The 115415-nt window shown below is 43.0% G+C and overlaps 1 protein-coding gene across 1 annotated transcript; it reads left to right on the top strand.

Moving 5' to 3' along the window:
* Positions 1-12221: 12221 nt before the first annotated feature.
* Positions 12222-77142, top strand: FOXO1 (forkhead box O1). Its single transcript, XM_039566961.1, is given in 5 exon segments — positions 12222-12764; positions 12767-12856; positions 12859-13091; positions 71098-72454; positions 72846-77142. Coding segments are annotated over 4 exon segments (1944 nt in total). The 5' UTR covers positions 12222-12487; the 3' UTR covers positions 72442-72454; positions 72846-77142.
* Positions 77143-115415: the final 38273 nt, after the last annotated feature.

Here is a 115415-nt window from a genome sequence, read left to right as displayed (position 1 = left end):
GTCTTTTATTGTAGGTCAAGGGAGGTGATTCTGCCCCTCTACTTCACTCTCATGAGATCCTACCTGGAGTGCTGCATCCAGCCCTGGGGTTCTCAGCACTAGTAGGATGTGGATCTGTTGGAGTGAGTCCAGAGGACGGTCATGAAGGCGATAAGAGGAGGAGCACCTCTCCTGTGAAGTCAGGCTAAGAGAGTTGGGGTTGTTCAGTCTGGAGAAGAGAAGGCTTCAGGGAGACCTTAGAGCACCTTCCAGTACCTAAAGGGAACTACAGAGGAGCTGGACAGGGACATTGAACAAGGGCATGTGGTGGTAAGAAAAGAGGTAATGGCTTTAAAATGAAATAGGGTAGATTTGGTTTAGATATTAGAAATTCTTTACTGTGAAGGTAGTGAGGCACTGGAACAGGTTGTCCAGAGAAGCTGTGGATGCCTCATCCCTGGAAGTGTTCAAGACAAGGTTGGATGGGGGTTAGAGCAACCTGGTGTAGTGGAAGGTGTCCCTGCCCACAGCAGGAGGGTTGGAACTAGATCACCTCTAATGTCCTGACCAACCCAGACCATTCCATGATTCTGTGATGTCAAAACAGAGGACCACTCAGCCCTCATGTCTCTCAGGCCAGGCTTTGGGTAAGTGAATTTTCTCTGCCTGCTTTTCTTCCTCAACTACTAATGGAGTTAAAGGTGATTGACAAGGACCAAAACAGTGAGTTTTAGATGCTTGAGTCATGGCAGGTGAATCTTGCCCAATGCTAAATAAAGCCACACACAGGTTCTTAAACGCTCATCTCCCCAGAAGCCTTGGACAGCAGAAAAAGTACTTGAAAGCTGCTCTTCCACCTTATGACTGGGAAGATTGCAGGTACTTTCCCATTTGCCTGGAGATATTGTTAGAAGGCAGCAGAGGCCCATTTTACTGCCATAACAAGTTAATTAACTCAATTTTCCCCCAACTTAGCTGAGCAAAGGTTTTGTGTAAGCCACATGCACTGTACTGAGAAACAGGGCTTTCCTCCCACATTCTTGCTGTGCCCACAGTGATACGGCTAACAAAAGCTGTTGTCTTCTCAAAAGGAAAATCATACTTCTGAATTGTTTCCAATGGCCTGGGTTGCTCTTTTGGTTTCTAGCTAAACTCACTGCATTAGAAGAAATCCCCGTCACGAATTTCCTGCTTCCCCCACCAAACCCTTGTGAATCATCCACAAGGGAACGACACGGCACCGCTACCGTGCTGAGCGTAGCAGCTGCCAGGCTGCTCTCCTCATCTGCTGCAAGACGATGCCCAATGTGAGCATTCAACAGCTCTTGTGGGTCGATAATATGAAATCATATCCAAAATTTTTGACCTATTTGTCATCCCAGTTGATTCAAACAAGATATGCCACCATGGTGTTGCAGAAGAGGTTTCCAGAAACTTTCTCACAGCAGGGCTGCCTATGACAAGAAGTGTAAAAAGTCTCTGCAAATCAGGGAACTTATTCTGTGGTGCAATCTGTGTAGGAAAAAGTTCACTCGCCACTTTTTGCTTGGCTCTGCCAGTGCAGATTCAACATCTTGCAGCTTCGATTCCCATGAAGCACTCTCAAAATATTTGTCACAGTCTGCTTTTGCTTGAAACCTACGGAGCAGAGCAAGCTGTGCAGCACAGCATGCCAGCATGCTTGTGAAAAATCCCTTCTGGATGCCTGTCACTGCTCTGCTTAGCACTTTGCACTCTGTCTCTAGCCATTTTCTTGACCTTGTCTTTACCTCCATGGCACTTACCCACTTCCTTGCTCAGCTGCAGATCTTGTTGGCTGGCTCAGACATTGCTGCACACATGGCAATCTGTCAGCTAGGCCGTAACCCTGCTGAGGGAGAGATGTGCTGATTTCATCTGACATTGGCACACGAATTTGATTAAAATATCAAAGAAAGGATCTAGTGGTGTAGGTGTTTTTGTAGACCCGTTTGCATGACTTCACAGATGTTGCTCAAATAGATGGTTTTTTCTGACCACTGTAAGAAAATCCTGGTCATGGAGGAGGAGTACAACCCATGGTGTAACAATGGTGTGTGGGACAAGGAGTTGTGTAACCAATGTGCTGGTGATCCCCAGCTCATGTTTTGCAAACCACTCATCTGGCCACTGAGATATTCTGGCTGCTGATTTCACACCACCAGCAACCACTGAGTCTCCTTTCTCACCTGCAGCTGGATCAAGCTGAAGACAAAGAGGGGATGAAAATGATCTGGGTGACTCCTTCTGCAGAGGCTTTCTTCTGGGCTATATTGGGCCACAGAATACTGTCTTGTCCCTGGAGAAACAAGAATTGAAGTGAAAGATTAAAATGCAAATCTGTAATGCTGCAAAACTGCAGGAGGACAAAGACACGTTCCTGAAGACCTGTCAGAAAAGCAAATAAAACCAAGAGATGTTCTGGTGAGTCAGAAATATTTGGTCATCACTGCCTTCAAACTACAACCCTTGATAACCAGTCAGATGCAGAGAAATTCAGTGTACTCAGTGGTGAGTTTTACAATCTCTCTGCTCAGCTAACAGATTTTGATAGCTTTTTAGGAACATGATGACATTGTTTTGGGCTTCTTTGCCCTCTTTGTCCTCTCTCTTTCTTGTCTTCTCCTTTTCTTGTCCTTGCCACCCTTCACAGAGACGTCTACAAGATTACTGAAAACCATCTTCTTCACTCTTTCTCCAGCTCTTCAAACTGCCAGATATTCAGTATTGGTTGAAGTTGGTGCCCTGGAGGGGTCTGGATGATGTACCATTCTAGAAGAGGTGTAAAACTCAGTTACTGTCCATCTGTCAGTTTGCAGGGTGAAAAACCTGGACTGTTGGTGGCAATCCAAGTCATCTCCCAGCCTTGGGCTTCTACCTCTGCAGCTTCCTTCTCCACAGCTTTGGGGCTCTGGAAAGGGTAAGTCCTTTCCTCTCCTCTCTGCTTTTTAGCAGGCTCAGGCTTGGAGTCCGGATGGTTTGGAGAACTTTGAATGGGTTATACACTGCTGGGCGGGATTTTGCGTGTTTCTCTGGAGGAGGCTGAAGATCTGCTTCACGTCCTGGGTGCCCCTCTGCTAACAGGGGCTTGGGGAGGAAGAGTCTAGACAGGGTCAGACTGGTGCCTGTATTTGCACTCCTGATTTAGTTCTGATGTCAAAACCCCCCCACTCATTAGATTCACATGATGGAGCGGCAAATAAAGTGTCTATTTATGGAGGCTGAGGAAAATCCACAGAGATGTGGGTTGCAGTTATTTGTCTGAATGGCGCCTCCTGACATCACGAGTGGCTGGAAAGGCTTGCTCAGGAACAACAGAGAAGGCAGCTCTGCCTGGCTCTGTTAAAGCCTAAACACTTTCAGCATCTAGAATCACATTTCTTCTTTTTCATTATAGAAGTCTTATTTTGGAGGAAGATGTGTAGAGAGGGTAATGCTTTTTGAGGCTTGTGAGAAAAGTGTGCTTCTTGCTTGTTTGCCAAGTGACTGCACCATAGACATTTTACAGAGAGTAAGATGAGGTGTGCAAGTAAAAAAATAGAAAAGGTTTCATTTAAAAAAAATTATAGGAATGTATCAGCTGAAAGGAAAACACATCTGACAGGTCTGGGAAGTAAAAGAGGAGTCCTGCTTTTCTGCACTCAATTTCCTGTAATGTAAAAATGCAATTGTACGACAGAACTATGAAAGGCTCAAGTTTTTAACAAACCCATATATATTAAGGAGTTCTTAAAAATTCAGTTTCATCCCTTGTCTATTTTATTTTGAGTCTTAAGTTCTTCTTCAAGTGTGAAACCACATTCAGTGGCCATCTCTGCTGGGTCCTCCTGGGTATATGGCTCGCAAGAATTGCTGAGGGTGCCTTGGCATTTATTCAGGTGGATCAAGGGGAGAGCAGCTGGCTGCCTGATACAACACCTCATTAAGAGCTGTCAGTCCCTGAGCCCCTCAGTCGATGTGCTGTGCCCCATGCCCAGGATGGAGCATCGCTGGGCAAGGGCTCCTTTGTCAGCTCCAGATCTTGCCTCTTCTTGCAGCACTGCCTGACTTTGCTGGAACACCACAGGGAATTGTAGCCTGGGGGTGCTTACTCCCGGCTTGTGAGTGCCGCAGGGACATGTCAGCCATGCCCCAGGATTAAAGGGAAAGGAAATGCTGACCGGCTCATGCACGGCAGAAAGCGAGGCAGGACCAGCTTCCCAGCACACACTCAACCATGTGAACTTCACTGCAGTGTAGACTTTGGAAAAGCAAAATTGCTTCTGACTGCACCAAGGGCAGAAGCTGGATCCATTTGCCCACTAAATCACAGTGCACCCTGTGGTGGGCATGTGAATGTGGCCTGGGTGAGCCCTCTGGGGGACACCCATGCAGACCTTCCCTGGACACCTTGGGGAGGTTGCCTATTGTCCCTTGGAGCTCTGGAATTACAGCCCTTCAGCATATTTTAATTTTTTTAGTTTTGTTGGGTTTTTTTGTTTTGCAAAAGTTTCAATTCACGGTGCTCTGATACACATCTTCTTTCTTCATACAATGGACATTTCTCTCCTTGTTCCATGCTCATTTTCCTCCTTTCTGGTTTTTTTTTTTTTTCCTTTTTTTTCTTGATGGTTTTTCCCTCATTGTGACTTATTTTTGTGACTTCCTTATTTCTCCTCCACCCTTTCCTTCTTCCCTTTTTTTCTCTGTTCTCACCCTTTCTCTTCACTATATTTCCCATTCTCCAGTGACTCTGGTACCTATTGGAGAGGACAGAGTATCCCCTGTGAATGCCTCAATGAACAGATCCCCACCCCAGCAAAGAAATACTAGAGAGTCCAGTTTCTGTCTTAGAGTCAGTTTTTGTTTGCTTGTGTCTTCTTTTTTTTGAGGTTTTGGATTTTTTTTTTTTTTTTGTTGTTGCAAGATGCTTCATCAGCCAGCAAGGTTCATAGCCACAATGGGAGTGAAGAGTGAAAGTGGGTGGCTCTCAGGGAGCCACTGCTGAGTTCCATGCAGCTGCAGCAGCATTTCTGTAATGTGTGGGTGGATGGATCTGAATAGCCTCACCTTTTGGTCCTTTGCCCCCCATGCCTTTCTCTGTCTCAATCCCCTCCTAAATCTCATTGGAGATCCCCATCTCCTTTAGGGATAAAAAGAGAAGCCACCAAACTGCTGCCCAGCATGTGCCTTCCCATTACGGATCATGTGGCAGGAACTTGTCTGATGGTGGTTGAGGTTCACTCTTTGGGGCTTCGCATATGTAATTGTAAAATTGAAACTACGTTGCTCTTCTTATCTGTTTGCAGGCCGGCTCGTGGCGTGCCGCTGCCTCTAGGCAGAACCTGCCACTGGGACCGTGCTGCTTTCAGTTTCATCAGTATGTTCTCCTCCCTCACAGGCGAGGCACGAGCAAGGGTGATGCCCCTTCACCAGATCTCAAAGCACTTACACAGCTAACCATCAGGGTTGCAATGGGTAGACATTTTTTTATGCCCATTTTACAGCGAGGTGGAAGAGTGATGCTGTCTGGAGTTGTTGTCCATGGGCTATGGGCATTTACCCTATGGACAGTATTTGTTCTCTACAGACCTTACCCACTGAGTGTCCTGCCCTAGCACTGCCTTCTGGGGTGTGCTAGTCACCAGCAGTATAGGAACAGATGCATGTGTGTCAAAATACTGTCTTACTATTATTGTCTAGGCAAGTTTGCATCTATATAAATCTAGCACAAAATGCTTATAATGTTATCATGCATATGTATTTGTGTAGCATGTACATAATCACCTCATTGTATGCAAATACAGTTATATCCATAAGTAAATATGCTTTTCAAGCATGAATTGCTTCAACAATGGAAAAAATATTTGCTTTTAAAAGGAAGCCTTTATTATGCCTTCATGCTGATTCTACCTGTGAATTATTTTTCTTGTTGATAACAGGTAGCTATCAGTTTTTCAGGGAAACAAAGGAAAAGAAGATGAAATAGTTGTCAAGCATTGCATAGTACCATGCCATGAATTTTCCTTCCTACGGGCTGAAAAGAAACCACTGAATTATATTGTAACTGTCAAGCGTTCTGTTTTTAGTTTGTTGCTCAAACACAATAAAATTATTTAATATACAAAAGCTATCATATGGAGCCCGTCGGTTTTTCCTTCAGCAATATAGAGAGGAAAACAAGGTATGAGAAATGCACCAGAAAATGTTGAAACATTGCAGTAGAGTGTTGGAGAATATTGTAATAAATCATATTTACGACAAAACAGAAACTCAACACCTTGGAAAACACACTTGAACTGTGTTTACTTCCAGGCACATTGGCCTTTGCATAGGGGTGGGCCGGGTGATTCAGCTGAATCTGAAACCTGATAAACTCTTGCCTTCTGTTTTTACATCACAGCCAGTGATTGCACACGACACATTAGGAAGACGTACCGCTATGCAGACACTACCTTTGGTATTTATTGTATTGATCCTGCTACAGATCATTCCTTGGTCATGCTGTACTTCAGTCTTTCCCTTATGGGTGTGTGTATGTAGGTGCCAGAGGATGTATGTTTAAATGGGAGGTCTTGAGCCTGGATTGTGAGTTGAGAGAAGAGCTTGTGTGAAATATTTTCTTCTGTTTAGCTTCTGTTTACAAACTGTGACAGCAGACTCTGGTTCCCAGTAACTTATGCCTCATTTGAGCTCATTCAGTGAATATGCTTTTGTCCAAATGTTAAGAATCATGTTTAGTAGAAATTTGAGCTGCTTTAATTGCACCAACCAGTAAAGTTTTCTTGTTATTTCTTCTCTTTGATTGGAAAAACATGCAAGCAATTCTGGCATAAGAGCTAGCATGACAGAATTTAAGTTCTGATTCCTTATAAAATTGCTGCTTAGAAATGGTTCCATGAAACCTTGCCCTCAAATCTTAATTGTTTACATTTTTGCAGATATTGAGAACAAATGAGGTATAAACAACATCAAAGGAAATGGCTCAAAAACACATAGTACATATTTTTGGTATCTATTTTTAGGAAAAAAAATTATTTTAAAAATTCATGTAAATAAATAATTATAGCAGCACTTCTTTTAAGCCAGGGTGGTCCAACGTCAGCAGCCATTAGGTCTGCCCCAAGATCTTGGTAGCCCAACACCCTGCAGCCCCATCTCCTAGCCTGGGAAGCACAACCCCACTTTTGTCCCACTTGACAACTCCTTCTCACCCTTCCTCTTGGCAAGCCCTCTGGCCGCTCTCTGCCACCAAAGCTGCTACAGAGAAACTGGGGGAGGAGGAAGGAGCTGGCTGCGGGTTGTTGCTGTCTGGTCTGAAGACTCACTGTCAACTGCTGGTGGTGAAGAAGAGGAAGAGGAGGAGGAGGAGAAGGAGGGTGAGGAGAAGAAGGAGGAGGAGGGGGATGCAGCAGCAGCTGTGTGAACCCCGGCCACACCAGCCCAGCTCCCTGCAGCAGTCCATGGGGAGATTAAGGTTTGGCTGTTTGGGCAGCTCTGCCATCACCAACCACAGTTCCTCATCTCCTCTGAGAAGAAGGGGTGAGCTGCCTGAAGGCTTTCTGGAGGCTGGAGTTGCACCACATCATGTGAAGATCTGTCAGTTCTCAACGCTGAAATATGTCCAGTGAGGTGGGCAGCCAGTGCAGTCAGCACGTGGCCTCAGTTCCAGCCATGTGGATGTGAAACCAGAAGTGCCTTGCTGCCTCTATGGGAGCATTCAGGATTTTTCCCCGTGTGTAGAAGAAGATGGGCCTAAACCAAGACAACTTCAGACCCCTCACCAGTAAGTACCCTGACAACTCTGTGATGACATGAGGTTTTTTATTTTAAGGACCTGGACAAAAGTTGGTCCCTGCCTATACATCCTCTGTGAAGTCCTCTGCACATTATGTGAATTCACAGTGGGCAGCTTTCCCCCCTGCAAAGCAAGATGAGTCATTTTGCCTTTGTTTTGCCATCTCTCCGCAGTGCCCTGTCACCCTGAAAGCCTTTGTGTGCACAGCCTTTTCCTCACTGTTGATGCAATGGCAGAGGGGTCAGAGACCATGTATTTTCCATGTACTGTAAAGTGGGATGAATGGGATTTGCTGGCCTAAAGTCATCTAGCTGAAAGTGTGAACAACCTGGAGTAAGAGCCTGGCATCTCAAAGTCTGATCAGCTCCACCATCTGGGGTGGTGAATCACCCACAGGGAGAACATGTTTCTCTCCACTGACCATGGAGTGACCCTAAATGTGACACCCATCTCTCCCTGGGTCAGACAGACCCTGACCTGCCTGTGGGTGCTCCTGTCTGAGGCGGGAGGCAAAGGGCAAGTGGAAAGGGAGTGGGCTCACCATGTTGTGGTGAGGGATCTTTAAATTCCATCTGTGGTTTGTGCTATTGGTGGGGAGAGATGTGCAGCCCCAGGAAGTCACTCACAGCGGTGAAGCTCCTGCTCTGAAATGCCATGCAAGAAGGACTGCCTTTCTCCAGTGGCTCTGTAAGAAGCCTCAGATGGTTGGGAGAGCATCAGACCCTTTAAACTCGCTTGTCAGGGCAGTGTAAATGCCTTGTTCAGCCAGGACGTGTCCAAACCCTTCTGTGAGGCGCAGCCCTCAGCTGCCCTGGGCTGGGAGGGGATGTGAGTGAGGTGCCATGCCAGCTTTCCGGTAACTTGGGCTGCTCAGAAACACGCACTGCAAATCATGTCCCCTCTGAGGGACAGGGGAGGAAACTGAGGGTGCTGAACTTCCTCATACTTCCTCAGAAAATAAGATGATACCAGACACAACTTGGTATTTCATTGCTGCTTTTTATGCTGTTAAAACATTTGTACTCTCTCACCATGCACATATGTGTAGAAAAAAAGAGCAGTACATAGAGTACAAGTGCTTTCAACTTCATGTAATCTCCTGCTGAATTTGATCAAAACCTCGGAACGTGAATTATACAGACAGTAGTAAAAAGACAGCACAGATCCTTTATTTTGGCTGCTTCAAACCCAGAATATGAATAGAAGGCTCTGCTTTATTTCAGTGATGATAATAGGCAATCTTCAGGTCTTAAATTTGAAAAAAAAATACAAGTTGATGCTAAGGTTGATAGGAGATATTGTATTGTAGAGGAGTAGAAAATGGGAGCAGGAGTAGGAGTAGAGAAATGAAAAGGTGGAGTGTAGGAGGAGGAGGGCGGGAGTAGAAAATGAATTGTGGTGCATCCATCAGCATTTCAGCATTGTGGGAGATGAGATAAACCTAATGCCGTCGATTTTGTAGATGCAGTAAAATTTCTTGTACTGAAACATCACTGTGCTGAGCTGTTTTAGGAGCAGGGAGCTCCCCTCAGCAGCTGAATGGGTGGATTTGTTCACGTGGCATCGCCTAAGGGTGGTCAGCAGTGTTGGAGTGCACTAGGACAGCAGTGCAGACAGGGTTAGACACTTTTATTGTGCATGGCATGTGTTGCTTTGACTCTAAAATCTGTTGATTCAATCTAAATATTTGATGGAGAGAAGAAATTCTAAAAAGAAAAGTGGCAGAGTGCATATGTGTGGACTGGGGCCCTACAGAAGAACTCACTTACCTGGGTGGTTCTGCCAAAGTCAGAGTGAACTACCAAGATTACTCATCCCAGGAAAGTGCACAGCATTGTCTCACTAGCCTTTATCCTTCCTCCAACCCTTAGCAGACGTGGTCCCAGCTGTTGGCATGCAATAGTCAAAATCCCTGCAGCTCAGCTCTGCCTGTTGCGTTGTGAGTCACGGGGGCCCACTTGCTGAGCAAATGCAGCATTTGGAAGCTTCTGGTTTTATCCTCTCCACCTCCATGTCCCTCACAACTCATTGCAAACTGCTGTCTGCACTCTCTGTATTCACTGCTAACTTTTGAGCTGCAAGAACATCAGTGACATGGGGCACAAAGGTGGCAGAGCCCTGCCAAGAAGGTGAGGGGAGCGACAGCAATGTCTAGTAGGGCCAAGAAAGGGGAATACAACCTCTATCCTGCAGAATGACCTGGACTGAACTACAAATGCACCAGGGCTTCCTAAAATCCCCCAACAGTAGCTTTCTTCCCCGTTTTCACAGTTGGCATCTGACAAAGAAAGCTTTTTTTTTTCAACATCTGTGTATACCAATAGAGTTCAGGGAATAGCATTTCTACTTCTGACAAAATAGAAGAGCAAGGACTGCAAGATTTAAAAAAACTCCTTAGAAGAAAGCCTGGGTAATAAATCCACTTCCTTTAGCAGAATGGGTGCCAGTCTGTCTCTTAGATCTCTCTTTTTTTTTTTTTTCTCAGACACCAAGGAAAGAAAATGTTTCTGTGTTCTCGAGCACTTCTTTTGTTTTGGCTCCCATTTAAACACATCCATTCGCTGCGCGTCCCTGGCTGCTTCTCACCATTATATAACCTCTGCTTCTCCAAGGCAGGGTGCTCTCCCTTATTGTAGGGCAACTACTGCAGCCGAGTTGTGTAACACTGCCACATAAAGCTGTTCCAAGCTGAAACGTGGCATGCAAGTTATTAGGTTGAACTGGGACTACTTTGCTTTCTTTTCTTTTCTTTTTTTTTCTTTTTAACTGAAAAAAAACCCAATTAAAAAAGGTATTTTCTAAGATCCATGGGCTAAACAATACAAATTTGTGGGTTGAATCCCTTAAAGGATTTACAAAACACAGAAATGACTTAAAGGCAAAGCAACTCTGAAATCTGATGAGCAGCCAACCTTTAATAAGGTATATTCACCTTTGGCATTTGGTAAAATAAACATGACAAAACCGGTGCTTTAAAATGTGATCAGTTACTATGCACTTATGCATATTTTGCACAAACTATACAGTTAGGTGTCACCGCCTATCTTAAAAAGTGTTTTCATAATAGTCAGCATGAGTATCTAGATGTATGATCTGACACCAAATTACATGCCATGGCCTAAATCCAGTCTTGTACTCTCTTGCCTTCATTAATGTTACTCATTTTCACAAAATATTTTTATAGGAACAACGAACTGCATTTAAACAACATTGTTGCAGAGAGGACGGAAGGGTAACAGTAACAGGTTTTCTGGCTCAGCTTTGACAGTTACCCAGCTCTGGTGGCTCTTTGACAGGCAATGTCAAATGCCATGGCTGGTTGTGAATTTTGTGACTTACGAAGCCATGTCTGAAGCATGTTTTTAAAAAGCTCTCCTCCTACTGAAAACAAAACAGATTTTCTAAAATGCAGGGTTTGCCAGTTTGAACAAGGTGTTGAAATGTGTCTCATCCTTGGGATGATTTCCCTTGCTTAAGCAAATGTCTTCTTTTTAAGTTTAAACGGAATAACACTTCTGTGTTAAGTCAAACATTTATCTATATGTATCTTTGTATATTGATGGGCAGGGGAGGCAGAGGCGATGTGTCCTGTAACTGCTGTCTCTTTGGAAGGGAGGAATACAAGCCTTAATGAATTGAGCAGCCCTGGGGTTTGCCGGGAAAAATATAAAGTATGTCCAATAGTTGACTTAAAATGAAATTATCCCGTGCTTCGTGCCGGCTCACGGAATAAAACCAGCTCACGGAATAAAAACACGCTCAGCCGAAGGGGAGATTTATCACTTCGGGAGGTGCAGACACTTTTTGGCGAGGAGCCGGCCAGGGAAGGAGGGAGGGAGGGAGGGGGGGAGCGAGGCAGGGCAGCTGTCTGTCGCAGCCCCCGGTCCGATGTGCGGGGCTGCCAGGGCCCTGCGGGCCGGGCAGCCGGGCGGCAGCAGCGCTCCTCACGGAGCCAGCGATGCCGGGATGCTGGTGGGAACGGGGAGACGCCCCCCGCTCCCGCGCACTCCCCCAGCCGCCCCGCTGCAGCCGAGGGATGCTCCCAGGTCCCCGCTCATCCCCGGCGGCGACACGCACCGGGCCCGTCGATGCGGGCGGCAGGACCCCGCCGGTAGCGACTGAGGCAGAAACCCTCGCGGGGGCATTTTCCGTGGCCATCCCCCCGCGGATGGCCGTGAGAGCACTTACTGCCTTTGGGGCGGCCGCGGCGGGCACCGCCGGCTGCCCGCTCGCCGCTTCTCTCCCCGCTGCGCCGCCGGGAAACAAAAACCACCCAGAAGCAGCACGGGGGCACCGGCACCCTCCTGCCAAACCGGCCCCGCGGCGGGAGGCGGGCGGCGGCGCGGCGCTGCCATTGGCGCGGCGCGGGCCGTCCCTCCCCACCGGGAGGAGGAGGAGGAGGAGGAGGAGGGAGGCTGGAGGCGGGCCCGCGCGGGGCGGTCGCTCCAGTCGGTGCGCGCCGGGCGGCCGGGTGGCTGCTGTTGCAGTTGCCGCGCGGAGGGCAGGGATCCAGGAGCCGGGCAGGGCAGGGTTTAGGGCGGCGGGGCCGGGAGGTCAGGCCGGAGGTTTAGGGCAGCGGGGCCAGGAGAGGTAGTGGTCGCGCCGTCGGGGCCGCGCCGATCCGCGCCCGGAGCCTGCATGGGGCGGCGGCGCTGAGCCCAAGCCGCCCCACTGCTGCCGCCGCCGCCGCCGCGCTCCCGCCCCGGCCCCGCCATGGCCGAAGCACCGCAGCTGGTGGACATCGACCCCGACTTCGAGCCGCTGCCGCGGCCCCGCTCCTGCACCTGGCCTCTGCCGCGGCCGGAGTTCAACCCCCCCAGCTCGGCCACCTCCAGCCCGGCGCCGTCGTGCGGCGGGCAGCCCGATGGGGCGGCCGGAGCCGCGGCCGGGGCCGGGGCCGCTGCCTCGGGAGCGCTGAGCGCCGACTTCATCAGCAACCTCAGCCTGCTAGAGGAGAGCGAGGACTTCGCGCCGCTGCCCCCCGCCGCCGCCCCCCGGAGGCTGCCGCCTGCCGCTGCGGGGACTTCCCGGCGCCCGAGGCCGGCTGCCGCCTCCACCCGCCGGGACCGCCGCCGGTGCCGCCGTGCCGCCGCCTGTGGCCGGTCTGTCACCGGGCCCCGTGGCCGGGCAGCCCCGCAAGAGCAGCTCGTCGCGGCGCAACGCGTGGGGCAACCTGTCCTACGCGGACCTCATCACCAAGGCCATCGAGAGCTCCCCCGAGAAGCGGCTCACCCTCTCCCAGATCTACGAGTGGATGGTCAAGAGCGTCCCCTACTTCAAGGATAAGGGCGACAGCAACAGCTCAGCCGGCTGGAAGGTAAGAGGCGGGTGGTCGGGGACGCCCCGTCGGAGCGGGGTCCCGGGAGGCTCCGCCGCCCCCGGGCAGGAGCCGCGGCGCTGCAGGCGGCTGGCCACGCCACCCTCCCCGGCTGCATGATGCCCGCCGCGCAGCCTGCAGTGCTCCGGCTCCGCGCTGCAGTTTAACCTCACATTTCTACTTTTTTTCACCTTTCCAAAGGAGAACCTCTAAGGCAGAAAAGCGTTCTAGGCCTCCCGCCGGTGGGGCGCTGGAGGAACCGGGGCCGCCCCCCCGCTCTCCGCCCCCCCCAGCCCTGCCCCGCCGAAAGCAAAAGTTCACGCGGTGTCACGGCGCCGTCCCTGGGCAAAGCCGGCGGGAGCGCCGCGGCCTCTTGCTCCTACGGGGCGTCCGGCGGGGCCCGGGGTTAGCACCCGTGTGCTGGGAGTGCCGCGGGAGTGCCGCGGGAGCTCCGACGCGGCCCCGGCGCTGCCCGGACCTGGGCTGGGAACGGGAGTGGTCCGTGCCGCCGTCCGCCCCGGCGCGGCGGGGCTTTGCCGTCGGGCGGCGGAGCGGGGACAGAGGCAAACAGGGGTGGGGAAAGAGCGGAGGCAGAACAAGGGTTGCAGAAATACGGTGTGTTTAATGAGTAAGCCGCAGTATTTGTCCTGATGGCTTTGTTAAACTTGAGTTGCGGGAGCGTCTTTCTCGTGTTACGTTGTGGGACGGAGCTCCCTCGTTCCCTGCCTCCCGCAGCGCAGTCCCTGCCGTCTCACCGGAGCGGTGGGAGCAACCTGTTGGCGGCCGGGATTTGTGCTCAGCCCCACGCCTGCGGCAGCCGCAGCCGGGTGCTGCCCGGAGCCCCGCGGTGGGATCGGCTGCGGCGCTGCCACCCCAGCGCCCGGGCATCCGCTCGCTTGGTCCCGGGGGACCCGCGGGGCACCGGCTGCCTCCCAGACAGCTGCGGGGCGAGCCAGGCGAAGCTGCGCTTGGGGCTGTGTGGCCGGGGTGGCAGCGCCAGGCTCATGGTACCCTCCAGCTTTGCATCTCCGTGGGTGATAAAGGCTTAGCGCTGCTGCGAATAAATTCTCTCTCTCCGAGGCCTTTGTCCAGAAAGTGTCGCCCACCCGTGTCCCCGTGCGCGGCGAAGGCTCCGCCGGGTTTCGTGACACTGTTGCGTGAGAGCCTTGTCAGAAAGAGCTTGTGCCATCAGCGTGCAGGCAGAGCCTCTTCCGCCCTGTGAGGGATTAAATGATGGCAATAAATGTGTGAGGTGCGTGCACCTAGCGCGGCATCGGCGCGCTGTGGTGTGTTCGGGACTTAGTTCTAGTTAGGGCCAGTCAAAGTATTTGCTTCGCTTTCTAGTATTTGTATTATCTGTCTTTTTCTTTTTTTTTTAACTGTAAACTTAAATCCTGTATTTATGTATTTTTAATTGTACCGCTAGGAATGTTTGTTACATCGGATTTTTGTAAATTTCTGTTTTCCTAGAGGTAGGCAATATCCTGCTAAGGAAATGCAGATTAATCTGTAACGCATTTTCAGCTGAAAGCTTTTAGGGCTTTTAGAAGTAGTTTGTAAGTTTCTATTGATGTGTTGGACTAAAAAATTTAAAGGATAATTGTCTGAAGCCATCTGTCATGAAAAATTTCAATAGGAGTGAAGTAAGTGACTGATAGCTGACAACTTTTAAATAAGGTAACTTGTCACTTGAAAATGCTGGGTTTTTTTCCAGTGGTATTTTAGTCTCCTTAAGTGCCTTTTCAGAATGAGTAGAAGAGAACTAAAATCCAAACAAACCAAAATAAAATTAAAGAGCTCCCAAATTCAAGCGAGCAAATAAGAAACGCTGAAATAAGAAAACTGTGTAACTTACTAGGTGCTTCCTATTTTATTACTGCTCGTCCTGTGGTGCTTCAGCAAGGAAGAAGTCTCGCACACCTCCCTCTAACAGATTGAGCACATCCTATGCCCACATACCTCTGCTGTGACCGGAAGAACCGCTACTGGTGTATTTTTTGGCTGCAGTACTCTCTGGTAGAGTGCAGTGCATCCCCCTGCCACTGCCGGTGGGTGAATACACATGTACTCTCCTTCCATAATTAAACAGTCACTGTGTTGTGCATCAGGCACGTGTTGCCCCCGTCCCTTTGGCTGCATAACTGCCGCGCTGCTCTGGAAGTAGCAGGCTTGCAGGTTTTACCTTGGCTTGAGCCAAGGAAGAGCAGAGTTTCTTAAGCACACTTTCAAGTTTAGTTACCAGCAGCCACTGGGTGTCAACCCTGTAGCTGACCCGGCTGAGGCGTGCAGCCCGTTTGCCTTGTTTATCACCGATTCTCCGCGGCTCAGCTTGAGTAAGATTACTTTTATTTTTTTCCAGATTGGGAGCTGTTGGTTTGCCCGTGGTCTGGGGACCTGCTGTAGGTGCAGGCGTAGGGCTGGGAGCGAAGCCTGAGTCAGCCGAGGGCCCCGCAGAGGAGGAACATCGCTCCAGAGATGAGCACAGATTAGCGACCAACTTTTCTGCTGACAGAGGCAGTGTGGGTTCGCCTCAGAGCCTGGCACTGGCTTAGGGTTTGGGAGTACATTCAGCACTGCTGACGCAGGCTGAGAAACGGGGGGTAATTTTTTTTCCCCTTAAGTAAAAACTTCGAGACACTTGGTCTTGTTGGGGTTTACAAGTGCAATAAAGCACCTTTCAGATTCTTCACAAAGTGTATGAAACACACAAGAACTGAAAAAGAACGTGCACTTTCTGCATAGTGGCAAGGCTGTGTTTCTCAGCCAGAAGTTGAGGGCTAACTGCTCTAATGCTTGTGAATATGTACTGCCCTGATTTAATATGTGATGTCGAGCTGCTTTTTCATTTTTCACTGAAGAAAGTTCAGAGGTGTCAGCATTATCTGTTAGGAGCTCAAAACGGCATGCAAGCTCTTCTGAATAAAAACAGTAAAATCAAAATGGCTTGTAAAATAAGGGTATAAGCCAAAGGTATTAACATTAAATTATCAGTAACATAAAATTATTTAAGTAGATAAAATTGTTCTCAGTTATACATACATAGTAGTTTATTCCAGACTTTCTTGTCACAAACTCTGCTTTATGAACAAATCTGTGTTGAACTCTAAGGGAGCAAAGTCCCCATGACCCCCCCATGGGGTGGCTGCCTTGAAAGAAGCCCTTGGGATGTGCTCTGCCAGACTTGCTGCATTGTTGGTTGTGAATGAGTGCTGATAGTGACCGGTGTTGCTCAGAGAAAGTCGAAGCAAGAACAAGATCTGCTTCAGAGATAACAAATTGTTGTGAAGGTTGCAGGGAAGAATGAAACTTCTCTCGTAGTATAGCAGTCAAGTAAAAGCAACATTTTTCCTTACCTGTGATAGTGGAAGACACAAGGCTTAAGACAGAAGAGACAAGAACTCCACCGCAGCTGTAGATAACAATTTTTTGACACAAATATGATTGCTTTTTGGCTAATCATCATATATAAAATAGAAAACATCTCTGTGATGTGCATATTTCATGATGTCTTTGCGTTATGGCAAGTGTTGAGATTTATTGTAAAGGAGCTGTCACAGTTAAGCTTCCTTGAATGGTCTCATCCTTTCAGTCTGCTTTTGAAAATGGGTTCAAATAAAACCCTGTAACTTTCTTGAACAGGAGACATGGAGTTTTGGTGTTACTCATCTGGAGGTGGATGTGTTGTTGATTTTTCTTAGTGGCAAGTGTTAAGGTCCCATGGGCACATATACCTCCTGGACTTCTAGTCCCAAGGAAACTTGTTCGCCTAAATTTACTTGCTACCATTGTAGAAGGAATGAGAATAGATATCTAGCTGGAGAAGGATGAATGGATGTAAGCCTGAAAGCCTGAGGACAAAACAGGCATAGGACAGGTGCTTTGGGTGGCCTTATCATAGGAGTTCTCTGTGGTCAGCACTATTTTGTAATGAATCGGTCTCCATGCCTGAAATGAAATTCTGGGTTGTTCTGATTCTGTTGTATTTGGTTTGAAAATCACAGGTAGTAAAAAATATTAGAAGGACTGAAAAATCAAGAATAATCTTCACAGAAGTTGTTTAAAGCTTTTGAATCTAGATCAGCGAACAGTTTAAGTTGTGGAAATTTAAATTATTTATTTAAAGTGGAATGAGTATATAGAATCACAGAATCATGAAACAGTTTGGATTGGAAGGGGTCTTAAAGATCATCTTTGTGAGGTTTCTATTATGCATTTTTTTAACTTTTTTTTTAGATGGAAAGATCTCAATTGAAGATCGCCTTTAACTCAGAGTGTGTATTCCCTCAGTACTGGTTACATACCTGTGGGCATTTACCTCTGTCCCTTAAGATGCTTCCCCAGGTGACTTGTGGACCCCCAGCATCATGCATTATGTTACACTTTCATACAGCACACACACATGCATATGCAGGTAGAAGTGTGTGTGTTTGGCTTTCTGTCTGTGGACTCTGTCAGGGTAAATGCTATACAGTCATACCTTTTTACATGTGGCAGATAGCCTCAAGAGCTGCAGTAGAGTCTGCTCTGCCATGACACCTGGCTTCAACCCACCCTGTTGTGAGAAAACTATTTAGTGTCTTGCATACCTGCTCACTGCCACCAAAATGCATCTTGTAGCAGTCTACGTTGTCTGTGAGTCACCTTGCATTTTGCTTAGTTTCAGGTGTGAAAGTTCAGCTTAATCTTTGCAGGTGCAAGGTGCTCTCCTCACCTGTGCCTGAATAACTCATGGCGAAGCTGCATCAGTGGTTTTGAGCTTCCCATCAGGGCCTTGAATTATGTTTTAATTTTATCTTAATTTTCTTTGCCCATTTTCTATTTGCTGTGGTATCTGTTCAGCTACTCGCATGATTATTGTTGCAGTGGGGATACTGCAACATGCATATATCAAACCAGGAGTCCCATGGAAAGGAAATATATACGGACAGACAGATTCTTGCTAGCTGTTTCAGAGAGATGTTTATTTCTCCAGCCGCATGGCCGGGGCTCTGCCGAGGAACTGTTCCAGTCATGGGACCAAGGGTCCTTCTGCCCGCGCAGGGAACACAAACCAACCAATGGGAACGAGGCTGAGCAGGGGCAGGGGAAACCCCGTGTCTGTGCCCTCAGGGCCCCTCTCCCAGGGCTACATGGCAGGGGAGGGACCCCAACACCTCACCCGTTTTATTTTAATAAAAGGAGAATGAAAACAACTGGATAAACATAACAAGAACAGTTTCAAAACAAAACAAGCCACCCTCCTGAGTCTTTAAATGTCCAAACAGATTCTGTGGAACATCTTAGGGCTGACAGAAGGGAGACAGGACTCTCCGGGCATGCTTTGTGGGGAAACTGAGGCAGGAGAGGGTTTAACTTCTTCCCTCCCCCTTTTCATCCCCCACTCGGCATTGGAAAGGGATTTTTGGGGAAACAATTGGCAAAAGCATGGTTTTGTGAGGGAAACCATGGGTGAAAAAACGGATTGGGAATACACTGGGGGTAATAGGACATAGGGTAAAAGGGAAAGGTGGGATTAGGAAAGGGAGACTGTAGGGGGGGCTTACAATGGAAATACTGTCTAACATAACTACGATTTTTTGCATATATACTGCCTTTTACAGGAACACCATCAGGCCCAGTGACCTGTGATGCTTGTAACCCTTTTCTACCTTGTATAATTTTGAATTCCACCACCTCTCCATCTCCCAAGCTTGGGATGCATTTTTCAGGGTTATTCTTTTTAATAGCAGTTCTATGCACGAATATGTCTTGCTGGTTGTCACACCTTGTTATAAAACCATAATTTTGCTTAACATTATACCATTTTACTATCCCTAAGATCTTAGTTACTATGATCTTTTCCTTTTTCCGAGTGGCTGCTGTTTTCTGTCTCGCTGCGTCTTTGCTCTCTCCTTCGGTCGCTCCTGTGTTGGAATTGTCGGGGCTGCTGGTGCCTGCGCGCTCTTCCCGGGGTCGCGTTCGGGGCTGCGCGGGCTGGGCCGGGCCGCGCCGCTCCGTTCTCCGTGCGTCGCCTCCTCTGGTCGCAGCTTCGCTGCCGCTGCCGGGCGCTGTACCCACATCTCGGCCGCACCCCCGAGCGACGACTCCCCCGCGCCCTGCTCCAGCGCGCGTCTCGGCTGGGCCCGGCTCCGTTCTACCGCCATCGCCGCCCGCCGCCGCCCCTCTCGGCCGGGCATTCACGGGGCTCGCTCCACCACGCGCTGTGCGGGGCTGGGCGGGCACCGCCGGGTCCCGCCGCTCCCGCCACGCCTCGCTCCGCCGCCGACACTGCGGCTCGCGTGGCTCCGCCCGCGCGCGGGAACTGCCTCGCTGCTGCTCGCAGAGCGCTCAGTGCACGTGGCCTGGGCCGCACGGTCCCTGCGCCAGGCTTCCCTTCGCCAGGACACAGCTGACATTGCTCAACAGTCTCGGTAATTAAATAATATTCACGAAAATATTCTTCCATCGGCATATATTTTGACTCCAGTATTAACTGTGTCCAAACGGTTTTCCAAAAGCCCTTGGTAAGAATTAAATCCCAAGAAACATAGAAAAAGTTCTTAAACAACCATGCCAGGAAGTGTTTCAGTTCTTTTTGAGCTTGAATCAAGCTAAAATTTACAAATCGTTGTTCAAGAATCATTTTAAGTTTAAGATAAATGTCCATATGCGGCTCTGAGAGCCAACAGTCTTCCCACGGTTCCTCCATAGTTTAGATATGGAATAGCAAAGCAAAACCAAGAAGAGGAATCCAAAGTTTCCAGGGTTTACTCACACAAATCAGTCGCTTAGGGATCGGGGATCGTTCTACTCACAATTCTCCACCATTATGTTGCAGTGGGGATCCTGCAACACGCATATATCAAACCAGGAGTCCCGTGGAAAGGAAATATATACGGACAGACAGATTCTTGCTAGCTGTTTCAGAGAGATGTTTATTTCTCCAGCCTCATGGCTGGGGCTCTGCCGAGGAACTGTTCCAGTCACGGGACCAAGGGTCCTTCTGCCCGCGCAGGGAACACAAACCAACCAATGGGAACGAGGCTGAGCAGGGGCAGGGAAACCCCGTGTCTGTGCCCTCAGGGCCCCTCTCCCAGGGCTACATGGCAGGGGAGGGACCCCAACAGATTATAGGTAAGACTAAACAACAAAACAAAATGTGTGAGTGGCTTTGTATACTGACATAATGAACTAAATTTTCCCGAAGTGCCTGACTTTAAAGAACTTCACTACAAAGACGAGCTAACTGCTCTCTGCTGCCGTATTTCTTATGGCACGCTCAGCTGCCTCCTTATTATCATTATTTTCGTATCACATGGTTTTACAAGTTGTTGGTGAAGTTGGTCGTTTGGGGAACTGGAGCTTTTTGCTGCCTGTGATGGAAAGGGGAAGCAGTATGGTGCAAGGAGATAAAGATGTTTGGATAAGGTATGTGAGATTGTTTTCTTTTTCTCTTTTTCCTTTTTTCTTTTTAATACAATGGTCAACAATAATATAGGAAATACTTTTGGTGGTTTGGGTTTTTCAATAAGGCTCCAGAAATTATGTAGTATTGAGTTGTCTGCTGAGATCTTTTCGATTTCCAAAGCATGATGCTGCCTAAATACGTGTGTCTCTGTTTACCCAACTGGAGAATCATTTTGTAGAATAAGTGCTTGGCTTCTGGAATAAAAATGCAGATTTTGCAGCCACACATTTGTGAAATATGTAGGGCTGTGGCTAGAGAGATTCAACCCTCAACCCCTTCTGTTTTGGGAAAAAGTTCATATATGAAACAAGGATTTCTAATGGAAATGTTTTTAATAACCTTGAGTAATGAATAATAAAGTAAGACATAGTAAAGATAACCTGATGAATAGTTTATTGTTTTCCTCTTTCAGAAATATGTAAAAGATGGATATATTTACTTAATTGTCAGCTCTTGTGAGGAAGGAACTTCAAATCACTGATGCTGGCTGCAGCTAGTCATATTTAAGCATATGGTAGTGCATACTAATATTTTAATGAATTTTGTAGCATTTTGTTTGTCATTCTGGTTGCTAAAATGGGTCTTAAGTATTGGGGAAACACTGCTCTTGGTGATATAGGTTGCACTTCAGAAATTAAGTGCACTGGAAAGAGTCACATTTTGAAGAACAGCATCTCTGCTGTTCCATAGAGAGCTTCAGCATGAATTGAATTGATCTGTGATGATAAGTGCTATTCACATTTAAGTATTATTTCTAAATCTACTCAGTAAACATTAATCATGTGTGTTCATCAAACAAAGGTGCATAATTCCTGCGCTGTAGTTTGTGATATGCAGATGTCTGAAGTGAGCAGTGCAGCAGCATGAGGTTTCTTGGTTGGTCTCCTTTCCTAACGGAGAAGGAATAAGAACTAAGATGCTTTTACTGGATTGATTTTTATTTTCTAAGAACTTCATTAAGCCTCATGCTCGTTCTGGGTTTCAGTAGTGGGTACCGGTCTTTACTAGATTGCTTAAAATAATACCTAAGGAGGCACATGTGATGAGTTTTGAAGCACTTCTGTAATGAATGGTGAAGGCTTAGCAATGCTTTGTTTTGTGGTACATGGGACCAGAAGTGGCTCTAGCTTTAAAAATATAGTCACTCAAAACCTCCTGGGACTCTTACAGCTGCTGCATCAGACAGAGATTAGGAATTGCTGGAGGAGTGGAGGGCAGCACTTGGTTTGCTTGGACAACTTACTGCGTTGTTAAAGGCATCTTGCATCACTGCACAGTATCAATGATGTTACAGTTCTGTCTGAAAATATGTCTTACTGTAGAGTTAGTTAAAGGTACAAGTCTTCTCTTACTCTAGTCTTAGAAACCCAGTTTATGGGGATGCTAGGAATCCATGCAGCTGGAAGTGCATTCAGTCCTGTTGCTGCTTTAAGACAGCATGCCAGGGATGGCTGTGATTGCATTTCTAAGTAGCCCATGTTTCTCCAAGTGCTTTACTGGTGTGTGCAATGTAGGCTTATGTTGGTGTGAGCATGTGGGACTCCTTGTTAGTTTTGTCAAGGCTGTTGCTACATAGGTCTACAGGGTGTAGATTCTGGGGCGGGGCACATGCATACTTGAGAGACTGTACTGGGGTCATAGTCTCTGAAATAGTACATATTCAGATTTAAATTTGGACTGATTACTAGAAAAGTGCTTGCAAGCAGAGGTGCCTTTAACCATAATATTTGCTGGCTAAGTGATATCTTCTAGCTGTGCTCTGTAATATGCAAGAATTCTTATTTTATTAGCATCTTAATTATTTTTTGGTATCTTTCTCAGAGGCCACTTAGTGCCAGGCCTCCTTGCTGCTTCTGCACCAGGATGTGAAATGATGAAGTGGGCTGCACTCTGCTTCTTGCATGCTGGTGTCTCTCTTAGAAAATGTTACAGATGCCCCTCCTTTAATTCAGTTGCTACCAGAATGAGGTTTTTATCATGCATGGAAATGAGGAAATTAAAACCTTTTTTTAATGAAATGAGCGGTGTATATACATGTCGGAGTGATATGTGTGAGCAGCCTTTGTGCTGTCCATGGAAACTGTGGTTCTGGGGAAAGTTGAAAGTGTATGAGGCAGGAGATGCAGAGGCAGCTGCTTGCTGGTGAGGCTGACCTGCAGCTTCCGTAGCCAAGCAGTGTTGGTGCCGCTCTCTTTCCTCTGTTGATGCTGCAGAAGAGGGTGACAAGTGAGCAAAAGTGCTGTATCTGGGAGAGCCCTACACCACTCCTGCTCACCTGGAGGTGGTTGTAAATTTCCACGCTGGAGCTGGCCCTGTGTGGATGGGCAGCAGCTCCTGGGCAGCCCCACTTGCCGATTCTGCTGGCAGAACCCCCTGCTGATGGTCTCTGCTTTGTGCCCCCCAGCATAGGCAGGACATTGGGCCCTTTAGTCTATATGTGACCTATTGGAATTTATACAGCAAAGGAGGGTCGTTGCTTTTGCTTTTTTTTTTTTTTTTTTTTTTTAAAGGGGAGCTCTGGGGCGTTGGAGTATGGCCATTAATTTTGTAGGAGAAACTCAGAAGTGTGAAGTGTGTGCTTTTTTCCCTTCCTGCATAAGGGGTGTACACATAATTCAGAATGGGGACTCTGTCAATATACTGTTGGCGGTCTCACTTGCCGTGGCAAGGTGGCAACTCCTTCAGTTTTCTTGTGCTTAACTCCTGAAACTGGGACGTGGGTGGGGTTTCACTTACCCATCACTGACTTTTCAAACTGTGCAGTTAGATAAGACTGAAGCAACTTGCTATAAATGTGGTGACTTGTTAAACCGCATTTATTGTGCAAATGAGCTTACATCCTGCAAGATCAGCAGAAATGCTTGGTGTTTGCCTGGATGAAAATTAATTAAAATTTGGCGACTGAAATTAAAGGAATGGATTTGTTGCCCATTGTGTTACACGAATCTGCCTTTTAGTTCCCACAGTGGGAATTAGCACAGTTGCAAGTGGTTTTTTGGCATATGTGAGTTTTAAGTCGGTGCTAAGTTCTGGCATCCGTAGCCGCCTTAGATTTTTACTGCCCTTTAATATGTGTTAAATATATGTGAAGTCACTAATGGGAGTAAGGATACTAACAATCCAAAAATATACTGTTGTGGTGGTGGTGTAGGCTCATTTGCCTGTAGCTTGCATTTGCTTAAAACTGATATGAGTTAATCTGCTAATTTGATTGTAATTGTTAGAATTTAAAAAAAAAAAACTACCGGTACCATACATATCTTGGGTATATATCCAGATTTGAATTTTGATTGCCTAAAGCATACTTACAGACTGAGATCTTTAGTGTTTGCCAACTAAATTATATCTTATAGCAATGCTTTGCAATATATAGGAACTCCTAATTAGATATTCAAAAAATGAAGATGCTGTTATTCAGACATGCTTCATAGCAGGCCTCCGCAGTTCTACGCTGTCACGATGTGAAAGGATTATGTACGCTGTGCTCCTGCTCACTGTTAAACGTGTTGATTTCTCTTTCCAAAAATATTCTCTTTAAATCTGAACCTTCAAGTTCAATGTAATTATTTGCCACCCCCCAACCTCTTCTCCCAGAAAACCTGGCTCTCTTAAGGCATCATGGTGGTGCTCTGAGGCAAGAGGGATTCTATGTGCTGTTGTTGTGTACGCCTGGGAAGCCACAATTAGCAGGTGTAATTTGTAAGTGTTTGGTTAGATCTTCTCTTCTTTCCTTGCCCCTTCACACCGTTCCCCTGCAGGACTGCCCTACGAGGCTCCAGTGTCTGAGCACTGTGGGGCTGAGGGCTGCTCCCAAGTGCCCCTGGCCGCCGTCCTCACGGGTGCCAGCTTTGGAAGGTGTAGAGAGGCATGAGCACAAGGCTGCATGGGGAAGCTTGGAGCCTGGCTTCTGCCCCAGTGCTGGAAGGGTGCTGCTGTGCAGATTTCAGGGAGTGTTTGAGCCGTGACCTGGCAGCTGCCTCGCCAGGAGTAGAGCCCACCAGTTGCGTCCTGCTGAAACGCTTCCGTCTCCCAGGCCTGTTTGTGGGTACTTTTCTGCTTACTGCTCAGGTGTGAAGAGGAGGTCAGGGAAAGTAATTATATTTCCTCTTTGCAGTTACCAGAGAAGTTTGTAGTGATTCACGGAATAGATTTCTCACTACTTAGATCAGTTAAGGTACATCCCTTTCCCACTCCAGAGGATACCATGCTGCTGCCTTTGCTCCTCAGTAAGATCTTTCAATGTCTCTGGAGGTTTCGGTGAGGACAGCAATGCTTGTGCTAACATGCAAGATTTAAACTGAAAGAGAGTAGATTTAGATTAGATATTAGGAAGAAATTTTTTACTGTTAGGGTGGTGAAGCACTGGCACAGTTTGCCCAGAGAAGTTGTGGATGTCCTGTCCCTGGGAGTATTCAAGGCCAGGGACTTTGGCCTGGTCTAGTGGAAAGTGTTCCTGCCTGGGGTGGTAGGGTTGGAACATGATTATTTTTAAGGTCCCTTCCATCCCAAACCATTTTATGATTCTACGAAGTGTTGTTTTAAGGTAAATAATGTTTATTGATTGAATTCATTATTATTACTACTCATTATTTTTAGATTGATTATTATTACTACTAATTTTTTAAAACGATGTGGTCTTAAGGAAGGTTAAATTGTCAGAGCCAGGTCAGGCTCATATATTTGCAGCTGCTCCTATGCTTGCCCTGCTTCTTTGAGCTGAGCTGATGGGTCTGCAGCTCTAACCAGAAGCTATTTGAAATTCAGGACGAGGATGCAGCCTCATGTGTGATCTGATCAAATTGTGTTACATAAATTAAACATAATTAAAAATGCACTACACATTTCTATCTATCCAGATATATTTAGATTTTGATTAATATCTAGAAATATATAGTGGAGGAAGATATACCAAAAAAACCCCAATTTATTTACTTTTTTTTTTTTGGATGTGAAAACCCAGAGTGTGGCTGAATGTTTAACTTAGAGCAGCTTTACTTTTTTATAGTTGTTATGGTATCTTGGTCCTGCCATCATTGGGATGGTGTTAAGGCAGAGCTGGAAGCCACTTCAGTGTTTTAGATGCTTGGAAACCTCAGAGATAGATGGAGATGGCTGAACCAGGAGCTTTCTATTTTCACTTAGTTTGGGGGATTAATTTTATTGCTTTTTTCTCCTTTTTCCTTGATGAGTATGTGCAGCCTCTGAGTAAAACTATGGTGTCAGGTTTTTATGGCTGAGGGTCTACCTTTGTGGTGAGAGCTGAGCATCTCTCCTGGCATTATGTGAGTGTATATTCTGGCTGGTGGGGTTTTAATGCTGATCTAGGGTCTGGTCCCTGGTACTGTTTGTGTTTTGTGTCCTCCTTATGCACAGGTGTGATAAATCCACTAAATGCGGCCTTGAAATACAAACGAGGATGGGAGTTCAGAGCAGTATTTTAAAGTGCAGCCTGTTGCAATTGATTTTGGGAAAAATCAAGAGATGCTATCTTAATGCAGGCTTCTCCATGCTTGTTAGGAAACTTGAGTCACTCTTGAATAATCCAGTTTGTACAGTCTATGAAAACCTGATACTGTGCTCTTGCCTATTTCTTCTTTACAGTTCTGTGGCAATGACATAGTCATAAGCATTAAGAGGAGAAACCATAATCTTCTCTGCTTGCAGCCCAAGCCAACGCTAGTCATCCCCTGATGCTATGAAGTCATTCTTTGCTTTGAGGTTTCTAACTAAAACTCTGTTCCAAATGTCTGCTCTGGGTGAGCAATAGAGGCATTAGGGAAGGAGTCCTGGTGCCCTCCCCGCTGCCTTCGACCTCTCTTCAGACCATCCTCCTGTGGCCAAGGAGACCACTCCTGCAAAATCCACGTTTTCCCTTGACAGTGATCCCTCTTTCCCACTTCTGGAGCTCTGGAACAGAAGATGTAAATGAATGTGCAATGATTGCACAACCTGGTTATGCAACGAGGCTGACGTGGTAGCATATACATGTGTAGAAAACGCCTTTTTGAAGAGATGACATTAAGCACAGTTTCACCACCTTCTCCCCAAAGATGAGGGCAACTGCATTACTGGCTTCACCTGGTTAACTTGCATATTAAAGCACACCAAATACTCAGCTTCTGTTGACTGAGGATTATTGTTGATGGAGCAGAAAAATAAATCAGTTCTTGTGGACTGTTTATTTGGGAAAGAGTTTTTTAGCTTGGGGCCCAGAGCCCAGGCGATCAAGACTACTCAGTCCTGGGGCAGTGTGCTGCACTGTAGTGTTTTTTACTGTCAGCATAATCTGAACCACCTAAGAGTGTGGTTTTTTCCTTTTTTTCAAATGAGTGATGGCATTTCAGTTGGAGGCATCCTGTGCTACTCCAATAGGTCGTTGAGCAAGTGCTCAGCATTCCTTGCATCTGGGAACCCAATTCCTTGCTTCCTATAGTTTTTAATTTCTCTGGAAGAAGACATGCAGCACTGCTGACTCTTGTCTTTTGTGTGAAGCAGGGGGACTCATGGCATGGTGCTTTTATTGCATTTTTGAGGCAGGCTGCTTAGTAAGGCTGCCCTAACGCTGAATGTGATGCAGCCATTTGTTTTGTCACTTCCCTGGCAAGTTACTCTGTGTGCCATGTCGGCTGATGGGCGTAATTACTGATACCTTGGGGCAAGGACAGACTTCCTGAGGTCCCGTCTTCCGTGTTTTCCACTGAGCAGATTTGCATTCAGCTACTGGGCATGTGGAAAGTTGTTCTCCTAGCTAAGATGTGCAGTCTCTAGAAACCGAATCTCTCCCATCTCACCTGAAATGGCTGAGGCTGTTAACATGATGTCCTGTCACTCTTGGCCTGACTGTGGCTAATACATTTTTACTTATGTGTGGGAAAACAATCCTTCTTGTGCCCCAGTTGCTTCCCTTGCTTCTGCAATAATTCCTGCTAGGTAGAACCAGTAAGTGATGTTATCTTCATGTGTAGTGCTTGTTGCTGATTGAAAGGAAAATTCTGCAAACTAAGCAAGTAGACTGACCTGACGACTCCTCATGACAACTGCCTACTTTTAGTTAACATTCAGAGTATTTTTATCCTAGTTTACTCCTTAGAGGCTAATAGAGTGCTGCTAGAGTAATTTTCAGATGAATCATGCCATCTGCCATGCATGCTTTGCTGTTTCAGCAGTAGGGGAGGAGAGAGAAGATATACATACAGTAGTTTGAAACAGTATGTTTGCATTCTCTCTAAAACCAATTTAAGTTTCAAAGGTGTTTTTTTGTTGTTGTTGCGCTTTTTTTTGCTTGTTTGGATTTTTTTTGGGTGTGTGTTTTTGTTTTTGTTTTTTTTCCTACCAGACACTTTATATTTCTTGCTTTGGCTATGAGTTTAACAGGGGGTTCCAGCACTGATACTGATCTGTTGGGTGGTCAGTGCCAAACTTTGCAGAAGCACTCTAGACATGCTTGATCTGAGTTGCTAGTGAGTTAATGAGGACCATTGCAAAGTCCTTTTTTGAAAATACAGTTCAAATGTTGAGCATTTGGGTTTCCAAATCGAGCCAGCTAGAATTTGCACCCTGCTAAAAACAAAAGATAATAATAAAAAAAATTAGTAAAGCAGTAGAACTTGTGGGTTTAGCCTGGGAGTTTGGAAGGAAAGGTTGCTTGTGGAATAAGTTCTGTGGGGCTCATGTTCTCCTGAGCCAGGGGAGGAGTGTCCCCAGCATGCAGCCATCCTACCTGAGAGAAAGTGCAAACTGGTGCTTGGAACTGAAAGTTCATAACCACATTGGATGTGTCGCGTTCCATGTTGTGTTTTGTTCAGAGGCAATTATTTGGGAGACTAGCCAATCTGTTACTAAGTTTCATGGGTTTGGGTTTGGAGAGGGCTAGAATCATAATCTTGAGGAGTTTGTATGTCAACCCTATGTCATCTTTGAGAACCAGGCTGTGATATTAGATAATGCTTTAACTATAACCAGGCAGAGTAAATTCTTCTGTTCTAATATATTAAAAATCTTCCCTTGCTGGCTGTCCCAAAGATCTTATTTTTTCATAAAATAATTTGGCTGATGAACCATTTGCACTGAAAAGTACTAATAGATTGTGTGCTTTGTTCATGTCTTTAAGCTTTTTCCAACTGTTTCAACTCATGTGCTTGGTTTTAGTGCCCTGACAACTGTATTTAAAGAAATTGAGAGCAGAATACTGAAATGTGGAGCAATTAAACTGTTTTCTTCTCTATTCATGAGTTTCACCCCTGCTCCTCAAGGGATTGATACATCTGGTAAACTCCACTTAATTATGTGAGGTCAGTTGAAGGCTTGAGCAATAGCATGCTCTCTTTTTCAGTCGAGAGGGACAATTTTTAAATGCCAGGAATCAAAAGCAAGGACTGCTTGCCAATGGAGAGGAGTTGTTGCACCGAATATCGAGCTGACATGCAAGCAGATCTCTGCTACCCTTAGATGAGGATTAGTTTATGCCCTGAAGCAAACAGATTATTAACTCTTGTAATTTTATTTTAGCATGTTTAACAACAGATACTGTTGCTTATAAAACCCATTTAATCCTTTTTTAATCACTGCAAGTCATTTTTCCAGCAGTTATCCTGCAGCCATGGGTTCCAATGGTTAGTTATTTACTGAGCAAAACATAGTGAATATCTGTTTGCCTGTGTATATTTTAAGTCTAATGCCTTGGATTCAAGTTTAAAATAAAAAAGTCAAAGATAAAGAAAAAAAGTTGGGCCTCTATTTCTCTTGCCTTTCCTCCATCTTTATTCCCCAACTCTTCAAATACCTGCATCATCCCCTTTTTTTCCTCTTTACTCTTTGTATGCTCTCTGCTGCATCTTCAATTCCCCTTCAGTTTTCCCTGGCCATTGCTGTTGCTGATGTGAAACAGCAGCATGATGTGAATCAGCAGATAATCCCAGCAGATTTCTATTAGCTTGGGCTTTGCTCTGTGCCTCAAGGCAGTTATTGATAAATAGCAGCCTTGTATTAGGGGATGTCTAAACAGGAGCACGTGACTGCCCTCTGCACTGGATTTGAGAACATAGGAAATAGCAGTGGTGGCGGTGGCATCATGATGCTCTTAAAGGAGGCAGTGCCTTCTCTTAGAGCTAAGGGTGCCGTGGGGGAAAGACTGGCAAGCTTTCAGGTGTGCAGGAGGTTCTTCCTGTGTGAAATAAAAGCTGTCAACATCAAAAACTATATGGCCAAGAAGAAATACTTCCATTTCCAAAGATGATGAGAGCAAGAACATCATTGGCAGGTGTAGAGAAGGGACACCAGGGGAGGCAGAAGCCTGAATGGCTTTCCTAAGTGAGAGGGATGAAAGCTGTTGGAGTTTAGAGAGGTTGGTAGGAGCAGAGGAAAAGAAAAACCTGCACAGTTATTGCTATCATTGCTTATCTTTTACCCCTGTTTCCTGCCTACTCCTGGGGCAAGAGCTGGTATTTCCTGTACTTTCCATTGCCAACTAGCTACCGTGCTGTGCAGTGCAGTGCAGGTGCTCAGCAAAAAAACTGATGCTGCAGCCTGTCCTTCAGTAACCAGGCTGGAGTGAAAGTGCACCAAACCTCTTAATTATCAAGTTATCATACAGGGTGAGACAGAGGTAAGAAGTAACTGACACCAAAAATCGCTTACCAGGTTAGGTGTCTTTAGCTAGGCGTGATGTGATGTTTAGCACATGATGGACGCATGAAATACAATGCGCCCAGAACGAGGGGTGGAGAGCCTCAAGCTTTTTCAGGTTTGTTGCTCAGTCCTGGGATCTTTCAGCATCTTGCAAAAATCTGTCCTCTCCGTGCCAGCCACTGGCATGCAATGTAGCAGTGCTGCCTTGTGTGTGAGGGTAATTTCGTGTTCTGTCTGGTGTGTGTCTGAAATGAGGGTGCGTGTCATAGAAACACAGAATTGTTCAGGCTGGAAAAGACCTTTATGTATATGTATAAAAACCACTTCCTAGTGCAGTGTGAAAGGTTAGGAGTGAGAATGAGACAGTGGTAACATTTATGTGTTTCTGACTGTAGGAGCTTTGTCTCTTGGCTCTGATTAAGCCAGTGTTTAGCCCGTGAAGATATTTTTTCCTTTAACATTGGGAGATCTGCTATTACAAGCGATTTTGCCATCGGGGCCTTGAATACCTGACTGACTTGAAATAATTTGATTAGTCTGTCTTCTGCTGGGAGAATCCCTTGCTCAGGCCTATCCCAGGGATAAATGAATCATGCACAGCAGAAATTGAAATTGCCAATAAAGGCTTTAAGTTTGTTGCTAGTAAGTGACTGTTAAATGAGCTTTGCTGTGGGATATGTGCCTTTTCCTAGAAATGTCTTTAACATGGACTGAATTATACAGAACTATTAAACTTCTTTCCAAATTTAAGGAAAAATCCCAGAGGCTGGAATGCTTTTATAGTCAGAAACTTCTGACCAAGTTTATTGGTAGTGCTGCTGATCTGCTAGACTACCACCTACACTAAATTTTATTATGTGAGGAATAAAGCATATGTCTACTGAATATTCCCTCTCTGCCGTGTAAACCATGTGTTAATGTTCACATAGGCAACACCAATAAGAAAAATAGATTTTGCTTACTGTTTAAGGTTTGACTTCATCTCGTACTGGCAGCTTGGGGGTCATGTGTGTAACTGCTGATGTGAACCAGTTGTGGGAGAGTACAGTAAGGTTCTGAGGTTCCTCTGCAGCAGCAAAGCTTCCCCAACTGATTAGTTGGTGTGGACACCACAGTCCCTTTCTGAACAATGTGTGAGGCTTCCTGCAGGTTCCTTCCAGTTAGGAAGGAACCTTTATTCAAGCGTAGTGCTTCCTATCCATTTGTTGACTTTTGTGATTCGAAGTACCTGTTGGTGTTGCAAGGAAAGCCCTTGGGTAGCTGTAGAAGGGAAAGAAGATAGCTGGGTGAGAAGAGGGTTATGTAGTCTTGCTTTTAGCTTAGAAGGCTGGTCTGTGTGGGATTGGTAGTTGGTAGAGGGGAATAGGTTCCTGTTCTAAGTGTTCACCAGGACGAACTTCATCAGGCAGAGTAATTCCTGAGAAAGGATGCAGCCCTTGTGACCTTCCATACATGGAGGTCTTTTTAGACTCAAATTTTGAGACACCATTAGCTTAGGGAAGAGGCCAAGGGACAACTTCAAGTGTTGACAAAATAATGTCATCAGATTCAGGCCTGTAGTCCCAAGTGCATGGGACTAAGATGGTATCTTGGACCATGTTGTTTCCAGCTCATGTGCAGATTTTGCGTTTTGACTCCAGAGGGGACTGGCCCAATTTGACATGTTGTGCAGACACTGAGAGTTTAGGAACCTCTGGGTTTTTCTCTGTACAGGCTATAGTTTGGCAAACTGATTTGGAAACCAAGATCTGAGTATCTTCTTGCTCATACCACAGTGGCCACTAAAGGACTGGAAAGAAGGTTCTGTAAGAAGGATTAAAAAAGCAAGTATCTTCTAGTCTGTAGAGAAATCCCAGGTTTCACTTAGGATAGTAACAGTATGCTCCTCCAAGGAGGTAGAAAGGTGACAGCCATACATGGGGTTTAACCCACACCTAACTCCCTGCTTGCCAGCACGGAAGCCTTAACTCTGGTCTCCTAAATACTGAGCACAACCACACAATTCACACACAGCAGAGGTGGTTTTTTTTTCCAGATAAATGGCGTAACTTCCATGCATATGCGGTCCAAGAGGTTTGTCACCCTTTTCCCTTTTGAAAGCAAGACCAGGGGTACACAGCAGTATGATGTGTCCCAGTTGCATATGATGAGTTATGTTCTTTGAGCCAGAGATGGCCATGACATCCATCAGTCTTGGGCCTGCCTCCTTCCAGGACGGATGTAGGGCATATCCGAACTGCAAGTAGTTCTGTGCTTTCTAGAAAGTCTGCAAAGGCTGGATGGTCTTGATATAGGAACAAAAACTGTAACGTGCTGGTAACCTCAGAGGGTTGCAGAGACATTTTCTCGTGTTTGGGAGTAGTAGAGTTTTGAAAATCAAAGCAAACAAATGTGTTCTGATTGTGGTGTTTGTAAGAAAAGGCAAGAGAGGAAATGAGAAAGACTTTGAAATGAGTTAAATCACGAGTGCCATGAGTTGTTATGTTTTTCTGTTTTTTTTCCTCTGTAAAATCCTGCTTTCTGTCATTGAGGCTTAGTTAGGAAAGTTTTACTTTCTAAAGAGAAGACAGTATGTGTCACAAAGAAAAGGAATATCTTAAAGGTATGTAATCTGCAACGTAATGGAAGGGTTTGTTATGGAGAAGTTCTGCAACCGTAAGACCTTATAGGATTTCCTATCAGTTCAAAAAAACAATCATTGCCTGGAAGCATGAACTCTTCATTAACATTGTAAATGTTAAAGAATAAAAAAGAATAAAAGAAAAAGATACAGAATTAAATGCATGTCAAAAAGAAGCTGCGATTAATAAGAAAGATAACTTGCTATGAGTTGTATTTCAGGAAGTAAATATACCCATTTAGAAAATTAATAAAAAGAGTTAAAGGAAAAGCTTGTGTAATTCAAAGCTTGTGTGCTTTTTCCAACTTTGTTGTTCAGTACAAGGTATGACAACTGTCTGCAAATCTTGTCTTTAGATAAATATATTCTTTTCTGTGATCTTTGGGTCAGAAGGAAGGATTTTTTTTCTCTTACTGGTACAGGATAGAAAAGAGCAGACTTTTGCTTTCAGAAACAGCGCTGTGTAATGTCACTGAACATATCTGTTCACATCACAAGCCAAAATGGAAATAAAATTTAAAAAGTCCAGAAGCTTAAAATGAACCATTCTTCCTGCATTTTTAAGGGTTGAAGTCCAAAGTGTGAAAGCGATTAAAAATTCTAAATGTATCTGGGGGATATTTATAAACCCCAGTTTCTTACCATTCCAATTGCTGAGCATTTTGTTCTTCTCTGTAGTGTTGTCATCGAAGTTGTTTTGATTTGTAACACTTCCTTGAAGTGTAGCTCTGATGTGAGATGTGGCCCAAAAAATATGGAAACTTTGCTCAGTTTAGAAAAAACCCTTAATGAGTCACAAGGCAGTAACGAATCCAGCTTCTGTGCTCATCACTGGAGTATTCATTATTATGGATGTCATAAAACATCGTAAAAAAGAAAAGGTTTGGTTCAAGAGTTAAGTAACCGTGCTTGGGTTTGCCTGTTTACTTCCTGGTGGGTAGCAGCTTGCTGGCCAGTCCAAGCTCTTTTATGGACCTGGCGGATGCCCCAAGGAACGTTGTTTAGGAGGGGCTGAAGGATGCTGTGGAGTTTGGAGGCCTTTCAGTTGGGGCTTGCAGTATTTGGGGGCTGCTAAAGATAAAGGAGTGAAAGTAGTGAAGTTGGGGATGGGGTACAGATTGTGGGATTGAGGTTATACCCATGGGAAGCTGTGGGTTACATGTTGTGGGGGGGTGATGGTGTAGGTTGATCTGCAGGAGACCATGACATGGTTTGTTGTGCTTGCATAGGCTCACATGCCAATATTTTTACTTATTTTGGCATGCATTTCTGTTGAATGGCAATGGAGAGGAGCAATTGCAAGGGGGACACCTTGAATGTGTCAGAAACCATCACAGAATGGTGTGAAGCCTAGGGACAGGCCCAGGAGGAGAGGGGTTTCAGTGTCCCTGCTGGTGGTGGTGGGGCAGCTGAGGAGGAGCACAGGCCTGGAGCAGTGTGGGGACTGGTGGTGGAACCTGGAGCTGAATCTGGGACCATGAGTCAAAGTCCCATGACTCCATTGCAAGATCATTAGCCCTTTTAAGTAGCTGCCAAGAATTAGGGCTGATGGATAGCACCAGAACAGAACTCAAATTATTCGGTGTTTTCAGCTAGAAAACAGCATGGGGTGGAAACCAGCACTGCAGTGTCTCACAGGCAAACTCTGGTGTGGCAAAACGTGCCTAGGATGAAAATGCCTGTCCTGCTGCAGTTGTAGCTCTGCGCCCTGGCCACTGCTACCCACAGGATGTTGGTGTTTTAAAGGTCATAATAAAATTGAGCTACCAAAGCATGCATAAGAAGCTGCAGAAAGGATATGCAAGAAGTGAAAATAGTTCATTTGTACGTTAAAACTGTACATTTAAAAAAATTTCATTCAAGAGACACCACTCTAAAAGTAATTTTGTGCTTTAATCTGCAATTTTGGTATAGTATTGGTCATAAATAACTTAGTTATTGATTACCAGTTCATTAGCAGTAGTACTCTGGGAATTAACATTTGTTTTTCCTACTCCAGTCTAAATTATTAATTTATAATTCGTTGTTCTACATATAAAGCAGAAAGATGGGAGGATTTTTTTTCCCCTACAATAAAATGTTGGAGAAATTTTATTTTCTTAGAGCATGTTATTTTAATTCAAAGAATTTTGTATTCTTTGTGAGTCTAATGTCAATTACTGTGTCTTTCAAATATGCAGAGTCATAGAACTTGCAATCCTTTTGGACAGATATTTCTCTGAAAACAATGAGGGCTGTGTTTGTGATATTCACTCCCATTTTTTTTTCCTTAATAATTTCTGCAAATACTCTCTATTTGTATTTTCTACTATTTTAGGTACTTTTATTTATTTTTTGAGAATGGGTGTTACTTAAAAATTTAATAGTTTGCTTATAGATTTTCCTTTATTTTTCTGGTTTTTATATATTATTCTGTTGTTTTAAGTATTCTACATATGTAGGCCACTCTTGTGTGTATAAAAATACATGTGCTCCAAATTTGAGCTTGAAATAATCGTCTTAGTATATTGGTACTTTTTGTCTAAGTCTGTAAAATAAGATGCTTATTTTCTTCCACTTGTTACTGTCCATCCAGTTTGCAAAAAGCTTAAAGGCCTGATTGCACCTTGCTTACAATACTCCTGCTGTTATATATTTCTGTGCTAAGTAAAGGATGAGTTTTTTTGAGTTGCTAGTGTCTCATGGGTCTCTTAACAGCTTTCAAGGGGACGTTTTGTGTGGTTTGTGTGTAGTGTTGGGGCAGACCTGACAGAAGTAGGGCACTGTTTGCTTGCCAACAATGTGCGAAGCAAGAGATGGCATCTTTCCTCTGGAGTTCACAGCTAGAGGTCTTGAGTGTGCAAACACGCCACTTGAGTTGTCAGCGTGTTGTGAACACTGGGACCTGACTAAAGACAGCTTTTTGGGAGCAAAAGTGCCTCAAGGTTAGAGCCTAGACCTTTACCTCAGCTCAGGCAACCTGTTGTTTACAGGAGCCAAGTGTTGGAATCACTTTGGCAGAGAGACTATTTGTCACAAATTTTGTGTTCTTCAGCTGTTTGTGCAGTATTTTTTCTTCTGTATTTTTTCCTAAGGTATTGTTTTTGTAGGCCATGTTGAAAACATGCTGTTTTTTCTTTTCTAATTTGATTGTAATAAGGGCTTTGTTAATCAAAAATAAGTGCAATAAGGCAGAATGAGTTGGTTATTTTTACATTTTCCTGTTTAAAAAAAAAGCCTCAGTAAGTGAGCCACAATGAGCCGTGATGTATTTCCTCCATCAGGATGGAGAATAAGCCATTTATTATTTCAGCTCTGACTCACAGTGAACCTGCTGACACCGAGACATTTTATAATCATAAGGAACAGGTTAGGGCAGTAACTTGGACGCCAGGCTGGGGATTACCTACTTATTACACTGTTTTACAACCTGGATACTTTAGGTTTTCTGGCAGAATGTCCTAAACCTCACACTAAACATCACGTTGCTATTGTACAATTACTGCTTGCAGGTCTTGGCTGTAGGTGGTGCCAGCTAGACAGATGCCTTCATTATAATTATCCTTTTTGCTATATATAAAGATTTCATCCCTTTAATCCATGTAAAATTTACTGCTCTTGAAAGTAACACTAATAGTTATACTTCTCACCCTTCCTCCTTGTCCTATGTTGTTCCCAAACTGACTGGGGCTGGGCTTGCTCAATCCAGAAATGGAAGATTTCCAAGGAGAGCCTGGGTTCTGCGGGAAGCAGCGTTGATGATAACAGACGGTGTTGGTGGTCACTGCACAGTCCCCTGACACAGTCTTTGAGAACAGCAGTGCTAACTCCAGTGTCCTGGCCAAACTCCAGCTGAATAATTACTTTCTGGCTGCCTTGAATTCCTCTACAGCTTCAGCTGGAGAAGTTGAGCTTCATTTCCCTTCTTGTAAACAATCCTGTGGTGTTGAAGCGAAGTCGCTGCTTCACCGCACCTCAGAGGTAACTGTTTTGCCATTGGGTGAGTGGCTTTGACCTTGCACTTGTGCATAGCCTGAGAAATGCTTGGGTGCATTTTTGGATGGTAAGTCCTGGCTTTCGTTCTTTGCATTCATAAAGGCATCTATCCCATCATCTTTGATGCTTGTGTATGTCCTGGGAATAAAAATAACCAGAATTTGGGTGTTTGATTGGCCAAGCCAGCTCCTAAAATGCTCCTTTTACTGTGACATGTGTGACATCATCTTGTACTCTACTTTTTCAGTAAGAGCCTATTTATTGCATTTACTGATGAATGAGGGCATCTGTGAAGTTTAGAGCCATGTGATAGCTAGGTGTTGAAAGATGACTGGGGAGGGAATACTGAGATCCTCTTTAGCAGATGAGCTAAGACTCCTCCCATGTAGCTATTTAAGCACAGTAGGTGGTCTCTTGCTCTTTGATAAGCAGCACAGTAGGCAACTGGTGGCTGGATGTCTCTAGTGTGCTCAAACCCACAGAGTAAATCAGAGAAGTAGGAAGGTAGGTCAGAAAATCATGTCTACTTTGACAGTCTTCAAAAATAAGAGCGTAGCCAGTGCTCTGCTCTGGGTATTGGTGTTCAGACAGCCTCCTCTCCCCATGCTGGGAGGAAGGCTGGCTTGCTCAGTGAGAGGGACCAGTCCTGCTTGCAGGGGAGTACTGCAGCTCCTTCCACACCCAGGAGCTCTGCCAGTATTTCATTGCTCTTTCCTCTAACAGCAGAGACTTGAGGTCTTGTGCTCCTGAGAGCGGAGGTCACTGGTGATTATATAGGTTGGTTTATGCTGGTGATTTGGTTTAATCTGAAATGTGGCTACATGTTCCCTGAGCTGCTAACTGATAGACCCTTGTGTTGACTTGAGTTTTGTCAGTGAATGACAAATGGAGTGTGATTCAGATACGCCCTTCCACATTTAACACATGTAAAAGTTACTTGCAAGAGACAAACCGCAGGCAGAATGGCTGAAGATCTTGGCCTCTTGTCTCGATTTTCTGTGGGGTGCACAAGAGTTGAATGGGTTTTTTGTGAGGAAGATGGAGAAGTTAACCTCAGAGTTAAGCTTATGATGAGGTTTGCTGTTGAGTTAATCTTTTGTATAATATGTATAATCTTTTTGTTGCCAGATACCAAGTACATGTTTGAGTACAAATACTAAGTCAAGATTCCATGACTCTTACTATACATATAAGAGCTAACTTTTTGCCATTTGTTCTCCCAAAGAAGTTAGGCTTTGCATGATCCACTCTTGAACTGCCCTTTCGATGCGTATTCCCACCTCTTCTTGATGAGGGGACTACTCATCATTGTCTTCTTGAAACCTACTCCTCTGTTCAACGCATATATGACTGTTTTGTCTCTTCCCTCCCTGGTTGCTCAGAAAGTGCACTGGTGTTGCAGCATTTCTGTCTTGCAATATCACATCTATTCAAAATCTGATACTTGGAGAGTCGGAATAATTGGTTTCTTTACCAATGCAGGTTGCCCATTTAGCTGTGCAGAGTGATTTGAGCAAGGGATCGCAAAAACTGCTTCCAAAAACTGTCTGCATAGCAAATTTTGCTTGGTGTTTTGTTTTTAAATCATGTTTAGGGAGTATGTGTTACTTCATGTGTTGTCACAATCAGGGTGTAAGAAAGCACACGGTTTAAAACTTAGAATCGAGAGTCTGATGGCTTCAGGCTCCTTGGAAATGGCAAAATCGGGTTTACAAGCAGTTCATTGTAGGAGCTCAGGAATTTCACCAGCTGTGCTGAAGCTCCAGTGTGTGTAAAGAATGTATGAGGGCTGAAGGCATAGACCTTCTGGGAAAAAACTCTGATGGTGAACATGCAGTTTTCTTGATAAGTAAATGTTAATGCCAGGCTTCATGACTTGCTGTGTATATATTAAGCTGCATCTTCATAAATCTTTGCATATTTGCATGTAGAAAAACGTAAAATACTCAACCAGTGTGGTCCTCCTTAAATCATCCAAAGTTCCAAAATTTTACCTGGTTTCCTGTAGGCTTGTCAGCTCTCATGGGTCTGCACAGGTCTTCCAAGATGCAGAGGAAATACAAGATTCTAGGCTAAAATACCAACATATCTAATCTGAAAAGTAACAGTATGTAAAGATGTTGTGCAGAGTACAGAAGTTGTAAGACAATGTAAGGGAGAATTTGCATTATAAACCCCTTATTTATCATGTAGACCATGTTCCTTTAATACTGGTTTTTGTTTTGTTTTTGTTTTTCGTTTCAATCTGGCCTGAACTTGTGTTCAAGGGAAAACTGGAAGGCACAGGTTTTGAACAGACTTTGACTATGTTGTTTGCAGAACCAGAGAGCTCCTCCCAGAACAGGCTTAACATGTGAATGGCCCTGGAGCTCCTGTGGAGAGACAGGTAGCAGGTTTGGAGATAGGATTGTAGTCAATCTGTGCTTTCATTGGGGTCATGTGACTGTGTAAGTAGGAAGAGCTGCCTGATAATTTAAAGTAAGGAATTACCTTTGTATGTCTATCAACAGAGAAAGTACAAGTAGCTGTTCCTTGGGAGTTACAAGGTGGCTTTTTTTAGTGAGATTTTTGTGTTGACAAAATACTTTGTATTTTCTGTGCTGTTGTTGCTTGCTCTGGCGGTAGCACTGCATTAGGTGTTAGTTAACACAAGCCTTTTTCTAGGCAAGCCAGGTCTCCAGCTGAGAGAGTTTTCTGCTTCATACTTTCCTTTAAACTTAAAAAGACTCAGGCAAATAATTATTTATGAAATAGAAAAGATGTTACTGCACATGGGAGAAAAAGTGATGAAATAAAAATGAGAGTTGCAGGACTAAAGTCTAGGTACTTACCTCCAGGTTAGTAAAGAAACATATAGTGGTTACATGTCCCCTTAGATGCACAATGCTGAATAATGAGCATCTTAGTAATCATAAACCAGGAATGTACAGATGGTTAACTCTACACATGCCAAGCATCTTTCTGCTACAGTTACTTAGTATTATTAGCTTCACACTTAATATCAAAAACTGGTTTAAGGCTAAGAATGAATTAAATCCTACTAACCCTGTATTTTCATCACTTTATCAAGCTGGATTTGTATTAAGCCCAAGTATGTGTGTCTCCCTTGTCATTTGCTTTATGATAAGAGTTTTTGTTGAAAAAGTCTAACTGGATATATGTGTATATTTTATTCTAAATTTCTGAAGAAAACTTGAGAACATGCACTAGTAAAAATTTGAATTTTTCACGAGCAATATTTGAAGAGCAAGTACTTATAACTGGACGACTTCTAAATTTGCTCTACATACATAGACGCTAAAAAACTTCTGTGAGAAGTATTAGAGCCTATTTGTGGTAGTTATCCCAAATATTTAATAGCAAGGGTCTTTCTAGGAAGCATGCTATTTCATTTAAAAGATGATAGTAAACTCACACTGCAGAGAAAACCCATTCCCTAGCATGTCAGAAACCATGGTGTGATCCTTACTGCCTTTTGGTCTCCACTCATCTCATTTCTTTGAGTCATTGCCTCCTTTGTGAACCTACCACTACGTATCTGGCCAAGAAACCCCTGCTTCCCAAGGTACTAACTGTGAAAAGTCAGAGAAGGCAGCAAAGAATTTTTAAGCTGTTGCATTGTAGGAAGTAATTAGGTGTGGTTTTGAGTCTTCTTCCTTTCTGGGAGATGGAAAGAATCCTTTTTTTGAAGTGCGTTACCTGCACACAGAGCTTTTCTTGCTCTCCATTGCTTTGTACAACTAGGTCCCATCCTTTTTGTTTTTTTAAATTTTAGAATGGTTTATTCTTCCTTGTTACAGTATTCCTTTTACCTTTCCTCTGTTACAAAATAGCTGCTCCCAGAAAGAGGTTCTGCATGGCATCTAGTGGCTTTTTCTTTACACATACTGGGAATGGACCTTCTAATGATGGTTTCTGCAGAGCTGGGGTGAAAACACCTTCCTGCATCCTTGAACTCCAGCCCTTGTGCATGATCACATGAGGGTGTCGGGGAATGTTATGGTGTGTGTGAAGCTGGCAGGGTGACGGGAGCCAGTGCTGCTTGGACCAGAGGCTGAGACAACTGATGTGGTGCCCAGATGGCTTATTTTAATTCCCCTTCACACAGCCCTCTGCTGCACTGGGAGGAGCAGTCCACATTTTTGTGGGAGGGAAGCTCTCTTCAGCAGCATCAGTCATCATTCTAGCCTTGTAGGACTGTGGGAAAAGAAGAAAGCCTGAGCCTCAGTCCATGTCATTTTGCCCCATTCCATAGCCTCCTTTCCCCAAGGTGAAGAAACCCCCTGCCTGGTGCTTCCTTCCCTTCTGCAAAATTTGCCTGACCACGATTCAGGATCGTGGCTCAACAAGGTGGAGGATTGAGCTTTTGTAGAAGGAATGAGGCTTGGATGGATCTGGTTAGTTGAGTCTGGGTTTGAGAAGATAGAGGATGGGCATGCTGCAGTGGGAGTGTGTGTGAGGTAGAAGGATGGAGGAGGTCATGCTGCAGGGAGTGGAAAACACCTTTTTGGGACTGTTCTCAGCTTCCCACTTACAAACCTGGTAATGCCACCAGATTCAGTTTTGCCTACGCTGTTGAGAAACCTTGAGCTGGTCCTAGGCAAGTATCAGTCACACATATTTTGTCTGGGTGAGGATTTGATGCCAGAATTGCTAATCGGATCAGGACGTCTGGGTATGCTTTTTTCTACAGCAGTGTGTGGGCAGAATGCTGTGCCTCATGCTCCCGTGGGTGATTGAACTTGCCGGGTTTTATAGCTTTGAGACTTTGGCCTCTATCACATGCATCAGCATGAAATTGGTGCCAGGCTAGAGCTTCTAAAAGAGGCATTTATGTGGGGAGGCCGAGTTCAAAAAACAGCTTTGGAGTCACTGGCTGCAGTAACACACTGGTGGGGCTGTGAAATATAAGGGAAGCTGTTACCAGAAGTATGAGAATATGCACAGCCAAAGCCCAGTCTTTCTGCTGTGAATGCCCAAATGGGAATTTTGACTGAAATGGGGTAGAGAAACACAAGTGAAAGTTGTATTTTTATTCAGTATATATATCTAGGTAAACAAATTAGAAACTCTGCTATTGCCGGAAAGGGCAGCTTTTAGGGGATCTTAAACTTATGTTTATATTGGAATTTCAAAACATATAAATAAATGGCATGAAGTTACAAACATGGAAAACAGGATAGACACATGACCAAGTGTTTATGAACATCTATCCTGTCCCAGACCTGCAGCACAGCATGTGATGTTGTTGTTTCTCCTCCAGCAGAAGGTGAGGGGGGAGTCACTAGAAAGAAGGGAGTATAACTTGGTTTAGAGTAATCTGAAATCCTTTCACAGGGAGTTTTTTAACTTAGAGCACAGAGTACTCTGAATCATCTAAAAGAAACTTATTTATTTTTCAAAGACACTTTCTAGTTCCTTAGTGTGTGATTTCTGTTGTAGTCAGTGTTTAATGGTGTTGGAAGCTGCAGCAGCTCTCAAATGCACCCAAGTCCCTTGGAAGCCACAAGTCTGTGTTTTGGTTTGGCAGATGCTTTTCTGTAATGGACTAACTTGTTGCCACTATTAGAAGACATCTTGGGAGCCAGAGAAGTCCTTCTTCTCTGGGAGGAGGTGCTGAAATTTTTCCTGAGTCAAGTGAGAGAGATGCTTGAATTCCTTGCATGATGCTCCAGTGCTGCGGAGCATGCTGCGAGCTGTGCTGCAGTGCAGAGCCACTCACAGTGGGCTTTCCTAAGTGCAAATCCTTGAGATCTTCTGTAAATGCAAGCATCCTGCAGCCTGTACTGTGCAGTGTCTCTTTAAAATGGTAAAGAGCAAAATACATTTCCTCCTCCCAAACCTTGTAGCCCTGAGAGGTCTGTTGCCAGCCCGGGCAGGGTCCTGGTCTCGGCATTGTTTCCTGCATGAACCTTTGCCCTCCCATCTTGGGGCACCATAACTCTGCGGCCAGGCTGCCACAAACTCTCTTCCTGTGATTGTTATCCTGACATCTCCCTTCCAGTTTGTTTTACAGCACAATGAGTGAAGGCAGGGAGGAAGGAGTGGGAAGGAGCTCCAGTTGTAAAAGGATTTCTCCCCTCTTGGTATTGCTGTCTGTCCGTGGAAAGCTGTGCCTGGCTTTCTCCCCTGCTGGGGAAGGAGGATGTACAGGGAGAAGGCAGGCAGTACCCCATGGCAGGGGATCCATGAGGTGTAGCTGGAAGAACAGGGGATATTTGACCTATCAGGCCTACTGTCAGGATTAAAACCAATTAATATGAATGCATTTAGCACTGCCTGCAGGCTCTGTTCATTACCTGACCGCAGTCAAATGATGTTTTAAAAGTGAATTTCAGAATATAAAACTGGCCTTTGGGAAATTAGGCCTAAGATCCTTGTACTCCAGTCTTTTCTCTGCCTGGGATCTACTCTAATTAGATGAAGGCATACATCCATCTAGTGAAACACCTTCATGTTCAAGCAAGGGCTTTGAATTTATTTTGTTGAAAGCATGTACCTGTGACTTAAAGTAGATGGATAACTGGGACACTGAATTTTCAATTTCTGCATATATACTCATAAATACTACATTTTCATTTTTTAAATTGGTCATGTTAAATCAAATTAATAAGAAATAATGCTATTGCTGTCATATCAGGCTCCTAAAATATGATGTTGCATTACTGTTATCTGTGTGCATAAAATACTTACTAAGTTTTGCAAGCTGAGAATCTTCATCAAGAAGGTACTTGGTGCTGTTGAAGCTTTTGGTCATATTTCTTGCTAAGAGGCAGAAAAAAAAAGTTATTAAATAAAAGTGTGAATCCTGTTGACTACCTCAAAAAATGCAGTAAGGGTCTCTGGTCTTTTAGAATAACTTTCACTAAAACCATTACAAGCCACCTTAGAAATGATGTGTTTTGTATACTACCCCAAGTCCTAGAAGAAGACAGAGTGAGGCTAACTTGCATGTGCAGACATGTCTGCAAATAGCAGTAAGGACAGAGTTCACTGTCAGCTCTGAACGGGGCTTTTAAAGGCACATTAAAATACTAGGGGTTATTTAAGTTAAACCTCTGGTTAAATATGAAGTCAGGGCAAATGTGATACACAAAAAGCAATTGAAAACACATACTAGGCAAAAATATTCAAGAATTTGTGTGTTGGTATGAGCATTGGATGAAAGTGTGTTATGTGAACCTGCCTCTGCTTATTCCTTTGGGAGTGGAGCTATGGAAAAGGAGGTGTCACCAGCTGTTGTGCAGTGTAAGACTGCCTCATTTTAACATCTAAGGATTATATATACACACACATATATAAGGAAATACATATATATATATTGTACACACCTATAAATGTAAATATTTAAAAAATAGTGTTTCTGTTGCTAATTTGTGTATGATGTGTCTATGTTTAAAAAACCAGAACCATGTAAAATGGCCAATTGCCAAATAATGGTGCTGCTGCAAAGGAAGATGCACCTATGTGCTCAAATCCTATTTCTGCAGCAGTTATTTTCATGCTGTGGTTTTCAAGCTGGAGCAAAAGTGTTGTGCCATTGTCCAAAGATTTAGGTGAATCAGACGTGAGACATTTCTACTTGTAATGAGGTCTTCCATTGTTGTAGTCTTACTGCTTAGTTTCCATATATACAGTTTCTTTTTAAATAGAAACGTCTGTTTCTCTCATTTTCTCTGTACTACGGGTCATAGTTATTTTGATTCTCCCAGCACATGGTTTAATAAAGCCCATTTTTAATAGGAAGTAACTGAGTAGGAAATACTGGTTGAAGGATAAGACTTAGACAGCTGCGGCATACAGGGGATTGTTTTCTGTTTTTACAGGGTTGCCACTAGATTTAATGTGTAGCCTGGGGAAACTTCTGGTAATGTTTACGTAAATTATCTCAGCTTTAGCAGTGTGGATGAAGGTATCCCAAGACCTGATTTCATGCATAATCCATTTCGTCTATTTGCTTTTGGTTTGTTTGTTAAGGATAGAAGATATTCTGAAAACAACAAAAAAAGCATTCATGGAATTGTAGGTAAGAAGAGGGAGTTTTGCTGGATCACAGGTAAGAGTAAGCTATAAATTTTGCAGATGGAATGATCTGCAATGGGAGAGCAGTGTTTACATGCAGCTCTTCAAAGGAAGCTGTGTGGGGAGCTTCAACATGTGGTGCTGTTAATGAAGCCTTTAGCTGTTATATCCAGAAAACTAATGCACACTTGGATTTTGCCTCAAAATCCTGGTTTTCAGAGATGAACAAATCCTCTCCTCCATGAATGTCACTGCGGTTTCTCAGTGTGGTGGGAAGTTGGTGCAGAGTAGATCCTTCCAGTTTGTCTGCGGATCAATTGTGACTTGTAGGAGAAGCCTTAAGAAATAGGTGTAGGTGAATTTAGGAGGAAGACTTGTTTCCAGTGTAGTACATGTGGTACGTACTCTGCTCAGTCTTTTTTTGTAGCCCGATTGTCCAAGGTTGTCAGCTCTGTGGGTCACTGACTCGGCTACCCTCTGCTCCTGGCACAGTGAGGCCCTTTCTGCTCAAGGTCTCTGGGTGCTACTGCAGTACAAATATTTAATGATAAAACATGCTTATCTCCCGCCAAAAATCTGGCAGCATCCTTATCAAGATATTATTAAATTGTCAGTTCAACCATATGCCGAGCATTTTAGGCGAACAAATGTTCACACTGGCTCTTGCGCAGTACGTGAAGGCTCTAGAGAGAGACAGGTGGCCGTGTTTACACCATCGAGCACTGCCTGGTTCCTTACAAACAGAAACTTGCATTAAGTGCCTCTTGCTTTATAGCAGATTCAAAATTTATGGACTTGATATGCTTGAGACCATGTTAATTTGATTACACTTAAAAACGTTTATTGTAGGTTGGTTAAACCTACATAGTTTGCATATTAAAGATGTCTCTGCATTGTCCATGGGAAAAAGGAAATATGGGAGAAGTAAATTTGTCAGACCCTCCCCACAAGAAAAAATAAATGCTTGGCAGTGAAACAATGGTTTAAAGTTTATCAGTACTTTTTCTTTCTGAGTAATTAACAGAAAAATGCCCTTACCAATAAATTTGATTACCTCTAGTGTTTGCTGTTGCTAAACACTCAGGAAGATCCTGGTGCTTTCGTAGGCACTCTTTTTCATCTTTTCATCCCCTTTCTCCAGATGACATCACTTATTATTGCACCTTGGTTCTTAGAATACTTGAGCTTTAAGATCCACCAAGTAGTTGTCAACCTTTTCATTTTATCTTCAGATTGTCTCTTTTTTAGGAGTGAGAAGTAAGGATGTTGTTCTGTCACTGTACTAACATTTTTTCCCACACTTTTATTCTTGGAAGGTAGCCTGTTTGGCAAAAAATCAAAATAGTCTGATTTTTGTGTACGTGCTTGGAATTTTCTTTCAGAAATCTGTAGCAATACTGCACAGTCTTAGTTGCGGGTCATCAAAATGATATATAGATGCATTTCACTGTTGAATTTTTTTTCTCTCCTATGCTCTTGTTTTAAAAATAAATTAATAAATTAGTCCACTGTGAAAGCTGTCTACTAGGACAGCTGTTTGCCTCCTTTTCATTAAGAATTGTATTATCTTCTGGGGGACTGCTACAGCTTGTGGTGTTTGATTGCCCTTCCTTTTTTCTTCTCCTCTCCTTTTTTTTTTTTTCTGTAAGGGCAGACTTTGTACCAAACTTCCATAATGAGGAATGAGAGAAGAGGGAGATGATATTTCTTCTCTTGTCTTTATTTGTCAATGGCATTTGAATGCATCAGGAGGTAATGAGCTGAAAATGAATTAGAATTTATACTGAACATTTTCTTCAGAAACAGAAATGCTTTCAGAATGCTTAATGCAAATTAATTTCAAGGAAACTGCTTAGCTGTCTTTATTGATGGGTATTACTTTGTACTAATTCTGTTTGTTGTGCCTGTGTAATTTCTTCAGGAGAGAGAATTTCACAGGCCAATAAAAGTTTAAAAGTAGAGACATCAAGAACATTAGTACTTTCAATCTTTTATACAGTTTTAAGTAACCTTCCCTTACTCAAAGCACTAGTTGCTTTGCCAGTGACTTAATTATCTTTTTGACCTGTGTATTCCTTTCTCTGCAGCCTTTCTTTTGCCAGCCTCAGAGCCTGACCATAAAGCTGTCCCGCAGCTCCAGAGTACCATGAACATTGTTATCCTGCCTCCAGATGCCTCCCAGCAGTGTCCTTGCACGTTGAAGCTGGAAGAGTCGGACACCACAGATCCTTTCAGAGTAGCCTTATGGCTGATGGATGTCCCTGAGGGTACAGAGGGAGTGAGGAGAGGCTTCCTGCTGTTTTGAGCAGACCTCCTCAGATGCATGCTCTGGGGATGCTCTGGGCCTGTTAAGGGTGATTTAAACATACAGTAGCTGAACTACAGCTTGCAGTGACTGCATCTGAACATTGTTTTCCGAAGTAGAGAAACAGTAATATCTCCTTAACCCATCTGTTCTAGGGAGAAGTCATTGTTTGATGACTCTATTCTGCAGGGAAATTCCACTGTCTCACCAAAACCTGCTCCAGAGCGGTGTAAACCAAAGTTGTGTTGGGCCAGCTCTGTTTCAAGGGGTGGATAGAGTACATTGGAGCAGCACTGACATGGTTTTGGAAAGCTCTGACAGTGATGAGTCAGTGTCCAAGGTAGTTTGGGAACATGAGGCCCCCTGTAATCTTCTGTTTAAATATTTGAAAATATTTTATGCTTTTCATAAAATACAGTGCAATTCCTTTGGCATTGCTGTGGGCCAAGTTGTCAAAAGAGCAGAAAGGCAGTGTGGATCAAAGTGATGTTTAAAACAGGGTAAATGGCCATCCCTCCCATGGCTGTGTAGGGCCTCCAGGCTATATAAGATGACCAGCAGTGGAGACAGGCTAAGGGAGACACCACAGAATTAAAGGGTAATGGAGGCAGGAAAGTACCTCTGGGAGATTGTCGGGTTCAGCCCCTTGCCCACAGCTGGATCTGCTGAGGCTGTGCTCAGGACCAGATCCAGCTGGGTTCTGAATATCTCCAAGGGTAGAGACTCCACAGCCTCTCTGAGCAACTTTTGCCACTGCTTGACCACCATGACAGTAAAGGTGTTTCTTTTGTCAAAACACAGAAATGGTGATCCCCTAGGGAAAAGTGGAGATAGTGCCAGAGACCTGGTGAGGCAGGTTACGAAAGCAGATGACTGCTTTCTATTTTGCTAAAGGATCTGAAGCACATTTCAAACAAATTGGAGATCATTGTTGAGAAGTCAGAAGCTTCTTTGTGTTTGAACTCTGCCTCTAGCCATGAGAAAAGTGCCATGCTTGTATCCATTCACAGTGTGGTTGCAGAGTCAACACCCCATGTTCCTAACTGGGCCATGCTGCATCCTTCCTAACCACCTCCTCCACCCTCCCCTCTCTGTCACATCTGATGTGAATGTCTCATACTCATTTCAGGGCCTCATTAAACCTGTTGTTGTTTTCCCTTCCACCTATACTCACTCCTGTGATGTTCCCACCAGCCTCTAGTGTGCCTGCAATATCTGTCTCCATTGCCTACTTGATGCACCTGTACAAAACCTATTTCGTGGTCTCTTGTTGGAGAGAAACCTTCCACAAAACTGCTTAATTTTCCTCATTCAAAAGCCTATTTCAGCTCTTTGTAGTGTTTTAAAGACTTTGGTGACAGGGTGGGCGCTTGTGTGCTCAAGCTACGCCCCTGCAGATGCACGTTCCCTCGTTGGTTCAACATTATACTGCCCCCATATCACTGGTTGTCTGTTCCTGTATTCTTCTATGTCAGATTGTAGCATCTTGACTGAGAGGCTGCTGGTTTTCCTCCTCTGCAGAAGGCCTGCTAGAATGGGATGAAGTCCCTGAATTGACAGGATAATCCACAACACAAGAAAGTTATGGTGGATCTATGATGTTGAGATCTGATTTGTTCTGTAGGTGGACTTGGATGAACAGCTCCCTTGTACAGGGAGCCCCGTGGTCCAAAGGGTGCAATCAGGTTTAAGTACTAAAGTGAAAACATATAAAAGGAGATAGCAGAAAAATCTTATGCAGTCTTGTAAGCTGACCTTTGTTAGATGAAGAGACCTGAACTCTTACATAGCCTGGGCTTGGTTTGTGTGGGGGGGTAACAGTTGTGGGATGATTTGTTTTTTGCAAAGGTGCTCTGCATCAGTTTAGGCAGGGTTATCAAGAAAGATCATGCAGATGAAGCCCACAGAAAATAAACTGGAGCAAGTTTGGTTGCTGCAAATTTTGGCATAACTCTCTGTGTCTCTACTCCAGTGTACTCCATCCCTGGCTTTTGGGGAATACACTGCCCAAATCATCCTTGTGCTTGTGGTGGCAAGAAGCTGCTGGTGGCTGGGTTGGAGGCAGGGAGAAGTGATGTAGTTGCTGCTGGGTTGGTGTGGTCCTGTTGGCTTTGGTGACATGACCAGCCTAATCTGGGCACCACTGGTGTTACCCTGTCTTGTCTGTGGTTGTGTTTGTAATCTAAAGCAGCCATCAGCTGGCAAAATTTGGTGGCTGTGAGTGCAGTGATTCCTGTTACAAAATTTCTAGAACATGCTTTTTTCCCCCCTTTTGAGAGGTGTAATATAGGTAACATCACTATATAGAAAAAAATGAAAGGTCTTCTTGCATTAATAGAGAAAATTAATTTTTCTTTCTTCCTTCTTCTCCATCTGTCTGTGGCCTAAAGCAGAAGCATCTTCCTGCCACAACTGAGATACTACAGAAGTAAATGACACTGAAGTTAAATGAATCCATTTAAAAATAAGAATATCTTTATAACCGGATACAGAAAGATCTCTCATCACAACTGTGCTTAAGAGTTTTACTAGTGGTAAATCAAACTTTGGGATACGCTAGCAGTCGTTGGGACACAGCGACAGTTAAATGCTGGCTTTGAATATCTGAGCCCTGTTTTTAAGGGTGCTCTCCATTATGGAATAACTGAATTGAGGATTAATAGTGTTTCATCCCTGAGATTACTGTTACACTGATGGCTCTGAAATTCTAGTTTTAATATACTTAGTATTTTTAAAAGGCTGGAATTTCTAATAACTGTATTTGTTCTTGTTAGTTTTTTATTCTTATTGCAATGCCCAGATGCCCCGTGATTTGACCTGTTCAAAACAAATTTCTATTGGATGAGCATTAATGCAGGCTTTCTTGTGTGTGTCTTTTTTTAAAGATACATTTGCACTGTGGCTTAAAAATGTCTTAAATGTGTTGAAGCAACAAAAATGACACGACTGTCCAACACAATTAAACGTATTTGGTCGAAGATGAACATGATGGAGAGCCAGTTAAATGCTGGAAAGTGGTTGAATTTCTAAAGTCATCAGCTTGATGACTTGTTGGCTTTTTGGGGTTCAGAAAGTAAGTTTTGGTGTAATTGCCATTTGAACTAATTATACGTTGAGAATTGTGTATACTCTGCATGGCTGCTCTGGTAACACAAACAGCTTGGATTTTTCTGGAAAACTCAAGATTGTAAATTGGAAATTTATGCTATGTTAAAGAATGAACAAACTTCAGTGTGTGGCTTTTTAATTACTATAACCAAAAATATAGATGTGTACTCTATCTGCTGATGAGGTGCTGAGTTTGTTTTCTATTCCTCTTATCATATTCCTTTGGACTGTTGTGTACGACTGAGCTTTAAGTTTAAGCCCTGATTTCTATGCTTAGAAAAAGTTTTGTTGACTTCATATACAGGGAGAAATGCGGAGAGGAAGAAAGGAAAGGGAGGACACTGTTTTCTTATGTGCACCAGACTGTAATGCTCTCTGTTATCATAAAGTGTCATTATCCCATTCTTGTTTCACTTCTCCTTCCCCCATATCCATATTACATTTTTTAAGTCTTTTATGCAAATCAGTTCAAGCCAGTTGTTTAGTCATCTTAACGGAAAAGTTTGGTCTTGGATGGGTTCCAAATTAAAAAAAAATTTTATTAGCTTTTTTGTCTCAGGCTAGAACTGTTCATGTGTGCCTGTCTCCTGCCAAACACCACTAGCTTTGCATAGCCTTTATGAACAGTACTTACCTGTATGAAGTTGGCCATTGCTAAGGAGGACAAGCTAATGGTGAAAAGTTTGTTGAAGGCCCTAGATCCCAGGGATCAGAAATATATTGACCAAATATGTCTTTTAAATCAGGGATCTGTTTTCTTCCTCTTATTGCAGAATATCCTGGAATTCTGTATCAGGTCAGTAAGTATTGACCATAAAAACAACAAAAAAATAGAGTAAACATGGTTGTCTGGCTGAGTAAGGTTCTCAAAACCAAAAAAAAGCAGTGTGGAAGCACTGTGTCCCAATGCCCAGGAATCACTTAAGGGAAGGTCACTACCCTCCAATGAACTTTGCTTTTGATTCCCCGTATAAAAGGGGAGGTGGAGCAATAATGTGCGGGTTTTAAGTTTCTCCATCCCTGTTTATGAGAGTAGTCTCAGACATCTGTTTCTGCTGTGGTGCAGTCATGCTCTGGTGCCCCCCGCCGAAGCGTGACGCGTCTCTGTGCTCCACGCACACGGTGCCTGCCCCGCTGCTTCGGGGAGGGAGAGTGTTTTGGAGACCATCTGAGCTGTGCCTGGGCAGGCTGAGAGACCTGACCAGCATGCCCGTATTCCAGCTGCAGGCAAAGATGTTCCTGGCCCTGCATGATAGAATGATCCCCCTCCTGCCGCAGCTCAGACCCCTGCAGATGGTGGGCATGGATTTTGGGGCTGCCTTGAATCTCAGGTGTGAGTCCATTGGTAGTGGGATGGCTGACCACCTCCCCATAGCATGCCGTTTCTGGGTTATGCAGCCAGGACGTTGGCCTTGGTTGCATTTCCCCAGCCTTGTGTGTTTAGCTGAAGCTCAGACTTCAGAGGCTTGTGGTTAGCGAGTGTCTTGTGTGTGGCGAGGGTGGGACCCTGGGAAGGGCCTGCAGTACCCTGCAAAGTGAACAACCAGTTTTTGTTTGAATTTAACTCTTATTTTTGGAACCATGGGTGACTTATTCTTGGAACCCCATTTTTCAGAAAACCCATCTGCATGCAACATTGCCAGGATTTCTGGTACAAATATTTTGTCATTTGCTCTTGAGACAATCTGTTGTTTCAGTCCTGGATGAAGTTTTGTAATATGTTGCTTGAGATATCATGGAAAAATATCTAAGTGGTGGTGTAATCTTCTAAGTGAAAACACAAGGTTAAGAATTCTTTTCATTTTTTAAGGAAAAAATTGATTATTCAGGTTTATCAATTAATAATGTCTGTAAATTAAACAACAAAACAAAATACAACCCAAGAGATCAGTGCATCTATTTTTTCTGTCCTTGAAGCAATTGAGTTAGAAGTGAGCTGCCTTTACTTTTCTGAGAAGTATTTGGCGTTCTCACATTTGGTGCTCATTTTGCTCCATTCCTTCTCACCTATTTTACATGCTCAGAGCACTCATTGTGCTTGGAAACCTGTGTGTTTTCATTTGACTTCTTTTCCTCTAGCAACAGAGCTCATTCCCTTCGCTAGTACCTCCCTTAGTGTGTGTACAAAATCCTGCCTTTGCTTGAGCAGTGAGGTAGCAGAAGAGTTGCTGAGAACTTTTAGAAGTTGGAGATTTAAAACCAAGGTTTGATCTTTACTTTTGAATGGCAATTTTTATTGTTCATCAGATTTGTGTGATGCTGCACAAATCTCTTCATGTATACAGAGATAGATGGTACTTTGGTGTGCTGTTTCAGTAACAAATGGCATATATGTATACTACATATACCTTTCCTAGGGTACCCATTCAGAATCTTAGAATGGTTTGGGTTGGAAGGGACCATAAAGATCATCTATTTCCAAAGCCCCTGCTGTGGTCAGGGACACCTTCCACTACATCAGGTTGCTCAGAGCCCCATCCAACCTGGCCTTGAACACTGCCATGGATGAGGTATCCACAACTTCTCTGGGCAACATGTTCCAGTGCCCCACCACCTTCACAGTAAAGATTTTCTTCCTAATATCTTTTTATTGAGTTTGAAGTTGTTCCCCTTTGTCCTGTCACTACATAGCCTTGTAAATCATCTTTCTCCATCTTTATTGTAGGCTCCCATGAATACTGAGTCTTACAAACAAGTGTTTGTCGTAAATGTTGCCCCTTCTGGTGTTGCCAGCACTGTGGTCTCCCCTTGGGTGATCATGTAGGGGCACAGGAGGATGCTGTAGGCTGGTTGCTCATGCTACCACCGTGAATAGCTACATCAAAGGCGTAACGGCTGTAATTCTGCTTACTGGAATGACTTTTTTTCTTACTTTTCAGTCTTTGGTGAATCTCATGAACCCTGAAGACAGACAGAGCCAAACACTCAGGAAGCAGCTCCAAGATGCTGTGGAAGAAAACTCTAATTTGAGTTAGGTCAGCTTTGTGCATCTGGGACGGCTGTTGCAGATGAGGTTTCTAACCGTAAAGAGAGAATGATCTCCTCCCACTCCAAAACTGGAGCATGAGTCGTGTGGTTGCCAGGTTTATTTTGGCAAAATAAGCATTGTAGGTGGTGGCTGATGCTAAAGGTGCGCTAAGAAAAGCACACCTTTAGCATCAGCTAAAAGCTGCTTTTCTGGGATGAGCAACTTTGAGTTTGAGAAGGCTTTGCATACCCAAAAAATTCGCGTAGAGGCCTTATGAATACTGCTCCTTTCGGCACTTGCCCCTCTTCCGATTCCTATATCTGGACCACGCAAGTGGTGCTCCTTGCTCACTCATTGGCAAGGAATTCATTCTCCTAGTGCTCTGCTTCCTCTTGTTTTGCTCTCTGGATACCTCGCTCCTGGCAAACATTCAAGCAGTGCTAGCTCCTTTGTGCAGGAGAGGTGGGCAGGTCTGACAGCACGTAGCTGTGCTGGTGTACTTAACTTTCACTTGTCTTCTCCCTGCAAAATAAATAAATAATTGACGTGTGAAGGGGAAAAGCGTGGGAGGAAAAATGTCAGGAAATTCAAAGGTGAAGCTATTTCCTCCCTCAGTAATATTTTTCTTCTACGTGTTGTTTCTTTTCTTCAAACAATGGGGTGAGTTAAGAATGGATTCAAACTATCAGCCTTGCCATTGTTTATTTAAATCCTTTCATGTGTGTGACGGACCTCAGGAAAAGCCCACACTTCCACTGCGAGCCCTCTGGGCAGCCTCTCTGTAGTGCAGTGCCAGTACAACAGGGCTTCAGTGTCCTTTGGGTCCCAAAGTGCCAGTGAGTTAAAATAAATGGTGAAACGTATAAGGTGTGTGATTTAAAGGTGTTGGCTGTAAAATCTGATAGCTCTGGCAAGGCCTAATTTTTTTTTTTTAAAAGCAATTATGTAGCCCACACACTCAGAACAAGGATTTCAGATGTTAATTACTTAAGCAGAAGGTGTTTGTGAACTTCTCGTGTGTGTTCGTGTGTGTGTGTGCACACTTCCATTTGGGGGAAGGGGTGTTTTGCTGAAACAGGTGAAAGTTGGTTCTGTAGTGTAAAACAGGAAGCAGATGGGTACTAATTAAAGCCCTGTTGATAAAACCGTGACTGAGCTTTTGAAGCAGCTGCTTTCCTTATTTTATATATAGCCGGTGTGTGCTTCATATAAGAGCCAGGCTCCCCACACTGCATTGTTTTTGTGAAGCCGGAGGAAATGCGTGTGCATGTGCGTGCGTGCTGCCATGGCTGAGTGATGCCGCTTGCTGTTTGCTTCCTTCTGTGCCCAAGAGAAAACGGTGTTTTCCGAACGTCTAACAAAGGTGCCAGGCACCTCTTCATCTCCCTCCTCTTCTCCTTCCAGCTTTCCACCCTCAAGCAGGCACCAGGCTGGTGGGAGTGCCTGTTTCCAATGGTGCTGTAGATACGGGAGGGCAGCTTACTGTGTGTCACAGGTTTTGTGTCCCAACTCATTGTGGAGAGCTGCATCTGGGAGGGAAACCAAAACATCAGTGAGGGTGTCAGCCTCTGTGTGTGTGACTTGCCATTGTCATGATGGTCTTTAATCTTCACAGGTACTCTTTATATTGCTTTTACTGCCTTTTCTCTTACCTTGGGGCTTGTAGAATGAATCATAAACTAATCTTCAGGAAAAGAAAAAAAAAAGGGAACAACGAGATTTAAGCATAATGTAGGCAAAGGAAAAATTGCACCGAAGCAGAGCAAATCTTCATATGGTAGAATCATAGAAGGGTTGGAAAGGACCTTAATGCTCCTCTAGTCCCAACCACCCCTGCCCTCAGCATGGATGCTACCCACTAGATCAGGTTGCCCAGGGCACCATCCAGTCTGGCCTTGAATGCTTCAGGGATGGGGCATCCACAGTTTTCCTGAGCAACCTGTTCTAGAGCCTAACCACCCTCTGGGTAAAGAATTTCTTCCTGACATCTAATCTAAATCTCTCCTCTTAGTTTAAAACTGTTCCCCTTGTTTTACCACTATCTGCTTGCGTAAAATGTCACTCTCCACCTTTTTTAAAAGCTCCCTTTAGGTACTGAAAGGCTGCAGTGATGCCTCCCTGGAGCCTTTTCTAACTAGCAGCATTAATTTTAGTATTTTAATGCCATCAATAGAAGAATGTGTTTTGAACACAGAGAAATAAATGTTAGGTTTCTGTTGACTTGAGTCGGTAAGTTTTGTCTGTATATTGAGTCATTGAAACCTGTTTACTGGCAGCATTTTGGTGTGGGGGAATTTATTCTTTCACTGAGGAAAGTGCCAATGTTCAATCTTGATGTTGGGGATGTCTTCATTCCAGTAGAAATAAGCTAAATTTGGTATGGGCAGGAGGAGAAAGAGGAGGAAAATTTTGGTCAGTGATGGGCTTGAGTCCAGTAGCGGGCAGATTGAGGGGATGGCAGCTGAGGTGTGGAGCAGTGTCTTCTGTATGGGGAAACTGTCGTTGCATTGGCCAAGTTTCTTAGGGGGTGGTGCTTGGGAATTGGGACTGTGTTCGGCTGAAGCTCTCATGGGGTGCTCTCTGGTTGTCTGTTTGAAGCTGCAGCTTTCCTATTTTCAAGCTGCTGCTGAGGTTGCAAGTTCTTCATTTCATCTGGAGCAGAAACAGCTTGACTGGCAGACTCCCTACCAGAAGCAGGTGTTTCTACCACCCCATAAGCCTATGACTGCCTGCCTCAGAGGACCTGGACAGCCCAGAGTGTTCAGGGAAGCATTTCCTGGTTTGGCAGCCAATACTCTTTCCCTCTAAGTGACTGGCATCTACAGTGGCTTATCAAGCAGTTGTGATAAAATTGCTGTAGAATACAAGCCACGGTCTTTAAAGCTCTGTTAACAGTGTTAGTTGGGGCTATTCCCATCATGTCTTTTCACTCTCTTGGGAGGACAGCCACAAACTGGTAGAGCTTCTTGACCTGTGATCTGTTCTTGTTTGGTCCCTCAGTGTGAGGAGCTGATAGGTTTTTCATAGGAATAATTCCAAGAGCCTTTTGCTCCTCATAGCAGGAGTGAGAGGAGGCAGCCAAAGCATCCATCTCATTCCCTGTACCTTGCTAACATTGCTGATGGATGAACTGTGCACTTCTTTGCTACTGCATCTCTCCCTGACTGCTGGCAGATGAAAGGAAAACTGGCTGGTCCCATAGTGCATGGAAGAATGGCAATGCCACCTTCTGCTTTGGACAGCGTGTCTCGTGGAGGATTTTTTTACTCCGCTGTCACCTGGATTGTCTGCATTTCTGGTTATGGGCTCAGTGAGTTGTGCTGCATCACTACAGCCAGAACTATTTGCTGGCGTTTACCAGGTGCCAGAACCTGGGTTGGGAGAGCTTTCCTTCACGCACAGACTGCAGGGTTATGAATCCTCCTCTTAAGTGTTTTTAGAACCCCTCAGTGTTTGTCAAGAAGCTATTGCTGTTTGAGTGTACTTTGGCATCGTACTTGAGTTAATCTTCTCTGGCCTTATTCTTTAAGTCAGCCTTTTGACAAAGTGTGGGGGCCAGGTTTAATTGTAGATGGTTCTTGCTCTTTTTCTAGAGTCAGCAACTTAAAATTGTCTAGTTTCTTCCTGTGGTGCACGTGTGTTTAAGCCCGGATTACAGGAAAGCCAGTGCAAACAGACAGAGGACATTTGACTGCCACTACCTCCCCTGGCTGCCTTCTGAAGGATTTTAAAAGTATTTTGGAGCCCTGAGGAACATGTGGGCTACAAACTGCGAACAGCTACAGCAGAAAGGATGTGAGCTTGTCAATAGACTTGATTGAAAAAATTGGAAATCCACATGGTCTGGGCTGTTTGAGAAGCAGGCAGCCTCTAAGGCAGTGTAGAGAAGTCAAGCAAGCTGATGCAAAAGTTGTGGTGTGCCTTTAGCTGTGACAGGAAGCAAGTGCCTTGTCACTGCTGCTCTCTGGCAAGTTCTTTCTTAAGGTAAAAAGGCCTTTAAACAGCATTTCTGTGGTGTTTGTTAGCCAACCACACTGCACAGAAATCACTGCCAGGGGATTTGTACAAATCACAGGCTTCTCTCCAGTTCTCCTTAGAGGTGAATATGTATCTTAATATTTTGGTTGATTACACTCAGTCTTGAATGTTCTCACTTGAAAAATTTAGCACAAAAGTAGACAGAAATAGGTAAGAATTAGAAAAAAACCCCAATCTTTTCAGTTTAAAATATTACTTAATTTTTAAAAAGAGATGTGGAACACAGAGAATTGTATTTTTTCCTTGTCGAAATTACTCAGCTACTACTTGCCTTGGAAAATCAGTCAAACGTGTTAAATATATATATGTGTGTGTGTGTGTGTGTGTGTGGGATGGTTGCTGTTGTTACGAAAACTTTGAGCAAGATAACTCTGCACTTCCTTATCAGATGCCCCAGAAATGCTTGGCATTGAAGGAAGTAGACAGCAGTGGATGAGTGAATGTGGGGTCCTTGAATAATTGACAGAGGAGGAAAAAGGAGGATTGAGCCCATGGCTGCTTTGCCAGTTTCCGTTATTTGAGGAAACTGGCAAAGCAGCCATGGTAGGTCCTAAACATCTCTGTTGCCTTGAGAATTTCATTAAAAAGACTGTCTAAGAGCTATTTAACTTCCTTAAAATTGCAAGTACCTTTTTTACAAAGCCAGTCTTGGAAGAAATGTTCTTTTCTTCATCTCCCTCTCCTTCCTAGGTAAATGAGGAATTCCTAAGACTTCACTAACAGAGGAGAGGTGGAAATCCTTCTCCATGATAATTGAATGCTTGAAATACAATGTTTAAGTTAAACCTATAGAAAAAAAAGCTTTGAGAAACTTTTGAAATGTAGTTCTGTAATTTCTACTTTGTCACAGGGACGTTTTGTATGAATTGTGTGGTGTTTGGAATGATTGCTCTCTTTTTTCTAATCCAGAGGGCATTTTCTTAGGGGTCATGATGGGTTTAGTAATCACATCCACTGCAGACTGTGATCCTGCTGAGCAGCAGTGATGGCACGTAGTTCAAAGTCTCTTTCCTAACTCTCTGCTGTGGTGTCAGGGTGAATGTAGGCAAACAGTACCTTGCTGGGGCTCTGCCTCATCCAGCTGTGTCACCTGCAATGCCTGGGTGCATGTGAGCCGACTTCAGAAGAGCTTTGTTGGCTTACCTATGATTTCAAAACCAGCCTTCAGCAAATATGTTTACTTTATATTTGGCCCCTCTTTTTATTTTTTCTTTTTTTTTTTTTTGACGTCCTATTTCTTGCTCCTTTTTGTGTTTTGTTCTGAGCATGCTTGTAAGTCTGTGTTTTACAGGTTGCAAAACTGTAAAATTGTGAATTATCTTGCTGGTGTAAGCCAGCAGCGGACAGGAAGAAAGTGGAAAATACTGAATAGGCAGCATATTGCTGCGTAGGCATTTAATGTTGTTACAGTGTGATATAAGTTAAAATATTGCTTATTTCCTCTTTGCTGTTCAAAACAACCTGGAGCATGTTGTGACCAGGATCTAAACAATAACTGAAAAAGTAAAAAAAAAAAGTTTTAACAGAGAAAGGCATGGCCTGCCAAATATGCTGCGTAATTTATGATTACATGAATAATCAACAAACAAAATACTTGAAAACACCTGAATTTCCGGGGGAAGACTATAATTTCTTTTTAAAACCAAACGAAAATGTGGGAAAATTCCCTGCAATATCTTCAAAACTGAAAATAATCCAAAAAATTGAGCACTAGCTGTGAAGGCTTCAGTGTCTCCTGCAGTTCCCAGCAGTTTAACAGATCTGTGGACATAAACCCAAATATGTAGCAATGACAAATTATTATAAAATTTCATAAACAAAATTGGTTAGATAAATAATATTGGAAAACATGCTTCAGTAAACATGCTTTCTTTTTTCTGTTTCATCCCTGTTTTAAAGAGGGCTTTATGTGACCCACAGAATAAGTAACTTCCTGTGTCTTGATAGCTGTTGCAAATGACAGCTCCTACTGCTATTTTTAATCTGACGTAAATTAATGTCCTGTACATTTTATTTTTTTGTTTATTTTTTTGAAACGGATGCCCCATTCTGACCAGCTCAGTTAAAGAGTTTGCACATCTTTGGACCTGCACAGGGGGCTGTGTTGCTTCTGTCTCTCACTGTCTGCAGGAGGAAGAACTAAACTGCAGTACTTGAAAGAAGCAAAAGCTGTCAGGAGACAAATACTGAGCAAATCCCTGTAGAGAGACTTCCTTGTTGCACCCCTTTGACTTGATTTAGGGCATTTTATCTCCCAGTGTCAGCTGTGCTTTTGCCTTAATGTGCTTTAATGCATATCTAGGGAAAGCTGAGGGAAGATCCTTCCTCATCTTTGGGCAAAAGCGTGGGAGGGATGGGAGGCCTGTGGCAGGCTTCGTGATTGGGAATCTGACTATTGCAGTCCTTAAATCTGAATGTTGAGGCTGGCAGGCTCGGGCTGCCCAGTTACACATGGGCTTCTCCTTGAGGGGGATTGGGGTGATGATGGTGAAGTTTGCACCATGTGAAGACTGTGACCTCCAGGAGGAGGGAGCCTAATCTGGAAGCTGATAAGAGCTTTTTGGGGTTAAGGAATTAGCACAGAGGAGCGGAGGCTTTTCAAAAACAGTGTTTTCTTTTCTGAACTGATAAGAGTGATATGATGTCCTTCCTGGGACACCTCCTGTTCCACCTGATAAAAGCCAGCTTGTGCCCAGGGCAGTGGGAGAATGAATGAAGTCTGATCTCTGAGCAGCCATGGTAAGGCCAGTTTCCTTGTGTATATCAAATGGAAAGAAATAGTAATGAGGGGTGATTAATTAGACCTAGTTGGCAGGAGAAATCTAGCACCCAAAATGTCTAGCAAAGCTCATTTTTGCACTGGTGTCCCACTCTGGAAGCTGTGTTATTTTGTGCCCAGTGTGGTCCTGCACCTCTAGCAGCAGGTATGTATGTAAAAGATCTCAAGCCACAATGGTGCTGCTAATTTTTCTTTTCATTGACCTCATTGTAATATTTTACTGCATAAAAAGACCCCTATGTTTGGGTATTGCAATGAGTGCTGGTGCATCAGAGCTCTTGGGCTTTACTCTGTTAATTCTTGTCATTAAAAACATGGCTTTTTCTTGTCCTTTTTACTTTTCTTGTTTGTGAAGGAGGAAAGCAAATAAATACAGAGCCAATGGTTTAAGTCACTGTTGCCAGATGACATTCTATGGGAATGTGGACTTGCCAGTATGTAGATTGTAAATAGTTCTTTGATTTAATAAGGGTCTGTTAAGTACAGAGCACAGCCTACAGTAGTGAGGGACTAGGAATGCTTCCAAAATGGTGTGAGGGAAGAAATTGCCCTTTAGATTTCCCTCCTCTGGGTGCCCATCTTGCTCTGAGAAATGGTACTCTGCCTCCCATAGCCTACTGAAAATTGTGAGCGTGTCTGGGGGTAACTGTTCAGAGTTGGTGCTACATGTTTTGCAAGATTGGACTACTCTGGCTTTATAGTATTGAACAGATGTCATAAAAACCAGTGATGAGTGCCAACGTTTCTGGAACTGCAGCCTGAAGAACATCACAGAATACAGACTCTGAGAGGAAGATGCTGGCATGAACAGTGCAACCACCCATCAGGAGTTCTCTGAGTCCCAAGAAAATCAACTAAAATCCCTTTTAAGTATAAACCTCACCTTTTGAAAGAAGGTGACTGCAACTGGCAGTTGGGGAGGGGCAGTGCACACTCGAATATAGCCAAAGGCTATATTGAAATTTGGATGAGGGTTTTTTGCTGGCTTTGGAGTAGTAAATTGTGTTACACAAAATCTGCTAGGCTGTGGGAGCAAACCCGAATTGGAAAGAGCTCTCCTGAAGAGAGTGTGCTGGTGGTCTGACCTGCTTCTGTGGTGGAGGAGAGTAAGTACCAAGGCAAACTGTGTTTAAGAAGCTGGAGAGAAACATAATACCTAGTTTATGTGGTGCCTCTTTGGGATGTACAAAGAGGGATAATTGAAAATATATAATTGCTTCTTGTGAATTTGGAGTATAAAAACAGAACACAAAGAAAAATTAACTGTATTGACTGTATAAAGCAATACCTTTACATATTTTTAGATATGCAGGAGTTTAAAGAGAACTTAAGTATGATCCCATTTAAGCTATTTTTTATTAAAAATGTAAGAAAACAATTCTTTTCTGCTACTACTTTGTTAACAGGAAAATTGTATTTTATTTTCTTTTTATGTATGAGACAGATAAGGGTAAATTGGATAGAGGAAACATAAATAGTAAAACAGTGACTGTGTGTACTGGACTGTACTCAGATGCAAAAGAAACTAAGGGAAAGAGAAATGTCCCTTTCTTCTTTCCTCAGTTTCTCTTGTTTACCACATCAACATTAGATATTTACAACACTAGGTGAAATCCATAGGGTGGTTGTTACTTTTAAGCTGACACTGTCCCCTTACAAATATGAAACATTCAGCATCTTAACCACTAGATGCACTAAATAGTTTCTAAAGATGCCCTAAACCAAAAAAAAAATCCACTTAACTCTTGTTTTAGTTTTCTTTTTGTAGTTTTGGGGACTGTGCTAAAATTTTGCTAGTATATCCTTAAACTTGCTATAGTCAAAATAAAGATCAAATGCATATTGAGATGTAGCCTAAGAGATCCTGCAGCTTGTAAATAAAAGGTTTTACCCTTCTTTTCACAAGACTTGCAGTTTCCTCAAGTCAGGGATTTCCTGTGGGGCACAGCTAACCCTGCTGCGAAGGAAGCTTGCTGCTTTCATTGACTCTTTGTTTCTGAAAAACTGGTATTCAGTGACATGCATGACCACAGAATGTGAGTTCTTCAGTCCTTCCTTGCTAAATGGAAAGACTGCCTCTGCTATGCTAATACAAGTGTAATAAGGAGATGTATTTAATTTTTTTTTTTTTATATTCTATGCAAAGGCTCAGTCAACACAACTTTTTATGCTGTTGGATCTGTACATCCCCTTTGGTATGTTGCTTCCCAAGGTAAGAAATACAGACAGCCCTCGAGCTTCTCCAGGCATGGCCAGCCCATGGGCAGCACAGTGGATGGGGCAAGTGTCATGGACTTAGCCCCTGTCTCCAGTACATCCTGCTTTGCTTTACCTGCCTCAGTTTTAACTCATTTTCAACTGTTGTGGGCTGCACATTGCTTGTAAATCCATCAGGTGCTGATGATCATTCCAACCCTTTAAGTTATTGGTGGTTTTGTGGAAGCAAGTAGTCTTAATTCATGAAAATGAAGATCTGTGGCTTCCTAGTAAAGTATCCAGCTGAAACCAAACATATAGGTCTACGTTTGCTTGTGCCTTTACCTAGACAAGTGGCAAAGGTCTGCTTTGGTCATTATGCAGGGATTTTATTCTGTAAAATTTATGTGGCTTCTCAGGCAGGGATCTTTACAGTTGTTTCACTTAACCAGGTAAAGCTTTTTCAGTAATCATATCTGGGATTTTTGATTTTGGAAGTTTCCTGGAAGTTTTTTGTGTGGACTCAAAGGCCAATGCAAAAAATCAACCCTGTTTTCAGACTACAGTGTGTTTCACCTCTGCAACTTGCACTTAAACACTTGGCCTACTTCTGACCTTATTGCTTCTAATTGGTAAGAATATATTTCCAGTGTTCCTTTTAAGATGATCTGCTGGTCTAATTAGCATTGATGTATTTAGCATGTATGCACATTTGTACCTCTTCATTAGAGCTAACAAAGGTCAATAAAAGGCAGCTTAGTTTTAGGAAGAAAAAAAGCTGGGGGGGAAAGCTTTCTATAAAGTGCTGTAGTCTGTGATGAATTGGGTGTACCAGTGGAGAGTGGCAGAGGTGAAGCAGGCGGTCTGTTAAACAGGAAACGAGTGATTAACATTTTTTGTCCTACTGATCGTAATTATTCCCACTGGCTGAAAAAAAAATAAACACCCCTTAGTCTCTCTTTACTATAGCTGCAGAATGAAATTTTGAGCTATTAGTCATTCTGGCATTGTATGGATGAACTGCTACTTTATTACTCCAAATTTTGGGGCTTTTTCAGTTTAATAAACTTTGCCTATAATTGTGATTCATGTTTTCCTTGCAATAACCTGCTCTTGCTCTGCATTTGAGGACAGCTTTTCCTCAGACTGTTATGGCTGTGTGGTGCCTGTGTCCCTGCAGAGTTGCATTCCTGGTCACTGCATTAGAGCCCACAGTGAATAATTGTGAAAGGGCTACCTGCCCGCCACAAATCACAGCAGCTTTCCTCAGGGCTTGCTGCACTACAGGTGATTCCAGTGCTTTTCATCCCTTTGATGAGCACACCGTAGCAGTGGTACGTGGTGCTCAGCTCGGCTGCACTGTCATTCAGTCTGGCAGTGGCATAATGCAGGTGTTCCCTTGCCTTCAGTGAACAAAATACGTAGGCTTTTGTACGTGCAATATTGTATGGGACTGGTTTGAAAGACTGATTATTTCCCTGGGCTCTGCTGTTTTATTAATTGCAACCTTTACCAGCTCTTCTGTGATAGCAGCTGGGTCTGCAGTTAGGTTACTCAGATTTTCACGAGTCCTCCTGCTTTGCTGGTTTTGCGTTACTGATGTGATTGCACAGGCTTCTTGTGAAGGCCAGAGGTCTGAGAGTGCTTAAGGAGAGCAGAGAAGAAGCCCTAGTTTTAAGGGCATCCTGACTTCGAAACATTCCTCTTCAGTGAGGCCTCTCTGTTGGCCTCCTGTGTGTCCCTGGTGAACTTGGGAAATGCTTCTTCATCATGAGCTGTATATGTGCATATGCATATATATGTTTCATATTTGTGGAAAACAGAAATGTTTATTTACAAATATGGAACCCTTATATTTGTCAAACACTTGTTTTCCATCTGTTGGAATAGAAAGCTTGCAGCATCAGTTTTGTAAAGCAGTATTAGAATTTGTCTGGATCACCAAAAATAGCTATCCCAGCTATCTCTGAATTTTTTGATCTGATATTTGTTTCTTCCCTTATTTTCTACACTTCACAACTTTTAACATTGTGATAAATGAAGTTGATAAATGAAGCTATCATTTATCCTGATGGCTATTTGCCTTTTTTTTTTTTTTTGAAAACATTGTGGTAAAATGGATAGATTTTAGACGAACCTGCTGGCTGTCTTGGTTTCCCAGATGATTTTACCAGAGGGACGAAGATCCATTCAACAAACTTCATTTAAAAGTCTCATGTTTTTCATGTACATTTTTGTCTCTTTGTTTTTCCTAGCCAGTGTCACATAGTTTCTTCAGCTTTGAAATCCTAGCAAATGTCTATATATTTGATGTTGATGGTACATCATGCCTGTATTGTGCTCATAGAAATAAATGTTGTTATAAAACACAGTATTGGCACTTATAAAGGTGATAGTTAACCTGGCTGTGGCCCTCTGTGGCCTTGTGGTCTTGCTCTTGGAGGTATAGAAAACCTAAGAGTGGTTAAAAGTTTTGGTTGGGGTCATCATATGTGGAACAGTATCCAGGTGTGTGCAGGATGCAACCTGGAGGATGGCCAAGCACCTTCAGTGTTCAAAATTTTTTAGCATTTGACAGCTATGAGAAGGAAGCACAGGATAGTATAAATCTGTGAACCTGAATGCAGAATGTACAGGACTTAGATTAATGCCACTGATATAAGGCCACAGGAAGCCCCTCTGTGTTCAGGAGACGTGTATAGCAACCATATAGCAATAACATGCAGTCCATCCTGTTCTTGTACATTCATGCATGGAAAAAGGGATGTATTGCTGAAATCTTGCCACATGGAACAGTTTATGGAAGTGTCTCCTCCGTGTTTGGAGGTGGTGTTTCATGGGTGGTGGTCTGGAGAAGACTCTCACTGTGCCACCCCGTGTAATGGAAAGCACAGAGAAACAGTGCAAAGTCCCTCTAGGAAGAGAGAAGTATTTCTTCACTTTTTCCAGCTGATACTTCTTAACTGTTTAACAGTAAAGGAGAAAAAATGAAGTAAAAAAAAAGCACCTCCCCAGGAACAAAGGACCCAAAAAAGCATGACCTGTTTGGGAGGAAATCCTGCCCTTCCACCTTCATGCAGCTGCAGGTGGCAAATTTCCAGCATCTTCTAAATATGACTCTGACGTGAGGCTAAGTGACATGATTTTTGTCCATACTCTTATTGGACAACAGAGAAGGTTTCTGAGCTGTAATAAATACCACAACTGGGTGGCGAAATTAGCTGTTTCATTAGTGTTTGAGGCCTCTGACACTGCAGCCTGATGTGTGGTTGTGTTGGTGAATATCGTAGTGTCAGGAACCTTTTTGAGAGAGAAATGTGTGCTGTCTGTAGACCAAATGCTTATGACTGTCCAGCACTAGCTCTGAGGCAAATCCAAGCTCCAGGTGCACCATTCGCATCTGAATTTTTTGTATTTCATATTTATTAGGTAAGGCAAACAGGATTGCCTTACACGAGACTGTTGTACCAAAGGAAATTCTGGTAGGTCTGGAGTTAACAATGTTTTCTTTCCTCCTCGGCCTCTTGATCTAGCCCATGCAAACTTGGCAGCATGGTTGGAAACCACAGCAAAACGGGTGCAGGCGGTGTAGCTGTTGCAGGCAAACCTGCCTGTTTTGCCAGGCATGATCTAACTTAGCCTTGGATAGATGCCAGATGGTGCCACTTGCCCTGGATAGCCCCTGCTGCTGCTGTCCGGCTGTTAATGCTGAACGACCTGTGAGCAAATGTGCTGGAGAACGTCCTGGCCTCTGCACACTTCCCTAGGAGTGTTAATGACTTCTTTTTAGAGTGGTGCTTGCCACTGAGGCTCCAAGAGGAGGATGATATGAACATCTGGACCTGCTGTAGAGTCCCTATACAAAGACCTGGAGAGACAGGTCGAATGTCTTCTCTAAGAGCATATGGAAATCCTGGGGTCTTCACTTCTCTGCTGCAAAACTTTTGCTTTGGTGTTGTTGCCACAAGGAGATTGTGCTGGTTCAGAATGCTGCTGTTAGCTGTCAGTAACAGGACATGCTACCACAGCTGGCTCATGTGCCAGCCACCACTGATCACAGCAGACATCTCCCAACAGCAGTGATGTTAGCTGTATGATCTTTTCTCCTACCAGTCCTCAACCCTGACTTTCTTTTCCTGAGCATGTTCCTGTTGCAGTGTCCTCCCAACTATCAGATAAAATTAATAAATAAGAAGCTTCCCCTCTTCTGCAAAAGCAATCTTGAGTATTGTATTCCCTCAAAGTTTCTTTCCAACTTCCAAATCTGTTTCAGATACTGTTTGAAGAGATCTGAGAACTTCAGTCAATGTATTGTGCCTCAATCTGTATTTGCAGTCATTTCAGCTGATGGTAGAACAAGCCGGCAACTTGCGTAGAGCATCCCCTTGGATGAGGTGTAGAAAGCAGTGGACTCCTGGGATGTCTGAATGGAAACTTAGTGGGCAGTCATTAGACTGTAAATTTTAATGGCAGTCCTTGACCTGTGTGTTACGGCAGCATTGTTGCTCCTACCAGTTTGTTACAACTGTATCTGCTTCCAGAGGCCAACTCCTTCCTGCCTTTGTTACTAGTTAGTTGTGAATCTCCCTGAGATGCCGTGGCATGCTTTATTGCAATCCTGTCAGCATATGCACCTTGATAGCAAATACACGTGTTTTTGTAAAGTGCATTGACTGTCACATCCATTCCTCACTCTCCCTTTTGGTGGCTGTCATGGCACTGTGGCTGCATAAATGCTGCCTGTGCCCATGGATGTATTAAGGCAGGAGAGACCATGAGTACTTCTAGGTGCTTTTACAAATTTGGGGTCTTGCAGCTCCCCAGACAATCACAGATCCACAGTTAGGTCCTTCTTGGAGAGGTTTGCAGTTGGATTAAAGAGCTCTGCTTCTCTCTGCTTTTGGTGCTCCAAGGGCTGGGGTAGAAGAAAGACAGCCAGTGTCCCTGGTCTCACTTCAGTAAGTACAATTTTGTCAAGTTGAACAGAGCAACTGTGTCTTCAGTTGTTCAGTAAAACACCATTTTACTAAAAAAATAATTAAATACCTCAACTTCAATTGGGATAGGGATATAATTTTTTTCAGCAATTAGTCAAGTTGAACTTAAGTTGTGTGTTTTGCTATTTATATCTTGGGTTTAAATGCAGTATTGGGTATCAGTGGAGCTGTTGGAGATCTTAGAAATACAGCTGAATGATATAAATATGTAGATTCAAAGGAATAATTTTCTTGGCTTCATGAATTTTATTAGCCGGGATGTGCTCTTCACATTGCACGTAGCTGATACTGGTTTTGCATATTTTGAGTCTTAAATCAGAAAGTAGCAACTAGCATATCCACAGTTCATGGTCTGAATGCCGAAGTAAGTTTACTTATCTCAGAGGCAAAAACTCAATCCCAGGAAGCACTCCACAGGTGGCAGCAGCCCTGCTGCCATCCTGACCCAGATTTTGATAAAATTCCAGTGCAGTTACGCACAGTGCGATCTGTCATGAACTGCCACTGCATGAAGACCTGCCTCAAAATGCAGATGCTTGCTTTTGGAGTCATTCAGGCCAGGTTTTGGGAGGCTTTGCTTCGAAGTCCAGGTGAAACCTGTGGCTGAAGGCATCTCTGCAGCGTGCTGGGGCTGGTGGTGCCGCTGCGTGCCCCAGCCACGGACAGCTGCGCCATTCCTCTGGCTGCCAAGATCCACTGCTGAAACTATACTTTTTTATCAGGTCATGTTTGCATCTGGCAAGGATTTGTAGACACAACATCATTAACAGCAGTGCATATTTTCACAAGATTTACCTCTTCAACACTTTTTCCAAGTTAGTAAATCATAGCTTCTTTAATGTCCTGCTGGCTGCGTGAAAAACAGGAATTTATGTAACAAGCTCTGGGCCGCAAACCTTTTCCTGTTAGGAAAATTTTTTTTCATTGCTGGCAGAGTTAGGAGACAGCTCTGTTACTCAAAGAGCGACCTCAAATGTCCTCGGTACAATAATACCAGATTATAACATTTTTGATGACTAAGGAATAGCAGTGATTCTTAAATATTTAACGCTTGTGTAGCAGAGAAGAGGGAGCTGAGCCTCATCATGGTGTTTTCCCTGACCGATGTTTTGTATGTTTGATATGCCTATTTTGATAGTAAACAGTGATCCTGAGCCAACTGAGTATGTTTACAAAATACAGTAAAAAAACGAACTGGCGCAGGAGGTCTTTTAATCAACAGCCATGCAGAGCAACTTTCTTGCGACATTTCTAGAGCTGGACTTGTGTCAGCCACAGATTCGGCTGTGGCCCTTGAGTGAAAACAACAGGCTGCACCAGGCTGGCCTCACGAGGCTTCTCAGCCAGCCCCTGGGGCTGTGGGCAAGTCCAAAGATGGATTTCCAGGCTTACCCTCCCTATGTGTTAGCTGCACCTGGTGCAAATAAAATTCCAAGGCCTTCCTTAGCACCCTGTTGCTAGATCAAAGATGGTATTTTGATAGTAGGAAATCAAAAGTGAAGAGATACAGTCCTGCTTTACAGTTTCTAGGAGAATGGCTTCCTTTTGAAATTGAGTAAGGAAATACTCAAATCACAGAGTAAACACAGAATCATAGAATTCTTTGGGTTGAAAGACACCTTAAAGATCATCTAGTTCCAATCCTTCCTGCCGTGGGCAGGGACGCGTTCCACTAGACCAGGTGGCTCCAAGCCCCATCCAGCTTGGCCTTGAAAACTGCCAGGGATGAGGAATTGTTGATGGTGTTTGTTTAACTGGGATAACTTGTAAAGATGGTTCTTTGGAGGAGAGGTTGGAAAGGCTTCTGAGTTTAGGCTCATGGTTTGACTCATTGTTGTGCTGGTTGCACAGCCAGTGCCTTGAGGCCATGCTCTGCCATCTTCTGGTGTTAGGGAGTGTCTTGTGCCCCTGTTCGGGGTGCAGCTGCCGTTCTGGGGGCATAGTCTCAAGTCAGTAGCTCCTGTAAGGTGTTGCAGGACTGTAACACCTCTTGCTGCCCTCACCTTCTTTAAGGTCTCCTCTTATATCCCAGAGTAGCCATTTGTATTGAGCTCTGCAGGTGGCCAATGCTGCTTTGTCTTTTGGACTTTCCATGGTCCAAAACGTATCATGGCTCTTGCAGGGAATTTGAGCCCGTTGTCTCTGGTTTAAGCCATGAGATGACTGCTTGCGCCTGGCATGCCTACTTACGATCTTTGCTCCTTTTCTTCTGTCTGTCAGATGTATAGGGAATGGGGAAAGACGTGCGTTTTAGAAAGCAGATGTAGAGAAGTGAAGGTGGAGAAGGACATTTTTGAAGCTGCTGCTGTCACAGGCAGCACTCTGGGCTGGGAAATTCAGCAAGAGCAGCCAGAGACCAGAGCAGTGACTGTGTCCATCATCCTCTGTTTTACCTCACAAAGCATGCTCCATGAACTGTACCATCCTCATGGTTTGGTGCTGTAGTGGGTGTTGGGTGTCAGGTTAAAAACTTGAGAGAAGATAGATGGGAGTTAAAAGATAGGAAGACAGGAAATAAAGAACAATGCTTTTGTAGGTCAGGCTGCCATTTAGTGTTTTGAAATAACTGGTCTGCTGGCATTTGGGTGAAGATCAGCCTTACTCTAGTGCTTTCTAGGAACAATCTTTTAATTTTGGCTCCCCCAGAAGTTTCTTCAGACAAGTTGCTAAAAATTACTGTCAATGGAAGGCAGGTAGTGAATTACTGATTTCTCTGCCACCGAGGTTTAATTTCTGGTTTACACATTTATTTCATGTGTTGTTTTTGTGGTTCCCTCCTCCTTGTTCTGCATGAATTGGAATCCCAGCATAGACCGTGGTACTGTCTCACCCTTCTATTAACATCCATGGCTGCCTGTTGCAGCGCTGTTTGAACATGTGGCCTTTTGTTAGCAATTGTGTCAAGATACAGGAAAACTTTTCTGTTGATACAATGTTTTTTACATGTGCTCAGCAGAAAATTATATGAAGAAAAATAGGTTTATCTACAGCTTGGTAATGCAAAGATTAGTCTCTTATTAACAGGTCAGCCTGTGGTCTTCCATTTTAAATTTTTTTTTATTCTTTGTCTGTATTTAAGAACAAAACATGAAACATTACTCATGGCTGAGGAATTAAAAAAAAAAGCTCCAGTACCTCTGATCAGTCTTGGCACAAGGAATCTGGTGCCCTCAGGTACCTGAAGAGTCAATTTTGCATATTAAAATGTTGATTTTGAAAGAGAAAGAAAGATGATTTTAAGACCGAGGGTTTCATTACAATTTTGTCTATGCTGTTTACATTCCTTTGTCTTCCATGATTTCTTAGGCAATTTTTGTGTTTATTTATAAAAATTAGAACTTAATCCTCAACTGGTTTTCTGTATGTATTTTCTCTTATAACACAAGTGATATAAACCTCACTAATGCTCAGTGGCAATAGTGACAGTTTGTGTGTCGCATGTCTGTAGGGTTTTGGGATGTGCAGGATGAGAATCCTTTGAAGACCATAGAACAGCATCTACCATTCCTGAACTTTGCATAAAATAATAATAAAAAAAATCCATAAATACAGTCAGGTTCACTCATTAGAGTGAAACTGATAATGAGGTCTTCAGGCATCTTCTTGATCTTCTGACTTATTTTGTCTCCTTTATGTGGAATTTTTATTTCAGAACAGTCTGCAGTTTTATTTAACTTTTTATAATGTCAGATGTGATCGAGGCAGGTGACAGACAAATTGGCCTGGCGACTCTTTTCAAGCTTGTTTTAGCCAGTTCAGGGCAGCGAGCTGATAAAAGATGTTTCCAGGCTGGCATGTTCTCTTATTTAATGATTACCTCTGTGTTTTCTAACAAAATGAGAGTATGCTTACAGAAACAGGTATTAGGTATGCCATAAAAGATGCATGTCTTCTCCATTTCTTACATGCTATTCTGTTTTTCAGAACTCAATCCGTCACAACCTGTCTCTGCACAGCAAGTTCATCAGAGTGCAGAATGAGGGAACGGGGAAGAGTTCCTGGTGGATGCTCAATCCTGAAGGGGGGAAGAGTGGCAAATCTCCTAGGAGGCGAGCAGCATCCATGGATAACAATAGCAAGTTTGCCAAAAGCAGAGGCAGAGCTGCCAAGAAAAAAGCAGCCCTTCAGTCTGGTCAAGAGGGAAGTGGTGACAGCCCAGGATCACAGTTCTCAAAGTGGCCTGCAAGTCCCAGCTCTCACAGTAATGATGACTTTGATAACTGGAGTACATTTCGACCTAGAACGAGCTCTAATGCTAGCACAATTAGTGGAAGACTTTCTCCTATTTTGCCAGAGCAAGATGATCTTGGAGATGGGGATGTGCACTCCATGGTATACCCATCATCAGCCACCAAAATGACTTCTACTCTACCCAGCCTTTCAGAGATGAGTAATTCTGAGAACATGGAAAATCTTTTGGATAATCTCAATCTCTTGTCACCTAATACATCAATGACTGTGTCAACCCAGTCTTCATCTGCCACCCTGATGCAGCAAACACCAGGTTACTCATTTGCATCCTCGACCACAAGTATAGGTTCACCAAATCCTGACTACAGGAAATTCACTTACGCTCAAGCTAGCATGAACTCTTTGTCCCAGATTCCTATGCAGACTCTCCAAGACAGTAAATCAAGCTATGGATCGATGAGCCAATATAACTGTCCTGCGGGACTTCTGAAGGAGTTACTGACTTCTGATTCTCCGCCACACAACGATATCTTGGCATCAGTGGACACTGGTGTTTCCCAGGCTGGCGGCAGGGCGCTGGGCCAAAGCGTGCTGATGGTCGCCAACTCGGTGATGCCGAATTACGGCAGCCAGCCACCCCACAACAAAATGATGAACCCTAATGCCCGCCCTCACCAGGGACATAACCAGCCAGCACCTGCAGTCAATGGCCGTGCCTTGTCACACACAGTGAACACCATGTCACACACATCAGGGCTAAATCGCCTGTCAACAGTGAAGACTTCGCTACAAGTGCCTATGAGTCACCCAATGCAGATGAATGCCATGAATCCGTACGCCCCTGTTAACAGTTGCAATGGCTACGGGAGGGTGGGCATTGTTTCCCTCCACCAGGAGAAGCTTCCCAGTGACTTAGATGACATGTTAATTGAACGGTTGGACTGTGACATGGAGTCGATTATCCGTAATGACCTTATGGATGGAGAAACGTTAGATTTTAACTTTGACAGTGTATTGCCTAACCAAAGTTTTCAGCACAGCGTAAAGACAACCACACACAGTTGGGTGTCAGGCTAGGATGTAGTAGGAGGTAAGCTGTGCTTTTTATAATAAATCTGCAAAACAACTAAAGGGAAAAGAAAGAAATGTCAAGATGCTTAAAATCTGGGAGTTATTCTGTGTTGGCATGTGAACTCCCTCAGTAACAGTCAGTCACTTTCCAGTCCTTTGTTAGTTTGAGAATCAGGTTTGCACTGGTGCATTAGGACTGTCAAGTATCGGCTTCTCTTACTTCATGTGGAGCACTAATGTTTTGTCATTGATGTTTTAAACAAAAAACTTGCTGGTTACTAGCCAGTAATGAGTACATTTTTTTTCCCCATTTAAGGTATCTTAAAGCTAGCTTGAGCATATTTTAATAGATTTATTCATCTGTTGTGAATGTTAATGTGTTCTTTTTGTTGTTTTTTCTTTCTTCCTAGGCTATGGTTAAATTCTCCAGACTTGTCTGACAGCAGGAGCTGAGAAAAGCAGTACAAAGATGTCCTTCACCTTTCTTTTTCATTTTCTTGACAAAGCTGTGCACATGCACTAACTTTTTTTGGGGTCTTTTTTTTTTTTTTTTTTTTTTTTTCCTTTCTTTTTTCTTCCTTTTGTCAGAGTTGGCAGCAGAGAGTATTTTCCTGTACAGGATGTTTGCCCAAGGTTTGCAGGTTATGTGCTGCTGTAGATAAGAACTGTGCCATTGGAAATTTCATTACTCTGAAGTGCCAAATTCACTACACCATATAATCAGAGCAAAGACTCTTACTTACATCATGTTGTGCTTTCAGTTTTGTACAGTATGATCTCTAGAAGAAGAATTGTTTTTTAAGACTATCTGTTTTGGTCCAAGAAAAGTTTATAAACTTTTGTAAGAATACTGTGATGATCTCATGCCCTAAGTAAGTTTAACCTTTGTTGATGTTACCTGTGTTTTGATGAATTGAGATAACTGTGGACTTGCCTTGCAGCAGTATGAACTGCATTATTTTACTCAAAATTGCCACACATTTCATATGAGAATAGAATAGCCTGTTAAATATGATCCTACGAAACTCACTGACTATTCAAAGCAAACAGTAGGTTAAATGCCATTTGATAAGTTACCTGTATTCGTGTAAATTTATGCAAGAATATATCTGGATTTCATTGTCAAATTAATCACTTTGTTGTTGGGCTTAAGATAATTTTTGGAATACTTTCCAAGCTATTTTTCTTATAATTAAAATCTACTTTTGTTACATAGGCAACTTTAAAAAAGAATAAATCTGAGATCTGGCAGCATTCATAACCTCCTCATTTTGTACAGTATTTTAACTGGATTAAGTACATGTTTTTATAAATTTCCCTAGCACTTGGAAGTGCTAATAAAGGAAAAGCTTAATAAGGATCTTGAATACAAAACATTTCTGTCCCTTTTTTTGTTGTGTGATGTATAAATATAGACAACTTTATGTTTAGAAATATTTAATCAATTTTATATATGCATTTTTAGAAATGTCATCTGCTTCTATTATCATTTTAACTTTGACTACCACGAAGTGTTAAGTATTCATTGTTAAGATGCTTGTACAATGCTTCACATTTATATTTATTTCATGGAGGTCTCATAATGTTTGTGCACTCAGGAGCAGGACCTTTTGCGGAAAATTTGTAATTGTAGTAAAATTAATGATAAAATTGTCATTTGTCTTAATTAGCACTAGTTTTAGGGTTCATCAGTGTTTCTGTTGTAAAGCAGTAGATTCGAAGAGGCAAAAATGCTACTTTTGAGTGGGAGACTAAAACTTTGACCTTATTGCAGGACAAAATATTACTTTTTTTTTCCAAAAGAAAGATAAAGTAAGTGGTGAAGTTATACAAATGCATGAGGTTTAGGGTAGGGGAGAGCATTAATAACAGAGATCTTGTTTCTGTGGAAAAACCTGCTCTTTTTGGAGTAGGCATACTGACAGCGACCTGAGCATTTTCAGGAGTGGCTCTTGGAATAAATGATTTCTGATTTTTTTGTAATTGCATGATGCAGTTTTCATGGATGTGTGAATAACAGGCCTCACCTGTCTTTTCACTGGTTGCTACACAACATTTGTGTTACAGAAATTCTTGGAGCTTTTTTATGCACTGACAGAATTAACAGCTTTTTTGCTAGAGCTGGCTGTTGTGAGGAAGGGGGGAAACAAATATTTTTACACTGATTTTTCTTTTGTCTAAACAGCTCACAACTGCAAAATGTCTTAATTGAAACTCATCTTCCCTGTAGTGATGGCGTGTGGTGGAGAAGGAAACGGGATTTGCCAAGTAAATGAAGTTTAGTAACAAGCCATATATTTAATGATCCTGTTATGACTTTCCTAAAGCTCTGCAATGTATTTATTGATGTGCTAGCATTTAGCTCCCTGTTGGGCTTAAATCACTACTAATTACTGCTGGTCCTACTTTTTTAGATATGCTATTGTGGTTGTCAGGCAGTTCCAGAGGCGGATGTGATGCAGGATCTTCCCCAGCATGAAATTGGTCTTTGAACTTGTTCTGAGCAAAATCAAATGTTATTAAGTGCCAAAGCCTCAATGGAGCCACCTGCTTTTACAGGCAAATATATCTAGTAGCATCTTCACCATCAAATACATAGTCTCTGAAACGTGATAGTAAATCCTGGCAGTGGAGCAAGTGGAGGGCTCATATAGGGGTTTCTGAAGATCATTCTGTCTGCTGCATGTGCAAAAATGTTTGCTCCCAAGTAGGCACTGATACACATAGGCCAAAGTAGTCATAAAATCCACCTCTGCATGCAAAGAAAGCAGTAATCAATGTTACACTCGATGGGGATGCAGCTGAACATGCTATATTTAACAATATACCTCCTGTTTATTATTTACTGCTACTGTATAACTTCCTGTAAACAGATATTTTATTCATTTCCTTTTATAACTATGAATAACATAAATGTAGCCTTTCCTTAATTACTACAGTCTGTAAAAAGCCCTTTTAATTATTACGAGAAAACGGTTGTAAGTAATCAGAGATTTGGGCTGCATGGTCAATTTGGCATTTTTTGGGGTTTGGGGTTTTTTTTAGTTTTGAGGTTTTTTGGGGTTTTTTTCAGTTGTTTGGGTTTTTTTTTGTGTTCGGGGTTTTTTTGTGGTGCCATTCTAATGTTTTGCAATTTTAATTCTGGAATACTGTGAAATTGGTGAAGGAGCATGTTGTCTGCCTTGAAAACAAGCATTATGTGACCTCTAGTTATAAATCCTTTTTCAGTAAAAGTACCAAGTTTTTGGAGTAACTTAGTTTGTCAGAATTGTTGTAAATGATTGGTTTGTGAATTGTGCAGATGAACTTACCTATGCAGCCTTGTTTTTGACTTTTCTCTGGTTTGTACTGTTATTAAAAGTTTATTGTATTATAGAGCTGTTCAGATATTTTAAATATAAAGATGTATTGTTTCCATAATATAGCTATATGATATATGTTTAGGTAGTAGATGCATTAATTGGAAAGCTCTGCTTTGATAAACTGACAGTTTGCCTACACTTATAAGCAAAAATGATATTGCTTATTATTGGCTTAAGTCAACAGAGCATCCCTGAGAAGTTAAAATTGGACCAATTATAAAACAGTATAAAATTTGCACTTGTTAAACCACTGGATGTATGTTAGTATTTTTTTATTTTTTTACTGATTTGAAAATCCTATTTTCATTATGAAATTGCTAGGATTCTTAATTTATGACTGATTTTAAATAAGGTATTCTCATTATTATTATTATTATTGTTATTATTATTATTTTGGTAATCGTAATGTAAGATGCAGCATGGTTTATGCAAGCAAAAAAAGCAAATTATTCGACATGAAAACTGGCCTCTTTTTTGAAGGTGTTCCACAAACCAGCAATATCTGAGAGATTGGCATGTACATACTGCTAGTTCTATTTGCGAGTGGTGTGACAGCTCTTCAACGCTTCACTGCTCTGACTTAGTCACATTGCAAAATTAAAATTCATACGTGGATATTTTCAGAAAAAGTGCCTGATGTACTTCTACAGACACATGAGAACAATCCCTGACAGTTTGTTGTATAAAGCCATAAATGTATATAAATTATGTTAAAAAGGTTTTGTGTCCTTTCTTGTATACAGAGAATGAGATTTGTACCAGGATTCTACTTGTGATTAGTAGTCCTTCTACTGAGATGTTGTTGTAATCACTTTCCTCACCGTGTAACCTTTTTAATGGTGATGATCCCATTTGGACAATCCTGATGGCATTAGCAATTTTATACAGAAAAATACCTCATGGTACCAAGTCTTGCCTGGCGAGATGATAACATATTAATGAGCAAACACTAACTGCAGAATAGTTAACAAATTTTCGATTACTTGGTATAAAGGAATTTTTCTCTCTTGGCATTGCTTCTGGATTTGGAACTGTAGCAGGTACAGGAACCTAATAGGGCTGTGTTACCAGTGTTTAATCACAACCTAGTGTGCTAAAAGTAACTTGTTTACAAGTCTTTGAGACTAAACGCAAGAAGAATCCGTGCCTGACTCCCAGGGCTCACGAGACATCTTTGTGTAGAGATGTGTTGTTACTGGAAGCTGCACGAAGCAGCATCAGACCATGTTGCCAGTGCTTCAACAAGCGTAGTTCAGAGAAAATGACAAAAAGTCATGAAATCATTTCAGAATGGGTATTTGTAAGTATAAGCTCTTAATAAAATTGCTATGACATGAGATGGTAATTAGTGTATCAGAATGTTATGTAATACATTATTAAAGAATAATAAAAAAAAAGGGGGATGTTAACATCCATCAAACCGCAGGAAAGAATTAGACTTTTAGTCCAAATTACTTGTTAGAACCTAGTGCTATTAAATGTGGGAGAGAGTGGGTCCAAGCCCTCTTGGCCCTCTTTCCCCTGTTTTTTGCCTCTGCCCCTCCTGAAGTCTGTACCTTTTCTCAGAGTAAGTTTTTTCCTTGCTGAACATTTGCCAGCCTGCCTGGTACTGCTCCTTTTGCAGCCATGCTTTAGGCTGTGGCAATGGGAGCGCTGCTGATGTGAGCAGGGAGAGCAGGAATGTCTAATTTTTTTTTTTTTTAATTTTTTTTTAAATTTAGATTGTGTTTCAAAACAGAGCTGGAAGAAAGGATGGGAGGCTGCCAAAGCAGACAGCCAATAACACCCACGCCACAGTTGTCTTATGAGGCCCAGATCCCTGCTTGCCTGCAGGTGGGGAGGGAGAGGGGTGGCAGAGAGCAGGCTCTAAATGAATTGCTGGCAAAAAAAATCCAGTTTGATCTTAAAGTGAGCAGAGGTAGACGTAAAGAACATGAAAGAACTAATTGCATGTAAAAATAGAAATATTTAAAGATAGCTAAAATATAATTTCTGCTTGTACTTTGCAGTTCCATCTTTAGGTTTGCCCTTTTTTCTTCAGTGTACGTTTTGGAAGGGTTTTTTGCATGTCAGGGGAAGCTGAGGATATCTTTCCTGACATTTTCAAAAGCCTGACTTCTGGAATGAGAGGGTTGTAAGATCCAAAGATACTCTATTTGGGTGTTCATGATGCTGTTTTTTGGAAAGGATGCACATCTACTTGGTACATGACTAGTTACTGCTGTCAGGAGAGATAGTCAAAGCTTGTCTCTTGGGAAGGGACTGGCTAGCAATTTATGCCAATCTGGCAACAAGGGATTTGAATCTGCTGATCAAGAAGGAAAACCTCAAAGCATCTTGTGCTCTGAGTCAGTTGTACATCATTGTAATAAACATGTTTTTGTGCAGAAACATCAACTACTATGTCACCTCAGTTGATAATCCAGTTAAAACTACAAATGACATTAGGTCTTGCAGCCATTTACTGTGCAGCTGGTGTGCAAAGATGGGATCTGTGAAGATCCTTGGAAGGAATAACTTGCAGTGATCAGTGCCTGTGGTCATGCCCACTGCTGCAATTGCACGCAAATCCCTGTTCATTACCTGATTATGTTTTGCTTGGGGTAATGTTCTGGCACGTGCCAAAATGACAGCTAGAATGAGGAGGCAGGGACAGCACCCCATCTTATTTTATGTTCTTCGACTTGCTGTTGGACCCTGGGGCATGCAGAAATTTTGCATGTATTTTTTGCAAGTAAACTTCTTGTGGGGGTGTTTATTACTGAGATGATGGGAAAAGGGATGAGGGCTTCGTGCAGTACAACTGGAGGAGCATTGCAGGAAGCTACTGGTGGGTATAATAGGGCTGTGGAGGGAAGAATGAGACAATGAGCTCTTTCATAACTTGGAACATTTTGCATCCTTCCTGTCTGCTCATCTGCAGTTGCTCATACCATCCTTAAATGAAGAGGCTTTTCCAAGCAAGATGAGTTGAGTGTTGGTCTCTTCTCCTAAGTAACAAGAAAAAAAGAGGAAATGGCCTTATGTTGCCCCAGGAGAGATTTAGTTTGGATATTAGGAAAAATTTCTTCACCAAAAGGTTGTCAAGCATTGGAACAGGCTGTCCAGGGAAGTGGTTGAGTCACTATCCCTGGAGGTATGTAAAAGCCGTGTAGATGAGTTACTTAGGGACGTGGTTTAGTGGTCGACTTGGCAGTGCTGAGTTAATGGTTGGGCTTGATGATCTTAAAGCTCTCTTCCAACCTAAATGATTCTATGGTTGTGTTTCTTTCTCAGTACCCTAGAGTGACACAACCTGAGCAGGCAGCAGCCCAGACCTTGCACAAGAGCCTTGCTGGGTTTCCAGGGAACTGTGTTTGGCAGGAATGTCTAAATTGTTTCTGAAATATTCTGTCAACATCAGTCAAGTCAGCAGAGTTCATGGAAAAGCCCATTCTGAAAGTGTATATGCATTGGAAAGAGTGGGGAGAGATGAGAAATTCTGGGATGGTGAAGCATGTTAAGTGGTTGCTTTAAAGGACGAAGAAGAGTGGATTTCTCTGGGGAAAGGGCTAATGTTGCAAATAAAAGAGGATTTCTTTTTGTTGAATTTTGAAGTTGTGTCCAGTAGCAACCACAGACAGGACAAAATCCTGGCCTGAGTTGTTGCTTCAGTTTTTTTGACCAGGTGAAAACAAGTGGTGAGCTGTGAAACCCTGTGAGTACTGGAGTTTCATTTCAGGAGTCCAAATAAGTTACCACTTCCTGCTCCTCCCTTTTGTCCTCCTTCCCCCCACCAACTTACAGCAGTTGAGTGTTCCTGTTTGGTTGGGGTTTTTTTATTCACCCTGCTCAGAGAAGTTGGACTAGGCAAGACTCTGTGTCCTTCTTTCATTCCCCACAGTGATGGCTGAGCTGTGCTAAGGAAGTTCTTTTCCTCCTCCTTTCTCAGCCCATTAAACAGATCTCTCAATTTAACACCCAAATGACCCCCAAAGCCAAAGTTCATTCCCAGGAGCCATCATCCATTCCTGGATGACTCCAGGAGCCCTTTGAGGTGGCAAGTTTTGTCTGCTTGTGGCTCTCCTACTGGGGGGCTTCTGAATTGAAAATAGCCTGGAGATGACAGGGGAGTCCCTAGGAAGGTGGCTTGTCTTGGAACCATTCACTGTTTCACTGCTGGCCCTGTCTCACCCAGCCTCAGCATCCTGTAACCCTGTCACTGACCCTTGTTGGTCTGCAAGGTAAGGCTTTCCCAAGAGGGCTTTCTGAGTAGGGTTTCCACGTCTTGTTCTGCTATGGCCAAATCCTTCTGGTATAAGCACATCTGTCTGGAATTTTATTTTCAGTATAGAATAAGAAATAGAGCACTCTTTCCTACAGACTCCTTGAGCAGCTGTCTCCATCTCCATGGTCCTGGTGTGGTAGGTAGAGAAGGGCAAGAGCCTGCTGGTGACTGAGAAGAATGCCAGGCAGATGGGGCTAGTAGTGACTAATTATATTGAATATGCTGGACTCTAGCTGCTGGGGTCCTGCTGCTCAAATAGGTCCAGACATATTAAGTTAAAAAAATGATGATGCTGGTCTTTGCAAGAGGTTTTCAGCATATTTTGTGACTAGCTGACAAGCCAGCAGATATGATTAAGTGTTGATAAATGTGGAATAGTGCACTGGGAGAAGGGGAAAGTGAGTCTAGCACATATGGATTCATAGTGAACTGTGGATGAGGCGTGAGAAGGATCTTAGAGTCATTGAAAGGATTTCTTGCAAGTGTCAGCTCACAATTAGCTATGGACAAAAAAACCTGCAGGAGAAATAATAGTAGGACTTGCACAGTCCATAGCAGAGATTAAATAGCAGAAAGGATGAGTGAGGGTGGGTATAGATGAGGTGATAGGGGTTTGTAAAACTGAGTGCTGTGGAGAAGGTGAACGGGAAGTGATTAATCAGTATTTCTTGTGACACAGTTGGAGACACCCAATGAAATGATCAGGCAGCAGGTTCAAAACAAACAAGAGGAAGTACTTCTTCACACAGTACATTATTAAAATTTGGAACTCATTGCCATGGGATGTGGTGGAGGCCAAAAGTATAAATGGATTCAAAAAAAGATTATACAGATTAATAGAAGATATGTCCATGCGTGGCTACTAAAACACAATGGTCCGGATGCGGCCTCTAGCTCAGGAAGTCTCTAAATGGCCAGTTGCTGGAAGCTTGGAGCATGTACCAGGGAAGGGACTACTCAGTCTGTGGCCCATCCATTATGCTGTTTTCTCCTCTGCATCTGCTGCTGGCCACTATTAGTGACTGGATATTGTTGTAAGGTCAGATTTGATCTGATCTTACAAGGATCGTCTTCAGAGTCTTAATTGTGCTGGGAATAAGTACAGCCAGAAACAGATGCCTGACACCCTTCTGTGAAGAGGTTTCAAACATCCGCGAGTCCCTTTCCAATTCTCTGTCAGTGGTCATGGACATTGTGTTGGGTGTCTTGCTCGATACCTCTCACCGGGAGGCATCAACTGAGATTATGTTCTCAACATAATAATCTGTGATGTAATAAATGCAAAATATCTAGTTAGATTTTTAAACTTTTAGGGCAGAAAAAATTGCACAGATATTTTTCAGAGGAAGACATAGCAGGGGGAAACAAAATCTCTGTTCATCCCAAGCAGCTCTTCCCTAGCAACTCTATGGAGGCTGTTCTAAGGGCAGGGATAAGACTGTGTGTTTCAAATCCATCCTCTCTCCCACACCCATGACTAGAGCACTACTTTTTTTACTTTGTTGGCCAGTAAGGGGTTAAGTCATCCATGTGGGCATTTGAAAGCCTTTCAAATGTACTCAACAGTGATGCTGGACAGTGAGCCAAGCAGCACTGGTCTAGAAGTAGTCATGTGGCAGTGGCAGGAGGTTCTCCAGTGCTGATAGCCCCAGTCAGCCAGAAGAGAAATGTGTGTGAAATGTGCAGTTTTGCTGCTGTTTAAAGATCTAAATGATGTAGAATGGAATTCCAGTGGAGGACAGAACAGCATTTTCTTGCCAGATCCATAGTTTGAGCTCTTTCTTTTGGATGTTAAGAGAATGACACCAGACTTGTTAACTGACAGTGAGTGATTAAGAAATGCTGAACTAAAGATGAAGGGAAGGTAAGTCTTACCCTGCCCGGAGCCAAACCAGCCCATTATATGACTTCATGTGAAGAGACACTGAGTAGACATTGCAACTGAGTCTTGAATGCCAGCAGCTATAAATACTGTGTGAGGGTGAATTTATGCTGTAGCTCACCAGTCAACATGCAGGAAATCACAGACTTCACTCAAGTGTTGAAAATATAATGCTAATGGACTACCATATGCATTGCAAACGTAGCTTTCTTTCCTTAGATCTGTGTCCAAAGCTGCTTCCTCTGTGAAGCTTTGAAATGTGAAGTCTGATCAATGCTGACTGTTCTCAAAACATTCAAAAAGAATTTTTAAGAAAGCTGTCACCTCTGTATGTTCCTCTTCAAGACTGAGTGTTTATTTTCTCTAAATTTCCACTTTTAAAAGAAAAGGGAGATACCTAAACCTCCATTAAGGCAAACTGTAAGGTGTTTAAATTAACTTAATGTTTGGTACCTCAACCGACTGAAATCTGGACTTTTTAATGTATTTCAAATTGAATAATACAGAACCATGCATTTTATAAAGCACTGTTAGGCTTTATTATCAAGCAGATCCATTCCCTCTTCCCTGTCTTTTCTCCCTCTTCCCTGTCTTTTCTCCCTCTTCCCTGTCTTTTCTCCCTCTTCCCTGTCTTTTCTCCCTCACCTTCTCCTTGGTGATAGGTTTGGCAATGGTTTAGGGACACGCAAATCATGGGTGCAATGTCAGCATCTGGGCATCCAGAGTTCCTTCCTGTTTGTATTGGCATCGGCTCTTATTTAGCAGCTCTTCTTTTGTGTGCTTTGATTAGCAGTGTTTGCAAGGTGTGGAGCACTTTCCAAACAGGATGAAAACAATCCTGTTTCTGAAGAAGCTTGTAACTGACAATTTGTAGTAAGCAAGAGTTTTGTATGACTGGTTCTGAAGGCTTCTATGTCTCTCCTAAAATATTCCTAGTTTGTCCTGAGCCCTGTTTTGACTGAATTAGCCACTGGCAACGTTAAGATGTGTTGAGGTCATTATGAGAACTTCAGGAAGTTCTCTGCCGCCCACTCCAGAAGCTGCGCAGATACTCTGTGGCTGCAAATGCAAAGTGAAACATGTGAGCCTACTACCTCAGAATAAAGTTAATTAGGAGGTGATGTGTGTCAACTACATTTTTTTAAATTTATTCTTTTTTTTTTTTCCCCCTCATATGCAATGATCTGCTGGTATTTACTCAGTCACTTACTGCAGCTTTGTGGAGGAGTTATGACTTCTTGCACCTTTGGTGGGGGGGTAAAGGGAACCCAGAACATAGCTGACCATGACAGCTCCCGTATTCACTGTTACTGTGCATCCTCATAATTTGAGGAAGGCCTCGTAATTCCATAATTTAAGAGGTAATTGCATACCAACAACACAGTTGCCTTTTGCGCATTAGTTAACTGAGTGATGATACAAAGCTGTTTCTGGCAGCCAAGGGATAAAATCCAGCTGGCAGATCTGCTGGCGCAGGGTCTCAGTCAGCCCTGCACGCTCTGCGTTCCTGGGGCTGCTGTGCTAATTGCTGGAATGTGACTCCTACCCACTGCGCAAGGGGAGAGCACGAACCCTGGCCAGCCAAGGCTTGCCTATCCCATTGCCAAACCCATGGCTGCCCCCAGCTCCGAAGGCTGCTGTGCTTTAGGTAAGTTGCTGCTGCTTCAGAAGCACCCGTGAGCTGCCCATGGAGAGCCCTGAGCCCTCCCTGCTGATAGCTGCCTGTGGGGCTCACAGTGGCACTGGTTTTATGGGGGTTTTTTAAGGGTTTGGTTTACCCACTTGGAAAATACTCATAAAAGGGAGGATGTAGGGAGGATGATCTCTGATTCTGTGTGTTCAGGTTCTTAGAGGCTTTAGTGGTGCAGACATAATAAATTGTGCTCAGCAGCTGCAAGAGCAACCTCTAACTCCAGTGGTACTGGAAACCATAGGAAGACAGCATCTGTGTTTACTAGGGGTGTTCTCTATCTGTTGAAAAGATGATCCAGTTCTCTAGGGGACTGTCATGTTTTTTACAGCAGTAGTGTTTTAAAAATTCCTAAGTGTGGTTTCTTTTAAGGTCAAGATACATTAACCATATTTGAAAATTATTTGCTAATTTCTCACTTGAGAAGGGATTCTGATATACCAATAGGAACACACATAATGACATATTTTGACCTTTTTTTCAAGGCAAGAGAAAAATATTGCTCTGATCAGTGAATTTAAATTTAAAAAATATAATCTCTATTCCTTCATGCTCTTTTAGCTTATTGAAAACTCTGAAACACATTTTATCTATACATTTGAACAAGGCACATCTTAGTCCCTAGGTTTGTGTGGAGAAATACTCGACTTGCTTTTAGTACGACACAATCCTAAAGAAATCAAATGTTGTAGAGCATAGATGTAAACATACTCCTTGACAGATGATGGAAACCAAGGAGGGCTGGGCTTCTGGGTACCTGTTTTTTAGTACATTCCTATGGTCCTTGACTCTATGAAGAGTTTTATACTCCTGCTTATCAGCATTGTATGTGGCAGAATGGGGTCCCACCTGACTGAATGTTGGAAAAAGCTTCTCCAGGAAGTCATTTCTGCTTTGCAGTCTCTATGGTCTTTGTTGTGAAAAGGGAAACAGGCTGGGAAAAGGGGAAACAAATAAATGGATGGAATAGCATACTGGCAATCAGTGTTACGATCCAAGCCTTTCATATTTGATTTTGATGGGTTTAGTAAGAAATAAGCTAAGGGGAAGGAAAACCAAAAGGACATGAGTTGCAGAAAGGAAGGAAAGTAAATGAAAGGAGATAGGGAGAGGAGGGGTAAGGGCCAGGTGGAGAAAGAAATGGCAAAGGACAGACTCAGTTGCTGGTCAGTGCACAACAGAGAGACAGGGAGAGTTATCAGTCATTTGAACCAGTGGCTGGGCAAGAGGTACCTGGTCTGAGAGTCTCTATAGTGCAGAGAGCCAGCAAAAATTGCTGGGAGAGCATGTTCTCAGTCACACGTCCAGGCAAAGCAGCTTCCTGGCCCCTTTGTGCAATGTGACAGTGTGTGGTCTTTCTGCCAAAGCTGATAAAGCCAAAGCAATGAGCTTGATTGAGGTATTCATAGCTAAATGAATAACTGTGTAATACTGTGGAGTGTATTTAAGGTCTTGTATAAAATGAATTGTCTGGACTACATATGGAAAGTATTTGGCCACCAGGCTGCTGGGAAACAGCTCCTTGAGGAGTCATCAATGGAATTTGTGTAGCTGATCAGGTGTGAACCATAAACGTGAGCACATTGTCAGTCACTGCGAGAGTCTGACATCAGGTAGAGACATTGTCTGTGCAAGCTTGGAACCAGTGGAATTGAAACGAGGCGGATGGCAATAGAGATGGAGGTTTTTCAGAACGAAAAGCAGTGTTCAAAAGACAAAATGTTTCCTGAATCCCTAGGGCTACAAGCAGGCATATACCCTGGGCTTTGTTTCTAAGACATCGAATCTGTTCTCAGTTTCTGCTGAATACATCTTTGCTTGCTATATCAGCTTCTAAATCTATCACCTATTTGTGCACAGGGTTGGGGTGGGGCAGATGAATTTGTGGTGTCTAGGTAGACAGTCTCAAGAAAATGGTGGGTGCATGCACACCTCAAAGACCTGTTGTCAAGGCTGGTTTTCTTTAGGGAAACTGGAAATGGGATTCACCTAGCCAAGGGCTGAGTTTTCGGAGAAGGCTGTTAGTTGTCTGCTAACCAGCAGTCACCTGCAAAAACAAACTGCTGAGACACACCTTTCAGCTCCAGCCAAACCCAATACTGTCCGTGGCTCCACATGTTAGTGACTACAGAGCCTCAGAGACTCTGGCTACTTGTCCTGACCCTTTTGCTGACCATGCAGGGGAGCTGCTCAGGAACCAGCCCAGGGAGCTGATTCAGCCAAAACATAACATGCCAGAAAAGAGGTCTTGGAAATGACAGAGTTAGCAGCTGTGGCTAAGAGACGGAGCTGTGCTAGGTCAGTTCCCTCCAAAGAAAGGCACAGGGAAACCCAGGCATTACTATCCAGCCTAAAATGCAGATGTTGAGACCTACACCACTGACTGCCTGTGAACACAAGTGATAGAGAGCACTGGCCAAGCAAGAAAGTTTTCACTTTTGTGAAAGCCCTGAAGGATCATGCTTTAAATATTATTTCTTCCATGTCAGTTCAATATTTTTTCTCTGCAAAGCCAGGTCCATTTGATTTACAGAACTACAAACAATGCTTCTGCACTAGAAACTTTGGAATAATTTCATCTTTTTATCCTGTTGCCAACCTATTTCTTTTGAGAGTGACCTGGCTGCAGCTAAACAAATGCTGAAGACAAAACCTTAAAACTGGAACATGGTTGTGGATTTAGCAGCTTAAAATTTCCAACAAATGCAGTAAGGCATGTCTGACTTGGGGTCTAAACTTACTCCTGGCATGGAAAGTCCCCAGTGCTTCTTTTTTCAATTCTGGTCTGAGAGGTCTAGCCCCATTTATGATTCTAGCCACCACATTCCCATTTATTTGATAGAGTTCTTGACAATTGACATATCCTCTCTATCCACTCTCCCACCCTCTGGTAGCTCTGCTTCTCAGTTTAGGCCCCTACAGAAACTAGCAGAAACCAACATATGCCTAATTTGCAGTATAGGAGGATTTCTAGGAGGCCCTTTACTTTTAGACATGGATGGATCCGTGCAAAGTAAGGCTGTCTGTACCACAGACTGATGCTCTTTAGCTCCTCGTAATACTTTTGAAGAAAAAAGTCTGTTTGGAGGAGAAGGTTGAGACTTTTTCCTTCTCCCATTATTTTCCTTTGGTTTTGGTCTGTGCAGTGTTGTTAGAATTTTTTGAGCCTGTGGTTGGTATACTGAGGATTTCACTGGCAGAGAGTTGGGGCTTCTCCTTGTAATGGACAAGGGCTTCACAGCCAGGTGTAGCAAGCTGCTGTTTCCAGTCCAACATCCTGTCCAAACTTTGGCTTTCATGGCTTTGTGATAAGGCATGAGCGTGCCCATAACACATGATACTTGAAATAGGTCACAGTTGAGATATTTTGCTGTGTTTTTATTAAACTGGCTGATGTCCCCAGTTTGAACTGTCTGGTTCTAGCAATAAAACTCAGCAGCTGTGAAGACTATCAGGTGCTGAGGGACCTTTAAGCATAGGTTAAGCCTGATGTCTTTAAGGCTGAGATGTTCAGCTTTGGAGACTTAATGCTATAAAACTGCATTTGTTGGAAAATTTAAACTGCTAAATCCAGAAATGTGTTCCAGTTTTAAGATCTCAGCTTCCAGCCATCTCACTTTTAACTGAAATGGGCTGGTAAAAAAAAAAAAAAAAAAAAATTACTCCAGAACTTCTATACCATGTCTCCAAACCTGTGGGGCTGCCTACCTATTTCACAGGAGATGTTAGGAGGTCAGTTAATGACAGCTTATAAATATTTTGAGTTTTTCAGAGGAAAATACATATGAATGCCTAAATGTAGTTTCTACGGAGGGTTGTGGAACAGGCAGCAACAGAGGGTGTTTACTTAGGCCAGAGCTTCCCTGTCACCTCTGTGCACACCATAAAATGGAGGTCTGTATGTACAAGAGCCTTGCATGGGAAAACTGCAGGAGCCCTTTGGCCATCCCCTGATACTTTTGAGGAACTGGGCTGGTAAACACAGCAGGTGCTTAAGCTAATTTGGAGTTTTGGAATCAGAGCAAACACAGGGTTAGAAAAGTACCTAAAAAACTCCTTGTCTTGCAATGTTTTTTTTTTGGTTTTGTTTTGTCACCTGGCATGACAGAAAGTGACCAGATGTCCTCTGAGCAACTTTTCTTAGTAACACTATCCTCTCTCCGTGTGTCAGCTTGGCCATTTGTCAGTGGATGGGATTCTTGTTAGGCAGCTGTTCTTATTTGGTTTAACAGTGACCCAACAAATCTGAGTTTTCTGCTGGACTGAAGAACAGATTTCACTTGATAGTCTGAAAATAGCCATGTCACTTTCTATTTCTTTTCCCATTGCTCTATTATCTTTGTTCCTAGGGCTGCCAGGATAGTGAGAGTCCCAGACCCAAACTAGCATGGACAGGTTAAGCTGATTGTTTACTTCTTGGTCACATATGGGACTGTAATAGCCCTTGGCTGGATTTCAGACAGCAAAGGTGTGCAATTCAGTGGCAACTCCACCCCAGACAGAGATGAGGGAATTATTCTCCCTAATTTACAGTAGCGAGAGCAAGCGTTCCCTCCCATAAAGTTGCAACACAAGATGTGAACCGGCCCAGGTAACTCCTGCCTTTCATTCGGCCTCTGCTTCTCACCAAGGTGGAAGAGCAGAAAAACAAGCAGCAGGTGTGAATGTTTTCATTAGAGATGCTAGGCCAGCATTTTTATGTATCTTCTTAAAAAATCTCCATTTCTGCCAGGAGCATGGACAAACCAAGAAGAACTGTTGGCAAGACCTTATGTCTAGTTACTGAGAAAAACAATTGAAATGGTATTTTTTGATGTGTTTCTGCTGTTGCTCCTGTCCCTCTAGGTTGAGGAAAATGGTCAACTGCTTCACTGGGGATCAGTAAAGAGTATCAACTAACTTTGCGAATTTTTTTAATACTATGTCAACAAACTGGTGACTCTTCACCACTTTAAGTGTCTTGATGTAAACTGCTGCTGTGCTAAAGCAAGGATCTACTTGGTGAATCATAGAATCACCAAGTCATGGAATGGTTTGGGTTGGAAAGGACCTTAAAGATTGTCAGGTTCCAACTCCTCTGCCATGGGCAGGGACACCTTCCACAAGACCAGGTTTCTCAGAGCCCCATCCAATCTGGCCTTGAAAACTTCCAGGGATGGGGCATGCACAACTTCTCGGGACAACTCGTGCCAGTGTCTCACCACCTTCACAAGAATTTCTTCCTAACATCTAATCCAAACCTATCCTCTTTCAGTTTAAAGCCATTCTCCCTTGTTCTATCACTGCATGCCTTTGTCAGAAGTCCCTCTCCAACCTTCTTCTAGCCCCTCTATAAGATCTCTCCTGAGTTTTTTCAAGGCTGAATAGCCCAAAGTGTTGTCCCAAACATGGGTGTCTGTTACCTGGTGCACGGCACCAACTCACACACCAAGGCAAGCTATTTTTACTTTTTATTCTAGTTTGTGCAAAGTAGGGGGCTGGGTGGTAACCCACAAAGCATTGGCTCCCCAGTCATCAAAACTTTACACTATTTATACATTTAAACAAGTGCATCAGCATTCATTGGTTACAGATTACATAACTTTTTTATTAATTATTACTCAACTCCCCTGTTTGTAGTTATATCCCTCACTTCTCAAGCTAATTAGTTCGTGTTTGTAGTTCTTCCCTCCATCACTCTGATTGATCATCTTCATGGCCCTCCTCTGGACTTGCTCCAGCAGGCCCATATTCTTCTTTTGTTGATGGTCCCAGAGCTGGATGTAGCAGTCCAGATGGGATCTCACTAGAGCAGGGCAGCAGGGTAGAATCGTTTCCCTTGATCTGCTGGTCATCAAAGAAACCGTCAGAAAGACACCAACAGCCTCGATCCAAGTACACTGTAGTGAACAGGTATCTCCTGCTTGCTCGTTTCTGGATCAAGATCCAGTCATAAATGTAGAAACTCTATATTTGTATATCATACACGTGTTATATATTTACATATGTGTACCCAAGCACCGTACAGTGCTCATTTAAGCCTGCGTAGTATAGCCATTGTTACCTGACAGTAGTCAGTGAACCCAGACTGATGGTGTAAATATATGGGATTGCTCATGTGAAGAATTCAAGCCACCTTGCAAGAAATTTAGCCAAGCATCTATTGATGGAAATCCAGAAGGAAGCACTGCAGCAGCACTGCCTGACCACCTGCATGATGCAGGCCATGGGACAACAGCAACGCACCTTCTGCCCCCAATTTAGAAGCCTTTTCTGGAGGAAATCTACTCTGAGTCTTGGTGCGTTGTCCCAGTGCTGTCAAAAGTGAACTTGACCTCCAGTTAGGCTGGGTGGGTTATCTCCCTCCCAGCTTCAGATCTCTGCGTGAGAGGTATTCAAGCTTGTTTCCCTCCACCCCAGATTCTCTCTCTGGTAAGGAAAGAACCATGGGCAGTTTTGGGCCATGACTAATCTCATCCAAAGTTAGATATCTAAAATGGGTGTAGATAAACTGCATCCTGCAAGACCCTATTTTTGTCTGTGGGCTATAATGGGAGTCCAAAGTAACCACCCCTGCTGAAGGTGCTGCATCACATGCCTCTGCCTTCAGCCTGTGAATCTTGTCCTTGTGTTTTCTGACAGTGGATAAATTCCTGTTCCTTGGTAAAGTTTTCTTTATCTTTTTGAGGAAAAAATTGGAGTGATTGGTTGTAATCTTCATAAAGCACACCTTTAAAGCCCCTTGGCCATTCTTTGAGGTCCTCTCTGATTTCCAGTGTTCCCCTCAATATCAGAAGTAGGTGCACTGAAGCAGCATTAGTCCTATGATTCCCACAATGGATTTAGTACAGATCTATTCATAGATCCAAAGTTTGCATTGGTGTTTTGGCTGAAGTGCAGCACTGCAAGTTTGCTATCAAATCGTGACCCATGGTCAGAGCCATGGATGCCTGAGGGCATCCTCTGCCTGTGGAGCGTCCCTTAAGACTGTTGCTTGATGGCTATTGCCATTGACATTTTGACAATATTTTTTGATTAAACTTACCACACATTTTATTGACCTCTTCATCTTCTGTCTTTCCGGTGCAAATGTTGGTGCCCATCAAAATCCTTTATATGTATTTAAGCTGTTCTACCACCCCTATCACTGCTATAGAAAAGCTGTCATGATAGGACATCCATTTATTTCATAGGAGTTATTTTCCATAAATATATGTTGTTTATCATTATCTATATATAATTCTACATAGTTCTCATCCTTTTGTCAATTGGGTTGATATTTTACTAGGACCAGCATTAGACTGATAGAATGGGGTTGACCTATTTATTTATCCATTAGCCTGGGGTACTAATTTGACATTACAATTTGTCCATGCTCTTCCTCTTTACCAATTTTCTTTCACCCTTGAGTGCTGAGGGTTTTTGAAATCCTGATGCACGTCTGTCTTTACTTGCCTAGTAGCTTGCCTAGCACAGCACTAATATTCTGAGTGGAGTCATGTAGAAGTTACGGTACAAATGGATCAGAAATATAAGCATTTGGACTGTCTTGATTATCCTACTCAAAAGACATGTTTATTGCTTAAGAGCAATAGCGTAGACTATAATAGGTTCACTGTAGTGTTAGAGGTTTTCTTCCTCTGGTAACCTAAAAATGCTGGGTGGGAAGCTTGGAAATCTGGCTTTAGAATGTGAGCAGTGATTGTGAGAAAAGTTGGTGTTTGTCTGCAGATCCATATAAATGAAAAGTTGAGACAAATTTTTTAAAGCCATATATGGACTGTCTGTATTATTAAAGCCTAAGTTAGCAGTTCTTAAATTGCAGTTTGTGGATCTCAATGATCTGTGCGGCCATGGTAAGTATCCTTTGTATTTCACTGGCACATCAGATTTGCCACTTGCAATGTGGCATCTTCCCTTCTGTGAACTGCGAGTAGTCCACCTTCTTCAACCCCTTTGATCACAATCTCCCACTGTTAACAGGATCACAGCATACTAATTTCTTTTCTGAAATACTCCTCAGACCACCATATATGATGGACTCTGCTGCTACACTCCTCATGACTCTGAAATAGTCCATGGGGGAAAAAAAACCATCCAGGGACATAGGTTTGCTCCGTGGTTGTCTTAGGACCTACGGATGAACTAGAACAAGTTGAGTGTCCTTAGCTGTTTGCAGCCCAGAGACTCCTGCAAAACAGGCTTAATTATTGCAGTCACTCAGAGGCATTGAAAGGCATTGCTTTTTGCTGTAAAAAAAGGTTGTGGACCAAGATGTGCTGCTAGATTTTTGTAGAGGTAATTAAGGGGCCATCTACAATGTAAACAGTCCAAATAAATTTGGCAGAGTCTCTGCCAGAAGCTAGATAGTGAAAACTAACCTAGCTTATGTTAGCCCACTGACTACATTAGTTTATTGTCTTGAATTTAAATCCTTTGCAAAGGATTTAATGATGTTGAGGATATTGGCTTTCAGTTGTGCCTTTGGGTTATAAGGATGTATCCGGCTAAAAAAAAATTTAGAGAAAGGAATAAACCTATAGACCTGTCTGACTGGTTGATCTTGGAGACAGCACAACTATCTAAATGAAAAATATCCTTCTAAGGATATTTTTTGATGGAAATGGAGTTGTTTAGTAGGAGGAAATGGATATTATCTGGTGGAAGCTATTGCCAAGGTCCTTCTATTATTCACACAATCAACATATTCCTAGCTCTAGGGAAAGGTGCTCCACCAAGCAGGGCTATAATCCAGGAGTTAGTTCTCTGGGAACAATAGGAAATTAAAAAATGTCGAGAAACCTGTAGAGGGAATGGAACATTTGCTCTCCAGGATAGTTGTTTGTGAACAGCTTGGGTGCTCTCTGTGGGAGGATCCAGGCGTGTCTCTGCTGGCAGGAGCTAAAGCTCATGTCACCCTGAACACCTACACAGCAGGATGTTCTTGCCAGCCAGGGACTCCAAGTCTGGAGTGAAGCCACTGAAGTTGGACTTGTGTTGTGTATGTGAATCAGGTGGACTCTTCCCATGGTTTGGCAGAAAGATCGAGGGATCAGGGAGAACCTTTGGGTTTAGGGTGAGAACTTGCACCGTCTGGGTCTCTTCCAGCTCACAATGTAGAATATTGATTGCCACATCAACATCCCAAAGCAGATTTTAGCTCTGGTGAAGAGGTGATGGAAAAAGCAAACCAGGCAACGGAAAGGTCATACAGGGCCTCCAAGAATCTCCTTTGAAGTGTGTGTTGGTGTCTGGCAGGTAATACTTTGAAAGTCTACCTTCGCCCGAAGAAAAGCTTAAGACCACCTTGATGCTGATTTTCAAATAGAATATCAGCCAATAGTTCCACATTGGGAGAGGCAAAATGAAAAAAAAGCCAACTCTAAAGCACAGAAACACTTTTGAAACAGAGAGCTTGCTGGTGCACATATTGCTCTGCTGTAAATTTTATGTCTGCCTGTAGATCAGAACAGGAAGCAAGGCTTTGAGAGCTTCTGTAAGAAAACCTCAAAGCTTTTGATGGTAGTATAAATGTCAAATATGTTATAAAAAAGAGGAAAGTACCAGACTCTGTTCTGTTCAAGACAATAGGGACTTTATAACATTACAGGAAGCTGCATGTAAGAATTACAGAGAAGTTAAAGTCTGTGGTGTTAATGCACTGTAATAATGGAGGTCTCCTAGCATTCAGTTTATCCCTCTTTCAGTATATTCTCAGGCACAAGCAGTATCACACTGGTTGAACTGTGGAGTGTAGACTTGTTGTTTTCAAAAGCACTTAAAGAGAATTTTTCCCCAAGCTCCGGTCCTCCTAAGTAAAGAGGTTGAATGAAAGTAGTGAAAACCAAGCTCTTATGCTTAATTTTTCACTAGATAAGTTGGTCAGTAGAAAGCATTGTCTGTAGCATCTGATCTTGAAAAAAGGACAGAACCAGTGATATTAGAAAGATCGTGGGAAGGCAGGCTATATCTGGACCCTGCACAAGCAATGAGCTGGTAATTATTCACATCTCAAAGATGTTTGAATTAAGCAGGAAAGTAAAAACTTCTGCCTCAGACCTGAATATGTGCTGAACATAAAAGGTAAGATTACTTTATGCTTGGACACACTGTAGGAAGGTTAGAATAAGAAGTGACCCTGAAAATAGTTCAGCAGTCTTCTACTCCTTTGCTGCTAGCCTTGTACCAACCATCTGTGATTCTGTCTTGGCTGAGCTGAAGCAGAACCTATTATAGTCTACCCAAGACTAAATTGTCTGTTGATAATTAGACAGTGGAGAAACTGAATTATAAAGTACAAATATATCCATGGGAGAATATATTAAGGAGTCCCGAATGACTGTTCTATCTCATTCAGCAGCCTTTTCGTGTTTTTCTTCTGCCTTTTTTACCATAGGTTGTTGTTGGGGATTTCTGAGTTGATCATATGTATGGACCAAATGCACTATATTTAACATTTCAGGGTTTTTGTTCCCTATTTTATACCAGTAGACCAATGCTGACTATGTATAAAGATGGATATGTGAAATTTTAAAAACAATCAAGTTGTATTTGCAAGCTGACAGAGTAACATGTGATACGGACTACCAGAGCCCACTGGGGCAATTTCTAGACCTTATTTTGTTGCTGGGAAATGTTTATCCAGTCTAATGAGTAGTAGGGGGAGAAGTTATCCTGTAAACTTAAGTAACATCTTGCCTTTCTAAAAACATATATTTATGAGCCCAAGAAGAAAACCCCCTTTTTCACCTTTTTCTAGCATTATCCCTTTCCACTAGCCTTGCTAGAACATGCCAGCTCTCCCACACCAGTAAATATGAGAACAGTAGATGTGGTGAATATGAAATTTCCTGAATTACTGGTGAGCACTAGGCTAAGCTGTTGCTTACAGCTGTCTTGTGTTCTCACCGCAGGAACAAGTGCCAATCTGCGTGGCAGGCTGCACAGGGCTCTGGATCCCCAGAGCTCCTTTTCTTTGTATAAAGATTCTTCCTGATTATTGACTTCTTTCTGACCGCATCCCTCTTTGTCATGGGAGATGTCTCCTTGGTGGAGACAGTTACCTGCTTTGTGCTGCTTCTTGGTCACATCTCTGTCCCTCTTGCTACTCCCTAGTGACCAAAGTGATGCTCAGAAGGGGAGTCGCTGACAGCTCTCTCAAAGCTTGCTTGTCTCTGCCTGCACTCATGGTAATTAATAGTATCACAGAATTGCAGAATATTCTGAGTAGGAAGGGACCCACAAGGATCATCAAATCCAACTGCCGGCCCTGCACAACACCATCCCCAAGAGTCACACCATGTGCCTGACAGAATTGTCCAAATGCTCTTGAACCCTGTCAGGATGGTGCTGTGACCACTTCCCTGGGGAGCCTGTTCCAGTGCCCAACCACCCTCTGGGTGAAGAACCTTTTCCTAATATCCAACCTAAACCTCCCCTGACACAACTTCAGGACATTCCCTCGGGTCCTGTCACTGGTCACCAGAGTGAAGAGATCAGTGCCTGCCCCTCCTCTTCCCCTCACAAGGAAGTTGTACACTGTGGTGAGGTATCCCCCCAGTCTCCTCTTCTCCAGGCTGAGCAGATCAAGTGACCGTGGCTGCTCCTCACACGGCTTCCTCTCAAGGCCCATCACCATCTTTGTTGCCCTCCTTTGAACACTGTCTAATAGTTTAATGTCTTGTTTATATTGTGTCACCCAAAACTGCCCCCAGGACTTGAGCTGAGGCCACCCCAGTGCAGAGCAGAGTGGGACAATCCCTTCCCTTGCCTGGCTGGCGATGCTCTTCCCAGGTCTAAACCCAAACAGTCAAAGGGGTAATTTAGGGTGGTGAAAATTCCAATGCAGTTCCCAGCTGACACTAGTGGGACTTGATAGTGGGACTTGGTAGTGTCTTGTACATGTGTAAGTGATTCTCTGAACTGTGTCTCTTGTTGGTAGGGAAGGAAGACCAGAGAGTAGAAAAAGGAGTATAGTTTTCAAAAACTATTTTGAAGCCTTATAAAGCTAGCGTCCTTTTAAGTCCAAGAAATTTAACTTCACAGAAATATGATGATTTACACTTGTGAATTGAGATTTGTCATGTCAGCAACTTGCACTTGCTTCGTATTGCTTTCCTAACTGTGCTGAATCTCTGTGTCTTTGGTTTTTATTAGTTAGATCAAAATCCTGGTGCCTGGAGTAGGATTTGTGTAGCCAAAGAGTTAGGAAGATTGAAGTCTGGATAATCATTATTATTTCAGCTCTGCTTTCAAGCCTTCAGAGGTCATAAAAATCATCCCTTGCCACAGATATTACTTTTCACACACTAAAAGAAAAGATTAAAGTAGGGCTTCTTTGTTTTTTTTTTTTTTTTTCTTTTTTTTGGTCCTGGACTTAGCCAAAGATTTTCAGGAAGTATGTTTCCCTTTCTTAAAACATAAACATGGGGTGATTGAAATGCAGGGTATCATTTTCATATTTTTAATTTCCTACTGCAGCTCACACTGCAGCAATCATACTTTGGAGCTCCTCAGGTCATAGAGATTTTGATAACTTTAGAGATATGCTCAAGATCTAGTCACCCTTGAGTTAAAAGGATGCAAACTGTGTCTAGCAAACATGGCATTTCCATAGAAGATTTGAATTAGTTTGCTTTTATAGTGCTGTTGCAAAACAGGCACACAGAACCACCTCACAAGCAAAACAGGGGCATCAAAAAGACAATATACTTTCCTTCCTGAGGCAGATATTTCAGGAGTTGGGGAAACACAGCTTCCTGTGTTCTCACATGGATTTAGATAATGAAACCCTTGACTGATTCAGAAAGAATGGAGCATATCACAGTTTATTACGATGTTACTGTACAATGTGCTGTAGCATTAAATAGCCAGACGTAGTGAAGCCTTCCGTGTACATGTCCTAGTAAACAATCATAGCCCTCAGGCTGTGACTGGTCTTTTCACACTGTACTCAGGCTGGGATGGGAGGAGCTGGAGATGAGTGGCAGGTAGGAAAAAAATAAAGGCATAGTAATCATGAGCATAAAGAGTTTAGAAACAGCTGGTTCATTTCTGTTCTTTCAAAGATGTGATTATAGGTGGGGCTGGTAACTTTGGTTATCATTAAAGTCATGTGATACCTGGCAGCTCAATATTATGCTTTTAATTATTACTCACGTTCTCAAGGCTCAACCAGGCAGGCTGAAGTTTCCAATGCAGTGTGCTGCCATAAGGTAAATGTAACAGGCAAATGAGGCCAGAATGGCTTCCCTCCCCCCCCCCCCCCAAAGAAGAGTTCAAGGTAAAATTAAAAACAAATTGAAATTTATTATCACTCTAGTGTTTTTTTTTTTAATGCTCTCATTTTCATTCTTCCCTCTGCTTTGTAGGAGAGATTCAAAATACTGTAGGAAATTGTTGCTTTTCTATAAAAAATGGCTCTTTTCCATCCCCCTGAAAATCTCTCCATGTATATTCAAGTTACAGTCATGTGAAATATGCATTTTGCACAAATTTGCACGGTAGAAGCTTGCAGGTCTTTTTAGAATTCAAATCTCCTGAAGACACCTTCCTGACTGGCCAACTTCCAGCCCTGGCAATGTCCTTGTGTGCAGATTCCATCCCTGCAGAGCATCTGTGTCGGTGGTGGGCTGGAAAGCATCTCCTGTGATGGTGTCTTGAACTGCTATGGACAGCTGCTGGAAGTGAGAACAGAATGGAGAGAACAGCTCTGCTGTGCATGATCTTTTCCTGATGCCACAGTAGTATGGAGGAGAAAGCTGTCTTCGAAATATGGGGAGGTTTATATGGAGCTCAGCAGGTCAAGGTGGCAAGAGAGGAGAGAAACAGTGTCGGGAGGCTGAGAAATTCAGTGTAAGTGGACGAAGGATTTAGCAAAGACGAAGGTGGTGGGAAGACAGCTAGCATCACCTCTGTGGCGGTAGAGAAGGAGAGGGGCTGACTGAACAAGGAAAACTGTAATCAGTGAAGTCCAGTGTCCGAGGCTGGGTATGTTCTTCCCCATGTGAATGAGAAGGGTGAGAGGCTTTTCTCTTCAGACAGGATCCTGACCTGGGAAATGTTTGCTCCTTCTCAGGGTCCTGATGAAAAATGCCCTAAGCAGGCATACTGTGCTGCTTCTACTTCAATGTAACCAACTTGTTTTTCCCAAGCACGTGGGAACATGGAGAACCATAACCACTCATACTAATGTGGATTTTGCTGTATGATCTCTGAACACCTGAGGGTTTCTCAGTGCAAGATGGCAGCATTACAGTACTTGGGGAAAAGAGCAGAAAAGAAAAGGCAGTCTTTGACTGGAAATGAATTTCTAGACCTCTTGAAATATTTTCATTACTGCTGATGCATCTGTGTAAGAGAATTGGGAATTTTTGTCTTTCACTTGATTCACGTCAGAGTCTTGCTGGAAAGCAAAACACAACACAGCTGTTATCAAGAGACTGGAGTTCATATTCAGTTGGAACATTTGGTGTGCACGGGGGTGAGCAGTGCTGAGACAGCATTGCATCAATGGCACTGCTTGTCAGGCTCGCACGATGCCTCTCGGCATCAGGCCTGAGACAGCTTTCAGATAAACAATTTGTCCTGTCTTTGAGGGCATTGCCGTGTCATGTTTCTACCTGAACAGAAGCACGACCATGCTGAAAAACAGCTACTAAACTTGGGTTAATGGCAAAATCATGGAACTTTAAAGCAACTGCAATCAAAAAATTGGCTCCGAACAAGTCAGCCAAGGTGAAGTAAGGCTGCAGCAGTGATTTTCTGGTGGGAAAGTGAGTTAATTGAGAATGGGGTACCTCTAATTTTAATGGGTGGTCCCTGTTTAAATTTTCTTCTCCCATTTCCTTTTTCCCAATTTAACAGAATTAGAACTGATGTGTAAAGTGCTTATATTACTAGGAACAACAGTAGGAAACCCTTTGTTAACCTTAATTTCCCATCTAATATTTCTCTGCAGCGTCAGCCAGTCTCCAAGGCGATAGGGTTGTTGACAATAACTCCACATTGCTATGTAACTGTGCAGCTTCTAAAGAGCAATTTGTTTATTTTGCCCCTGCTCATTTGTTGATAGTTGGTGGGTTTTTTTCTTCTTTTCCCCAGAAATTGTGGAATATACTTATCATATTTCTCAAATGTTAAGTAAATGCCAGACCTGAGTTTCCTACTTAAGAAACAGCCCATTTTTATCAAGGGGTAAATCCAGTTGCTTAGGATCTACTGTAAAACACTGAGAATCCTGCACTTTTTAGGAAGCCATGAGAATGGGAGAACACTCAGTACCACAGGAGTTACAGTTACCTGAAGAATCTAGACTTTGCCATTTAAAATGAAATAATAAGTAGAAACCCTACATAGGAGCACAAACCCCTGAAAATGTCCAGCATGATACATGGATCCATTTCTGGATGGTGTGACGGTGGGTTTGAGAGCCCATGTGGCTCTACAGAATGTACCCAGAAGCAACACAAGTGTCTGTGTCTGTAGAACTCCCTTGGTAATTACAAGACTCCAAAATGTTTGTTCAGTTTTGTTATTTTACACAGACATTTTGATGAAAGAACCACAACAGTTCATGATGGAAATGTTCAACTCAGTGAAATGTCAGCTTTTCTAAATGTATCTGGTTCATCAATTGTAGTCTTCCAACAGAGCCTGTGTCATTTTCCTCACCACCTACCTATGGCACCTGCTCTGCAGGGTTGTTGGTGTGATTTTTATTCTCCTGGCAGTGGGAAGTGTCAAGACTTTGAAACTATCATATTTATTTTTCCTTCAGGAATGGTAAGAAGGTGGTCTGCTCAAGATGTTTCACCCATTGCTAATGTATGAAAGCAAAGCAGAACAGGTTCTATCTCTGTGTCAGAAGAGCTCTTCCACCCCCTGGAAAAGTAGCAGGTGAAAGAGGAGTAAAGCATCTAAATTAAAAGTCTATATTGTAATTCAAGCTCCATCCAACTCCATGAAAAGAGTGTAGATCCACAGGAGGGACATTTGGATGAAAGAAAGCACAGCATTTTGGTATTTTACCTCTTCTTATCCATTAAATAGATTTAGGAAAGCTGGAAAATTCAAGTGTAGGTTTTGCAACATCAACAAGCTCTTGTCAAGGAGAAATAAAATAAATAACCTTAAAAGAAAAAGATTCAAGGTAATAAACATGACAAGGTTGAAATATCCCTTTGCTTCATTCCTGAAGGAAAAAAAAAGTGAGGCAATTCATAGAAACAGTGACTCAGAGCAGTAACAATTAGTGAAAGAAGTAATTAGCTTATGATTAGTCTTTTTTTCCTGTGTGTTCTCATGTTTAGGTAAAGTATATTGTTCTTACAAATGTTGAACGGACATTTATCACATCCTCTGTCATAATTACTAGTGACAAGTCAAGCCTGAATGAAAACAAATGGAAGAAGTAAGTGTTTATCTCACTGTGAATTCTTTCTGATAATGTCTCATGAAATTCTTTCCATCTTGTACGTGCGGAAACTGGAGGAGCCTTTTAACCCTGGGACATACTGACTGTACTACTGTCGTTAATTGGAAAGAGCATCCCCTTTAATTCCCTCAACAGTAGATGAAAGAGGTCAGTTTCATTCCCAGGAACTTTGCACTTCTATTGTTTTCACACATTTTTTAAACCTGAATTGCACTTAGTTGAATTGTACAAAGCACACAGTCAGTCCCTCTGATCTGCTCATAGAACACCCAAAAAGTCATCAACTTTTATACTGGGGGAACTAAGCCTGGATGAATTTCCTCCCAGTATGAACTGTTTTGTTTCAGAAGAGAAGTACAAGAGGAGATCAGATTCCCTGTGATGGGCATTCAAACTGAGAGGTGCGGAACCATGTTTTGAGGATTACTCAGTGCCCTAAAAGGTGAAACGAGCTGAAACCTCTGGAACTCCTGCTCATTCACAGCCTTTCCTTCTAGTGGTGAATTGGTGCTGTGAATTGTACTGGATATCAGCAGAGGAAGGAAACAAACCTGTTTGGCAGAAAAGGGTATTAATGATATTACCATGTGTTTGCTTCTGGAGACTAGACTGGATTAAGAAAAGGAGGTTTTAAAGGGGAGACCTTCAGAATAGCCTTACAGTGGTCACTCCTTTTGGCCCTTGAGAAAAAATGCCTGTGGATTTCAGTTACAGCTTTATCCTAAAGATCCTGAACTGAGCCTTCATTTCTGAAGCCAGCTGGCCCTGTGGGGCAACCCGAATCTCAAAGAAAAGGACCCCAAAATTGCCTGAAATAGTTTTCTTAATTATTAGATGACATGGTTGAGGATTTTTTTTTTAATATTCTAAGAAATTTTACATTAAGTACAGGCTGAAGCCACATTTCCCACAGGTTTAAGAAACATGAGCATGAGCACTAGGTAGTGTGTCTAAAAACAAGGCTATTGTGTGAGAGCCGCTGGAGACCACTGTATGGAGCACTGGGACACTGTAGGTGTTTCACTGTGGGGAGATTGAGTGTGTTCATGTGGATCCTGTGAGCCCTTCAGGGCTTTCATTAACTCTTTGTTGCAGGGCTACTCTCCAGAACATGCCTGTTGAACTGGGGGAATGCAGAGACCAGGGAGAAGAAGCAGCTTCAGGGGGACAGCTGATGGTTTGGGCAAGGCACCCCAGTGACTGGATGTTAAAGGCAGTCAGTTTGAAAGGGGAAGGACAAACTCACAGGCAGGCTTTTCACCTACGAAAGGTGCCAAAAAGGTGTGTTACTTCCATCTGCTTTGAAATCTACCAATCAATACAAAACAAATCACCAAATTAACAGATTTCTTTGGCAATTGATCTAAAGCCAAGTGCCTTAAACCCTCTGCAGTTTTAAAAGTCCCAGGAGCTTGGTTTGGGCTCCTAAATGTTGAGAATATCAATGGTAAAAAAAGGTCTCTTCTCTCCTCAGCATGTTAAGAAACGTACTTGATGTCGTTTTAGCATCTAGAAATACTGACTTTAGATGCCTTGTTATGGGATGGAGTGGTTGAGATGGGGATGAGGGAGTTGGGAGCCTGACTGTAGTCTGAAACTTCAAGGAAACCAAGCCAACAAGGCAAATGTGATTTAGATGCCAGTTTGAGCAGGTTAGGTGGAGATTCTATAACCATAGCATGAACATAAAATCTGAGTCATATCCAGCACAGTGGGCTATTGTGAGCAGCAGGATCAGGTAGGTCAGATTGTGGTTGGACCCCATAGTGTGTCTGTGGTAAAAGGAACCACCTCTGGGACTCAGTTGCTTGTCTTGCTGTTTGGGATCTCTGTGTAACACTACCCTGTTTTGATGGGATCACTGGTTTACAGAAATTTTGTGCCATTAGTATACAAAGGTGGTGTGAACATTGTTGGAGCTGGTTCTAATATTTTTTCTTGCATGCTTTTTTATTTTTCTGCCTCTTCTTTCTTTGGCCTTGCTTGAGAGCAACTCAGAGATTCCTCCCCTGGCATCCATTTGCTCTTGTACTCAGCATCTTGAAGGTGTGTTTATGCGATCGGTCATGAAGCTTTACCAAGTCAAGGCCAGCACCTGCTTCTGGCCCATACATAGACATGGGGAGGAAATGTATGGATGAATCTCTGGATGCTGGTGTGGAAAGGGGCCCTCAAGGCTGGTAGCCAGCAGTTAGAAAGAGGTTCCAACCAAACTCCCAAGCTGTCATGTGCACCTGGAGACAGAGACTGAGCATGAAAGTCTCATCTTTAAAAGCCAGCTGCTATTTAGTTTGCTTGCTTTTTGGAGAGGTTTCCTCAGCAGATGAATTTCATTGGGAAAAGAAAACAGTCTTCTGGTTTAGGGCACAGCCACTCTGGAAAAAAGAGAAGAGAGAACTATTTGATGGTGGACTATGTGAGGCGGAACTCAAAGTAATTTGGGGAGCAACAAATTTGGCAGTACCACTGAGTGACCTTAGGCGAGTCTGTGGAATCACACCACTTTGAAATGGACAGATCCATATTTCAGATAATTTATTACATAACAGCCCTTAGACAACTTCCCTGAGGTGAATGAACAGAGAATACTTTCAGGCCACACTGCTTTCTCATTAATTTTCCAGTCCTTGCTGAGCTGAAAATACAGTAAAAAGTAGGTTTTTTTCATGCAGTATTTCAGTATTTCCCTCCCAGTCTGAACAGAGGAAGCAAAGAAGAATGGGAAAATAAATAAAATCAAGTATGTTATTCTGGAGGATCAAAAGACTTTAATTTGAGTTTTGGGGTAGAAGTTTGAATTGCTTTTTATTTTCTATGAGTTTATTTTCCTTTCACCCTGGCTCTGAACACAGTGTACTTTCAAGATAACATTGTTCAAAACCTCATGAAATTTACACATAAAGTCTCTTAAATGAAAGGGAATATTTAAGTTTGGAGATAGTTGTAGAGTGTCATGATCTAATTACAATAGCATTTTTGAAGGATAACAAATGTCAAAAGAAATAAACTGGATGTTATGGAAAATAAAAGTAGGGCCAAGAATCTAAGGCTAACCAGAGAAATTAAACATTGAGGCTTTTCCTTTGGAAGGTTTTAAATCAATTTAGTGTTGGTGCAAAGTGCCAGATTCATAGCAGAGGAAAATGATGCCTTTTATTTATTTACAGGCAAGGCTGGCCTGCGCCTGTGACAGCATCTCTGCTTTAGACTATTGCTGTACTTTGACACTCAGCTGAATTGACCACCAGGAAAAGCAGCTGAAAAGTCCTTCTGTCTCTCTTTCCTTCTGTCCTCTAATCTTGCCAGCAGCCTGACTATACTTTGCTTTTGAAAGGTTTTGATCATGTGGATCTATCCATCAGGAGTTACACTGGGACAAATGACTCCTCGCATTCAAGTCCAGGAACAGCTGTCAGACAGTCAAAAAAAACCCCAACGTTTTTATTTTTTATTTGCACACAAGTTTGAATGCCTGTGGATCAAAAAATGGACTTAGGACAGAGTTTCACTTTTTGGAGCACACAGTTCATGCTGAAGCTTATTCATGATGTATTTCCGCCATGCTAAATACCAGACAAGGAGAACCTCCACAAATATTAGCTGCTCTCCAGTGAGGAAACATGGTGAGGGGCTAGCAAAAGAAAGTGTTGGTTTTCAAACTGATTGTGAAGAGTGTAGGTTTCTGACAGCAGTAAATTCACCTTTTCTTAGCTCTTTAGAGCAGCTTTCTTTCATGAGCCTTAGAAATTGGCTTATAAAGTAAGATATGTAAAGTTTGTACTGTGGGACTCCCTTGTGGGAGTCCTCAGGTGCTAAGTTAAGAAGTCAGATTGGAAGATCAGGAACTATTCCATAAAATACAATTTTTTATGAGGTTTTATTTCCTACTGAATGTAGAACTGAGGCTAAATAATTTTTTTTTTTGGATATTCCATGAGTAGCTGAAAAGAGAGTCCTTTCATAGGGCCCTGGTTTCCGTGGTGGGGCTTGATCACACAGTGAGCAATGGCTAGGTACCTGGAAGCCTCTCTAAAACACACAGTTCAAAGCATTCTACAGCTCATGCAGAAGGTGTTAAGACATCAAGCACATCTTTTTTTTGAAGAGGATGCTGCAGCCTTGTAGTCTTAGGCTCCACATTGCTGGCTGCTAAGAAATCAGGTCAGAGATGCTAAATACCTTCATGCCATCCGGACAGTTGCACACAGTGGAAAGGACAGGCAGTGCCTGTCTGCAGCTGCAGATTACAGAACTTTGAATCACCAGGGCTAATGGGATCCACTGACTAACTGGGTGTTTCCAAGAGGCAGCTATTTGCCAAGGAAGTGATGGAAGGGAAGGTGTCTATAAGAATCTCTCTCTCTGTGGCATGTGGTGCCACAGATGCTGTGAAATTTGGCCTGGGATAAGACAGAAGTTGCACAGAGCCAGTCTCATGTCTGGTTGTCTAGGGCCTGGTTGTTAAAACAAAGGCTGAAAAGAAATTAGTGATCTGGTCTGAAAATGAGATACAATAAGGCATGGCAAGGAAAGTCTGGAGGGAAAACTAGTACTCAGAAGGCTATTCTCAGGCATCTGAAATCAAATTCATAGGAAAGAGACAAAAATAAATGGCAGGGTGAGGAATCTCTGGGACATGTTGTGGATGAGGGGAGAGAGGTTGGCGTCAGGTTTTGTGCTGCCCACTGTAATCAGTGGAGGGGGGGATCCATGCTCCCCATGTGAGCAGCCCCCTTGGGTCACAGGCCCTTTCCAGAGAGTTTCTGTGCTGCAGCAACCCTGGTGAATTCCCTGTAACTTGCAGCTTTGGGGAATTGCTTTGCTCTTTTGAGCAGGGAGGAAGGTTTGCTGTGGGCAGCATTGTCTGCTTGGGATGGTGTTCCAGGGTGGCCAGCTACTCAGGGCTGCTGCTGGGAGCAGAAAGGGCTGACCAGCCAGCAGTCTCCCATGGGGAAAGAGTTTTCATGCAGAAATGTCACAACTGGGTCTTTCAGGAGAGACAGATGTCTCCCTGCAGAATTCAAGAGGAAAATATGAAATTACTCCTCCCGTATATGATAATAAACTTGAAATGGCCAAAGGAAAAAGTACTTAGTGCTCACAAAAACGTTTGGCTCACTGAAAAGCCCCAGAGACAGCAGCACTTCACTGGTTTGTATAGAGGCTCTGCACTGGCAAAAGAACTTGCCAGCTTTTATGCACTGCCCCACCAATCTAAATTAATTTGAGATCTTTGGGACTGACTCCAAAGGTGATAAAGTCGGTCAGCTTTCATTTCCTCTTATTCTTTGATCTCTCTCCTGAGGCTGCCTTCAATGGAACGTAATGAATTGATTTTATTGTTATTCTTGATGATGAGATGACACAACCCCATTGGGAATAGAACAGAAATTGTGAGGGGTTTCTTGTTGTAGTTGCTGTTGTTTGTTTTTTTATCCAAACAAGAGTTCAAGAATTTTAATATACTGGGACTGTGTTTTAGAGAGGTTGCATTGTGCTCTGCTGATCTTCATGCCATGTGCATTTGGGAGGTGTCTATAGGTGGGCGGTGTGAATCTTTACCTCTGCAACTCTGCAGCTGCCTTTGTGATACACTCCTCCTTTAGCCTTGAAAGAAAAATTACAGAGTGATTATCAGACCCACATTTGTGTGCTTCTGTGATAGGAAAAGTATATTTTTGTTGAGAAAAGGATGATTTGTCCATGGCCTATATGCACAAAAGTAAAAATAATTTTGAACAACCTTTACATACATTTTTTCCATGCACCTTATAGAAAACCAACATTATTTTTTCATATTTCATATTTTCATGCTGTAAGGTTATTTAACAAGATCTACCTGTTCTAATCTTTGTCCTTCTTGTCGCTAGGCTGAATCTTTTGGCATTAAAGAGCCTGGTGGCTGTTTGGCAGCAGAGGTAAAGAGAGTTTCACTGCACTAGTCTTACTCTTTTGAATCAGTGTTGCCACCTTTAGTGGCAATTTAGTAAAGAAGACTTTTATTTTCCCTGCCTGTGAGACAGGAGTCTTTGAGCATATGGAAATGATCCTCCCAGTTTTCTGACTTCCCAAGAGAAAAGAAATGTCTTAAAGTTGCTTTACACCTCTCTGAAATGTGCCTGTGTTATGCCACTGTATACAATAATACCTTTGGCTAGTTAGCTTTCCAGCATGTATCCTCTAGTGTTTTAGTGATAAATCCAGTGATAAGGCAGTGATCCTGAAGAGTTCTGGCAGCTCTGTCTTTTTTTTTTTTTTTTCTCATTAGTGTGCTAGTAGTCTGAGGTTTTATAAATACTGAGACTAGTGAAAAAAAAGCACCTGAAAACTAACAAAAAAGCCCCTTATTCCAAACCAAACCAGTTTTTTTTTGTCTATGTGGTGCCTAGTTACACACTTCTGTTATCCGACCTATTACAAGCTCCAGTATTTGCAGTAATGGTTACTCCAAGATTGTCTACACAAGGAACAATAAATGAGAGGATTAGTCAATCCATAAATAATTGCTTAAATTATTTAACTATTTAATAAGTATTGAATTATTTAAATGGTTAGGGATTATGTAGCCTGATCCTCCCACCACACTGCTCTGCAGCAGGATTAATGTGGGTTTCTTACTCCCATATATCTGCTCAAGCTAATTCTTCATCTCAAAATGGCTTGTAACACTAACCAGCAGCAAGCTTTACAGTTTTCCATGCTTTCTCTGCCTTTACTTCTCTGTGAATGCTTTTGGCAGATCTCTGGATGTCTATATGCAAAGAATTGTACTCTGTCTTAAAAGGAAAGCAAGCAGCATCACCCTTGGGAAGGCCTAAATACAGCCGCAGAGGGAGCTGGTGTGAAGCACCTCATATGTTATTAAATGCATACCTAGGTGGGGCCTTCCTGTGTTATGAATCTCCCAGCACTGCAGGTAACCAACCTTCCACAAACTGACTCTGCCTCATCCTGAAACTAATTTTATTTTTTACCCTCTTTTCTGTTGAGAGGCTGTTTCAGAGTCTCCAGGCTTTGTTCTAATCAACAGTCTGATTATATCGAAGCCTCATTTACATCCAAACCGAATTTACATCTTTGTCCCAACACTGCCTTTCATTTTCAATAACTCTGCTCCTTTCCTGGTGTTTTCAGTGCTTTGTACAGAGAAGAATCATAACTTTTCTTTTAAACTCAACTCATACAACAGACTCTTCATGTCACTCATTATCTTCGTTTGATTTTGTACTTCAGTTTCTCTTCAAGGTGAAGCTAATATTTCTTGGGCATGGATGACTGGATTAGGCATATTAACACTAGATTTATAGCCATCAGAAAGCAAAATAAAAATACCCATACACATCAAATACAGGAACTAATAGGAACAGAAAGAGGACATATCTTCATGACTTAACCTGTGACTTAACCAACCTTGAAAGCTGTCCTGCTCTCCTTAGCTTAGAAATGGTCTACTTAGTCTGAGAGCAGGGCAGCAGGAATGATCAGGGATATGAGCTGACTGAATGCATGGGACCTGTTTGGCCTGAAAGAGAGAAGAGTCTTGGGAACTTATGACAGGAAGATTATAAAATTTGGGAAAAGGTTGATGGGGATTGACTGCTCTGTGTTACATCCTGCAGAAGAATTAGGGGAAACATTATGAAATTATTTGAAAGTAGGCTCAAAACATAAAAAAAGGGAGTGATTATTCGATAAGCAGTAAATGTAAGGAAGTCCTTGCAGAAGGACAAAGTGGATTCAAGAAATTTACACTGGCTCATGAGTAGATTGAGAATCATTTAGCAGAAAAATCCATTGTGGATTGCTTAATAGTCAAATGACAATTAACAAAGGAAATCCCCTTAGCTGAAAATGTTTCAAGGCTGTGAGAGTATTAGAAGGAAGTCTTAGATGCACTGGTCTTATTCTTCCTGTTCTTACTCTGGCCACAGCTGAAGAAAGGGCAATGGGCTAGGAGAAGTCTTGGCCTGAGCTAGTACAGCCATTTTTATGTTATTACCATTCCTTGTTGCACCACTGCTCTATGTCATGACAACCACTACCTGTCTTCTCTGGGAATATCTTGGCTGACATATCCTAGGATCACATTTGCTTTTTCTCATAGTTGCATCACCTGGTAGTTTGTCATCCTGTAATTAACTAATGCTCCCTGCTTCTTCTCCTCAGTCATCTCTAGTTAATGAGCTCTCAGCTTATGGTAGCAGTTCTCACTATTACTCCACAAATACATGATCTTGTGTTGAGTAGCTTTGAATTTCATCCCGTTTTAGTTTCTCCTGTCACCTTGCTCCTCCAGTTCCTGGCTTTGCAAGCCTCTCCTAGAAAAATGGGGCCTGTCTCCTTTATGCTATGAGAAAATACCAGCAGCACACTTGCTTTGCATATCAAGGTCACTTGCAAAAACATTAAAGAAGACAGACCCAGGGCTGCTCCCTGAGTATTTCTGTTAGTAGCTTCTCCACAGACTGATAGTTCCCCTTTCATCAAAATTCACTTCAGTCTCTTCTTCACCTACTTCCTTCCTGCTTGAAGTTCTGCTATTTGGGCCCTGATTTTGCCCAGCCTCTGCATGTGGAGGACCGTCTGGGCAGGGTCTGGGTCTTTAAAGGCAGACAGTACAAGTTTAACCTCACGCTACTGAAATCAGCTGCTGTCTCCCCATACCTTTGACTTCAATGATGATGGTGATGGGCCAGAATAATATCACAAAAAATGCCACTCATATATTTTTTTTGAAAGAGCAGATCTACTTTTATAGCCAAATATTTGTTTTCTTTCATGAAAAACCAACATGGAAAATTGCATTAGTTTAGGATTTTGATGTTCGCTTCTCTCCCATTTAGAAAAATGACACAGTGACACTCATCACCTTTGATTAAAACTTCATTTGCCTCTGAACTATGTTTGCCTATGTAATATTGACTGGTGGGCTCTGGTTAAAACCAGAATGTTTTGCTATCTCATTGCTACGGTTCCATATAATGTGAAGTAAGTTACAGGGATGGTGCTATATTCCTGCAAGATAAGAGGTCTTTAGGACATCTAACCCTCAAAAAAAGAGTGACCAGATTCTGATTATTTTGCAGATGAAGATGAGGACGACACTTGTGAAGATGTCATTCCCCAGCAACTGAAGTTTGTTTAGGATCAGAGTTGCAGAAGTATCTGGTGCCTGAAGGTGCACTTGAGTACTGGAGATGATGGTTCCAAAGACCTGATTTCACTGAGCAGGGAGCCCCTCCTGTGCTTTGATACCCACTTCCTTCCTTCCAACATTTCGGGTGCTTCTTTGTGTGGTGAGAGACATTTGAAATTGTCTAAGAGGTCTGTGTGTAGGTCTTACGCAGTTATTTTTGTGCGTATGGAGTAGCGCTACTTGGGCACTGGTGTTTTATGGGTTTGTGTCAGAGGAACTGTAGACACTTCCAGATTCTGAGCCAGTATTTTCTAGAAGCTTATATCCATGTACCTCTCCTTCAAGCTTCCTCCTAGCTAAATTGCAATCCACCTTTAAGACTTTGTTTCTTAATCACCAAGACTGGGCTAAGAAGTAGTTTCAATATAAAGAAGTCTGTCAGTGTCTCTCTTTGTCTCAGCAGAACGTTCCCTGTTTCTTGAAAATCAGTGCTCTAAAAGAAGAAAGTTGGCAGACCTGGGATTTGCCATCCAGGTGCTCACTCCCCAAATCTTTATTTATGGGAACTGAATGCCTTTCTATGAAGTTGTCAAGAAAAATAATGTGGGGCAGGACAGGTGCTGTAGTCAGAGAGGAAATAGAATCCTTTAAAATTTCATCACATGTCAGCTGCTTTTTTGGCAGGAGTGTGTAACATAATTGTAGCTTTAAAAAGTGAGCTCAATAGACCTCAGTAAGGAGGTGAATGTCCCAGAAACTCTGTTTGCATGCACGAGCAGAGCTGCAGGATGGCTTCCCTCCCAGCCAGACCCTCACTGTCTTGCTGGCACTGCTCTCTCTATGGACTCAACGGTGTGGCTCCAGGGAAAACTAAATTACTTGGAACTTATCAAGAGGTTGCTCGGTTACTTAATCATTATAATGGCTCACTTGTAATTTCCTCCAACCCGTGGTATGTGTGTGTGTGCGTTTTACAGAGCCTCCAACAATGATAAGCACACTGATTATAATTGGATAGACTTCCCACTGGCATAAATGGACAGAACACCACAGGTCTTAGGATGTGCACCTTCTAGTAGCAGTACAGGGTCTATAGGTTGAAACCACCTGCTTGCAGAGAAAAGAAATTTTTCTAATGTATACACTTGGTAATCAATTGCCTGTGGCTATTCATTGAATGAGTATAAACCCATCCCTTTGAGAGTACTTGCATTTAATTTTGCATTTAATTTGCAGAATAGAAGCTGTTTAGTTACATTATCTGTCACTGCTGGTGTGCATGACAGGGACTGTAATTTTACTGTCCCCAGTTAAAAAACAACTGTTGGGAGCAGTCAGTGCTAGCGACACTGATTTCTAAGCAACTTTAGGAACAGCATTTCTTCTTCTCATGTCATCTGGTCAAGGCTGACTTACAATTATGCATTCAATGAGTGAACAAGAAGGAATTCTATTTTCTTCCTCTACTCTAAGCAATGTCTTTTCTTCATGGCTAAGGAAATTCCATCATGGTGGCAATGTCTCTTTGAAGTGTTACAATCCCTCAGCTAATACTTAGCACTTATCTCATGCTTTTGTGTTTGTAGATTTCCAAAGAGGCTAAATATTTTCACCTCTGTAAATGAGGCTGACAGAGACCTAGCCAAGTGAAGTGATTTGTGCTGGAAAGAAGGAAAGAAGACACACTCTTCCTGATGTTTATGCGGTTACCATCACCTCCATCTCATTGTGAATTGCAGCTCAACTCCTAAATGGATTAAAGGAGATGAAGCTCAGCACCTCAGAGGGAAGCAACATCTAACGGAAACAAACTTTGCAAGCCAACGCAAAAATAAATCTTGCACGTAAGGTAATACATAAGGTTTACACATCAAAATCATTTCAATTAGGAAATAAATAGAGAACTTTAGAACAGACATAGTCTCTCAACATGCTTGAGCCATAATCAGAGAAACAATGGCCACACATGAACTGCCCTCAAGGGCTGGGCTGGGCTGGGCTGGGCTGGGCTGGGCTGGGCTGGGCTGGGCTGGGCTGCCCTGCCCTGCCCTGCCCTGCCCTGCCCTGCCCTGCCCTGCCCCGCCCCGCCCCGCCCCTCCCCTCCCCTCTCCTCTCAATTCCTGCTATTTATTGCCTGCTGAAATGGAAGGGCTGAGATCCTGCTTGTTAGTGGGCTGCTGTGTAATAAATGTCCCTTAGCATTTCCCTTTATTTGGCACAGTCTTCTCTTCCCTTTGTACTCCACTGTGACACAAAGAAAATTCTCTCTGCAACACCCTGGTGTCTGTAAAGGGCTTTCCCAACACTGTGATTCTCATGTATATCTCTTTCAGATGAAGAAGAGGGTATGGGATTTCTTGCAGCCCTTGGTGGGCTGCCTTGGCATGGTCAGAGCAGCTCACTAAGGGTGTGACACTAGAGAGAAAGTTGTGCGTCATGGGAAACACCCTAGGAGTGTCTGCAGGGGTAAGACTGAAAGCAGGCAGGTAATTCTCCCCAGCAGGTTTAGAATGGATACCTAAGGATAAGGCTACAAAAGGCAAGTCGACACTTTACTGGGAAAATTTTCCTGACTCCCAACAGTTATCTGTCTAGGTACTTCCTCAGCTGATAAAGAGGAGAATCACCTTGTACTTAATAGCTATCAATAGATCATTTCTTTTTGCCAGGCTCTGAAAGTTTTCACAAGCTGTAAAATTGTTCAGTTACCTTTTAAAGTATTTAATATCCACAGTAGTCAGTCGTGAGTAGCACAGCTAAACCCTGTGTGTGAATTATGTCCTTTCATTTGTTTGGAATCTGCCATCTGCTAGTTTAATAAAAGGCTCCCTAATTCTTTGCATGTGAGGGTACAAATGCAGGAAAGCTCCTTGTTTCCTACATAACTCTCAAGATTTGAAGCATGTGTATTTGATAAACGTATACATTGTATACATGTGTGTTTGATACGTATGTGATATCATGTTTCCCCTCAGTCCCTGTTTTCCATACAGTTGGAGGATAGTTTGGCTTGGTAGGGCCTGAAGGATGCTGAGGGCATTGTAACAGGAGAGTACAACACAGCCAGGGACACCTTCTTGCTCTGAATGATCACATCTGATATCATCATCAGTCTGTAGAACACTGTGGATTCTGCTCCTTTACGTCCATTTAATCTGTTGTCTAAACCAGATGAAAACTGTGCTTAGAAGTAGATAGAAGGATTTAATCCTCTCCACTGATAGTGTTGTAAAAAAGCCAAATTCTCTGTCCCTGGGTGAAATATGGTGCCCATTTGATTGATGTGTCCCACTATGGAACAACTTCCTTATTCTTTCAGCTAGTTAGAAGAGCATGCTGTGTTTGCTTTTCTTTTGAAAAAGGCAGGATAAGAGAAAGAAAGTGTCCCATGCCCATTCACAATGCTGCCAAAGCATCTTGCTAGTTTAGATTCTGTTTAATAAAAGAGACATTACTGTGCTCTTCAGCTCTGGCCTTGGAGGCGGGAACCTGACCCACTGTGCCTTGATCCTATTAAAGCTCCATTTTAATAAATTCTTGCAGTAATAACACAAATTAGGCACGCCATCTTTTCTGCAAAGTATAGGATTATCTGGAGAAAAAAAGATTAGCAATTGAAAGTCAAGAATGAGCTTTGTAATGAATCAGTTGGAACTATTCAAGGAAGTTGCAAGAATTATTGTTCCAGATTAGGTCTATGGCAAGTAATTTTCAACACTAGGATTGTTGATGCCTACTGGACCTATGCAGCAAGAGGCCTATGTATGCAGAAGAGAACATGCCCTTCACATTTCCTAGTTATGCAAAGGAAGTATTTTATGGAACAATCAATCTATTCAAAATTGTATTTGACAGAGTATTTCAGATCACTTATCAGAGCTAATTTGGTAGAAAATCTGCACTTTCAGGTACTGAAAGAGAATAGCTCCTGGCTGGTGCTATTAATATTGATTCTGCTGGTGTGTTCCCTTGAACAGAAAGTCTTGAATCACAGGAACAGACGGTGCAAGCTCTTTGCCATTTCAGATGGGTCCTAGGCCCAACTTCAGGTCAGGTGAATCAGCCCTTTTCTGTTTCTTTGTTTCTTAAATGTAAAATGGGACAAATAAATTTTTGTGCCAGAAAGAGTCAGTGCTGTTGCTCATACCAGCAGGAAGCGCCTGTTTTCTTGTCAGTTAAATCCACCCAGCTGAGGTCGTTCTTGGGTGATTCTCACAGAGCTTCTATGGCACGCAGATGGCTGAGGTGGAAAGTCTCCCTCTCAGCCCTGGGGTCTCTGCTTTCTGGTCAGTCATGCAAAGGCACTGCAGACACATCCTCAGGTGTTTGAAACAGGCCTGTCCATTTTATCACTGCAAAGAGTGGGGTTTTGTGTGCATGCAGCTGCAATTGCACTCTGCCTGTCGGAAATAATATGGTACTTCTTTTTTCTACTATCACATGTGTTCTCTAGACATTTATATTTCCATTTAAATACAGTTCGGTTTCTCTCACTAACAAAGACCTTGAAAGCCAAAGCAGTAACTAGGGATAAGTCACTGGGAGCTGTACTTTATTTTTCACCTCAGATGACACCTGCTGACCATGCCCTTCCTGGGTAAGAGGCAGGAAGTCTTCAGAACCCGGCACACCAGCTACACACTTATCTGCTCTGCACACTATTAGTATGACTTTCCTAAAATAACATTTTTTGGTTGTTTAGTGCGGAGACATGGGGAGGGTCTGGCTGTAGGCTGCAAGCAGCAGCCATGAGATGAGTTTTCCCACAGTATTGAGGTTTGTGATGGTGTTCTTAGCAGTCTTGCAACCTCACCTCTAGGTTACGAAAGGTTTTGCACAGTAACTTATTACAGGAGCTGGCATCAGATGTGCTGATGTTCACACAGATAGTACACCACACGTAGAAGCAGGTCCTTCACCAGACACACTTCTTTTGTAACCAGCTCATCTCTACTGCTTTTCCCAAGCATGGGTTTGGCCTCTCAAAGCAGTTTTGTTTCAGTATCATGCTGTTCTCTGACTAGACCTTCTAATTTAGCAACATCAAACAGCTGATTCCTTAATAGGGCCATTTTCTAATTTTCTCTTATTGCTGCATCTTTTGTTCCTGACAGCTGCAAAGGTGCTTCCCTTGTGTATTTCTTCTAACAGAAGTGGCTTATTCGTAGTCTCAAGAGATACAGACCCTTAACATCTCATGGCAACACATCTTTTAAGTGTCCCATATGGTGCTTCTCTCAATGTCCTGTGCAGGAATTTCTGTCTCTGCTCTGACCCGGCTAGCAAAATTTGCTACAGCAGGCCACTGCCTTGCCCCCATTGCCTGAAGTGCTAAGGCAGCTGCTGGCAATTTGATGGGCAGGAGCACAGAACTGCAGACCAGGAGCTGCGCTAGGCTTCCTCTCTTGTTATTTCATGGGGATACAAAGCAGGAATAAAATCTCAGGGGAGTGAGCCCAGTGCTATCAAAGCTACAAGAGGGAAGAACACTCCGGCAGAAACCTTTTGGATAGTACAGAGCACTCTGGCAGAAACCTTTTGGATAGTACAATCTCTCACAGGAGGCTCTTGTGTTAAGTGTGGGTGCTAGATCAGTGAAGAGGTTGCTCTCACAGTCCCTCCCAGCCCCACAATTTGTGGTTTTTCAGGTTTGCTGGCAGCAAGGGAGGAAATGCTCTTGCTGCCCTGTCTGCTGCTTTTCCGGACCTTGCAGACCTGCTCCTCAGACATAAAAAGAGTGTGTGTGCTCCAGAGAGCATGATAGGATCTGGGTCCTCCAAAACTGGCCAAAGGATCACCCCAGGGCCTCGGCAGCTGCTTCTGCTCACACAAGGGCTGGGTTTCAGCTCCTAATAGTTCTCTATTAGCAGCATAGGTGTTTGTCAGAGACATGCCAATGGGAGTTCATGGTGGCAGGAGGAAAGCTTGTCTTTCCAGTAGCTGCCCTCTGTGAGATGAAACTGGTCTTGTCAATCAGGGAAGGGTGAAAAATGTGGCACAGGCCATCTTGGGAACCAGCAGCATTTGCTCCTGGGCTCCGAGGATGCAATATCAGGAAGGGAAGGAGGAAGTCTGGACAGAACTCGAGGTCTATTATGTTGACTGTCCCAGTCATACTGAGGAAATCTGGCCCTTTTGTGACAAATGGTGACTTTAATCTGCCCTGGCAGAAGAATTTGGTCATTAATTTTTATCTAACAGTGTGAGCAGTGTGGGGTCTGGGACAAAA

This window comes from Corvus cornix, chromosome 1 (assembly GCF_000738735.6).
Source record: "Corvus cornix cornix isolate S_Up_H32 chromosome 1, ASM73873v5, whole genome shotgun sequence".
NCBI classification, from domain to species: domain Eukaryota; kingdom Metazoa; phylum Chordata; class Aves; order Passeriformes; family Corvidae; genus Corvus; species Corvus cornix.
The sequence above is the reverse complement of the archived record's forward strand: the minus strand, read 5'-3'. Positions and strand labels throughout refer to the sequence as shown.